At 42.8% G+C, this 144,179-nt stretch overlaps 1 protein-coding gene across 1 annotated transcript; it reads left to right on the top strand.

Moving 5' to 3' along the window:
- The first annotated feature begins 21,155 nt into the window (after positions 1-21,155).
- On the top strand, positions 21,156-115,399 carry LOC124788133 (Kazal peptide Pr13a-like). The gene is made up of 3 exons (XM_047255275.1): positions 21,156-21,252; positions 62,987-63,142; positions 113,642-115,399. The coding sequence occupies exons 1-3, from the start codon at positions 21,210-21,212 to the stop codon at positions 113,773-113,775; spliced, it is 333 nt and encodes a 110-aa protein (XP_047111231.1). The 5' UTR covers positions 21,156-21,209; the 3' UTR covers positions 113,776-115,399.
- The last annotated feature ends 28,780 nt before the right edge of the window (positions 115,400-144,179 follow it).

Here is a 144,179-nt window from a genome sequence, read left to right on the forward strand (position 1 = left end):
AAGAAGTCGCACGTGTTCAGACCCGGAGAATATGGCGGCCAATCGAAGTCCATGCCAGTGACCTCTGGGCACCACAGAGCCAGAATGCGGTTCCCAAAGTGCTCCTCCAGGACATCAAACATTCTCCTGCTTCGATGGGGTTGAGCTCCATGTTGCATGAACCACATCTTGTCGAAATTAGGGTCACTTTGGGTAATGGGGTTAAAATCAGTTCCCAAAATCTTGGCGTATATTACATAGCCACCATGGCAACAAGGAATATTGCAGCGATTATTCCGTGACTGGACATTGCAAACCACACAGTAGCTCACTGATGATGAAGAGGCTTCTCGACAGCGAAATACGGATTCTCAGTCCCCCAAATGCGCAAGTTTTACTTATTCACGAACCCGTCCAAATGAAAGTGGGCTTCGCCGCTGAAGCAAACCACGTATGCGCATACTAATTTCCATCATGCCCCGCCGCTTCAGCCGTGCAGTTGGAGCGTCCTAACTCAAACCGTTCAGAAGTTATGACGATTTAATTTCATATAGTTCAGTAACTGTCATCCTGTACCAACCTGACGTAAATATTTCGCTTGGACGTCATTTTCATGAATCACATGTCCATTTATCACTGCTTATTTATGCACGTAGCTTGACAATTTCCACACTTCCTAATTCTTTCCATCTTAAAACAACATGACACGTTTAGCAATAATCCAAAGCAGGAACTCTACGTCAGTAGCCAGCAAAGCTACCAGTTAAACCACACCTCTTTGAGGACTTGTAAGTTCATTTTCCACTATTTACTTCTGCGAGCAGCTTCTGATTTGTCGCACAAAGGAGTCTGGAACACTTTCCAAATCTTTCCGTCTCAGAATAATCTGACGCGGTTGGCGGAAATCGAACGAAAGATCTCTACTTCAGTAGTCAGCTTAGCTACCCACCAGACAACGAAGGCGATCTTGTGCCAAACAACAGAGAAGTAGCGCACACTGCTATTCTGGTATGAGCACGAATACGCTTAGTCTATTGCTTTCATTTCAAGGAAAGATTTGTCTACCAAAACGTTTTCATTGAATTAATTTTGATTAAAGTTAAAGTACTCATTGTAGCTGGCGATCTGTCGCAGTGGAAGTCCGGGAAAACAGCGACTGTGGGTTTTAACTATAAAGTTAAAACAATATTTAATCCAGTATAATGTTTCAGCTGAATATTTATTACAGTCTCAAAGTAAATAAAAGCATCTTGACAAATCTGAAATAAGTTGTGTCATACTCACAGTAATGAAATGAATTATGCTCAACAAGCTACATGCTTCCTGTCCAAATACACCCATGCCAATATCGCTGTAACTATTTATACTTTCTTAACAATCCTGAACAATCCTCGACATTGTTTAAAATGATTTTTTAATTAAGTAACAATTAAAATTAACATATAAAAACTGAAAATACATATATAAACTTATGTTTGCTCCAGAACAGCAAGTACAACTCTATATTAGTTTGTGACTGTTATTTTATTCGAGTATAATTTCTCGAATACGAAATTACAATAATGCGTTTTCATATTTTATTGATTACTAGAGGTTCCCTTCTTGGAAAATGTTCCTTTCATTTACAGATCTTCTATACTTTAAGGTAATTGGGGTGTAATAATTACTTTAGTAACAATATTTTTTTAGACAAATTAAATATTTTGTTTACATGTGCGACCCTGAATTAGACTGAAAAACGTTTGTTTAAGTGGGTCTTAATGGGCTGTTACATTTCAAGTGCACACTGCTACTCTGGTATGAGCACGAATACGCTTAGTCTGTTACTTTCATTTCACGGAAAGATTTGTCTACACAATAAAGAAGAGGAAAAGCAGTTGTGAAAGGTAATACAAGTCTATTCAACAGAGATTTAAAGGTCCGTACATATTTCGTTTTGTTACGTTTTACAACGCTATTATCATAGCTTGGATCGGACAACAGGTAACTAAAACAAGCGTTTCATTAAATATACTCCTCTGAAAGAAAAAACTAAGAGAGTGACACTGCATATTAAAATGGCTCTGAGCACTATGGGACTTAACATCTATGGTCATCAGTCCCCTAGAACGTAGAACTACTTAAACCTACCTAACCTAAAGGCATCACACAACACCCAGTCATCACGAGGCACACTGCATATTACCGTATAACAAAGCCGTATTGAGGATAACACTGAACTTTAAATAGCGTGCTGCGATTTGTACTGACTTTGCGTAACCTTACCATTTAGAACAGATGTGACAACAGACAGAAAACTGAGAGTTAAAAAAGAGAAAATCTTGATCACAGCGTTTCTGAAACATCAAAACCCAGTTAAGCACAAATTTTAAGATGGTTCTCTAATGGATATTGCTGCGCTGGAGAAGACATCACAGTACAAAAGAAACTATTTTGAGGGAGTCTTCCATAGGCGTACGTAGAAGACGATGAGAATGACTTACATCACAAGAGACTAAACATAGAGGTACGAAGTAGCAAAATACATCATAAATGTAGTTATTATTCCTGTTACATACATGGGACAGTCACCTAAGGCTCCAGTTTTTTTGTATTCTTGTACTTTTAACATGCAGAATGCATATGTAGACAAATGTTTCTAAATCGATAAATAAATTTAAAAAAACGACGGTTTATATAATTTTCAGTGATTGTAGAAATCTGAGTGGTCTTTAACATGAATAACTCTTTGAATACTGTACGGTTGTCTCATGCCAAGGTGCTCTTAAGGGGAGAGAATAGGAGGAGAAGTCGGCAAGATACAGAAAAAAATAACAGGTTTGAAATTAAAACTGTGTATTCCTCGGACAACATAAGCTACGATAGTTTCACAATTAAGTGTAAATGCTATTGGAAATCTGTAGATGCCGATGCGTTTCAAGTACTTAAGAAGTACTGGGATAAGCACATTCGTGGATTCCATGTAGATATGAAAGATATCGCATATGGGAGTCCCTTACAGGCTCTTACAGCTTTCAAGTGATTGTATCAAGGTGTGGGTCATATTCTTTAGGGGAGGAGCAAAATTGCTATTGATGTGTTTACGCAAAAGAATGACCAGTAACTGGAGACAGAACAGAAATTATTCTTTTGGAAGTTATTTGGAGTCTGTTCAGCACCAAAAATTCGTCTTTATCAGTATCTTTTTTCAGTAAAAAGCTAAATGTATCATTCTTTTGGGCAGTTTCAAGAAGCATAGGAGCAAGAAGACTGCTGTTTTAGAAACTCAGAACCAAACCTTAACTGAAATCAGCTATTATGCTACTTCTAAACATCAAAAAAACAAAACCAATCTACACTGTGCGTTTTCGTATTCACTGCATCGGCAGTTGTAAACACTTACGTAAGAAACTTGTCGCATTATACCGCGACGTTGCGTGTGCGACGAGGAAACTGATGTTTTCCCGGTGAAGATGAACCTTTCGACCTTCACTGGAGCCTGCAAATGTGTGTTGTTTATTGACTTTTTTGAAACTATTGGAAAGGGAAATTTCTTAGTATTTGCATCCATAAATCGCTAGGCAACAGAATACTCCTGGTACTGATTGCTGAAATTGAGAGGTTCAAGTGATAAAAGCATGCACGTTCACTATTTGGAGGGAGTCTTCCATAGGCATACGTAGTAGTAAAATGCAACATTGCATTCCCTTCATAGTACACTGAAGAAAATCAGAGAATAGAATCAGCTTGTCTGAGATGTCCTGATGGTCGCCCATGGCAACCTCTGGTAAACTGGCCTATTGGCCACTGAAACTGCAGGAAGGGGTATGCAACTCATTTGTGTCCGTGTGGACAGCACAACGACGTCTGGAGCAGCACAGACTGTCAGCAAGGAGACCACTGTTGCTGCTAGTCTTGACGCGCCAGCAGAGAAAGACATGTCGACCATGTTGCCTCCGATGACAAAACGAGGCAGAACAAACAACTCCACGGCGTTTTTTCAGGCGAGTCCGGTAGAACGCACGTCATCACAATGGATGAATCCCGTGAGGATACCCTGAGGAGATCGAACGTTGCCATATTGCATTCGTTATCGTCATTGGGGCCCACCCCAAGCGTGACAGAACGTGGTTGCCACGGTCACAAAACGGAAATACTCTGGTTCGCGAAGCTGGTTAATTTGGACAGCAGCCATTGCATTTAGGTGTCTGTCATCGATGTTTCCGTAACGTCATCTTTCAACAAGATAACGCAAGACCGCATGTTTCCTGTGTCACGCACAGCTGAAGCAACATGGCATGACGTACCCCTGACCGTCGTCAAAGTCCAGCTGAATTCGATGATCAATTGGATTAGGCCATTGTTACTGCCAGATGTGGCAACTCCGTGTACTGTTTTTCAGATTTTGTACACCACCAACTCGGCTATAAGTTAATTAATTAATGTATCCACACAATTCGTAAAATTTCGTTACTTTGTCCTTCCTGGTTTCCCAATTTTAATTACCAGTAGCTTACTATGCAAGAGCGCCCGTATGGTAGTTTGTAACGCGGGGAGTGCGCAAGATCTGTGTAATATCGACTTTTAAATCATTTTCTTGAAAGAAAAACAGCTGACCACACTGTATTTTTTCCTTCCTCTGAGAGCGCATGTGGGCGCCCTTTTTTCTATCGTATTTATTTGCAACGTGCTAATACGCTTATGCGCGAAGAGCAGAGAGAAAACAGAAGACAAAACAACGAATATAAACACACCCGAGCCTTCCAAAAAAGTGTAAATGTTGCAGAATCGTAATATTCCGATCGAATGTAGTGAAATGCAAAAATTTTTCGATTTTTTTTTTTGTGAGTGAAGAATGTATTCATACCAGGTCACATCGCTTCAGAAAAGCTAAATGAATGATTTGCAGTCTAAATTAACTACAAACACATTTTATGTAGAGGCCATATTTGCCTGTATGGCGGCTTTTGTCCTAGTCGACAGCTTTGTGATCTGATGACTAAAGATTTCTCACAGAATGGCTACAAGAATGGCCTGAAGATAGTAACAATCAGAGCAGGTTTCACCTGTGGTTTCTGTCGTCTATTGTGAAATCTACTTTTTGTAAAAATACAATAAACGTCCCTTTGGGATAAAACCAGTATTCTGGGCAATTAGTTCTTGCTTTGCTGACTTACTGGCGTCGTACGTTTTAAGTCCCACTCAGTATGAACAGATGCCCTGTCATGATGACGTTCACAATCCTCACATCTAACTCGCCTTCGACAGAATGCAATTAGACGAAAAAATTCCCCGTAACCTTTTCTTGCGTCATTGCCACGTGTAGTATCAAAACGAGCAAACCAACTCCACGAGGGACCTCCAAATTTCACTGCAGGCCCCATCCCATTTGATGAGTGTTTATCTTCCAGACACAAAGTCTTGTGAATATGATGTATCTCTTAAGAAAAAGTACTTGCCCGAAGAAACTTAGTTTATCCGTTTTACACTGCATTGTCGTGGAAGTCTTGATGTATAGTAGAATTTCTGTAAAAAGAAACTTTTAAACATATAATGTAAATTTTATTTTCACGATATCTCTTCTGAAAATTATTATATGGAATTCAGCGTTATATTGAAATGAAATGTGGACGATAAACAACATAAAAAAGAAGAGAAAAGAAGGTTATGAAGTATAGTATTGGAAAAGAGCGCTGAAGATCTGCTAGGTAGATCGCGTAACTAATGAAGAGATGCTGAATCCTATCGGTGAGAAATGAGGTGAGACACACTCGGAAGGGCGTTGGTTCAGATTCACGTCAGGACATCGCGATTATTCTTCTCCGTGGTTTCCCTAAATCTCGTATCAAGAGTGTTGGGATGATTTCTTTGAAAAATTTCGGTGCCGACTTCCTTCCCCAACGCAAGCTTATATTCCGTCTCTACTGACCTCAAGGTCGACCACACATTAGGTTCCAGTCTTTCTTCCTTCGTGCAAAAATTTGACTAAAAGGAGGTACAAACTGATAGGACACATTCGTAGGCATTAAGGAACAGTTAATATTTTAATGAAGGTATGTGTGGGGGGTAACAGTTGATGAAGAAATTTTCTCAGATTAGACTAACGTGGAGACCTTTATCAACTAGTTTTCAGATGGATGATTACAGCAGTAACAGAGTATTTCCTCAGTACAGGTTCCGAATGCCGACTGATGGTTTTTAAAGGCGACCATCTTCAACGCTTCACCATTTTTGGAGTAAAAGAAGTAATAAATTTTGTTGTTGTTCTTGTTTGGGATGACAAGCACGAGAACATGGCCATTAGCGAGCCGCATCAACATTTCGATTGTGAATATATTACGTAATAGGTTTCAGTTCATCTGTATATACACTACAGGCCATTAAAATTGTTATACCAAGAATTGGACAAATATATTATACTATAACTGACGAATGATTACATTTTCACGCAATTTGGGTGCATAGATCCTGAGAAATCAGTACCCAGAACAACCACCTCTGGCCGTAATAACGGCCTTGATACACTTGGGTATTGAATCAAACAGAGCCTGGATGGAGTGTACAGATACAGCTTCCCATGCAGCTTCAACACGATACCACAGATCATTAAAAGCAGTGACTGGCGTATTGTGACTAGCCGGTTGCTCGGCAACCATTGACTAGACGTTTTCAGTTGGTGAGAGATCTAGAGAATGTGCTGGCCAGGGCAGCAGTCGAACATTTTCTGTATCCAGCAAGGCCCGTACAAGACCTGCAACATGCGGTCGTGCATTATACTGATGAAAGTAGGGTTTCGCAGGGATAGAATGAAGGGTAGAGCTACGGGTCGTAACACATCTGAAATATAACATCCTCTATTCAAAGTGCCGTCAGTGCGAACAAGAGGTGACCGAGACGTGTAACCAATGGCAACCCATACCATCACGTCGGGTGATACGCCAGTACGGCGATGACGAATACACGCTTCCAATGTGCGTTCACCGCGATGTCGCCAAACACGGCTGCGACCATCATGATGCTGTAACCAGAACCTGGATTCATCCGAAAAAATGACGTTTTGCCATTCGTGCACCCAGGTTCGTCGTTGAGAACACCATCGCAGGCGCTCCTGTCTGTGATGCAGCGTCAAGGGTATCCGCAGCCATGGTCTCCGAGCTGATAGTCCATGCTGCTGCAAACGTCGTCGAACTGTTCGTGCAGATGGTTGTTGTCTTGCAAACGTCCCCATCTGTTGACTCAGGGATCGAGACGTGGCTGCACGATCCGTTACAGCCATGCGGATAAGATGCCTGTCATCTCGACTGCTAGTGATACGAGGCCTTTGTGATCCAGCACGGCGTTCCGTATTACCGTCCTGAACCCACCGATTCCATATTCTGCTAACAGTCATTGGGTCTCGACCAACGCGAGCAGCAATGTCGCGATACGATAAACCGCAATCGCGATAGGCTACAATCCGACCTTTATCAAAGTCGGGAACGTGATGGTACGCATTTCTCCTCCTTACATGAAGCATCACAACAACGTCTCACCAGGCAACGCCGGTCAACTGCTGTTTGTATATGAGAAATCGGTTGGAAACTTTCCTCATGTCAGCACGTTGTAGGTGTCGCCACCGGCGCCAACCTTGTGTGAATGCTCTGAAAAGCTAATCATTTGCATATCACAGCATCTTCTTCCTGTCGGTTAAATTTCGCGTCTGTAGCACGTCATCTTCGTGGTGTAGCAATTTTAATGGCCAGTAGTGTATTTGGAAGTACTTAAATATTACACATAGACCTACTATCCCGGTTGTTCTTAAAGTTTGCAAATTAGACAGAACAACCTACTCTGGAACCGTGCGGCCGCTACGGTCGCAGGTTCGAATCCTGCCTCGGGCATGGATGTGTGTGATGTCCTTAGGTTAGTTAGGTTTAAGTAGTTCTATGTTCTAGGGGACTGATGATCTCAGAAGTTAAGTCCCATAGTGCTCAGAGGCATTTGAACCATTTGGGACAACCTACAGTACTACTGCTGGTTTTCTGGCTGATGCTGTTCTCCTAGAGTCGTGTAGCGTCGTTGTCTGTCACACGTGTCCGTCAAGTGGTGGCCAGATGATTTCTAGCAAAGAAAGCACACTCAAAAGTAATTAAATCAGCACCTACCTACTAGTGCTATGTATACGGGCGGCGACGCTATGTTCTTCTCTAAGAATACTGATAGCATTGGGGAGTGATTATCAGATTTCGGTTGAGCATTTAGCATACCTCTGAGATGGAACGAGATCAGAGCCCGGAGATCTATATATTGAACCGATGGCTCCCATGACGTGGTATGAAAAAGCAAAGTCGCACAAAGGATAATGAACAGAATATCTGAATTGAGCGGGGGAGGTCCACTGAATATGAAATATGGGAACCACACCTCAAAAGAAAAAATTGATAAATTTTTTCATCAAGTTGTCAAATGAAACTAAAGGTGACTATAACAATCTGATTAATTGCTAGATGCCTTAATCTGATTCCAGTCACTGAATAAACAATACGAATAATTACAAGAGGCACAAGGGTGCAAAAACATGTAAGAAGGACCTGTAGCATTACACGGGTAATCGTCTGTATAGCCCTCGAAATCTTTAAGGAATAATCATGGGGGGATGTCCATTACAGTCGGATATACCTTGTGTCACGTGAGAGTAGGAGAGTCAAAACAGGTAGTAACCCATTACGTCATCTCAAGTCTAGATTTTTTTGTTGTCAAACCTTTGCTGAGTGATTGACACAGTATGCAAGTAAGTCATTTCTAAATTTTATTAGTTATTTATGAAGTAAAGAATTTAATTAAGTTCAATATGTTTTTGGAGCAATAGGTAATGAGTCTTTTTGAGATGTATATAAATGTGTTTTGACGTAGCATATCGCAACGCTGCGTTATGCGTGATATTTTTTCTCTTTGAGCAGGGTGATACCTTCTGAGTTGCTCGAGTGGGCGGACAAGTCGTAATCGAGTACGGGTCCTCTGTAATTTTTATGAATGGACATAGAACTGATAAATCACAACCCAGAGTTGGTTTAGAAAATTTTGTAGGGAACCCCGGCCGAACATTGTTACAAACAAATCGCGCGCGGACTTTGAAATATCGGCGTGAAGTTTGAGATATGCGGTAGGCTTTCGCGCGTTATAGTCGCGTGAAGGATTAAGTGACACTGACAGTGATTTATTGACATTAACTTAATAATAATTATCAAAGAATTATCGGAAGGGATAGTAAGTGGTCTTGATGCTTAAAGCAAGTGTGAGTTGATTTACTGTTCGATTACGACAGATATTAACCACGGAACAGTCAGCTAGTTGATACGTTGCTTAGCAACCCATGAACAGATTGTGATAGAATTACTGGAACGATCATTTCAGTCATTAGTGACTACTACACACACCCCAGAAAACTAACTACTCTGGTTGTGAATGACATTTGGAACGGATGAGTTTTGTTTCAGCTTCGTGGGATCAATAAACTTCATCCGAAGTCGAAACTTTACAAACTGTGTCTTGTTCCTTCAGTTTGGTAGCACGATAGACATTGTGGTCTACGCTACTATTTATCTTTTTTTCGAAAAGAGAGCACTTATCTTTTTCTTTTAGAGGAATTTTACTGCTTCAGTCATCAATCTTCCCAAAACGGAGATAAGGGTGACACTCACTCAAATCACGGCGTCATCGTGATCAACCACACACGTGTACCCCCTTTCTCCCTCCCTTTTTGTGTTGAAAACACTGAGATATAGCCACGGTACGACGAAGGAAGAAGGAAGAGAAGAAGAGAGAGAAGAAAAGTAAGAGAAGGCCAAAAAGGGGAGTCCACAGACCTTGGCACAGGTGGGTGGAACTGAGATAGAATATTATGAAAATTGTGTTGAAAGGCGTCTTTTCTTTCAGATGGTCTGCATTTCATTCCTCAGTCTTTATTTGAACTACTTTTCTTCTATGCAATTACTGATCAACTAATATGTCCTCACGCAAGGGTACTAACAATGCATTTTAATACGAGGTTGGCTGTGGTTTGTGTGCATTTAGCAGCATATCTGCATGATTTAATTTTCGGGCCGGGAGTATTTTCTGTCTACTCTAAATTGAGGCTGGCAGCAAGTTCGGTTACGGGTGGCGGCCCACCGCAAAGAGAGAGGGGACAGGCGGCCATGTCGGAGGTAAGACTGTACAGTAGCCACCCCTCACAGGCAGCGAACCTGTGAAAGTACGCATTGGCTACACCGCGGGTAGTGGACTTTATTTTCTGCGAGCCAGTGAAGGTTCAAATGGTTCAAATGGCTCTGAGCAATATGGGACTTAACAGCTGTGGTCATCAGTCCCCTAGAACTTAGAACTACTTAAACCTAACTAACCTAAGGACATCACACACATCCATGCCCGAGGCAGGATTCGAACCTGCGACCGTAGCAGTCGCGCCGTTCCGGACTGCGCGCCTAGAACCGCGAGACCACCGCGGCCGGCGCCAGTGAAGGACACTGACTGCGGAGAAAATGATGTGGGTGACGCCAGCGCAGGCAATGGCAATGTGGGCAGAACACTGGCTCGCCCGACAGAGCGGTGCCCGATTTGTCTTACTTCTCCCACACCAGCAAGAACCGTTTCCCGCTGTGAGGTTGGTGACGTCAAAATCAAAGAGTTGCCTCGTTTTCGTGGGCAAAGGTCCAGTTGACTCAGTTTCTGTTGTATAGACGATGGAGGCAGTGTATGTGTTCGTGGAAGATGATTCAGTTGGAGTTAAAAAAACAGGAAGCCACTACGATTTGCTGAAGGCCTTTTTGGCCGCATGGCAGACAGTCGGACTGGAACGGTGCACTGAGAAGGAAAGTTCTACAGTCAGAAGGGTGTGGTGCGCCAAGATGGGAAGCTTGTTAGAAGAAGGGGGCGAGGTGCCGAATGAGATTGACTCAGGTAGGCACAGGACCCCGAGCTGTTGGATAGTTTGCATCTGGGTGCTGCGAGCGGGTGTAGCCGCCGGCACTGTGAAGACAGATAAATAGCAGGAGTTTGTCATAGCACCATTTCTTGCAGCATCTGTGTCTTTTGTTAAGAATATTTGCAGTTTTGCAGTTAGGGAAAGTCGAGAGTTATTTCATTGTCTGTGGAGAACTTATTTCCACTAGTTTTGAGTTGAACAGAGAATTATTCGTAGGACATTTTGTTGGTTCACAGTCACAATCAATTTCTGAATTCTGTTTACTGTCAGACTGCGCTAAACGAAATTTCTATCCACGGGAGTAAGGGGTTGATTTCCATTCCTATCACACCTTTCCCTAAAGTAGTTTGTGGCGCTTTTTATGTGCAGAGTTTATTCTCATCCACTGCTTTTTTGATTAAGTGTTTGTTTTATGTGTTCTGATCTTTGAGAAACTAAAAACTTTTTTTACCCGGTAGCTAATGTTTGATTTCCATAGCGTAAACCCTTTGCCTCATTATTTTGGATGGGTTTAATATTTTGCTCACTGATTACCACTACTGGTGTGAGTACACAGTTACTTACTGGGAGGGACCATCTATAATTAGTGTTATCCTTGGCACAGATCTCAACAGAATTCTGAAGGGCGTTTTTCTGTGCTAAAGGTAAATTCTGGGGCAGGAAGTTGTAATAGGTACACGCAGGCTTCCATTACAACACCGCACTCTGCACAAGCAGTAGCCGTTGGCAAGCTTATGCATTGCGGAGTATATAGTAGGGTTGTGTACAACTTTGTACCCAACGGTAAGGGAGGTGGGGTAGAGAGTGGTGTGGCAAATGTCGTTGTAGGACAGCTGGACAGAAGCAGAAATGATTAGCAAACAAGATATCACAGTAAACATAAGATTAACTTAACTTACATTTCTCCAAGTGTACGAAGACTCATTACAAATAATGTAGCAAGAAACGAAGTCCAGCCCATATAACAGCAATCAGGATCATGTTTGCTGCGCAAACAATAGTGACTTCACCAATAGCCTCCAGGTGCAAGCGGGCTGAGCAGCTGCTGCCACCCATCCTGTATCGTGGTGGCAGTGGGTGCCCGTGGGACGGAGCTGCTGGGGACGTGGCTCAGTGGGTGCACCCCAATTGGTTCGCCAAATCCCGTGCGACTGATACTGGTGTCTGACGGAAACTTGCCACTCCGTTACCAACCTTGGTACGCCTTGGGGTCATATCGAGGTGTATACAGCATCTCTTTCTTCCCCCTAAACCTCCTCACCATTGTCAGGTAGTGTAGATGGGCAAACCAAGGTGTGGAGGGGGAGGGCTAAATGTAGGTGGCTATGAGGAGATGGGAGCCAAAACTGAGGATGATGCCAAGCTCCCACTTGTGTCCTGGCATACTCCCTGGACGTGCCCGGGGACACCAGCTGAAAAACTGGGCAGAGGGTGCACACATATCTCCAGGGATGGAGCCGAAAAAGTAGAGAGAGGCATTTCAGTGACTGTAGAGAGATCCGAGGCAGTACATGGGACAGACACTGGGAAGAGGGCCCATCCCAATACGTACAGTGGCTGTCACTATCCAAAAGATCGTGAAAGGGCACTGCTCACATCGGCTCCAGGACTGGCGCCAACTGTGTGGGGCCTGCAGGAGCCAGATGCAGCGAGGGCTCTTGCATCAAGGCAGGACTAGGCCATCTGAAAGCACAAATCATGAGGCGAGATAACAAACTTCACGTATACGTATTTGATTCTGGTGGCGTCTCTGGAATCCTCTCAGTCCCTGCAGGAGAAACATAGAGCTCAATGCATCGTATAATGGTACCTTGCTCCCAGCGCCTCCGTCTGCCACACAGCCTGTAAAAGACCAAATCGTTAGTTTGATACTTTGCCTATTTAGGCGGATTGGGCACCGCACGCCGTGGCTGCTGCAGCAACTGAAGCAGGGTGTGGTGCGCCGTGCATGTCACAGTTCTGCCGGCGATGGTCCGTCGCGTGGCTGTAAGCGGTAGGAAGACAGAAATAGCAACACAGTTTGATCCCGTATGTGAGAGACACGAAGTTTGTCCCTCTGTAGCTTAAATGTCGGTACAAACTGTTCAGATTCGCCGCTGGATTGGCCGTGGAACGATGTACTCATGAGGCCCTTGATGACAGAAGCGATGCAAAACTGTTCAAACTCAGCGGCAACAAACTAAAGTCCATTGTCAGTCACAATCACTTCAGGCAATTTCTCTAGGCCAAAGACCGACTACACGGCGTGGATTATGGAACGAGCCATAGGAACTACGAAGGGAAATTTTCTGAAAGAGTCAATGACGATGAGCCAACGCATATCCCAGTAAGGACCTGTGAAGTCGAGATATAAACGTTGCCAAGGTACTTCTACTTGAGGTTTGGGCCATTCAAAGAACTGCTGATGGTGGAGATGACTGATGTTCAGCACAGGCTTGACACTGAGAAGTCAACTGTTAAATTTGTGCATCCAGAACGTGCCAAGTGCAATGACGTCGTGCCAACTGCTTCGTGCGAATGATCCCCCAGTGACCTTGGTGTAGCAAACGAAGCACGTCAGGCTGGAGAGCCTAGGGAACCGCAACATGAGACTGGTCATTACTGGTGCGAATCAAAATCACACTTCGGTGAACGCCAAGTGCGTGCTGATGAGAAAAAATTTCAGCAAACCACAGGGCTACGAACCTGTAAGGATGTAAACGGCCAACCATTGCGGATGTGGTACAACAGAATCTGCAAATCAGGATCCGCTGCTGTAGCCTGGGCAATTTTCCTGTGATTAAGCGAAAAGCTGTGCAAAACATCTGCGTCCTGTGTGCCAACGTAGCAACAATAAAAAGAGGACTCGTCGAATGATGAATCTGGACCAACATGGAGGCGAGAAAGATCATCTGCATCTGTATTGCCTAGCATAGAAGTGGACCAGTACACAATCTCATATTGGTAATTTGACAAAAGGAGAGCCCACCGTTGCAGATTCGGCGCTGTGAGAGTTGAAACTAACTGAGAATGGCTGAACAAAGATTGTGGAGATTTATGGTCGGTCAGCAAGTTAAATTTTCTCCCGAAAAGATACCGGTGAAACTTAGTGACAACATAGACAATGGTGTGAGCCTCATTTTCAGTTACACTGAGGTCTGTTCAACAACTTCGAAGTAAAGGCAATCGGCCTGACAATAGAGCGAGTTCTAAGCGACAAGACTGCACCGAAGCCGTAAGAGGAAGAATCCACAGCTGGATCAAAATGAACAAGGCAGCGATCACTAAGCAAAGCATGCTTCAACATCTGGAAAGCAGACTGACACTCTTGCGACCAAATAAAAGGAACATTCTTCTCGCATAAGCGATGCAAGGGAGCCGCAACTTCAGCGGCGATGGGAGTGAAGTGGATGTAATATGTAAGCACATTGCGTGGAGGTGCAAGGTCGCAGATATCAAGCAAATGTGATTGAAATGGGTGAATACCATCGCTTTTAATGACATGTCCTAAGTACTCAAGTTCAGTCTGAAGGAACACACATTTGCCTCCATTATATTTGAGACCCGTAGCAGACAACACTTGAAACAGAACGCGAAGATTGCTGATGTGTTCTTCAGGGAGTGGGACCTGAGACGACCATGTCATCTAAATAATTTGAGCAAAAGGTAACTATTGCAGTCAGCTGTTTCAGGAAGTGCTGTAATACGGCGAGCGTGGAAGCACTGCCAAACAGTAATCTTAAAAATTCGAAAAGAACCAGATGAGCGTTAATATCAAAGACTTGTTGCGACTGGTCATCCATAGGGATTTGCAAGTAAGCGTCGCGCAAATCAGTTTTGGAAAAGTAAGCTCTCTTCAAATCGGTGGACAACCAGAGTCTTTAGACTAACAAGAGAGGACGCCCACTGACAGGCAGTAATGGTTGCTAGGACCCCTCTGTCTTGCAAAGCAGTAAGTTCCGAGCCATCAGTTCTCGAAGAGCCTGAGGGACAGGACGCGCTCTAACAAAACGTGTCTCTGCACATTCGTTCATTGTGACATTTTTAACAAACAAGTCTGTGGCCCCTTCATTATGATGAATACAAATGCAGACCATGCACACCACTCTACTGATACAGGTGCAGAGGATGGCTGCAATAGTGGCTGAGAATTCGAAGTTCAGCTCCAGCACCTGTGACCAGCTGTAAAGCGAATACATCTCCCTCTACATTACTGAGGTGTGCTCTATCATTCTCTGAGACGCCGCGCGGGATTAGCCGAGCGGTCTCAGGCGCTGCAGTCATGGACTGTGCGGCTGGTCCCGGCGGAGGTTCGAGTCCTCCCTCGGACATGGGTGTGTGTGTTTGACCTTAGGATAATTTAGGTTAAGTAGTGTGTAAGCTTAGGGACTGATGACCTTAGCAGTTATGTCCCATAAGATTTCACACACATTTGAACATTCTCTGAGACGAAGCGTCTTTCTCCTGTGTGTGTGTGAAATCTTATGGGACTTAACTGCTAAGGTCAGCAGTCCCTAAGCTTACACACTACTTAACCTAAATTATCCTAAGGACAAACACACACACCCATGCCCGAGGGAGAACTCGAACCTCCGCTGGTACCAGCCGCACAATCCATGACTGCTGTGCCTTAGACCGCTTGGCTAATCCCGCGCGGCGTCTTTCTCCTCTCCTACACAAAATGCAGCTGGTTTTGCCAACGTCAAAATTTGAGTACCCAATCGCAGTGTACATTCCGAGTCCAGATCAAGGAAAAGTTCGTAACAATCCCAACAATTTCCCTCCTTCTGTCGAAACTTTCGTGGTCGATCAATAATGGTCAGTTTTCTCCTAGAACAGTCCAGTAGACATAAATTCTCTTCCGCTATACAGCGTGGTCAAGAACAGTCTGGAAAGTTTGTTTACAGTTCGTTGTCTAGTGGCTAGCGTTCCTGCCTCTGGATCACGGGGTCCCGAATTCAATTGCCGGCTGGGTTGGGGATTTTCTCTGCCCAGGGACTGGGTGATTGTGTTGTCCTCACCATTTCATCATCATCATCATCATCATCATTCGTGATAGTGGCTAGATTGGACTGTGAAAAACTTGGACTGTGTAAAAATTGGGATTTTGCACGGGTGCTGATGACCGCGCTGTTATGCACCCCAAAAAAACAAACATCATCATCGTCTGAATAGCTTGTAAGGGTGTTTCAAGGATGGTCTTGCTGAGAAATAGTTTTTAAGAAAGAACTTAGATACAACAAAACTTAGATGCGTTTGCCGTTTCTGAGTTATTTGGCACTGACGTTATCTAATCAGGTCCTTGCGCACGCCAAGCACTTACATGCGCAAAAATACTGTAATGTACAGAAACTGTGAATCTGTGAATTACCACTTGTTGAAATGCTCCTTACCAGCTATGACCTGACATTTTCGGAAGTGACATTTTCAGAAATGATAAATTTAAGCTAGGTAATCCAAAGTTATGTTTGTTCGTTTTGAGGAAGCCAAATGAAGAACAGGTTTGGCGACACTGTTTCTACAGGCCGTTGGAATTTGCACACTTTCTCTTCTCCCTCAACTTCAATTCATATTATTCAAAATTTTTCATTGGTTGCCGTGACTACACGTTGAAGGTACATATTGAATATCATCGGGGATAGGCTACAACCCTGTCCCACTCTTTTTTTCAACCACTGCAGCCCTTTCACGCCCCTCGACTCTAATAACTGCCGTCTGGTTTCTATACGAGTTGTAAGTAGCCTTTCGCTCCCTGTATTTTACCAATGCTACCTTGATAATTTCAAAAGAGAGTTTTCCAGTCAACATTGTCAAAAGCTTTCTCTGGGTCTATAATTACTATAAACGTAGATTTAGCTTTCCTTAACCTATCTCCGAAGTTAAATCGTAGGGTCAGTATTGCCTGGCGTGTCCCCACACTTCTCCGGCAACCAAACTAGTCTTCCCCAAGATCGGCTTGTACCAGTTTTTCCATAATTCTGTAAAGAATTCGTGTTAGTATTTTGCAACCATGACTTATTAAACTGATAGTTCATTGATTTTCACACCTGTCAGAAACAGCTTTCTTTGGAATTGGAATTACTATATCATTCTTCAGGTCGGAGGGTATTTCGCCTGTCTTCTACATATTGCACAGCAGTTGGGAGAGTTCTGTCAACCTATCTCCGAAGTTAAATCGTAGGGTCAGTATTGCCTGGCGTGTCCCCACACTTCTCCGGCAACCAAACTAGTCTTCCCCAAGATCGGCTTGTACCAGTTTTTCCATAATTCTGTAAAGAATTCGTGTTAGTATTTTGCAACCATGACTTATTAAACTGATAGTTCATTGATTTTCACACCTGTCAGAAACAGCTTTCTTTGGAATTGGAATTACTATATCATTCTTCAGGTCGGAGGGTATTTCGCCTGTCTTCTACATATTGCACAGCAGTTGGGAGAGTTCTGTCAGGGCTGGCTCAAAATGGTTCAAATGCCTCTGACCACTGTCGGACTTAACATCTGAGGTCATCAGTCCCATAGAACTTAGAACTACTTAAAGCTGACTAACCTAAGGACATCACACACATCCATACCCGAGACAGGATTCGAACCTGCGACCGTAGCAGTCGTGCGGTTCCAGACTGAAGCGCCTAGAACCGTTCGGCTGGCTCTCCCAAGACTATCAGTAGTTCTGATGGAATATCGTCTACCCCCGGGGCCTTGTTTCGATTTAGATCTTTCAGAGTTTTGTCAGATTCTTCTCATAGTATCATATCTCCCATCTCATCTTCATCTACATGCACTTCCGTTTTTTAATGTCTTTTAGTTCGTCTCCCCTGTATAGACCTTCTTCACTGAAGCGCCAAAGAAACTTGTACAGGCATACGTATTCAAATACAGAGATATGTAAACAGGCAGAATACGGCGCTGCGGTCGCCATCGCCTATATAAGACACCAAAGTGTCTGGCGCAGTTGTTAGATCGGTTACTGCTCCTACAATGGCAGGTTATCAAGATTTAAGTAAGTTTGAACGTGGTGTTATAGTTGGTACACGGACGATGGGACACAGTATCTCTGAGGCAGCGATGACGTGGGAACTTCCCGTACGACCATATCTGGAATCCGGTAAAACATGAAATCTCCGACATCGCTGTGGCCTGAAAAGGATCCCGCAAGAAAGGGACCAAAGACGACTATAGAGAATCGTTCAACGTGACGGAAGTGGACCACTTCCGCAAATTGCTGGAGGTTTCAATGCTGGGCCATCAATAAGTGTCAGCGTGCGAACCATTCAACGAAGCTTCATCGATATGAGCTTTCGGAGCCGAAGGCCCACTCGTGTACCCTCGATGACTGCACGTCACAAAGCTTGCACCTCGCATCGACATTGGGCTATTGATGACTAGAAACAGGTTGTCAGCTCGGATGAGTCTCGTTTCAAATAGTATCGAGCGGATGGTCGTGTACGGGTATGGAGAGAACCTCATCGATTCATGGATCCTGCACGGCAGCAGTGGACTGTTCAAGCTGATGGAGGCTCTGTAATGATGTGGGGCGTGTGTAGTTGGAACGATATGGGACCCCTGTTACTTCTAGATACGACTCTGACAGGTGACACGTACTTAAGCATCCTGTCTGATCACCTGTATCCATTCATGTCCATTATGGATTCCGACGGACTATGGCAATTCCAGCAGGACACTGCGACACCCCACACATCTAGGATTGCTACAGAGTGGCTCCAGGAACATTCTTCTGAGTTTACACTGCCGCTGGCCACCAGACTCTCCAGAGATGAACATTATTGAGCATATTTGGGATGCCTTGCAACGTGCTGTTCAGAAGAGATCTCCACCCCGTCGTACTCGTAGGGATTTACGGACAGCCCTGCAAGATTCGTGGAGCCAATTCCCTTCAGCACTATTTCAGACATTAGTCGAGTCCATGCTACGTCATGTTGCGGTACTTTTGCGGGGTCGCGGGGGCGTACACGCTATTAGGCAGGTGTGTCAGTTTCTTTGGCTCTTCAGTGCATTTACAATAGTGACTGTTGACGATATACAGGGTGGTCCATTGATAGTGACCGGGCCAAATATCTCACGAAATAAGCATCAAACGAAAAAACTACAAAAAACGGAACTCGTCTAGCTTGAAGGGGGAAACCAGATGCCACTGTGGTTGGCCCGCTAGATGGCGCTGACATAGGTCAAACGGATATCAACTGCGATTTTTTAAAATAGGAACCCCCATCTTTTATTACATATTCGTGTAGTAAGTAAAGAAATATGAATATTTTAGTTGGACCACTTTTTTCCCTTTGTGATAGATGGCGCTGTAATAGTCACAATCGTATAAATACGTGGTATCACGTAACATTTCGCCAGTGCTTCGTGGTACATTACCCGTGTTAAAATGGACCGTTTACCAATTGCGGAAAAGGTCGATATCGTGTTGATGTATGGCTATTGTGATCAAAATGCGCAACGGGCGTGTGCTATGTTTGCTGCTCGGTATCCTGGACGACATCATCCAAGTGTATGGACCGTTCGCCGGATAGTTACGTTATTTAAGGAAACAGGAAGTGTTCAGCCACATGTGAAACGTCAACCACGACCTGCAACAAATGATGTTGCCCAAGTAGCTGTTTCAGCTGCTGTCGCGTCTAGGACGCACATCAGTAGCAGACAAATCGCACGAGAATCGGGAATCTCAAAAACGTCGGTGTTGAGAATGCTACATCAACATCGATTGCACCAGTAGCATATTTCTAGGCACCAGGAATTGCATGGCGACGACTTTGAATGTCGTGTACAGTTCTGCCACTGGGCACAAGAGAAATTAAAGGACGATGACAGATTTTTTGCACGCGTTCTAGTTAGCGACGAAGCGTCATTCACCAACAGCGGTAACGTAAACCGACATAATAGCACTATTGGGCAACGGAAAATCCACGATGGCTGCGACAAGTGGAACATCAGCGACCTTGGCGGGTTAATGAATGGTGCGGCATTATGGGAGGAGGGATAATTGGCCCCCATTTTATCGATGGCAATCTAAATGGTGCAATGTATGCCCATTTCTTACATTATGTTCTACCGATGTCACTACAAGATGTTTCACTGCATAACAGAATGGCGATGTATTTCCAACATGATGGATGTCCGGCACATAGCTCGCGCGCGGTTGAAGCGGTACTGAATAGCATATTTCATGACAGGTGGACTGGTCGTCGAAGCACCATACCATGGCCCGCACGTTCACCGGATCTGACGTCCCCGGATTTCTTTCTGTGGGGAAAGTTGAAGGATATTTGCCATCGTGATCCACCGACGACGCCTCACAACATGCATCAGCGCATTGTCAATGCATGTGCGAACGTTACGGAAGGCGAACTACTCGCTGTTGAGAGGAATGTCGTTACACGTATTACCAAATGCATTGGGGTTGATCGGACATTATTTTGAGCATTTATTGCATTAATGTGGTATTTACAGGTAATCACGCTGTAACAGCATGCGTTCTCAGAAATGATAAGTTGACAAAAGTACATGTATCACATTGGAACAACCGAAATGAAATGTTCAAACGTACCCAGGTTCTGTATTTTAATTTAAAAAACCTACCTGTTACCAACTGTTCGTCTAAAGTTGTGAGCTATATGTTTGTGACTATTACAGCGCCATCTATCACAAAGCGATAAAAGTGGTCCAACTAAAACATTCATATTTCTTTACGTACTACACGAATATGTAATAAAAAATGGGGGTTCCTATTTAAAAAAAAAAAAACGCAGTTGATATCGGTTTGAACTATGGAAGCGCCACCTAGCGGGCCAACCATAGCACCATCTGGTTTCCTCCTTCAATCTAGACAAGTTTCGTTCTTTGTAGTTTTCTCATTTGACGCTTATTTCGTGAGATATTTGGCCCGGTCACGATCAATGGACCACCCTGTATACGGGAGAAACTGGTAGCTGGTAGGATTAAGAAAATATTGCTATAATACGGGAGATCCCTGAAAATACGGGAGAGTTGTACTCAGTACACACTTGCAGCCTATCCTAGCCTGGCAAAGCAGCGCGCCTGTTGCCTTCTCCAGCCCAGCTGAGGCCGGTGCGGCAGCAACCCGTAGGGCCGGCCGGCTGTCGGCGGCCGCTTTAGCTGGCTGCGCTCCTTCCGCGCGGCGCGAAGTTTGGGTGGCGGGGAGCAAGGTCAAGGAAGCTCCGCCGCGTGACGTCACGGGCCGGCCGCGGCCGCTTATGTTGGGCGCGCCGAGCGGGCCGCGCCAGTCCGCGGTTTGCAGCCGGAAGGTGCCAGCGAGCTGAAAGCAGACATGGCCGCAGCCAAGGTGGCGCTCTGCGTGCTCGCGCTCCTAGGTGAGTGGGCGCGCCGCCGCCAAGTACAAGCCGGCATCGAGGCTCCGGGGCACACTGCCGCTCCTGTCACATAGTCATCAGTCCGAAGACGAGCTTCACCAGGCTCTCCGTGCCAGTCTCACCTTGTTCAAATCTTGTACATGTGCGTAACTGCTGTGACCTACATCCAATTGAACAGGCTCCGTGTTCAAGCCTTGGTCTCCTAGATTTCTTAGCCCCTCCCCCATACACACATTTTCCTCCATTACCACATTGACTATCCCCTGATGCAGCAAGGTGAGCCTTACCGAATTCTGCCTTAAAACTCTTTTCGTCCCTGTTCAATCGTGACATCCTACATACTTACTCAGGCTACCTACCTAATCTTCAGATTTATTTTGTGGAATCTTCTGCTTTTCCTACTTGAAATGTTAATCGTGCAGGTTTCACTGCAACATATGGCTACACTCCAAAGAAATACCTTCAGAAGACTTAACAAACACTTAAATTTGTTTACAAATAACGGCATTCTGATAACATTGGAGACGTCACCGGTTTTTCAAATGATTGTTTACGCTACATTCACACAGAATTCGAAAACAAATTCCCATGTTGTCCTACTTGTTTTTCGACCTATTTTTCCGCAGTTGCAATTATACAACTGATATAGGTTATATATCATCTTTTGGTACTTTAATAAAAGCCTGAAGACCAAAAGTGTTCCGCTTTATTTAAATCTTCTTCAGTGGTCGCTGTAATAATATGCTTTTTCTTTCAATTCTGTTTGCTAGGATCACGAACGGGTCTTAAGCTTTAACTCACCTACTATTACCATTACTTGCCTTTTTTTTACTACATTTTTTACGTTCTTCTTCACGTATTGGTTAGATTTTTATTCATCAGTACTTTCACTGACACGAAATTACGTTTCGGCCATCGCTGGCCATCTTGAAATCACAACACGGTTGCAGTAGTTCGATCTACCCGCTGAGGAAAATTTATTGCTGAAAATAAACCATTAAAAAAACCAGCACTTGAATTCGTATTAAATGTTACCATTTTCGTCTTTTTTGGGATGATTTTATTGTTATTGCAAGTTTGCATTTTAAATCAGTTTTTAACTTCTGCCATCGTTAGTTACTGTGTTGCCCAAATAGCAAAACTAGTCTGGTACTTTCAACATCTCAGTTCCTAACCTAGTTCCCTCTGTATCACCTTACCTTATCCGACTGTACTCTAGCACCCTTACTTTAATTTTGTTGATGTTTTTATGTAACTTCTCCTTGAGACTCTTATCTATTCCTCCCAATTGATCTTACATGTCATTTTCGATAACTGACAGAATTACAGTGTTATTGACAAATCTCGAAATTTTTATTTTTCTGCGTTAATACCTTTCCTTAGTTTCCTTTTCTGTTTGTTGAGTGTACAGATTGAATAGCATGTTTGAAAATCTCCAAACATGTTTCACTCCTCAATTACTATCTCCCTCTCTTGCACTTCGACTCTCATAATTGTGGTCCGATTTCTACACAGGTTCTATATAAACTTTCGCTACTAGTATTTTACTTCTGATAACTTCCGAATTTCAAAAACTTAATTCAAGCCAACGGTGTCAATAGCTTCTTTTTTTAAAGCTACAAGTCCTATAAATTTGGATTAGTCATTATTCACCCTATGGACGAATTCTCCTTGAGGTCCTTAACTGCTTTTCCCTTTTGTATATCCCTAATCCCTCTTGAAGCATCTTTCATGATTCAGTTTGTTCTCACCGAACTCTACAGCCACTTCCTGTTTCTACTGTCAGTTATCCTCCGTAACTGTCTTTTGACATTTATCCTTTTTAATATCTCCACATTCCTTAATGTGGCTTTCCGTTTCACACTTTCTATTTTCCTCGTTACTCACATCTCAAAGCTGCTCGTCGCTTCTTCATCGATTTTCAGCAATGTATAACAGTATATGCCAACTGAAACACTTCACCGTTTGCTTAATTTGTCCTGGCATAAAGGTCAAACACGTGATGAGTGCTGTCTGGTCTCATCTGCCACAACAGTTTCACACTTTCTATTTTCCTCGTTACTCACATCTCAAAGCTGCTCGTCGCTTCTTCATCGATTTTCAGCAATGTATAACAGTATATGCCAACTGAAACACTTCACCGTTTGCTTAATTTGTCCTGGCATAAAGGTCAAACACGTGATGAGTGCTGTCTGGTCTCATCTGCCACAACAGTAGTGTTGGTGTCATACTACTAATAAACGTTACAACAAGCACGCTCTTTAAGATCAAGCACAATGCGTGTGTGTGCGTGTGTCTAATTTATTATATACAATCTGATTGCACTGTCTTGTTTTGTCAAAATACCGCAGTCCGCCACACACTATTAGGTGGCTTGCGGAGTATGATGTACTCGTAGACGAAAAGAATGTAACATTAAATCAAATTGCCTTGTAGTTAAATAATATTTTCACTCTCACAGAGAAAGCAGTTGTTTTTCCAACGTGCTGCACCTTTCACGCGTATTCTTTGCTTAAGAGAAGGTAGATGATGTTTTTGAATATAGGAAACGAGTGATATCTCTGCTTCGTGGATGGTATTTGCATTGTAAACAAAAGCATCACATCTAAAGCACATGTCTGGAGCTGCAACTGACACGAGGAATTTTATGAAGTGTTTATGTGCCACGTTAGTATGCTTATAATAAATGTGCTGCTTGCACTGAAAGAGTTGTCCACTGCTCTGAAAACGCATAAGGACGAAAATAATGCTAAACGCCGTCTACCGGAACACATGTTAGTTTACATAGGTGTTACACTTCATATCTGATCAAATGCAGGCATGTTAGCATGTTTTAGTTATCCGCAGAACACCTGAAGTAGCACTAAATACTCAAATATTGTTGTCTAGTGCAGCAGCGGGCGACATGCTGTTGACAGAAGCATTACTATAATTAAAACTGTTAGCAACGTACTTAACGTCAAGCTTGCATCTCCATTCGTGTCCACACATTACGCCAACTCGCCACATCCGCTGCGCTTGTGAAAGAGAAAGGAAGGCTGAGGTTTGACGACCCGTCGACGGAAAGTTCATCTGAGATGGAGGGCAAGGTCTGACTGGGAGACCTCTTCATGTGAACCATCCCAGCATTTAACTTAAGATATTAATGAAAATTGAGAAAAGCCTTAACCTAGATTGGTTTCTGGAATTTGAACCTCTCACCTCCTGTATGAGAGTCTGTTGTCTTAACCACTTCTCAATTTGTCTAGTTACGCTGATTGCATTCCAATATGCATTTACTCATCACCGCCCGCTGATGTTTTCAGCTTCCTCGACGTCCTTTATATCTATTCGATACTCACTGCATGGCAAAACAGTGAATACAGGACGAACAGCCGGCCGGTGTGGCCGAGCGGTTCTAGCGCTACAGTCTGGAACTGCGCGACCGCTACGGTCGCAGGTTCGAATCCTGCCTCGGGCATGGATGTGTGTGATGTCATTAGGTTAGTTAGGTTTAAGTAGTTCTAAGTTCTAGGGGACTGATGACCTCAGAAGTAAAGTCCCATAGTGCTCAGAGCCATTTGAATCAGGGCGAACAAAATAAAACTATCCTGGAAAATACCCCGTGCACCTTAACACCGGCAACCAAACTTGGGGCAGATGGTGGTTGGTGGGTCACGTCATCCGTAAACAGCTCTTTTCAATCTGTCCCAGACATGTTCGATAGGGTTCATGTCTGGAGAACATGCTGGCCACTCTAGTCGAGCGATGTCGTTATCCTTAAGGAAGTCATTCACAAGATGTGCACGATGGGAGTGCGAACTGTCGTCCAAGAAGACGAACCTCGCCGATATGGTTGCACTATCGGTGGAAGGATGGCATTCACGTATCGTACAGCCGTTATGGTGCCTTCCATGATCATCAGCGGCGTACGTCGGCCCACGTAATGCCACATCAAAACATCAGGGAACGTCGACCTTGCTGCACTCGCTGGGCAGTGTGTCTACGGCGTTCAGCCTGACCGGGTTCCTTCCAAACACGTCTTCGACGATTGTCTGGTTGAAGGCAAATGCGACATTCATCGGTGAAGAGAACGTGATGTCAATCCTGAGCAGTCTATTCGGCATGTTGTTTGGCCCATTTATACCGCGCTACATAGTGTCATGGTTGCAAAGATGGACCTCGCCATGGACGTCGGGAGTGAAGTTGCGCATCATGCAGCCTATTGCGCACAGTTTGAGTCGTAACACGACGACCTGTGACTGCACGAAAAGCATTATTCAACGTGGTGGCGTTGCTGTCAGGGTTTTTCCGAGCCATAATCCGTAGGTAGCGGTAATCCACTACAGTAGTAGCCCTTGGGCGGCCTGAGCGAGGCATGTCATCGACAGTTCCTGTCTCTCTGTATCTCCTACATGTCCGAACAACATCGCTTTCGTTCACTCCGAGACATCTGGACACTTACTTTGTTGAGAGCCCTTCCTGACAATGCGGACGCGTTCAAACCGCGGTAATGACCTTTTTGGCATGGTTGAACTGCAGACAATGCAAGCTATGTACCTCCTTCCTGATGGAATGACTGGAACTGATCGGCTGTTGGACAACTTCCGTCTAATAGGTGTTGCTCATGCGTGGTTGTTTACATCTTTGGGCGGATTTAGTGACATCACTGAACAGTCAAAGGGACTGTGTCTGTGATACAATATCCACAATCACCGTCTATCTTCAGGAGCTCTGGGAACCGGGGTGACCCAAAACTTCTTTTGATATGTGTGGTTAACTATTTATCTCGACTTGTTGGTACACAACTGTTTTCGACGTTGAACCACGTCCTTACGCTGAAAAGTCTAATAAAAATAGATTAACTTAGTGGCAGTGAAAGAACAGATTACTTTAGACATGTTGTTGAGCCGGCCGGAGTGGCCGTGCGTTTCTAGGCGCTATAGTCTGGAACCGAACGACCACTACGGTCGCAGGTTCGAATCCTGCCTCGGGCAGGCGTAGCTTCAAGCGCCGGCATGTCAGCCTAGAACGTAAGTGCAGAGAAGTCTTCGAGACATCGTCGGTCAATAGTACGCTGACTAGTACGACACCACGACAGGAGCGGCACCTATACGAAGAGTATATAAGCGCCGCTCCAGCCAGCCTCAGGGGCACTAGGAGGGCCGCACTGGAAGACAAGCCGTGACTTGTGATCTATATCCTATATATATGCTTGCATGGAAATTGTATATATCGAGGGACATTGATTATTTGCGTGTCGCCATTTGCGAAAGTTAAGTATTGTCAATTCAATTTAGTGTAATAAACTCCATTAATAAGATTTGCTTGAATGTTGACTAGCTATCCTAAAAAACAGCTTCCTAATCACACTACATTAGACGAGTGGGCAGGATACCACATCTTTTACTAGAAATTATTAAGGCAATGATTTATTCAAGAATATGTGGGCGCTCTTGAAATAACCTAGATTGCAGCTCATGAAATTTACTGTCAGCTGCAGGAAATTTTTGTTCGGGAGACCAGGACAGCAGAGGAAATACACATCAAAACTCGAGCCACCAAAAGCAAAAACTACACTATAGTTTAAGTAAAATTAATAAAAAAAACGCTGATCGTCGAACATGTGGATCTTGGAAGAAACTAAAACATACAGGGTCAGTCGTAAAAGCCTTTTTCAGTCGCATGCCGGCCGCAAGTATGGTAAGGAATTCTTCTGGTTGCGTTACATCCGTCCACCAGAGCCGTTGGATGGTGGTCGGTGCATGTGGACGTGCAGAAGTATGAAATTTCCTGGCAGATTAAAACTGTGAGGACGGGTCGTGAGTCGTGCTTGGGTAGCTCAGTTGGGAGAGCACTTGCCCGCAAAAGGCAAAGGTCCTGAGTTCTGGTCTCGGTCCGTGACACAGTTTTAATCTGCCAGGAAGTTTCATATCAGCGGACATTCCGCAGCAGAGTGAAAATCTCATTCTGGTGCTGAAATATGTCTTTCCAATGCACTCCGCAAGTGGTCGGTGGGATTTAAATCAAGGGAACGGGCTGGCAAGTCTATTTGCCGAATATCCTCTCGTTCAGAGACCTGCTATCTCTGCTCTGTTTGGTGCGGTCGTGCATTGCAACCCATAAAAATGGAGTCAGGGCCGAACGCGTCCCTGAAAAGACGCACGTGGGAAGGAGTAGTGTCACAATGACGCTGACCAGTGAGTGTTCCGTGTTCAGAGATTTGGATGTCTCCCCACATGGACCACCAAAATGATGGATATCAATAAGCCCGTCGAACATTATGCCTCCTCACTTGGACCACCAATACCATCACTTTCGACAATGTTTCTGGGTGCATTACATGTTCCCAACTCTTGCCATATGAGGGTACGTCCAACATTGTCCAACATGATCGTGGTCCTGATGTCATGGTTTGGAGAGGTATAATGTTGCTCGATCGTAATGAGCTCTAAATCTTTGACAACGTTACACTCACCGGTGTGACGCTGTAGTCGTTCCGCGTGTGTTTCTTTTCAGGTGTGCATTCGGTTCTGACTTCATGTTTACATATGAGAATGCTCGGTGGCATCGAAAACTGCACATATTAAAGGTCTTGGAACGACAGAACATTCGGCATAGTGACCTGCCCGTTGTCCCAACCTTCTCACCGAGCATGTGTGGCATGCGTTGGGGAGACATATTGCGGACGTCCACATGCACCAACGACCACGCGAGTGGAGGACTGGACCTCTCTGTCAGAAGTCCTTACCGAACTTGTCGCCAACAAGAGAGCCCGTTGCACAGCATGCATTGCTGTCCGAGTTGATCTCACACCCTATTAAGAACCATGCCCCGCCATTTTAATGTCGAGGGAATCATCATGAACCGCCGTGGTTATATGGTTATCTTTTTCGAATAAAAGTGTCTTTATGTTCGTCTTATTGCGTATTTGTTTCACTTCAAAAAAATGGTTCAAATGGCTCTGAGCACTATGGGACTCAACTGCTGAGGTCATTAGTCCCCTAGAACTTAGAACTAGTTAAACCTAACTAACCTAAGGACATCACAAACATCCATGCCCGAGGCAGGATTCGAACCTGCGACCGTAACGGTCTTGCGGTTCCAGGCTGCAGCGCCTTAAACCGCACGGCCACTTCAGCCGGCGTTTCACTTCACTTCTGCACTATACTGTAGCAGTCTTTCTGAGTATGGCCCAAGTTTCATCGCGCTATGTTACTGACACATCGTGCTGAAGTCACTTTAGTCTTCGAGTTCTGTACACCAGTGTACGTAATTGTACACTTCGACCACAGGCTCTGGCGAAAGCACCGAGTAACTACTGACAAACCCCCCTGATGAGAGCGATTACAAATCAGTTTTGTATACTAATACACAGGAGGTCGCTCTTGAGCTGTGATTTCGTGCACTGCCACAGACTCTGATATTCGCCGTATACTGTCGTTAATCAGCCTGTGCATGATTGACATACTTGGCACTTCACGGAATTTCTAGCTCTCTCTGCCTAATACCCGCTATTGCTGCACCGTGTTATCTTTGCCTGCTCATTGTGCTCAGTGTATATTTCTGCATCGTGCTGGACAAACACTGAATATTCATGAAAGCATGAAAATGACTTACCTAACCCGGGTAGAGCGATATTATTTACCTACCGCCACAAGATTTAAATCAAGCCGGAATGTGAATCCAGATGTCCTGCGAAGTTCTCCTACTAGGTATAGGACTGGCTCCTCTGGGTATAACAGTATCGAAGGAAAAACATACACAAAGGCACACCCACCCAACCCCCCCCCCCCCACACACACACACACTCTCACACACACACTGGCTTCTGTGGTATTAGTTATTCCAGACCATGACTCGGAACTGGGTCTCTTGCCTATCAAGAACAGTTGGTTTAACCAATTAGGCCTTAATTTTTTGTATATCATTTAATGTAAATCTTGGTGGCCGGATGGGAATTTGAACCATCGTTCTCTATAACACGAGTCTAATATCTGCCATTTAGACTTTTTATGTATTTCATGGCCACCCTCCTTCATTTAGACCTCTTCTTTTTCCTCGTCATTTGGTATTTATGGCGATAGTAGTTCACTAGTAAATCAAACGAAATAAGTTCGAGGAAACTGTCCTCTTGTTAGCTGTGACGTCCATCCGCAGGTATGTCATACGAGCAGAGATGAATGGGGATGGGGTTACATCAGTGAAACTGAAACATGAATCAGACCTAGCGGACGCTCAGGTAGTGCAGTTTCGTAATACGAATGTATTCACTTATCGCCATAGTGACAAACACAAACTCAGGGATCGTATTGAATGTTAGCTATATACTGATGTACCAAAACGTTATGATCATCTCATAATAGCGTTGTTGGTTCACAAACAACGCATTACAGCAGGTATACAGCGTTGCATGGATGCGGTAAGTCCTTGGTAAACTTCGAGAGGTATGTGACGTCAGACATTTACGCATACGCCCAGCAATTCCCGTAAATTACAGGCCTATGTTTAATAGACGCGAAGCTGGCGCCCGATACCGTTCCCCTTGTTTTCCTTCTGGTTCATGAACGTGACAGTACTGCCGCGCTTCCCAAACACCAAACTTTAGCAGAATTATAGCTTTACGATACGGACAGTTATCCTGCTGGAAGGTGGCATTGCCGTCAAGGAAGACATCACCCATGAAGTGATGTAGATCATTGTTAATAACGTTCAAGTTGTCTATAGTTGTCATGGCGCTTTCGATTACCACGACTCGTACACAGAAGCCCAAGTGAACGCACCCACTTGCCCCTAATTGTATAAAAAGCTCCCACCCACTGCGGTGTACCGCGTTCGGCTGGTTGGCGGCGTTACCGACGAGACCTGGCGTAACAAGACACGTGGTTCCTCCAACCAGGAGGCACGCTTTCACCGATCCACGGTCTAATCTCGATCATCCCGTGCCCAGTGCAATCGCAACTGACATTGAGTTGTATCAACGTGGGAAACATAGCGGCCCCAGGTTCAGCAATGTGTGCTCAGCTGTGTGCTCCGAAACACTTGTGCCTGCACCAGCGTAGACCTCTGTCGTCAGATCTGCCACGTATCGCCGCCTATCCTGTTTCACAGAGAGGGCAAGCGTACGACCACCACATTCTGTGGTGTAGTCTGCACGACCAACACATTGTTGCGTACTGTTCCACCACTCTTCGACCACTTTCCGTACATGCTAATGACAGTAGCGCGCAAATAGCCGACCAGATTCACAGTTTCCCAGAAGCTCTCTCCCAGGCGCCAGGTCATAACAGTCTGCTCTTTGAGTTATACACGCAGATTGAAGCGAGATTTGAACGCAGTTCTATTGCTCACTACGGTGATGCGTTAACCACTACACCACGCTAGCAAAGTGGTTTTGCACGGACTACCCTAGCACGCCTCTCTCCTCAATCCAAATTCCCGTACATCGTCAGCCCACTTGGTACTCACCCTGAACTCGAACAACATTGCAGAGGTTCTCTAGCTGCATTGGTATAGCACCAGCGCATCGAATGAAAGGGGAATCCTGCCTGAAACCCAGGCATAGCTGTTTAATCAAATGACGAGACCTTTTCAAGTCTCAACCATCTGTGGTATATATGAGCTGAGTGAGGCGACGAATGAAGATTTGTACCAAGGCTAGGATCGAGCCTGTGCAATGCTGTTTCAGTTTATGGGGAATACCAATTGGGCTGAGACGTGAATGGAAATTTGGACGAGGAGAGATGTGTGAAAGGGTAGTCCGTGCAGTTGGGCACAGCCACTGTGCCGGTCCAGTGTACTAGTTAGCGAGCCTGCCTAGAGGGCAGAAGATCCGGGTTCGAACCCCAGCCCCGGTACAAATTTTCATTCGTCAATTCAGTCTGCGTATGTACATCATAAATGTTTGAGACTTAAAAAGGTCTTTGGAACCATATAGTTTCATTTAGTCTGCACTCTGTCAAAGTCGCTTATGTCAATGATTTTCTCTATTTGCGGACCATGTCGTCGCTAGAATATTTCGCCATTCGTCTTTGCTTCACTTATATACCTTCCTCACCGCAAGGCCACCAGGGTTCAAATGGCTCTGAGCACTATGGGACTTAACTTCTGAGGTCATCAATCCAGACCACCAGGAGGTATTCAGTCTTCAGTGGGGTATCTGTCCATGTCAAGAGGCCAGAAACGCGCTGTAGTGGTTTGGGGAGCATCATAATGAACTCGCATTGTTACCTTGGCCACAATTTCATCTGATCAGAATCCGATGGAACACATTTGGGACGCTATCGGACGCTAGCTCCGTGCCCAGAAACCACCGGTCCGTAATTTACGGGAATTGCATGACGTATGTAGACATCTGGTGTCACACACACATACCTCTACAGACCTACTAAGGACTTGTCGAATCCACACCAAGCAGAATCGCTGCTGTATTGCACTCCATAGGTGGACCAACGCGATATTAAGCCGGCCGTCATAATGTTTTGACTCATCAATGGATATCTGAATTATTTGCTCCTCAGTGTACTGTAAAACAGTGGTGTAGGCCTTAAAGCCACTAAACTCCGACGTTAAACACGTGGAGTGAGATACTAGGGTCGGCCGTGGGAGTGGACTTCCGTTATATAAAGCGTAAGATCATCATGTAGCAGAACTGTCGCTAGACGCATATTGCAGCTGTCGTAGTGTGAGACGTTGATAGAGTAGTTCATGTATGTTCATATGTGTGTGAATTCATATGGACCAAACTGCTGTGGTCATCGGTCCCTAGACTTACACACTACTTAAACTAACTTATGCTAAGAACAATACACACACCCGTGCCCGAGGGAGGACTCCAACTTCCGGCGGGAGGGGCCGCGCAATCCGTGACAAGGCGCCTCAAACAGCGCGGCCCCTGCTGTGGTAGACTGGAAATCCAGCTGCTTAGTTTAAAGATGTACATTTGCGACTTGTGTAGAAATATTGTTTCCGCGGCGAAAGATTTCATGAAGAGAAGAGTTTCTGACAAATTGCTGTGCGGGTTCGTCGATTAGATAGCGTCAGGCACACGGAAATGTTATAAACTGTTAAAATGGCACTGGAATCCGAGATTTGCAGTGGTTATATAAATTACTTTAATAGAAATTATTATTGCAATGATTTACTCAAGAATATGAGGGTGGTCTTGAAATAACCTAGATTGCAGGTCGTTTAATTTACTGTCGGCTGCAGGAATTTTTGTTTGAAAGACCAGGAGCACGGTCTCGGCAACACGAAAAGGATAGAAGGGAATACGCACATAAAACGTCCAGTCACCAAAAGCAAAAACTGCATTAAATTTTAAGTAAAATTAATAGAAAAGCACTCTTTTTCGGACATGCAGTTCTCGGAAAAGACGAAAACGTGCAAGGCAAGTCGCAAAAGCCTATTCGAGATGTATTTCTCTTCAATTTTAGAACATTTTTCGTTTATTTTTGCGAGAAGTTTCATCGCCAACATTAATGAGAGTTATGTCACTGGGCTCGTGTTTTTAATCGGCTTCTAATGCCGATAAAACAATTGCACCGTTCCATTGAAACGACGATGCTTGCTTCAAAATCTCAACTGATACCAGAGTAAAGAGGATTAAACACGCAACTAAACTGCGTGGCCCTCTGAGTACCATCATTTTCCGAAAATTTCATTTCAGTGTCTTGAACCGTAGACGAAATGAAGAGGGTGTTCTATCTCACGTGATTTACACTGTTCATCAACGAAGAAAGACACTGTGTAGGTAACTTCGAAGTAATCCACGCAGTATGTTTCTCCATCTATCATTACAAGCAGTAAAAGCTCCATGAGACGTCATGTCATAAATTATATTACCCTGTGTGTTTCACATCTTCATGTATTGTCACGTCATTTTTTAACTGTTTTTTTGTCTTTGATTCCAGGAACTCAGTTCTTTTCAGCCGAAAATCAAAGGAGTTAGTTGAGGGAGGCCGTTGAATTCTTAGCTGAAGTGCTTGTGTAGGGTTTTCCTGTTCTGAACTTTGTCTAATATCTGACGGAAACCAACCCTAAAGCATCATGCCAAGCGGAAGATTGGAAATATTTTAGATGTATTAGTTTTAAATGGCTCCAGTTATTTGGAATATGTAGGAGAACTAATTTATTTGTAGCGAGACCGTAAATTTGCTGAGAATAATTTTTATTTAAGTCACTACTGGCCACTCTTGGCTCCAAGAGCCAGTTTCAAGTGGAGTTGAGTGTCCAAGCTCATGATTATAAATCATACGTTAAGCACCAGTACGAGTGAGAAAATATCTACATCTACATCTACGTGATTACTCTGATATTCACAATAAAGTGCCTGGCAGAGGGTTCAATGAACCACCTTCAAGCTCTCTCTTCACCGTTCCACTCTCTAACGGCACGTGGGAAAAACGAGCACTTAAATTTTTCTTTGAGAGCCCTGATTTATCTTATTTTATCGCAATGATCACTCATGTGATCCCTATGTAGGTGGGTGCCAACAGAATGTTTTCGCAATCGGAGGAGCAAACTGGTGATTGAAATTTCGTGAGAAGATCCCGTTGCAACGAAAAACGCCTTTGTTTTAATGATTGACACTCCAATTCACGTATCATGTTTGTGACACTATCTCCCCTATTTCGTGATAATACAAAACGAGCTGCCCTTTTTTGTGCTTTTTCAATGTCATCCGTCAGTCCCACCTGATGCCGATCCCATACCGCACAGCAATACTCCAGAATAGGGCGGACAAGCGTGAAGCAATCTCTTTAGTAGACCTGTTGCACCTTCTAAGTGTTCTGCCAATGAATTGCAGCCTTTGGTTTGTTGTACCCACAACATTATCTATGTGATCGTTCCAATTTAGGTTATTTGTAATTGTAGTCCCTAAGATTTAATTGAATTTACAGCCTTCAGATTTGTGTGACTTATTGCGTAATGGAAATTTAGCGGATTTCTTTTAGTACTCATGTGAATAACGTCACACTTTTCTTTATTCTGGGTCAATTGCCACTTTTCGCACCACACAGCTATCTTACCTGAATCATTTTGCAATTCTTTTTGGTTATCTGATGGCTTCACAAGACGGTAAATGACAGCATCATCTGCAAACGATCTAAGACAGCTACTCAGATTGTCTCCTATGTCGTTAATATACACTCCTGGAAATGGAAAAAAGAACACATTGACACCGGTGTGTCAGACCCACCATACTTGCTCCGGACACTGCGAGAGGGCTGTACAAGCAATGATCACACGCACGGCACAGCGGACACACCAGGAACCGCGGTGTTGGCCGTCGAATGGCGCTAGCTGCGCAGCATTTGTGCACCGCCGCCGTCAGTGTCAGCCAGTTTGCCGTGGCATACGGAGCTCCATCGCAGTCTTTAACACTGGTAGCATGCCGCGACAGCGTGGACGTGAACCGTATGTGCAGTTGACGGACTTTGAGCGAGGGCGTATAGTGGGCATGCGGGAGGCCGGGTGGACGTACCGCCGAATTGCTCAACACGTGGGGCGTGAGGCCTCCACAGTACATCGATGTTGTCGCCAGTGGTCGGCGGAAGGTGCACGTGCCCGTCGACCTGGGACCGGACCGCAGCGACGCACGGATGCACGCCAAGACCGTAGGATCCTACGCAGTGCCGTAGGGGACCGCACCGCCACTTCCCAGCAAATTAGGGACACTGTTGCTCCTGGGGTATCGGCGAGGACCATTCGCAACCGTCTCCATGAAGCTGGGCTACGGTCCCGCACACCGTTAGGCCGTCTTCCGCTCACGCCCCAACATCGTGCAGCCCGCCTCCAGTGGTGTCGCGACAGGCGTGAATGGAGGGACGAATGGAGACGTGTCGTCTTCAGCGATGAGAGTCGCTTCTGCCTTGGTGCCAATGATGGTCGTATGCGTGTTTGGCGCCGTGCAGGTGAGCGCCACAATCAGGACTGCATACGACCGAGGCACACAGGGCCAACACCCGGCATCATGGTGTGAGGAGCGATCTCCTACACTGGCCGTACACCACTGGTGATCGTCGAGGGGACACTGAATAGTGCACGGTACATCCAAACCGTCATCGAACCCATCGTTCTACCATTCCTAGACCGGCAAGGGAACTTGCTGTTCCAACAGGACAATGCACGTCCGCATGTATCCCGTGCCACCCAACGTGCTCTAGAAGGTGTAAGTCAACTACCCTGGCCAGCAAGATCTCCGGATCTGTCCCCCATTGAGCATGTTTGGGACTGGATGAAGCGTCGTCTCACGCGGTCTGCACGTCCAGCACGAACGCTGGTCCAACTGAGGCGCCAGGTGGAAATGGCATGGCAAGCCGTTCCACAGGACTACATCCAGCATCTCTACGATCGTCTCCATGGGAGAATAGCAGCCTGCATTGCTGCGAAAGGTGGATATACACTGTACTAGTGCCGACATTGTGCATGCTCTGTTGCCTGTGTCTATGTGCCTGTGGTTCTGTCAGTGTGATCATGTGATGTATCTGACCCCAGGAATGTGTCAATAAAGTTTCCCCTTCCTTGGACAATGAATTCACGGTGTTCTTATTTCAATTTCCAGGAGTGTAGATCAGGAACAATAGAGAGCCTATAGCACTTCCTTGGGGAACGCCGGATATTACTTCTGTTTTACTCGATGACTTTCCGTCCATTACTACGGACTGTGACCTTTCTGACAGGAAATCACGAATCCAGTCGCATAACTGAGGCGATATTCCGTAGGCACGCAGTTTGGTCAGAAGACGCTTGTGAGGAACGGTGTCGAAAGCCTTCCGGAAATCTAAAAATATGGAATCAATTTGTCATCCCCTGTAGATAGCACTTATTACTTCATAAGTATAAAGAGCTAGTTGTCTTTCACAAGAACGATGTTTCTGAATCGGTGCTATGTGTCAATAAATCGTTTTCTTCGAGGTGCTTCATAATGTTCGAATACATTATATGTTCCAAAACCCTACTGCAAATCGACGTTAGTGATATAGGCGGATTACTCCTACTTCCCTTGTTGGGTATTGGTGTGACTTGAGCAATTTTCCAGTGTTTAGCTAAGGATCTTTCTGTGAGCGAGTGGCCCGCATCTCGTGGTCGTGCGGTAGCATTCTCGCTTCCCACGCCCGGGTTCCCGGGTTCGATTCCCGGCGGGGTCATGGATTTTCTCTGCCTCGTGATGGCTGGGTGTTGTGTGCTGTCCTTAGGTTAGTTAGGTTTAAGTAGTTCTAAGTTCTAGGGGACTGATGACCATCGATATTAAGTCCCATAGTGCTCAGAGCCATTTGAACCATTTGTGAGCGAGTGGTTGTATATAATTGCTAAATATGGAGCTATTTTATCAGCGTACTCTGAGAGGAACCTGACTGGTATACAATCTGGACCCGAGGCCTTGCCTTTATTAAGTGATTTAAGCTTGGTTTCGCGGGTTACATTGTAAGGAGGCAGAGAGATACTTTTGAGTTGTCCTGTAGTACATCACTGTCAGGATTATGACATCGTGAAGCGTTACGTAACTGGTGCGTCGTGCGTAACACGAGCGTAAACAGACAAAAGTAAAGAAGGAGCGCGTCTTCCAGAAGCGACAAATTCAGTGTACACTTGAGCGGCCAAGGTGCGTTTTCCTCGCGGCTTACACCCAACCGAAAGGTAAACTCATCGCGTCCGTGCTGCGTAGATGGAGGCGCCTGATGAACGCTAACCGACGTTATTTGGTCAACGCGCTACCGTGTATTGACTCGTCAGCGCCACTGCTATTCTGCACGTCGGCGCGGTAGTGAAAATTCCACTCGGCGCGCATAACTTCGTGCCGGGAAAGAAAACGGTCTCAATATCAGTTTCGGATCAGCATTAGTCGAATACAATGACTCGCCCACAGCTAGTAAAGAAAGGGATTGTGTGTAAATTTTTTTCGTTGCCACTAATGCTTAACCATATGGCTGAACACGACCACTGCAACATATTGCAGTAATCTGACAGTTATTTGTTAATTATATTGCCAGTAAGCACTGGGATGGTGCGTAAGTTCGTAACGGTTTTACGTAAGTGGAAACACAGTAGATTCACATAAATCGTTTTTAGCGGAAGACCTTGTTCGGAGCGCATTTTCATTCGGAAAGGGAGTTGCTTGAATGTTGTTTGATAGAGAGCGGAAAAGGTGAGAATCTGAGGGTGAGAATCTGAGGATGTGCGATTAGGTGAATAAGGCGCGTGCAGAATGACTTCCCAAACCAGTTCCTGTATAACGTTCTTTTCGTCATTGTAGCAAACTGCGGGCGGGCATTACCGTGGAGTAGCATCATTTTATGCATTCCTCCTGGTCGTTGTTCTTGGATTGCGTTTGCAAGACGCCTCAATTGTTGACAAGTTACACCTGGGGGAATCGATTCGTAATACACCACACCGTCGCTCTTCCACCAGATGCATAACACTATATTTTGTGGATGCATGCAGTTCTTTGGACGGGGAGCTGCTGCTTTGTTTGCGCTCAACCATTGCTTTCCTTTCCTTTCCTTATTTTAGCAAGAAGACACCATTTCTAGACACCAGTAACGAAACAGAACTGGAATGGTCGGTGTTGTTCACAAACCAGTTGGTGACGAGCAAGCAGAGATGTAATTATGGTTAATCGCTGCATTTTATGTTTTGGTTTAGAGCATGCAGTATCCGTGCGCCCAATTTTTTAACCTTTCGCTTTGCATGAAAATGTGACACGAGGGTGGAGTGATCAGAGCACTTCACATTTCTCACGTACAGTGACGTGGGTCGTTATGGATTAATGCGTTTAAACGATCTTCATCAAAGCTCGAAGGTCTTTCTGAACGTGAAGACTCACTAATATCAAAATGATCCTCCTCAAAACGAGAAAACCCTTTTATTGCCGCGCTTTGTCCAGTGGCATTATCCCTATACACGGAGCGGTTTCACCACTTGCCACTACACTGTCTAACGTCCACAGCTCCACTGTTTCTCAAAGTGACGATATGTCAACCCTTACAGCAACAGTGCACTACAAATAAAAAATGACAATCGATAAATAAACTCATATAAAACGGATTACCAACACGCAAAACAAACACGCTGCGAATTTATGCACCAACATATCATTACTCAGTTCAGCGTTGCGTAATGATAATTTGAAGATGTGGAGCGAACCGAACGTTTTACACGTATCACGTGTACATTATATGGAAATAGAACTTCATTTTAAAGTACAGCAGAACACATTTAATGCCTCTAAGGAGCAAATAATTACTTGATGAGTGAAGTTGGGGTACGAGGATGTTAGAAGTTCCAAAATTGCGATATCGCTATTAGGCAGTATTCTTCCTGCTTCCACGAAAATTCGAAACAGTTAACATCACAAATTGGTAAATTCTAATAATCTTAAGTGTCAAAAGAAAACACAGAACTGCAGAGAGATTCCTGTTCATAGAATGTCCACACAACATTTTTACATGTCTTACGAGAGGCAGTGGTGACTATGGTGCTATTTCAGGGACAATGGTCACCAAAGGTAAAAAGGCTATCAAAAAAGCTAAGAGAACATTTATGTTTGATCTTACTAATATAGAGTAACTACCAACCTACTTGAACGTCGAACTGAGAAGATTTAGTTTTTATGAGCGAAACGCAGGAGAATTGCATTTAAAACTGAAGGAAGGTATAACTCGTGGTCTAGAAAAGTAAATTCCAATTAAATTAATGCAAAATTGAAAAGACAAGCCCTAATTTAACAGTACTATTTGTAGAATGTTGCGAAAGCTGAGACTATTACACTCTCGATACAAAATAGACTGCAACGAAACCGGTAGAGAAAATTGGATAGGAACTCATGCAGACGTAAGATGGGCCAAGTATGAGGCCTATAATAGTTTTCACTGTCAGTTCTTGGAGAAAAAAATAATTGGAAAATCATAGAGAGATCTGATCATACGTTAAGTCAATGAACGGATCCAAATCTTCCATTCAATATTTTTTGGGACCGTCTGGTGCTGAAAGTGAAAGCAGCACATAGAAAGCAACACTCGTCAACACTCGTAAATTACGCATTAAAAATTTATTTACGCATGGGGATACTGCCATAGCAATGTTTGACCGATACACATACTCTCAAGTGACAGATACTAATGTTAGCAACCTCGATACTGACTTCTTTAAGTCAACACTAAATTCCAGGTAGATTTTACATTGAACAAGTTGCGTAATTAGATCATTTTCTGGGTCACGCTTATCGAGAATACGAATAGTCCTGCGTAACTAGAAAAAAATGCACAAGTCACTCATGTGTACAAAAAGATAAACGAACAGATGCACAGCACTACAGTACAATGTTCTAAGCCCAAACATTAACGCTCCTGTAGGAAAACAATCTTCTCAAAAAGAGAGACGCAGGATTCAGGAGAAACCAGTCGTCTGAAACACAGCTTGCTTTATTCATACGCGACATCTTACGAACAATAGATCCATGTGAGCAGGAGGATTCCGTCTTCCTAGACCTCTGGAAAGTGTTCGACACTGTGACATATTGTCAATTACAAACCAAGCTACGATCATACGGAATATCGTCGTGAACATACGATTGCCTTGATGAAAATTTGGCTAATAGGACCCAGTGCGTTACGCTGGACGGTGAATGTTCTAGAGAATCTAAAGTAACATCAGATAGAGGAAAGAATTGTCGATGCAAGACTGCCACTAAATGCGAAAAGATTTGAAGAAAATTTCTACTTCGTGTAATGAATTGCACCTCCCATTAAATGTGGATAAATGGCAGTATAATGCACACAGAAATGAGAAATATGTGGATAATATGCGATTAGAAGATTAGTGGCGAACATCTTTGAGCGCGTCACGTCATAGTAACATGTAGGGATAATGTGGTTCTGGGAAAGTTCAGTTCATCTCTAAAGGAAATCCGATGGACGATGCTAGTGGGATCAGTTGCAGTGCGTGCAGTCCTTATCAGGCAGACATGACATGGATGCACGTCCAAAGGAACAGGCACTGCGGCGACTAGCCGGCCGGGGTGGCCGAGCGGTTCTAGGCGCAACAGTCTGGAACCGCGCGACCGCTACGGTCGCAGGTTCGAATCCTGCCTCGTGCATGGATGTGTGTGATGTCCTTAGGTTAGTTGGGTTTAAGTAGTTCTAAGTTCTAGGGGACTGATGACCTCAGAAGTTAAGTCCCATAGTGCTCAGAGCCATTTGAACTGCGGCGACTACAGCCGATATGAAATGAGTTCACAATTGCGAATGAGGACAACCTTTAGCTGTATAATGCAATGAGGACAATGAAAATTTGCGCCACACCGGGACTCGAACACGGATTCCCCGGTTTTTTTTTTTTTTTGAGCGGTCGCCTTGACATTTGTATATCCGTCACGGCTCTGGCCCACACTCAGATTTCCATATGTCGTGTATGTTTAGGTCTGGCCGTGAGTCGTGCACGGGTAGCCAAATGGTAAGGCAACCACTCACAAAAAAAAAAAAAAAAAAAAAAACAAAACAAAAAAAAAAAAAAAAAAAAACGGGGAATCCGGGTTCGAGTCCCGGTCTGGCGCAAATTTTCATTGCCGTCATTCCATTATACAGCTGAAGGTTGTCCTTATTCGCAATTGCGAATCCATTTCATGTAAAGGAAATGTTCGGGGAAATTAATGGGGATCCTTGGAAGAAAGACGATATAGGTCTTCCGAAAGCCAGTTGCGTAATTTTAGGGAACGGTCGTAAGGAAAGACTTGGCAGAAGACTGTGATACAGCTGGGTGCCACCACCACATGTCTAGCGTGGGGATACTCAGAAAACGATAATGGCGATTTAGATGAGAACAGGGACATACAGAAAGTAGTTTTTCCCTCACCCAGAACCCAGGTAGACCAAGGTAACAAACAGATACTGGTAAGCTGTGCAATGTGTCCTCCGCCATTCACTGCACAGTGACTTGCGAAGTACACAGGTACATGTATATGAGCAATAGTGCAGCAACAGTGATTTGCTGTGATCTCTATTAGAAATTTAATGAGTGACTACGTAATTTAGCAGCGCAGATGCCATAATCATGTCTTACGCAGGGTACTCTTCCAACCACTTGGGTCTCGAAAAGTCACTGCAAACTAGTGGGTAAGCTTACGAACGACGTGAGCAACGCTGCGCGTACCTCTCGCCAAGAATATTTACGAGCCACTTGTCGTCGCCGTTAGGAAATGCGTGCAAAATACTTTCTTTTGCTGGTAAAGTTAAGTACTCTCAGCTATGCGCAGCCAGGGAATCCCCTATTACCTGCTTTTCTTTCACAGACATCTTAATGTTACTCATGTGACTGTGGGAACTTTTGTATTCCTTCTCGACGGTCTAATGTATGTGAATATGTAACTAAAAATAGAACGGACTCAAAATTAGGAGGGACTTGTATAGTTCAGCAGACAGAAATTACAAAAAAGGCATTACAGTCTATAATATTTCCTTTCGCACCGCCATTATCTCACCATGGTCCCCACCAGAAATTTAACATCCACTGGTCTATAACTATCTGATCTAGACATCCTCATACATCACTGTCTTCAGCGATATGCTGAGCTCCTCGAACACTTAGGTTTAGCTACTTTTGCTCGTCGTATGATTGATAGTTGGTAGTTGTCGACAGAAACGAATCAAACCCCTAACATATTCTGGCTATTTCTACTCAAAGAGAGCAGCGTACATATAACCAGTGCTTGATTCGTAAACAATCAGGTCCAGATACTATGACCTAACGGGCGTGTTCTTGTTTTTTTTTAATTTAGCTGCTTAAGACGTTATTTTAATTCCTTTTTTTCCATCAGAGGTAAGGTACAGAGTATTGTCACGTACCGTCACAAATCAAGAACTGCATACAACACTAGAATAAAGAAATGGCTTTATGCCGTATTTTTGAGGTTATCAGTGCTTTAGAAATGAGTGTGACATGGGACAGCAATTTGACGATTTGCCCAATACCCTAAAAAAAGGGGATGTTTTAAATCTAACATAAAATCATTTCTTCTGCATAACTGTTTCTTAGTTAGTGACTTAATTGCACATTCCATAGATCATTTTAATGATTATTTTTGTGTGGAAATGATGTGGAACGATTCAGTGTACATGAGTAGTGTTAACATGAATGAACTCATTTTCTTAATACTATTCATAATTACACTTATAAAAGATTTTTTTTCTTTACGGAATACCAGTTTTTAAGTAGAAATTCGTGCATGGAATAGAAAGAGTTGTCCAGGAGAAATAATTTTAAATTAGATTTAAATTTTGCTTTTCTACCTGTCAGACATTTTATGTTATTGGGTCAATGAAAATAAAGGTCATTTTTCCCTCTATTGTTGTAGGTATGGACCTCAGTGTTCTTCTGAAACTGTGAGGGATTGCTTATGAGAAATTTAATTAGTGAATGTGTGTATTGCGACGGCGCAGTTAAAATGCCTAGCTCCTCGGAGACGTACTTACATGACGTTCATGGGTGAACTCATATTATTCTTACTGCTCTCTTTTCTGCAATCAATACTTTCTCTGTAAGTCGTGAATTACCCCAAAAAAGTATTTCATAAGACATTACTAAGTGGAAATGTGCAAAATATGTCAGTAGGTTAATTTTTTATTTTCAACACTGGAAATTAAAAGAGCAGAAGTAGATGAACGTAATTGTTTGAGAAGCTCAGTAATATGTTTCTTCCAGTTCAAATTTTCATCAACATGTACATCCAAAAAGTTGCAGCATTCTACCCCACTGACTGACTCCTGGTCATGTGCTACATCACTTGTTGGTGTGACTATCTGTTAGACACAAGTGAATATAGAGTATTTTTTATAAAATTTAGGAAGAGTTCAAATTCAGAAAACAACTTAATAATTCTTTGAAAAACATTTACAATCTCTTCTGTGGCATTCTCTCTAATGGGGTTTGTGATAAGACTAGAATTATCTGTAAAAAGTACCAGGGGCGTTTCTAGAAGTCGGTCAAGGGAGGGAGGGGGCTAATGGGAGGGGGAGGGGTTTTTGGGGGAATGGAATACCGCTTAACAAAAGGAGAGTTGTGGTCCTCCACCGACAAATTGTTAAAATTTGGTGTTGCTTAAAGTAGTTTTTGGTAACTGTTTTGGAGTTCAGGGTAACAGTGTATATTAATAAATAATAAAACGCCCATTTTAAGTTAAATGATATTTGTTAGTTTAGATAGTAAGCTATTTGCCGCTCTTATTCTTTTGTTCAAATGTGTTTAAGTACATTGCAACCTATATCGCTACATAATTATAAAAAGAATTATGATTGAATCTGTTGGAGTAATATATTCACTGATTTTTGAAGTCATTTTATCCAGTGTAATATAATACTCAATTGGGAGGGGGGAGGGAGTTATAGGCCCCATAGCCCCTCCATTGCCGCCGCCCCTGAAAAGTACGAATTCTGCTTATTGAGAGTTAAGTGGAAGGTCATACACATATATAAGCCATAGAAGTGGACCCACAATTGATTATTGTGGGACTCCCTTTGTGATTCCCCCCCAGTCACTAAAGTTTCCTCCCGCATCAACATTGTTTGAATTATTCAGCACAACTTTCTTCATTCAGATGGTTAAGTATGATTGTACCAGCTACGTGTAAAGCCATTTGTTCCATAAAACTTGAGATTTTCTATGACAATAAAATGATCTGTACGGTGACACACCTGTGAAATATCACGAAGAATAACAAGTGGTGATATTTTATTAGGCTTGTAATATTTAGCGAGTGAATGTGCAAACAGTATTCTCAACTGAGTAATCCTTCTGGAATCCAAACTGTGACATGCTAAGCAAATTACTTCTACTTAACTGTGAGACTACGCTTGAGTGTATTACTTTTTTGAATATTTTAGAAAAAGATGTCAATAAGGAAGTCGCATCATATTTATTTAAGTCTTTCTTGTATTCTATGAAGGGGTTTAACAAGTGCATATTTTAACTTTCATGGAAAAATTCCCTGTACCGGTGATGCCTTATATCTATCACTAAAGACATTAAGTGAATTTTTATTTAAAATTGGTAGCATGTAAAAAAAAAACAAACAAAAAACTAATTTTAACCGTAGTTGCCTCTTTATTAACGATAAATGTGGGCCAGTGTTTAGGAACAGATAAATGGCCAGCATGTAGCCACTCAGTGAAACTGCTCGTGTATACATATTCTGTAAATTTACTTGTCCCATATAATGTCAATAAAAAACCGTTGAAATAATGTATGGAGCATGTAACTAACTGACTAGTAAATTAAGTAACATCCATGTTGCCCCCCATGTTTCTAGTGTCATCTGCCCACCTTCCATAAGGCCGTCGTCTCGGCCTTTCCTTATGTCTAACATTCAGCAAAGAAATTGCTTGGTTCCACCTACCATACGTTCGGCTGTCTACCTGTCTTGTCGACCACCATTTTCATTTTCATTACTATCGAAACTGTCTTTTCCACTCTAATTCGTTCCCTGAAGTATTGGTTTGTTTTGCTCTCTATCTACGATCTCCCAACATTCATTTCTCAATCGCTCACAGAAAAATTCTCAGTTTTAGAACTGTTTTTGTATTAAAAGTCCATGTCTCACCATCAAAGGCCAAAACTGATATTACACACTGATCGAAGAGCTTCACTTCCAGGCAAATTGAAATTTGGGAATGCTGTTTACTGTACAAAAAGCGCTTGGGGTCATGTTTACTATTCTGTTTGATATTTTTGCCATCCATCGAAGCGCTGCCTTCAACTATCCTTAAAATTCAGATTCGTCAAATAGGTATATGACTTCACTGCTAATTTGAATAATTTTTCGATGTGTATCGTAGTTTATCGATTTTTTATGTCTATCACAGTTGATATTCATACCTGCCTTAAAGTTTGCTCTGTTAATTTATTCCATTAGTTGTAGTTTATCTGCAGTAGATAAAAACAGTGTAGCATTATAAGCAAAGCGACGGTGGTTCGGTTATGATCCGTTAACATGCTATTTGACCGCCTCCGTAGCTGAATGATCAGAATGTCAGACTGCGATGCGGGGGACCCAGGCTCTATTCGCTGTTATCCCAGGTCTCTGGTGTGAGGACAGGAGGAGAGTACACTCGAGCGCTTGATGCCAGTTAAGGAGCTCCTTGATCGAGTAGTAGCGGCAACAGGCCTGCTAGCCCGACAGCGACCAGATGATTCTGCTGTCAGAGGAAGACACAGCTGTCGATCGGTCGCGATTGATCCGTATTTGGACAGAATGATGGTGCTTGTTTGCTTATTAACAAGTTATTTCTACGCGGTTTCCCCAGTTCAAGGTTCTGAAAATTTCTGCTACGACTATTGCGAATAGGTCTGCCGATAGGGAACACTGTTGTTTGACGCCAACAGTTCAGTTATAGATCTCTCACTGAGCTGTCTAAAGGCTGCTACTCTTGATTATGCGCTTAGGGAGGTTATCCGTCTCCTATTCAACTGGTCGGCCTGCTTAGTTGGGTGGTAACGTGCTCGCCTCCCATGCAAACAGGCCCGGGTTCGATTCCCGACGGGGTTGGAGATTTTCTTCGCTCTGGGACTGGGTGTTGTGTTGTCCTCATCATCATTTCATTCTCATCACCGATGCGCAAGTCGCCCAATGTGGCGTCGACTGAAATAAGACTTGCTCCTGGCGGCCGAACTTCCCCCGTTGGGGCCTCCCGGCCAACGATGCCATACGCTCATTTGCATTTCCTACTCAAACTCCAAGACGCAATCATTGCACTCCGTCTCTCTGCGTCTAGAGAAAGTTCTATGTTCAAATGGTTGAAAGTATTCTAAATATTTGCGAAGCACGTATCTGATGCGAGACATGGACACCAGTCCGCTATTCACCTAGGGGGATGTGGGAAATCACCTAAAAACCACATCTAGTTTCCCCAGTACACCGATCCACGTCGCTCACCAGCGGGCGGATTTGATTTGCGGCCGACTCACCTCCCCATCTCGGAAGCGGGCGCTTTAACATCTACAGCAGTCTTGGTGGATGTAGTCAAAAGGAAGCTGTTGTAGTGACGGATGTTTTGTTCGGCTGCTAACACATGGTGAATCATTTACATTTATTTCAAATGTTGTTACAGATTTTGTTCAAACTGAGTCAATATTCATTTCTCAATTCAATCATTTCGTTTCTGACTTATAAATCATCCGCTGTTTCGCATTCACTTCTAAAGCAAACTTGTTCATTGTTGTTGTTGTCGATGTTACTGTGGTCTCCAATCCGAAGTTGCAGCTCTCCACGCTAGCCTATGCTGTGCAACCCCCATCGTCTCTGATTAAGGCTACACCGATTTGAACCTGCTTACCGCACTCAGATTTTGGTCTCCGTCTACAATTTCTATACCCCCACACTTCCCTCCATTACCGATTTGACACTCTTTTGATACACTGAACTACAGAGTGACAATTATTGAACTATATGAAAAAAACGTGAATTAGTTACAAACTATTGCGTGCACACACTTTATTCAACATATAAACGTCACTACAGATATTCGGATTTAGTTTACGATGAGTTGGATACGCCTTGTGTCATTGGTGATGATGTGGTGGAGACGAATAGCGAAATCCTGCATGACCAGCTGAAGTGTCGGAAAATCGACAGCATCGATGACCTCTTGAATGGCTGTTTTCAGCTCAGCAATGGCTTTGGGGTTATTGCTGTACACCTTGTCTTTAGTATAGCTCCACAAACAAGGAGTTGCATGTGTTCAGATCCGGAGAATTTGGCAGCCAATCGAGGCCCATGCCAGTGGCCTCTGGTTACTCCAGAACCAGAATGCGGTCCCCAAAATGCTCCTCCAGGACATCAAACACTCTCCTGTTTCGATGAGGTCGAGCTCCGTCTTACACATCTTGTCGAAATAGGGTCACTTTGGATAATGCAGATAAAATCATCTTCCACAACCTTCTCGTATCGTTCGGTAGTCAATGTGCCATCAGGGAATATCGCACTGATTATTCCGTGACCGGGCATTGGATACCACACAGTCATCTACTGAGGGTGAACAGACTTCTCAATAGCAAAATGCGGATTCTCAGTCTCCCAAATGTGTGAATTTGGCTTATTGCCGAACCCATCCAACTGAAAGTGGGCTTCATCGCTAAGCCAACCCCATGCATGCGCATACTAATTCCCATCATATCCAGCGGCCACCCATGCAGTTTGAACGCCCTACGGAAACTGTTCAGAAGTTATGGTGATTTTATTCCATATAGTTCAATAATTCTCACCCTGTATGTTTGATCTAAGAACGCTTAGGTCCCTTAGTCGAGCTATAAATTTGTTTCCTCACTATCATCCGACCTATCCATTTAGAGCAGGAGTGCCCAAATGTTTAGCCTATCTGGGCCACGCTGGAAGAACATGAGTATTTCTGGCATGCACATAACATACGTAAAACTATTTTTTTTTGAAGCAACGAAAAAAAAGAGTTACAGTCGGAGGAGACATGTAATTAATACATTTAAGCCTAGTATAAGAGAATTTCGGTACTTTTAGGTGGTAAACATTGGCATTAATTGAATCTACCCGAAGATCAGTAGTTTCTATCTACTTACAGTGATCAGAAAGACGGCGAAAAAAGTTCTTGACCACAACTGTACAGAAATAACAAAGAATTTTCTTGTATTAATTGCATTATACGTGTCTAACTCTCGCTTCGCAGCTGCAACTGAAGTAGCCGTAAGATAACAGACCAGCGCGTCTGACGGATCGGTCGGTTATAAGAACGAGACTCTGCGGATTCAGATATAGCGCGGGTGACAATGTTAAGAGAAGGATGGAACAATGAGAGCATGGCATCATGTGTCGGGAGTTTCAAATTGAAAATATTCGATTTATCATAACGTTACATAAATTGAATTTTATGGGTTTTTATTTTTTGATTTTCCCGATCGTGCAATGGACGCTCACTTGTTGGACCACACTAATACTTGCTTTGGACCACGTGGTTGGACACCCCTGATCTAGAGCATTGTTCCGTAGCGCTGCGTTTGGAAGCTAGAGCATTGTTCCGTAGCGCTGCGTTTGGAAGGTTCTATTTTCTTGCATGAAATGCTTTTCGTTTACGTTTCGTTTTAGCATGAGACCATACTCCAGACAAGTAGCGGAGAGAAAACTTCCTATTTTTTAAACTTATATTCGATGTCAATAAGTTCCTCTTTTACAGAAATGCTTTATTTTGCTATTGGAAATTTGAAAATTCGTGGTAAGGTCTTATGGGACCAAACTGCTGAGGTCATCGGTCCCTAAGTTTACACACTACTTAATCTAACTTAAACTAACCTACGCTAAGGACTACACACACACACACACATGCCCCAGAGAGGACTCGAACCTCCGACGGGGAGAGCTGCGCGGTCCGTGACAAGACGCCTGAGACCACGCGGCTATCCCGCGCTGTTTTCTATTGCCAATTTGTATTTTACATGTTCTCTACATCTGCCATCTTCACCTTTCTTGCTGCCAAAATAGTAAACCTCATCTACTATTTTTAGTGTATCGTTTTATAAACTAATTTAATTCCAGTACATTCCGTTAGTCTTGTTTTGTTGGTATCCATCTTTCTCGGTTGATCTCCGTCGTCGGCAAACCTCAATTCTTTTATTTCTTCTCCATGAACATTATGTCTGTTCCGAAATTTCTCCCTGGTTTCCTTGGTTGCTTGTCCAGTGTACTGATTGAATAAGATCGGGAGTGGGATACATTACTGTCCCAGTCCCTTCTAAACTACTGCTCCACTTTCCTACCCTTCCACTCTTGTTGATTTGCGTGATCTAAATCTAATTAGTATTCTGTGCTGTCGATGGTAATCTTAGTAAGCATCTGGTATTTTACGGACAGAAGGCTCGTAGGTCTAAAGTTCCGTTCATTTCTTGTCTGTCTCCTTTCTTGTGAAGTATAACGATTACTTTATTGTTCCACTTTTGGAGAATTGTTATCCTCGGTAGATATTCTGTAAAGAATTTTGGAAGTTGTTTTTTGTATTACATGTATATCTGCTTGAATTATTTCTACTGAGCCACCACTATTTCCTTCATATGGCTAAACGGTTTCACACACGTAAACTACCATTACTTCTGGAAAGCTATTGTTTGCATTATTATCTATCAGTGGTTCTTATTCATCTCTTGAGTTATAAAAATCTTTATTTCGTAAAAATAGAGATGGGTTTACATCTAAAGTTCGTAGAAGAGGATTAAACCTGAGTCGCACGAAACCCGATTAACTCGATTATTGCCACCATACTTGCTGGATAATGAAACTATTGAAATTTGCATTGCTCAGGAGGGACCAACTTAGTCTTGAACTGTCAGAGATGTTCTCCCCTTCCCTCCACAGTAGATTTTTCAGAGAGACTTTTCGAACTCAATCATCAATTTCTATGGATCAGCTTAAATCGTAAATAAAGGAAAAGTAACTGAGTAATTAACGTCGCACGATGGTATAAGTTCGGAATAGAAAGGGTCGCCATTTAGTTTGAGAATCTGGAAAATGTCTGTTCGTACAGACTTACCTGTACCGATTATACAGGAATAATTCTCGAAGTGTACGTTAATTTCTCAATACCACGGATAAATGGGCTTGTGAACGTATGCAAGGAAGAATAAGACTTTTCAATAATGAAGTAACCCGGTAAGAATTTAAAGAAAGATCTCTACTATCTCGCTAGAAATTACTTGCAAAATTTCAACAGTATTCAACTGAGGAACCTTAATTTACTGTAATTTACTCGGTGCTGGTGATGTAGTTATTGCGAAGAGAAGCTTGACTGCAGTAGGTTGAAAGGAATGTACGGGAGTTTTCTTCACTGAATTATGGATACGCCATTCATAATTTGCAGTACAATACGAAGTCTATCTTAAAAATTAGGTAATGATGCAGTAAGTCTCGTGGCATTAATACAGTCATACGATTGCCGAAAGTACGGACAAGAAACGGGAAATCCATTGATCCTAGGCTCAGACCGACATGTCATGAAGCCACAATGAAATGTCACCTTCTGCCTGTAATTCAGCTGGAGAGTAAACAGACATGAGAACTCCGGGTATTCTGATAAACGAAATATTTAAATAGCGCCTCCTGTCAGGGTAAACAGTTACTTCGAGATGGACGCTGACCAACGCACTCGGCCAAGTTGGCTCTGTGGGCCGTTAGATATGTTGTTGCTCGTGTCATTCCTCGTGACGTGACTGAAGACGATAGACATCTTGATGGATGGCGTAACGCTGTCCTTCGTCACAGCGGCCTTGGATTGCGACAGTTTGTGGCCCTGGTGCATCCCCAGTGGGTTTTATAGCTTGGCAGGTGGTAGAAGGTAGTATATGATTTACACTACCAAACAATTGTAGTTTTACTGCTTCGTTATTGTAAATTGAACACTTAACGTCTGCACACAGCGCCCAACGACTCTTATGAAAAGGCTATATTAAGAATGCTGGTTGCAAACCAATGTAAAGTGAAGTAATGTCTACCACGTTTCAAGTATAGCGTAACTTGGTATATTTGGAAACGTGTTTCTTTTCCAGTGAAAGTCTATACACATTTTAAATACATCTTTGTCGTTCACTATATGCCCAATGGATTTCATCTGAATTATGGTTACATCGATAAGTGAATTACAGTAACAATTCACCTTGAAAACTATGAAAATTGACCTATCCTTCAGTTTCTAATGATCCACTGTAGACGGGAATTTAATATCTGACAAAGGAATCATGTTAAATTTCTAATTATAAATGTAATACCGTGAAGCAGAGTTCTGACACTGAATACTTCCTGTTTTCAAAAGAATGTACTATCCCTTTGACACAGAAGTCATTAGCGACGGTAAGCCGATAACCATAATACACACTACCCATTCACAGTAGTACGACGGCTTCACAACAGCGTGTTGACTCACCTGCGGTATGCAAAACAACAGTCGGTTGTAGTAACATGGATTCTGCGAATCCCCTCTATACGTTCAACTTACACGATCTCAACTGAGTGAGGTGGTGCAGTTGTAAGATGCTGGACACGTATTCAAGAGGTTGAGGATTCAAAACTTTGTCCAGCCATCCAAATTTAGGTTTCTTGCGATTTTCTCAAAACAATTACGTTTCTTCCTCAGCCAAAGCTTGTACTTCGTCTCTAATAACAACGTCGTAAACTGGATGCCACACCCTAATCTTCATTCCTTGTTTCACATGATCCCTGGTAATACGGAGGTAGTCCTACTTTTCTTCTGAGCTGGCGCCCTCTAACTTGCACGTTGTATATGTTATGATGGCACCTGGATATTTCTGCATCGATGGAATCGAACGTCACTCTTCATTATGCTCCTCTCCTATTCTAACGTTCTTGCTTTGCACAACGTGAAATTGTCTTACCAACAAATATCACAGTCACAATGGAAAATTAAGTCTTGACGTGATGCCATTTATGAGCAATAATACTGACTTATTCCGTAATTTTCAGGGTGTCATCTGTAACAACATAATTTTCTCCCACGACATTACACTGCTGCTACCAGCCCCTGTATGTTTTGGACAGCGAGTATGATACTGAAGTTCTCTTGGTAAATGGTGTACTGTCAGAGTATCAGGACTGTGACGTAACATTATCAGGGAACTACTATCGTGTGTGATGGCGCACAGAGGACTTCCATTTGGGGTGAGTAGGATTCGAAACCACTTCCGTCCATCCAGATTTAGGCTTCCCGCAGTTTCGTAAATCAGTTTAAATGCATGCCAGGGTAGTTTTTCCGAAATGGTCACGACCGATTTACTTCCCCTTCTTTGCCCAATACAAGCTATTACTTTGTCTCTAATTAGCTCATCATCTACGAGACGTTATACCCAATTTTCTTTTCTTCCTTCAGGTACTTGATCCGTTTGTTTCGCATTCCAGCCACGCAGTTTCCTTAACTCTGTGACTGTAGGCTGCTATCTTGTTGAAAAATCACTGAATCAGTTGCTTTTCCTGTCAGCCTCACATTTAACTGATCTAATGAAACATCTGAAATCTATCGAAGATTCGGCTGGTCCCGGTGGAGGTTCCAGTCCTCCCTCCCGCATGGGTGTGTGTGTTTGTCCTTAGGATACTTTAGGTTAATTAGTGTGTAAGCTTAGGGACTGATGACCTTAGCAGTTAAGTTCCGTAAGATTTCACACACGTTTGAACATTTGAATCTTTCGAAGAGATTTAGTACGTCACATGCCTTCTATATTATTTAGGCGTTCTCATTTCACGGCGGCCGTTAGCGTTTTTTCTACTGTGATTAGTATAGATGCAGTTTAAATAAAATCGTACTAGGGCTATTCAGAAATCAACCTTCGATCGGCTATTAAGAATAAAGAAATGGTTCTAGCTTCATGGAGCTTGCGTAACTGTAAAAGGAGAACGTGAAGGTCTCATTGTGTCAGTTAGCTTTCTGTTTCGTTCGTCAGTGTGTGAGCAGTAAACGAGTGAATTGGACGATGTTATTGCGTCTCCCGCCAGTTGCGAGATACGTTCTGTTCTTAGCTTCCTGCAAGCAGAAGGACTCAATGCCGCTGAGATTCATCGTCGATTGCGTCTTGTGTATGAGAATGGGGTTATGAGTGATTGTATTCTGAGGGTGTGATGCAGAAAATTCAAGACTGGGGTTGCGTTGATGTGCATAATGAAAGTGGTCGAGGAAGACGTTCAGATGTGATTTATGAAATTGTTTAAAACGGTGACTAAACTGTACGTCCGAGACATTGACTCATAATTTCCGAACTTTCTGATGGTGTATCTGAAATTTCAGAGAGACTGGGTTATCATAAGTTTTGTTGACGGTCTGCACCAAAATATAGACCGATGTTCGCAAAACTGAAAAGATGATGAGAGCACTGTTGAGTTATTTGTAGGATACAAATCGGTTGAATGCTACCAATTATTACTGTTGAAAGAATGGGTTCAGCCTGGAGATTCCTTCTGCGCTACCGTGAACAGGATGAGGAATTGCTGAATAGGTTGGTGACTTGGGAAGAAACATAGGGGCAGTACGTTAAGTCTGAAGCTGTGGAACAATCCAAATAGTCCAGACACTCGTTCTACGAATAAGATCAAACAATTCGTGTAGACATTTCCAGACCGCAAAATGATGGTTACAGGCTTTTGGGATCACAAAGAAATTCTGACAATAGAGTTCACGATAGCAACGCGCGGGAGTACTGTACATCACAGATTTGTTGCAGGATGCTTACGAAAGTTCGAAGGGCAATCCAAAGCAAACAGCGCAGGACGATTACTAAAGGGATAATTCTCCTTCACGACATGGGGCTACCCCATACAGCGAGTAAAATGAAGGAAAATCTTAGTTTTTTTGTGAGAGGAATTTTTCAACATCTTCTTTGGCACCATCTGTCCCCAAGTTGAAGGCCTCGCTGGCTACTCGGCACTTCATGACCGACGATGAGCTCAAGTATTTTGTCAACAACTGGCTGCAGCAGCGGTAGCACCATACTTTGAGGAACGGATAATGAAGCTCGTATCACGGTACGACATTTGTTTGATATTAGATGTCGACTATGTGGAGAACTGTTTTAAAATTTGTATCTATTTTTTTCTTTTTTTGAAAGCCAGTCGGAGATGAAGTTACGAAACAGTCCTCGTATTTACTGGATAGGAAAAATTTGATGTGTCAGTGTGTGAGCAGTAAACGAGTGAATTGGACGATGTTATTGCGTCTCCCACCAGTTGCAAGATACGTTCTGTTCTTAGCTTCCTGCAAGCAGAAGGACTCAATGCCGCTGAGATTCATCGTCGATTGCGTCTTGTGTATGAGGATGGGGTTATGAGTGATTGTATTCTGAGGGTGTGGTGCAGAAAATTCAAGCCTGGGGTTGCGTTGATGTGCATAATGAAAGTGGTCGAGGAAGACGTTCAGATGTGATTTATGAAATTGTTTAAAACGGTGACTAAACTGTACGTCCGAGACATTGACTCCTTTTGATTCCTTTTGATTCCTTTTGACATGGGTCCATTTGTACACTGCCAGAAAAAATGAAACACTCACAAGAACAAGGTCATTTTATTAACAAGTGATGCTTTGGAAATGCGGCGATGTAGAAGATTACTTCGAATATGATGGACAACACAGTGAACTAGTGAATCGATCCTGAGGCAGCTTGGCATTAGAACAAAACTGTCGACTCTTGTCAACTAAAACCAGCTGAAATATTTTGGTCACATTTCTAGAAGGCAAAAGACGGTGGAAAGATCAATCATAGGGGGGAAAAGTCGGCGACCGAAGACCTAGAGGACGCGCACGATTGAGGTGGATAGGTCAGATTAGGAGCTTGACGGGGATGGACTTGCAGCAGGCAAGTCACCAAGTCCAACAAAGTTTTGTGCAGACGGGTTGTCACAGGGCCTACCGCGTGACGCCACTGCGCTCTTGAATAGGGTTAGACCAGAGAGAAAGTCATCGTTGTAGGAGTCTTTGGTAAAAATTCAGGCGAAATGAAACACACATATCACAGTAAAGGGTGCACACACAGTCGCGTCGGCACAGACTACAGAGTGTAGCCCGTCTGACAGCAACGATGGTGTGTATTCTCGCGTGCAAACTTACAGAGACATGCCGGATGACATCTGCAATAGATTGTCTCAAGCATCTTGCACCATTTGTTGCAATGGTTCGTGCAGGCTCTGGAGCACGCGTAAGTTTCCGCTCCACCATGTCGCATCCGTGTTCAGTTGGTGAGAGAACTGGTGCTCTTGTTGGCCATAGCAGTTGTTGTAACCAGGAAGCACGCGTTGCGTAGCAGCAGCTTATGTGGACGTGCGTTGTCCTGCTGAAAAACCCATCACCTTCCTGTCGAAGAAATTACATCAGCACGGGGACAATAACCTGTTCAGTGTAACTAGCACTGATTACTTTACATTGCAGAAACACCAGATGTGACCACGACTTGTAACTGATGGCTCGTGAGGCCTTGGATGGGACCTGTGTGTCGTGAGTGCATGCAGTCCGAAATAGAGGCCGCTCGCTGTGTCTGTGCCGTACACTTCTATGTCTTTCACCCGTACACCCACAGAAGCTATTCTCATTAGTGAGGACGACAGAGCGCCATTCCAGCGTCCAGTCGGCTCTTTCATGACACCAGAGTAGCCATGCTTGGCGGTGTCGTTGCGTCATTGGCTGCCTGCTCGGAGGCACACGTGTTATTAGTCCTGCAGCAAGCAGACGGCTCCCAATAGTCCTCACTGAAGCAGCAGGTGCAATATGCGTCCGAATTTTTTTTTTTTTCTGGATTATGTTCGGTCGGCTACTAGTGCTCGAACAATACGTCCATTTGTCCACCGTCTGTAGTATGCCGGCATCCAGAACCTGGTCTACAGGTGTGGAAATGTTCCAGAGACCACTGCTGAAGGCAGCGACACACGTGCAGCAATCCGTCGAGGCGTCCATCCACTTCGGGTAGACTCATAATGCGACCCCGTTCAAATGACTAAAGCTGTCGAACAGGAGTACCAGCTCACCGAGACGGCGCACAGCCAGTTCCCTGAGTGCCATGTGATCACCGTTGACCGTACCCTGGTGCCACCGAACACATTCCTTGAGGGTGTTGTATTTCTTTCCGGCAGTATAGTTCCAGCTTGCTGCTACTCGCACCTTCTTGCCTCGAGCCGGAGTCAGATTGTAACTTCAGTAATTGCCTACTGCAGTCACTGTTGCAACAGCTTCCATTTGCACTGAGAACTTTGTCAAGCAGTTGCGTTCTTCTGTCTGCCAGCCAAATCCACTGAAGAAAGCAACTGCAGAATCGATACATGTATGGACGAGTTATTAGTGGGGCGCTGCACCGGGGAATGAAAATTTCCACACACCATATAGAGTTTAACTTGTTTACTGCAAAGACACCGACAAATTTTCCAGAACGCCGAGAACGAAAATGCTATTCCGGAAACACGTAACTATACAAAGACTTCCATCATCCTTGATTGCAGAGGTGCGTGGCTGAGCTACTAACTGAGCTACAACAGAGTATCTCAAAAAAATGTGTTCCTTCTAATTGTTACTAGTGCTAGACGGAGCTGTAGAAGAGAAAAAACTGAAGGGGATGACAAGTTAGAATATAACGAACAAATAATTGATGGCGTAGGAGCAAGTGCTGCTATCAGATGAAGAGGCTGTCACAAGAGAGAATTCGTGGTGAGCCGCATCAAAGCCAAATGGAGAGATAAGGCTTCCAGAATATTCTACTGCTGCGTAGACACCGTCAAGCAGGTCTCTCTCATGCGATACCTTGCCGTTATATGCAGACAAAAATGGTTCAAATGGCTCTGAGCACTATGGGACTTAACTGCTGAGATCATCAGTCCCCTAGAACTTAAAACTACTTAAACCTAACTAACCTAAGGACATCACACACATCGATGCCCGAGGCAGGATTCGAAACTGCGACCGTAGCGGTCGCGTGGTTCCAGACTGTAGCGCCTAGAACCGCGCGGCCATATATGCAGACAGAATGTAGGCCGAGGTTAAAATAGTACAGGGTGTATAAAAAAGAATCATCCGATTTGGCACGTCTATATTTCTGAAATCAATAAACATATTCAGTGAATTTTATTTTTTTATGAACGGGAAACTCATAAAGGTTTTTTTCATACCTTTTCATAGGTGTTCAATATGGCCCCCTTGATGCACGGCATATGTCAGTGCGGTATTCAAATTGTTCCCACACTGCACCGAGCATGTCTTGAGTTACAGCTCCCACAGCTGCTGTTATGCAGTGTCTCAGTTCACTCATTGTTGTTGGTAACGGAGGCACAGAAACAGAGTCTTTTATAAGACTCCACAAGAAATAATCACATACAGTCAGGTCCGGTACCTTGGAGGCCAGTAGTGTAAGGCTGAATCATTTGGTCCATTGTTCAGTAATCCTCTGATTTAAAAATTTCCGCACTGCTGCTACCTAGCGGGAACCATAAAAAACTCGTGAGTTTGCCCTTTCCAACAGTACGTTGTTCACACATGTAGCTCAAATAACATAACACTTATGATTTTTTAAAATCGGGTGATTGTTTTTGATACACCTTGTATATTGCCTCTTGGTGCTACTTTATACAAGAGAAATACAGAGTCAAATACGGTGTTTGTCAATGGACTGTGCGCGAGCTTCTGAAGTATTAGTAAGGGGTCAAAAACAATTTTAAAATATGCGTATGTCCTCATTATTATTTTTATGAAAAAATTGCATTTTCATCACGATTTTTTTTATTTAGTCATAAGTCTTCTCCTTCGGCTGTTTACTTGTTACCACTAATAGAGAAACGTCGCTCGTCCTTCCTCTCAGTTTTATCAAGTTTCTTAGTTACTTTTAAGAAAAGTTTCAATCGCTACATTTACACGCTTTGTATCACTGCACTCGTCTGTTGATTAGCCTTCGAATGCCGTTAAAAATTTTACTAGTTCATTTAAAAACGACACTTGCCTTCAGTATCTCGATTCATACAAGAATTAAGAGAATTAACCGCTCAACAAAATTACGTCCTCTCAGAGTATAGTCATTTACAAAAAACCTCATTTTGATATCTGGAACCGTTCTCAAAATAAAAGTGGTTTTATGTCATCTGTGGCTCACCCTATGTACAATGCACTGTACGGCATTAACCTGCTCATTTCGATTTGACAACAGAGCTCAAGAGTGTTGCAACGCCGTTGCATTAACACTCCGTTAGGAAAGTCGTTTGCATCAGTTTTCTTTGGTCATTGATCACTGAGTGCGAACCTGTTTGCGACGTAACTGTTTGCCGGGTTGACGCAGGCGGACGTCAAGTAGAAGAAAAGGTTATTTTTTAGTTTCTTGTAAGCGTCCTTCCAGACGTACACGCATTAATTTATTTATGCTGAGGGCACTTGTACCACGGCGGCTGCTTGTCACTTCCAGGATGTTACCAATAAAGCATTTCTGTCAAAATTGGAATGTTTAATTAACAAAGCCGCCTTTGCAGTTCCTCACTAAAGTGTATCTATTAATAAAATGTTATAACATAATAAATTCATGAATTATATGACCAGTTGCGTCCTTATTTTGCGTCGTATAAAGGAATAACGACACAAATTAATCACCTCGCACTGTTGCGTTTGATCTTTGCCCAAAACGCGCAATACCGTCCGTAGACATAGCTGTATGCAGATACAGTGAAAGTAAATTCTTTCAAAATGCCCTCACTGTGCATAACTAAATTAAGCAGCCAATTGACGGTGTAATTAATAAAGTGAATGAGTTAAGATTGTCTGTTAACAGGTACTTCTGAAGATGGAATTAAAAAATCACGAAACATGTTGCATTAATAAAAGATATTTCAACTGTGGCAGAGGTAGTTCGTTGATAGGATATTCCAAGTTTAGCTAGCGTTCGAGATAGCTGAAATTTCTCGTTCAGCACTTATGACTTACATTTTACAAGAATTCTTCAGATCACTGCAGGAGTATAGTGTGATAATGTGTCCCAACTTCAACCAGAGGATATTGTGATTTTTCCAGAGTAACCTTGATGTTGCTGATACATTACACGAAAAAGTAATATAATATAAAACAAAGGATTAACAGAAATAAACCAACCATAGTCAACGGATGGACGGGATGAGACGTTAGCAGTAAAGATCTACGTGATTCAGTAGCTGATGAACATACTAATCTGTTTCACCTGGCTGTTTTATAGCTTGGCAAAACGAACTTAGCAAGCATTTAATGACGTTTCATATAGGGATTCTACCGACACATTCAAGAGGTTGGCCAGGAACCATTCTGTACAGTTACGCAACAGGTAATGGAGAGGATATAAATGTGTGTGTGTGTGTGTGTGTGTGTGTGTGTGTGCGCGCGCGCGTTTTGCCCGAGAAACGAAGTTTTTAGTATGTTTTTACAATCTTGGACGTCGCGGTCTTTAGAGACGGTTTTGCTTTATTCAAGTAATTTGTTTCGTTGGTTTTCATTGTCACTTCCGGTACACATGATAGTACAGACTTGAGAACGGAGGGATTCACTGAAGGATTTATTAGAATTCATTAATCACGGTTCTAGACATCTATATATTACGTTACTACTCTACTACATACTAATAATCAGCAACTTAAATGTAAGTAGAAATAACTTCAAACACCAATTGCAAGTTAAATACAATTTGAAATAGCAATTACTGAAAACTAACTCCAATTTTCATTTTCAAGACATTAAAGAAATGTTGCATGGCAGAAGATCTTCCGTTTCAGAATACCGATGAAGTATTGCTTAATCGTGCACCCATAGTAGGACTAATATTAAAAATACGTAGAATGTTAATTAGTATACAATTAGATAACTGAAGAATTGACAATATCTTACAAATAGCTTACATACTGTATATCACAGAGCCGTTAATGAGTAGAACTAAAAATATTTACAAGGGTGCACAAAGCACTACATAATGTCTCAAGGCAACAAAAAAAAAAGTTGATATGCCAAAAAGTACTTATGTCGGTCCCAAGTGTGAATTCCTTCACTTGATTCTAAAATCGGTCGCAGGATTGAAACACCGACCAGGAAGCACAGTGTGTTCCTAGCTACACTATTCTACGGTTACAACACCCTCACTTGTTGAGCGGAGATACGAGGTCTGTCCAAAAAATTCCGGAACTTTGTCCACAAAATGTTTCTACGCTTGCCTTTTACTTATTGTGCATGGTCTCTTTCGAAATACTCTCCCGCACAACTGATACACCGCTCCCAACGCCATTTCCAGTTCTGGCAGCAGTCTTGGTACGCCTCTTGCTGGATCGCATGAAGAACCGTCTGCGAATTTTCTTTTGTCTCGTCTATCATTGCAAATCTTCGGCCTTTCAACGGGGTTTTCAACTCCGGTAATCAAAAAAAGGTCCGCAGGGGTCAGGTCTGGAGTATACAGAGGATGAGGCAGCACAGTGGTTTCGTTTTTTATGTAACAGTTACGCACCACATTTCTGGCCGTTTCTTTCTCACATTTCTCGCAGGCGTCTCAACACGTGCCGATAGTACCATCGATTAACAGTTCGTAGCTCTGACACTGATTCATGACGAACTAATCCTTCAAAGTCAAAGAAAACTGTCAGTAAGGCTTTGACATTTGATCTGACCTGACGAGATTTTTTTGCTCTTGCAGAACCTATCCCGACCCACTGTGAAGACTGAACCTTGGTCTCAACATCATAACCGTAGACCCACATCTTATCACCAATTATGATTCTCTTAAGGAACATCTCGTTCTCATTTGCGCCATGTGAAAGCTCTTCAGATGGCGAGACGAAGGTCTTTCTGGTCTTGACTCACGAGCTGTGGGACGAATTTTGCGGCAATACGATGCATTCCAAGATGCTGTGTCACTATTTTATGACATGATCCAACTGAAATGATACGTTCTTCTGCAATCTTCGATTGGCACCCACGATATCGTTGACGTCCCTGACATGAGTGTCATCGGTAAACGTCGAATGGTGTCCTGAACGAGGTTCATCTTTAACTTCCATCCGTCCATTTTTAAACCTTGTGAACCATTCGTAACACCGAGTACGGCTTAAGCACACATCATCGTCGGCTTCCTGCATAATTTGGTGTGTCTCTGTAAAGATTTTCTTGAGTTTCAAGCAAAATTTAATTCAGACGCGTTGCTCCTCTAATTCTGCCGTCTCGAAATTCGCAAACTTAGCGATACATCGTTCTACTCAATACAGCACTGAGCAATAACTAACTGACACACAACAATGAAACTACCGGGAGCTATTCATCAAACATAGGCGTGTGCAGGGATGCCAACCTCATTTCCGGAATTTTTTGAACTGCCCTCGTAGTTTTCGTCCACGTTATTGTACTGTTGTGCAGTCGTCTTTCTTCTACTTGAGTTTCCTACCGAAAATACGCACCACGGGAGGAAATTTCATTAGACAAATTTTTATACTGTCCATATGCAAGGGGTCGTGGTGTGACGTCTGAGAGCGCAAATTTTGGTTCACCCTGTATGCGGTAGAGCTATATGATTGTCACTGTCGGTAGTACGCGACACTGCACGTTGCACTGCTTACGATAGCAGACTACGTGAAAAAAATGACATAACAGAGTATTGAGCGTCCTCCAACAATGGAGCCAAAGCCAAAAAGTCGGTACAAGTATGTTGGACGGTATCCGGTAATGGAGCGAAAAGCGTTAATACACTCATGCTCATAAATTAAGAATAATTGCAGAATGTGGTGCCATACAACGTGGCACTACACAAAACTGGCGCTAATAGCATAGGCACATAGGGAACATACACGGCGCAGATCTTCAAGTCCACAGTATTGGTGATAAGTTGAGAAAACCGTCCCCAAACACATGTGCTACAAAACGCCACTGTTTCCTGCGCATGTACCCCGACATCAATATGGGATATGATCACCATGCACACATACACAGGCCGCACAACGGGTTGGCGTACTCTGGATCTGGATCAGGTGGTCGAGCAGCTGCTAGGGTGTAGCCTCCCATTCTTGCACCAGTGTCTGTCGGAGCTCCTGAAGTTTCATGGGGGTTTGAAGACGTGCAGCGATACGTCGACCGAGAGCATCCCAGACGTGCTCGATGGGGTTTAGGTCTGGAGAACAGACAGGCCACTGCATTCGCCTGATATCTTCTGTTTCAAGGTGCTCCTCCACGATGGCAGCTCGGTGGGGCCGTGCGTTATCATCCATCAGGAGGAAGGTGGGACTCGCTGCACCCCTGAAAAGGCGGACATACTGGTCCAAAATGACGTCCCGATACACCTGACCTGTTACAGTTCCTCTGTCAAAGACATGCAGGGGTGTACGTGCAGCAATCATAATCCCGCCCCACATCATCAAACCACGACCTCCATACAGGTCTCTTTCGAGGACATTAAGGGGTCGGTATCTGGTTGCTGGTTCACGCCAGATGAATACCCGGCGAGAATCACAGTTCAGACTATACCTGGACTCGTCCATGAACATAAGCTGGGACCACTGTTCCAATGACCATGTACTGTGTTCTTGACACGAGGCTTCACGGGCTCTCCTGTAACCAGGGATCAGTGGAATGCACCTTGCAGGTCTCCCGGCGAATAAACCATGTCTGTTCAGTCGTCTGTAGACTGTTCCAGTGGCTGCGGTTTGGTCCCGAGCAAGGCTAGCTGCAGTACTCCGTGGTCGCCCGCGGGCACTGATAGTGAGATATCGGTCTTCTTGTGTTGTTGTACACTGTGGACGTCCCATGCTGTAGCGCCTGGACACGTCTCGTGTCTGCTGGAATAGTTGCATTAATCTTGAGATCACACTTTGTGGCACACGGAGAGCCCTACCATGACCTGCTGTGTTTGACCAGCCTCCAGTCGCCCTAGTATTCTACCACTCATAACGTCATCAATATGTGTTCTTTGAGCCATTTTCAACACACAGTCACCATTAGCACGTCTGAAAACTTCTGCACACTTACTCGCTGTACCGTACTCTGACATGCACCAACACACGCCTGCGTATGTGGACTGCTGCCAGCGCCACCGTGCGACGACCGCAGGTCATATTCACCGCATGGTCATAACCCAAGGTGATTTAAACCCGCAAACTGGCCACCAGAGCGTTGTTTCACCATGTATCAGCATTATCCTTAATTTATGAGCATGAGTGTAGTTACTGGGATGCCACTCACTCTTCGTGTAGAGTACAAACTGTACCAGTTTGTCACTGTAGTGTTTACGATGTCACGTGTTGCAGCGGTGGGTGAGGCGGCCCGCTCGACGTCGACGACGAAGTGCAACTGCAGGTGTGATCTGTCGGCCAGCCCCGTCTGCGCCAGGGACTCGACGGGCGACGTCGACACCTTCCAGAACATCTGCATGCTCTCCTGCTACAACTGCACCATGGACAAGGGTGAGTCACGCTGCGCCCCTGGGACAACGGGGATGCCTCATACTCTGCAGCCCTAGTGGCGATCTGAAGCTTCCTGGCAGGCTTAAATTACGTACTGGAACGGGACACGAACCAAGCTTTCGCAGACAGTACCCGCCAAGAGTCAGAATTCGCGTTCGAGTCCCGGTTCGGCAACAGTTTCGTCTGCCAGGGAGTCTATGGATGCCTCAGGACATAAAGGCATTACCCAAAAAAGTAAAAGGATCTTTAACTCTTCTTCACTTTCTGCTGTTAGTATGTCATCTTTTGCACATCTAAGATGATTTATGTTTATCGCAGGTATTCTTCATCTAACCCGACGTTCCCCATAATGTGCTCTGCATAAAAACTGAATAAATTAGATAACAATATGCGGCCTTGTGTACTCCTATTTGGATTTGGACCCATTTAGTCGCTCCATATATGGTCCTCCGTGGCTTCTTGATCAGAGTATAAATTCTGCGTGAGGTAAATGAGGTGATCTGGTACTTCCATGTTTTTGTGTATGTTCCATAATATAAGGTTAACGCAATCAAAGGCTCTGGCGTAATCAATAAAGCAGAGATATATACCTTTCTGGAAATCCTTTCCCATAACCCATCGGCTGTTGTCTTCCTTCACGAAATCGAGGCTTGTTCTTCGGGTGCTTCTCGATCCATATACTGCCGTAGTCTATTTCATAAGATTTTACGCACGTCTTTGCTAGCAAGAGATAGGTGCGGTTGTTCAATGATTTGAACAGTGTTCAGAAATTCCCTTCTGTGGAAGCAGGTTGAATACTGAGCTTTTAACTTTTGGCCACCGTTGAATCTCCATATTTTCTGAAATATTGAATGCAACACTTTAAGAGCATTCTTTCCACTGATTTTGTACAATTGTGCTGTAATTCTATCGTAGCTAACACCCTTGCTTTTAGCAATATTTTCTACGGCCTGTTTGGCTTCGCTCTCCAAACTGTCTGTCTCTGGTTTTAAAATCACATTAACTTCATCGTCATCAGTATGTAATTCTTTCTAATGTACATCTTCTACATAGTCCGCCCTTCTCTCTTTAATGTCGTCTGCTTCTATTAGATCTTTACCTTTTCTGTCTTTTATCCTACCAATTTTCGCCTGGAATTTTCCTTTAATATCTTCAATTTTCTTGTAACGATCCATCGTCTTCCCCACTCGGCAACTCTCTTCAACCTTTTCTTTTTTGCACTGTTCATTTAAGAAGATACTCTTATCTCTTCTAGCTAATTTCCGATACTCTACATTTAATTTAAACATTGCTGATCCATCCCCCTTTAATTTTTGCTTTCCTTCGTTCTTCTCCTTTTACAATGTCTCACTCGATAAACGTTTGGAGTTCTTGCTGTTCTTTTTGAGAATGTGCTTTTCTGCTGTCTCCTTGACAGGATAGGCTGCTTCTGTCCACAGGAGATATGATGCTATAAGCATTAATATGCACAGAAAGCCAGCTTTTGCTTAAAACGAAGCGAAAATTATCCAGACTATTTTCATCCAAGGTTTGGTAGTGAGAGCACTTTGCGACTTTCAACAAACTTTATACATAATTTCATACCTTTTCTAATTTGTTTCTCGCTTACATGTAAATCACATTCACTCATTTCTAAAGTAATCAGGCGTGAAGCTCTTTTGTACATGGCATTTCGAGTCTTTAAAGAATCGGGGATGTACTGATGGGTTACTATGTTTTAACCATGAGGAATGCTATTAATCGAATTCCTGGTTGTGGCTGACCGCAGAGGAACGTCGCGTTTCATTAATACTTGCGGCAGCTCCCAAGGACAAGGAAATACAAGCACACGCTCCAAGGTCTTACGGCAGATGAGTACTGAGCAAAGAATCGAGAGATCACAGAGCGCAGTTTGATATTGAGATGCCTGACTTCCGGAAGGCATTCAGTAAAGTTCTGCACTGTCACTTCGTAAACAAAATACGAGCTTTCCATGACGTTTCGAGGCTGCAGCTGGATGACGACGACTTCTTGCCACGATATTTCAGCTGGCAGCCCTTTAGCCATCTTCAGGTGAGTGTTCTGCAGTGGAGATTGCTTGTTTTTTTTATTTATTGCATTTCGATTTCCCCCCCCCCCCCCGGGGGGAGGGGGGGGGTGTTGGCAGTAGCGTAGGCCTCTCTATAGCCTACAGAAACAATAAAAACAGGTGATAAAACGGTGACATTGTAAAAAACTGTAAAATGGCGGAAAGCTGTGGAATTTAAAATATAAAAACATGGCGCTGACGATGCGGATGAAGACACACAGTAAGTAGACAGGCACAATTAAAGACACACGGCGACAGTCTGGTTTCTGTTCGCACGGGATAAAAAACACAACTAGTGACAATATGGTGGCTGTTTGCAACACTGACAGGGGACGCACAACACTGAACATTCACTTAAAACAGCACTATAGAGGCGACACTGTGGCAGATGGGGGTGTGGGGAGGACCTAGACCGATGAGGGGAAAAAAGAGGGGAGGCAAGGAAAAAGGTGGGAGCTGATGGAGGGAGAGGACATAGAAAAGGGGGGTCAGGGCGGACGCAGAAAGGATTGGGGAAGGCAGTGGAGGGGAAAGCAAAAGGACTTGGGGGAGAGAAGGGAGTCAGAGAGAGGGTAGGCGGGAAAAAACAGGGTGGAAGAAGGGGGGGGAGAGGGAGCCCGGGAAAAGGACAGAGGGAGTAAGGGGGAGGTGAGGATCAGAGTTGATAGGAGGGATAAATGGAGGGAGAGAGGGCACCACCTGCGAGGTGGAGTTGATGGAAGCCACCTTGGGAAAGGAGATGAAGGGTGTAGAGGTGGAGGGTACGGTGGACACAACGGTGAAGTTGCGGCAGAGGGTAGGGATTGGAGAGGACAAATGGCTCAAATGGCTCTGAGCACTATGGGACTCAACTGCTGAGGTCATAAGTCCCCTAGAACTTAGAACTACTTAAACATAACTAACCTAAGGACATCACACACATCCATGCCCAAAGCAGGATTCGAACCTGCGACCGTAGTGGTCATGCGGCTCCAGACTGGGACAGGAGCAATCAGGGGATGAGGGGGATCAAGTCGATGGTAGGTGTAGAGGACGTGGATATGTTGGAGGAAAAGGAGCAAATGGGGGAAAGGAATCAGGTCATAGAGGATCCACATGGGGGACGGGAGGCGTATACGGAAGGCGAGGCGAAGTGCATGGCGCTTGAGGATCTGGAGGGACTTACAGAATTTGGGGTGGCGGGTAGGAGATTGCTAGTTCACATCACTAAGCTTATCCCAAAACTTGTTGCGGAGATGCATGCGCAAAGGCAGCTGCTACATGAGCGTCCTCCATCGAGCTTAAGCTCCATCTGTGCAGCCCATGCACATGGGTAATGGTGATACTATATGCGCGCTCAGTGTTGGAATGCGGGCTTGCAGAGTTAAAATTCAGTGTGAAATTACCAGAATTAACTGTCGCTGGACGTGTCATTAGTCATAAAACGTCTCCATTCTGAAGATAGTAAAGAAATCATCAGGTCGCATGCCTTATCCAGTCGAAAGCTGCAATCACGATTTATTAAGATCTTCCACCAAACGTATTGCCCTCGATCCCCTAATAATTGAATACCAGAAGGATCTTACCACCCTGGAAAGGTATTCTGTAGATTCCAGCTTTTCGCAATCCCAGATCGTCCTTTGCCGCACAGAGAAGAGCCCAATCCTTTGTAGACGCTTTGTAGAGTCTTAATTTCGACGAAATATTGCCGACATATAGGAGGAACACCTCAAACTTGAACCACTCTTTCTCCTCTTGCGCTTGTGGGTGATCACGTTTGTTCCTCCTCAAAGCTGTGCTGATCTGATGTGGAGACTATCCATTATCTTTGAACACAGATTCAGTTTTCTTTAATATCTTCAGAAACAAATCATTTTATAACTAATAACGCATCTAACGACAGTTAATTTTATTATCTTGACATCTGAATTTTAACTCCGCGAGCCCGCTTTCCGACAAAGAGCGCACACGGAGCAGTATTCAAGAGGGCGCGAAACTCGACGGACTTCACTCATGTAGCGGTTGCCTTTCCGCATGTGTCTCCGTGCAAATTTTTGGGATAACGTTGCGACGTGAACTAGCAATCTCTATTGCAAAACACTCACCTGAAGATGGCTGAATAGTTATCAGCCGAAATATCATGGCAAGAAGTTGACATCGTCCGGCTGCAATCCCAAAACTTTATAGAATACTCTTTACGCAGGGAAAATTTCAAGAATCACAGAATAAAAGATCACCGAATATCAGACTGACTGGATTCATGACTCAGTCGCTCGCACAACTCAGCACGTCATTCTTAACAGGAAGAAGTAGTCAAAAAAATGGTTCAAATGGCTCTGAGCACTATGGGACTTAACTTCTGAGGTCATCAGTCCCCTATAACTTAGAACTACTTAAACCTAACTAACCTAAGGACATCACACACATCCATGCCCGGGGCAGTATTCGAACCTGCGACCGTAGCGGTCGCGCGGTTCCAGACTGTAGCGCCTACAACCGTTCGGTCACTCCGGCCGGCAGAAGTAGTCAGATTTGAAGGTAAAGTTAGGAGTACCCGGAGGGAATGTTACAGAGCCGTTACTCTTCACTGTATGCGTGAATGTGGTGACTAACATCGGAAACTCCACGTGGCTCTTCACAGATTATGCTGTCGTGCACAGGAAAGATATAATGAAAGAAAACTGTAGTACAGTGCTTGGAGCAGGGTTGGCAGGTGACCAGTAAGAGAGTTGAATAAATGCAAGATACTGCGTTTAAATAGGCAGAAAAACGGTTATTGTTCCATTACACTATTGACGAAAAATCACTGGAAACAGTAACAAGCAGGAAAAATTTGCCAACATCTGTCCGGAGAAACTTGAAGAGGTTTCTTATACTTACTTGTCCAGCGGTCATAGGCCCCGTGGAGTGTAGACGAGGCGATGTGTCAAGAATCCGTTTCTACTGCCTTCTGTCCGCTTCTGTTCCCTCGCAGTCGACTATATTCAAAGCTACCGCATCTTTCATTACGTCGTCTTCCCGTCTCTTTCATAGTCTACCCAGGGATCTTTTTGTTCTAATATGGGCAATGAAAGTGATCTGCCCACTGGACTCGTCTGATCTTTTATGTTGTAAAACATTAGACTCGTACATGAACTCGTAAATTTCATTATTATTTGCTATTCTCCAAGCACCTCCGCCCCTCACCTGGCTAAAGATTCTTTTCATCACTTATATTTCAAACGTTAGAAGTTTTTGCAACTCCTTCATAGTTACTGTCCAGCTTTCAGAACCATAGAGGACGATAGGGCGTATAACGGTATTGTAGATCTTCATTTCCGCAGAATTTGGTATGGCTATGCACTTGGACGTATCTCTGAGCGCATATAGACATCGGGAGTCAACAGTAATTCTTTCATTTACATCTATGGGTATTTGATTATAACAACTGTACCAACTTCCCAGATACTTGCACTGATTACAGGCTTGAACCTGTCTTCGTCAACTGTGAAGTGCTCGTGTGGATGTTTAGTTCTGCCTACTTGAATATGGACTGTGTTTTTGTTTGTTGATGAGCAGTCCTGTTTTACTTGCTGCTATGGCGACACTTTTGTACATTTCCACAAGATCTTGTTCGCTCTTGCTCACCAACGCTTACAGCAAGATGAAGGACAAGTAATTCCAGGCTGACATTCATGGGATGATTTCTATTGAAATGTAAGTCACCTTCGAAAGAAGTGCCTTCAAAACATCTGTTAGGCCATTTCTTGAGTATTGATCTTCAACTTGGGACCCGTTCTAGGCAGGATTAATGGAAGTTATATAAAAGAGCCAAATAAGAGTAGTGTATTTCGTGATGCATTTGGTTAGGAAGTGCGAGAGCGCTACGGAGATGCTAATCAAACTCTCGTGGCAGATTCTGTAAGAAGTGCGACATGGTTTACTGTTTAAATTAAATTGAACAAAAACATTGGTTTTAGGGTTCCGCACACGATAACTTTGTTGTCCGTCTGTCTCTCTGTCTGTCTGTCCGACTGTTAAAAACCCTTTTCTGAGGATCAGGTAGACATAACACGTTAAATTTGCGTCACATACGAAGGTCTACGGTCGTTTGTTAGGGTTCCGTACCTAAATCGGTAAGACTTATGACCACAGCAGTTGAGTCCCATAGTGCTCAGAGCCATTTGAACCATTTGAACCTAAATCGGTAAATATGGAAACCTTATACGATCACTTTGTTGCCCGCCTGCCTGCCTGTCTCTCTGTCCGTCTGGTAACGACCTTTTTCTCAGGATGGGGCAGCGCATCAAGTTTGAATTTAAGTCAAATATTGAGGTGTACGGTGCTTTAGCGGTGTAAAAAATTGAAGCTTCTAAATCAACGCAATCAAAAGATACGGCCATTTATGTCACATACTTTGATACTCGCAAAGTGACTCATCAAACCCTATTGGGTACTTCTCGTTGACCTATAATCATGAAATTTGGCAAGAAGCAAAGTCGCGCACTACAACTAAAAAAATAATTCGAAAGTTGTTAATTTCTAATTATGTCACACGAAAAAACATTGTTGTCACTTGTTTCCCGATTGTGTCTCTGCCCTTCTGTTACTGGGTAGACGTATCAATTTGAAATTTATGTCACATACTTAAGTCTATGGTCCGATCCGCCAGGGTAGCCGAGAGCGCTAACGCGCTGCTTCCTGGACTTGGGTAGGCGCGCCGGCCCCGGATCGAATCCGCCCTCCGGATTAACGACGAGGGCTGGCGTGCCGGCCAGCCTGGATGCGGTTTTTAGGTGGTTTTCCACATCCCGCTAGGTGAATACCGTGCTGGTCCCCACGTTACGCCTCAGTTACACGCGTCGCAGACATTTGAAACACGTCCGCACTATTTCACGATTTACACTGGATGCAGACAGTTGGGTTACACTGATTCCGTCCTGGGGGGTAGGGAGTGGCCATACCTAACACTAACATTGCCAAATGCGTTGTAACCACGCCGACCCTGCGAGACTATGGCGTAAACGAAAGAAAGAAAGAAAGAAAGACTAAAGTCTATGGTCCCTTGGCAGTGCAATAAATGTAAGCTTGTTAATCAGTGCAGTCAAAAGATACAGTCATTTGCGTCACATATTTTGATACTCGCAAACTCATTCATCAAAATCTGTAAGGAACTCTGCCCTTGGAGTATTATGTCATTGGGCAAGAAGATAGGCTTCACAGTACAATAAAAGGGAAAAATCCGAACTTGGTAAATGGTAATCATATCATGCAAATAAAAAATGTTTTGTCATTTGTTTCCGAATAAAATTAAAGCATTCTTGAAAGTCTGGGAATTCTCGGGACTGATATCCCGCTAAGTCCAACATCGATAACAGGCAAAAATCATCGAGATTCTCTGTTCTAGACTGGATGAACTGTCTACACAAATACTTAAGTTACTACAGAACCAGCAGAATACGCGCCCAGCCTGCACCTTGAAAACTTTTTCAGAATATATTCTTCCATTTTATAAGAGTTTTCCTGCTAATATATTTCTCTGTATACAGCAATATCTTTCGCTGCCAGGTTGGTAGAACTGCCGATAACATTTACTTAGTCATCTGTGTCTAATAAAACTACAGATACTGCAAGGATACTGCCGGTATCATAAGGCATGACATTTTTCTTCTGGGAAAGACTCGCTTCATGCAATGTGTGAGTAACTACTGGATAAAATCGTATCTTTTTTCCGATATAATGTAAGGATATTTATTGTATTAAACGACAACGTGCATTTCCACAGAAGATTTTACTTACGTCAAGAAGTAGGGGATCACATGAACCCCAGTGCCAAATGGATTTGCTACCGAATGTGACGAACAAAAGAAGCGAGTTTATTTTCTCGCATGCGCAGGACCCAGGAACTGCCTGAGAGTGCAGAGCTGCCGAAATGTCAGTGGGCAAACTTTCTCCCCGATCCGGGACAAGGCTGCCAGGCGTCGTTGTCCTCCGCCTGCTGCAGCTGCTGCTCCTAATAGCTGTTTTGCACCAAGAGCATCACCATCGCCCTTGCAAACTAGCACTAAATAAATACTATTGACTCAAAGGAGGAGTACTATGTTGCAACAGTAAAAGATGCGATGAAAGATATAAAATGCATGCCACAAATAGTTTTCAGTCTTTATGTTTCTAGCATTATCTTCCAACGAAAACAAAAGAATTTATGGAGGATATCAACAGCAAGAAATAGTAATCAATATTTTGTTGCATGCAGATGATACCAGGACAGAAACAGTAAGTAACATTATTGAATGACGGAAAAATTGTTAAATTAAGATGTCAGCAAACTAAACCACCGCTGTGTCACATTGCGAAAGAGAAATAGTCTGCTCAAGCAATGAAATACAAGAAAAAGAAAATATTAATTTTTGGGGACTACAGATGGATCTCAACTTTAACTGGAAAAGATACAGTATAGAATTAATAAAGCGCCTTTTTCAACTATATTCGTGCTAGTTATAGCTGACTTAAAAGTGAAGAAATTAGTTTGTAGCACATACTTCCATTCACTAATGAGTAACGGTATAATTTTTCTGGTAAACTGATTTTGCAGATACAGAATTTTCAGAATACAGAAGCTTGTTATAACAATTACATCTAGTGCTAGTTCGAGAATTTCGTGCAATGGCTCTGAGCACTATGGGACTTAACTTCTAAGGTCATCAGTCCCCTAGAACTTAGAACTACTTAAACCTAACTAACCTAAGGACGTCACACACATCCATGCCCGAGGCAGGATTCGAACCTGCGACCGTAGCGGTCACGTGGTTCCAGACTGTAGCGCCTAGAACCGCACGGCCATCCCGGCCGGCTTCGTGCAATGACCTCTTCAAAAAAGGTTGTATTTAGACAACTGTTTCACACTGTTTTCTTTAATATCCTTTGTCGTTATCAGTAGTTGTCTTTTCTTCAAATGGTTCAAATGGCTCTGAGCACTATGGGACTTAACATCTATGGTCATCAGTCCCCTAGAACTTAGAACTACTTAAACCTAACTAACCTAAGGACATCACACAACACCCAGCCATCACGAGGCTGAGAAAATCCCTGACCCCGCCGGGAATCGAACCCGGGAACCCGGGCGTGGGAAGCGAGAACGCTACCGCACGACCACGAGATGCGGGCAGTTGTCTTTTCTCAAACAGTACAAACACGAATACAATACTGGAGCCAAAAACCTCTACAAAGACTTCAGGGACATCGGATTGTAATTAATAATAGCGCGGTAACACAATAATATTTCAAAGTACTAATTCATTTCATTGTATTGTATTAAAATAAAATGTAGCCTACATCCTTGACTTCTTTTTACATCCTGGAGACCCCTCTCCGCGGCATCCAAGATATACAATGAATGTAATATAAAAGCAAATGAAATTTAGAGCTATATGTAGAATACAAGTTCATGAAGCGCAAGAAGGGACGTTTATTGAAGGATCATAATCAAATTATTTTCCTCATGAAGAAAAAGGATCTCTTAAAGAATTAACGCAGATTCCGGTAAAAAATCACTTGTATTAAGCATGCATCGTTTTTCTTTCACTAACGATATCTCCATATGATAAATACAGCTGAAAAATAGATACCATCTTCCTAGCTTTCTGAAAAGCACCCGACGTTGTACTACATTGCCAGACTAAACGTTCACGGCATTGTCACGAGTAAGTGATTGACTCGGAGAATGTTTGTTTGACAGAATCCAGACTACTACACTGGACGGCGAATGTTTTAATAAACCAGAAAGTACCACCACAGGTTCCACAGGGTGGCGTTACAAGATCACTGAAATCCTTAGTATGCGGAGTGTCCCAGGAGGAATGGTCAATATTCAGGGATATGACAGAAACAATCATCCGAAGCAAACAAGTATAGTGATATTTCTGCAGGCTTTCGTGGCCATTGTCACTGAAGTTAAAGTCCTCTAGGTTATTAGCCCGCGTCACATTTCTACTAAAATGATCGACATTTCGACCCCTCTGCTGGGATCTTCCTCAGGATCTTCTGGGGTCCACTACTGTTAAAACACTGTGTTGTAGCAGCAGTGGACACCAGAAGATCCTGAGGAAGATCTCAGCCGGCCAGAGTGACCGAGCGGTTCTAGGCGCGCGACCGCGCGACCGCGCGACCGCTACGGTCGCAGGTTCGAATCCTGCCTCGGGCATCGATGTGTGTGATGTCCTTAGGTTAGTTAGGTTTAAGTAGCTTTATGTTCTATGGGACTGATGACCTCAGCAGTTAAGTTCCATAGTGCTCAGAGCCATTTGAACCATTTTTGAAGATCTCAGCAGAAGGGTCAGGATGTCGATCATTTTAGAAGAAATATAACGCGGCCTAATAACCCAGAAGATTTTAACTTCAAATCTAGTGATCTTGGACTGTCAAATGCATACCTAGAGAGCTATGAGTCCATCTTCGCTACTGTGAAAACGATCTCTTCTAATGCAAGGTATTTGATTTCACGTTAGAATGTACTACGGACCAAAACAAGAAAAACACGTCAAGTAAATATGGGTTCTAAAATATCTTAAGAGCTATGATCTTTTATGCAGTAGAAGGGATATGTTTCATAGTAGAGAAGATGAACAAGTGCTCACAGCCCTTAAGGCATGTATTTTAGAATCCAGATTTACTGGACATTTTGTCCTTGTCTTGGTACATCTACCTACTCTAAAAATATGAACACTAAAGAGCGTGGACTAGAAGAGACTTGTTTCACAGTCTCGAAGATGAAGAAATACACATAGCTCTTAACGTATGCATTTTAGTGCACATGTTTAGAAGACTTTTGTTTTGAACGACGATTCTTGTCATGTCCCTGAAAACTGTTTATTTGCCCTAGGACACTGGCCGGCCGCAGTGGCCGAGCGGTTCTAGGCGCTTCAGTCTGGAACCGCACGGTAGCTACTGTCGCAGGTTCGAATCCTGCCTCGGTCATGGATGTGTGTGATGTCCTTAGATTAGTTAGGTTTAGGTAGTTCTAATTTCTAGGGGACTGATGGCGTCAGATCTTAATTCCCATAGTGCCCAGAGCCATTTGAACCAGCCTAGGACACCCTATACAGGGTGGTCCCGAATTCATGGTACAAACTTTAATGGTAGGTGCAGGACATTGTAACAAGGATATATTGTATAGGAATGTATAGTCCCAGGTGACGCGGTGAGGCGTAAACAGGGGAAATAACGGCCGAAAGGAAAACGAAAGATTTTATTGAAATCGTTGTTGACAAGTGTCATGTTTACAGTAAGTGTTCAAAATTGCGTCCACCATGAGCGATACATGCTTGACAGCGTCGGTGCAGCGATTGGCGTACACGTTCAAAGATGCCTGGTATTTCACGCACACCTGCAGCAGCTACAGATATGCGAGCAACGAGATCCTCATCTGAGTCAACTGGAGTCTCATAAACAAGACTCTTAAGATGTCCCCATAAAAAGTAATCGAGGCAAGAGAAATCAGGAGATCGGGGTGGCCAAGGGACTGGTCCACCACGCCCAATCCATCTAGCACCAAACGTGGCATTCAGGTAATTCCGTACAGCAGTGCTGAAGTGTGCTGGCGCTCCATCGTGCTGAAACCACATGCGGTTACGAATGGCGAGCGGAACATCTTGCAGCAGTTCTGGTAACACTTCTTGCAGAAAAATAAGATAGCTTTCGCCACAGAGTCGCGTGGGTAGTAAGTATGGCCCAATCAAAAAGTCGTTCACAATACCAGCCCACACATTAATACCGAAACGTTGTTGATACGCATGTGGACGCGTTGCATGTGGATTATCTGTTGCCCACACATGGGAATTGTGCGCATTAAAGACACCCTCGCGTGAAAATGTCGCTTCATCTGTAAATAGCACATGACCTACGAAATCCGGCTGCAACGCACATTGCTGCAACAACCACTGGCAGAAGTTCACGCGAAGAGGATAATCTGCCGGATTCAATGCTTGTACTTTTTGAAAATGGAAGGGGTGTAAGCGATTTTCATTTAACACTCTGCATACAGTCTGATGACTCACATGTACGTCACGCGCAACAGTTCTTGTGCTTGACTCGGGTCTATCAGCCACTATGTTCAAGATGCGTTCTTCCAGTCTTGGAGTGCGTACAGCTCTTAATCGACCAGCGTCATGTCTGTTGACGTCGAACGTACCTGTTTCACAAAGTTGACGATGTAACCGTTGAAAAATTCTATGATCCGGCATTCGTCGATTAGGATACTCCGCGCGATACATTCGTAACGCAGCTCTGGCGTTACCATTTGCACGGCCGTACATGTAATGCATGTCTGCTTTTTCTGCATACGTAAAGTCACCCATCGTCTACGGCAGCACAATTGTGAATGGCGCTTGTCCCTACTGCGATACATCATGTTCATCTACTGCCCTCTACCGGCAGTGACACCAACCGATCACTCCATTTCTCTTTCCCCTGTTTACGCCTGACCGCGTCACCTGCGACTATACATTCCTATACAATAAATCCTTGTTACAATGTCCTGTACCTACCATTAAAGTTTGTACCATGAATTCGGGACCACCCTGTATGTTACGGATCCTTTGGAAACGACCTGCAACATTTGTCTACATTTAAGAATTGATACTGCATGATCAGAAGGAAACACTGAATGATTTAGAGTATCAAGTTCATTTACTGAATAGAATCACCTTTTAACTGTAAACAAATGCAAAGTAATTCCTACAATAAACAGAAAGGACCTGACAATACCCGATTAGAACAGAAGTGGTAAAGGTCTCGAGTATGTCACTCATCTGTATGTGTTCTTAATGAGAAAGTGTTTGTGTCTGTTGTGAGATGAAAGCAAAGTCTCCAGCCGTTTGCAAAAATGGTCTTTAGAATGCTTATCATCTCTATAACTATTCCGTTGGGTTTAGAAATCTCTGTTTCTCCTACCCGTACAAGAACTTCGTCTTCCTCTTACTGGATCGTGTTCACGTAAAAGTGGCGCAAAGCTGCAACTAGTGCTTGGGTAGAAAACGCACACCAGAGAGAGAGAAAGGTCTGGATGACCCTCAAAAACACCGGACCATTGCTCAACGTTCTCTGAATCAGCTGCTGTCCTCTATTTCGGGTATCTAGAAAGAGCTTCTGTTCATATATTGCTTTGCTGTTGTGGAGATATTTGTAAATTAATGGACTAGCGCCAAAGGGCAAATGCTGAGATAACGTTTTAGCAAAAAAAGTCTTGTATCAGCATAGCGTTTTAGCAATAACTCTTATCGTTCATTATAGCTGGTATTCGGGTAAATGGTGCCATAGAGTCAGCGATTAGAGACGTCGACTTGACTTTCCTGTTTCAGAGATGCCAAGGACAAAAGACTGCAAATGCCTGTTGTGACGTCAGCTGAGAACGAAGGCATGAGATCCTTTCTACAATATCACTAAGTTCGAGGATTAAGCTAAACAATTAATTTATCCACTGCAATGTGTATACATTGTTATCTGCAGGTCAGTTTTTTCACGTAGGGTGGCATAGCAATTAATTAATTGTACAAACAGCGGAGATGAAAATGGTGATTTTAGATACGTCTTCGCTCCTTATTTTATCTCTCCTGGAAGGTACTTAAAGAGCTGAAGCAGCTTCATTTTAGTGGACTGCTCTCGCGGAACTTTTTCCAATTTCCCGTATTCATAGCAACGTTGTAACGACAATTTATCTTCTTTCTTACGGTTCTGAGAGACTTTTGTATTCATCCACATATTGCACCGACATCATTGGCGTTTGTTATAGGATTGGTACCTCTATTTACAGTTTTATCCTAATGCAGATATCTGAAGTGGATACTTGATCAGGGTACGACCAAAGATGTCTACATTGGAGTGTACCGACTTTTTACTCTGGAAGACCATTACTTTGGCTTTGACTTTTAAGTATCACTAGCCTGCTGTCTTGGCAGGTTAGGCGTAATTGCCTCGTCGCTCTTTTAATCGTTCTCAGTTGTCTTTTGTAGTAATTCCTCGTTGCTCTTTGTGATCATTCTCAGTTATCTTTTGTAATAACTTTCTGCAAACAATGTACCGTCTATGTTGACACAGTGGGCAGACACTCGACTAGCTTTTTGGAGGGCGCTCTTCCAGATAGTAGGCATTACGCTATTTCGCTGAATGGCATATGTTAAATCTGGCAGTGGTCTGTTTGAGAGGGCACAGCAGACTTGCCACTACCTGGTATTTGCTGCACAGTCGTAACTGTTCCACTAAATGGACTACGCCTGTCAGTATAGACTAACCATTCTGTGTCTACCTGCCCACACTTATACACCTGACCTGCTGTCCAGCGGAAGATAAGTATAATGGCTTGCTCTTGCCTCAAGTACTTGTATGTACTAACTAACCTAAAAACATGTTACCTCTAATAGCTATAATTATTAGTCTGCACATGAAGTAAATACTGATGTGATGTTGTTCAATATACTGTCCTCAGTCGCCAATCAAAACGACCTCTAAAATGGCCGTGATCTAGCCTCCATCTTTCATGAAGACGTCTCTGTTTACATATGTTGTAAGGAAGTCTGAAGGAAAGATAAGGAACTGATATTACCTGTCGTTCGGTCAGCCATTGTTCCCAGCTAACTACCAACGGGCCCAGGCGAGGCGTAAAGCTTTGTGCCGTGCAGTCATCAAGAGTACACGAGTCGGCCACCGGTTCCGAAAGCCCATATCGATGATGTTTCGTTGAATGGTTCACACCCTGACACTTGTTGATAGCCCAGCATTGAAATCTGCAGCAATTTGCGGAAGGGTTGCACATCTGTCAAGTTGAACTATTCTGTTCAGTCGTCGTTGGTCCCGTTCTTGCAGGGTCTTTTTCCGGTTGCAGCGATGTCGGAGATTTGATGTTTTACCGGATTCCTGATATTCATGGTACACTCGTGAAATGATCGTACGAGAAAATCCCCACTTCATTGCTACCTCGGAGGTTCTGTGTCACATCTCTCGTGCGCCGACTTTAACAACACGTTCAAACTCACTTAATCTTTATAACCTGACATTGTAGCAGTAGTAACCGATCTAACAACTGCTCCAGACATTTGTTGTCTTATATAGGCATTGCCGACCGCAGCGCCGTATTCTGCCTGTTCACGTATCCCTGTATTTGAATGTACATGCCTATACCAGTTTCTTTGGCGCTTTAGTACATTTGGAAAGGGGATTAATGTTCATGGAGAAGAAATTAAATTTTGAGGTCTGATGATGACGTAATTCTGTCTGAGGCAGCAAAGGACTTGAAAGATCACTTGAATGGAGTGGATAGTGTCTTGAAAAGAGGTTATAAAGTGAACATCAATAAAAGTAAAACAAAGATAATGGAATGTATTCTAATTAAAGTACGCAGTGTTGAGGGAACTAGATAAGGAAATGAGATGCTAAAAGTACAGGACGAGTTTTAATATTTGGGCAGCAAAGTAACTGGCCACAGTCGAAGTAGAGAGGATATACGACTAGCAATAGAAAGAAGAGGATTTCTAGTAAAGAGAAATTTGTTAATATCGAATATAAATTTAAATGTTAGCAAATTTTTTCTGATGGTATTTGTGTTGAGTGGACAGAGTGTGTTGTACAGAAATGAAACAGTTTTGGGAAAATTACAATAGAAGCTTTCGAAATGTGGTGCAACAGAAGAATGCTGGTAACAAGGTGGGTAGATCGAGTAACTAATGAAGAGATGATGAAACGAACTGCAGAAATAATAAATTTGTGGTGCAGTCTGACCAAAAGGAGTCAGTTGACAGGACACATTTGCAGCATCAAGGAATCGCCGATTTGGCATTGGAGGAAGGCAGAACAGGGCTCAAACACAATAAACAAGTTCAAATAGATGTAGGTTGCAGTAGTTACAGAGTTGATGAGACTTGCAAAGGGTAGTAGCGTACAGAGCTTCATGAAACCAGCCTTCAGAGGGAAGACCACCACAACAACCAACATGATCACTCCTATGAGCCATGTAGCAGGTCTACAAGGAGCAGTGTTGACTGAAAAGAATCTGCGGTAAGGAGACGAACTACTAATGAACTGCACTAAAGAACTGAGCTAGGTGACGCATGGGGTAGGAGCAGCATTCAGACGACAGGTGGTTCAAACCTTTGTTCGGTTATCCAGATTTACGTTGCCCGTACTTCTTTTGAAACGGTAGGGCAGATTTCCATCCCTACGTTACATCAGCCCGAGTTTGTGGTCCGTTTCTAATGCCCTCCTCGTAGACTGGACATTAAGCGCTAATCTCCCGGTTTTTTTTTCTATTGTAGTAAATACTCGAACAGCTGGTGTGTTGAGCTGCCCAATGGCGCCACATTGTTCAGGGTGAGCGGGGATGATGGACAGGTATTCCATCATCAGTTTCACTACGTCGAGCACAATGAAGAAAAGAAAAAAAAAAAAACTGAACTACCACGCTAAGCATTTCTGTCGAAAGACGGTTCGGTTTTAAAACATTCCCAACTGAAGTACGTTATCGTCCTAATGTGAGCATAACCTGATTTACAAGACTGATAATCAGGAGCTGTCGCGATCGAAGCACTTCCATTCTTTTAGGTTTCCGTGGCATTCTACAGCATTTAAGGCGAATGTCGTACTGGTTCTGTGAACAAGCCCTCTTCTTTCCTCCAGCCTTGTCAGAATGAAATAAATGCTTTGTCCTACAGACCTCGCTCTCAATTGTCATTCAGTCGCTGAAGAACAACACGTGTTCTTGTTTTGTTCACGAGACCTCTCCTAATTTTCCTGGTAGGCAGACCTTCGCTTACTGCAGTTCCGGGATGTAAGCAGGAAATAGTTGTGATGGAGGCCAGGCAAGGTTGGCGCTTAAGAAGAACGGGTGCTGTTACCCTCGCAAGGACGCCAAGTGCTCGCCAGAACTGCTTCTGAATCGCTCACGGCTGCACTCGCTGAATATTTTGTAGTTATCTAATCGGCAACAAAGGTTCATAGTTTAGCTTCGTAGAACAACTGGAACTACTTTTGCAGGAAAGCCGAGCCGCATATTATGGTTTTTCTCTTAGGTTGAATTTTCCAGGTGACAAGGAGCTACTGAATGTAATACAGATGTTTGAAACATGTTGTGGTAGAAAATTAAAAGAAATTACACTACCTGACAAGAAAAGTGAAGCACCCAAAGAACGTGAACGGGTCTCAGCGGAACTTCGTATGCACACACACACACACACACACACACACACACACACACACACACTCAACGGGTATGTGAATATTAATTGCAGTTAGCCGGCCTCGGTGGCCGTGCGGTTCTAGGCGCTGCAGTCCGGAACCGCGGGACTGCGACGGTCGCAGGTTCGAATCCTGCCTCGGGCATGGATGTGTGTGATGTCCTTAGGTTAGTTAGGTTTAAGTAGTTCTAAGTTCTAGGGGACTGATGACCTAAGATGTTAAGTCCCATAGTGCTCAGAGCCATTTGAACCATTAATTGCAGTTCTCTATAACGGATAGAACGGCTGCCAGAGTGCACTGATGTCGTTTGTGTTTAGTGTTGTTACCAGGCTGTGTCAGAGGTTGAGTGAGCACTGTGAAGGACCAGAGATATCATTTACTCGTGTGAGACAGCGTTGGCAGGAACTGGTAGAGTTTAAAAGGGACCTGATTGTGGGCATCCACTTGGCCAGCTGGTGGATTTGTGGGGCATTCGGATGCGACAGTGGCCCGATGTTGGACTGTAGTGGAACATGACAGCAGAAATACTCGTCGCCAAGTTCCGCTCGACCACGTCAAACCACCAAAAGGCAGGACTGTGCACCAGACTGTGCACCAAGCACATCGCAACCGCTTCACATCCGCGCCTGCCATCCTAGAACAAGTAATGGACTACCTGGAACGTTCTGTGTCATCCCGCACCTTTAGTCTGAGACTAGAAGCAGCTAGAAAGGGAATTACTGTCTCATGCGCAGGCTGCCGTTAACATGACAGCACAAACGGCTGCATTTCGAGTGGTGCAATCATAGACTGTTGATGAATGGCGCCAGATTGTGTTCACCAATGAAACGTTCTTCCACCCCGGATGATCATCGACGGCAAGTATGGCGGCGACCTGGAGAGAGGCCCTATTCCTCCAATGTTTTTGGGGAGGCGCAGCGATTTTACTCCTGGCGTCATGGTGTGGGTGGCCATCGGGTGTGACTTCAGCTCAGTGATTTGGAGCAGTTTGACTACATGGACATCCTGTGTACTCATGAGCTATGTTTCACACTACAGTATCGTAGTACCATTTCTCATCAGGGCTGTGCTCTTGCACACGTGGCGCCTCTCCATAGGCGGCCACTGTGGCCGAGCGGTTCTAGGCGCTTCAGTCCGGAACCGCGCTGCTGCTACGGTCGCAGATTCGAATCCTGCCTCGGGTATGGATGTGTGTGATGTCCTTAGGTTAGTTAGGTTGAAGTAGTTCTAAGTCTAGGGGACTGATGACCTCGGATGTTAAGTCCCATAGTGCTTTGAGCCATTTGAACCATTTGAACCTCTCCGTATGAAATGTCAGAGTGATGTTGAGGTTCACCCGTGGCCAGCAAGGTCCCCAGCTCCGTCCCCTATAGAACATGGTTCAGATTAGACAGAATGCGAAATCTGTTCCGGTGCAAGTAACTGGGATGTTAAGGATCAGTTACGACACCTGTGCGCCAACTTGTCTCAGGAAAGGAAACAACGGATTTATGACACTGTTCTCACCAGAATCAGTGCATACATCCGAGTAACAAAAGTGGGAGCAACGTCATACTAGCAAGTGGGCTCATACTGCCATGTTCTTTCTAAATTTAACTCGATTTTGTAATCACTGAGACTGCCTGAGTGACCGAGCGGTTCGAGGCGCTTCAGTCTGGAACCGCGTGACCGCTACGATCGCAGGTTCGAATCCTGCCTCGTGCATGCATGTGTGTGATGTCCTTTAGTTAGTTAGGTTTAAGTAGTTCTAAGTTCTAGGGGACTGATGACCTCAGATGTTAAGTCCCGTAGTGCTCAGAGCCATTTGAACAATTTTGTAATCACTCAAATAACATCACATATCCTTCCAGCCTATGAAATTTCATTTCACTTTCTCCTCCCTTTCTGAGGGCTTCACTTTTCTCTCAGGTAGTGTATTTCTCTTTCATAAGTCAGCAGTTTTTCAGTAATATTTTCAGTGCTTCATGTTGGTCGTGAACGTAGATGATACTAAAAGTAATTCCATTACTTACTGTCTTCCACCGACAACTTTATCCTTTCACGGTTAAAATTTATTTAGCATATATATCTGAAACATAAAAGCTCAAAATCGTGATAAAAAATACACTGTCGGCACCAAACGATTTTAAACTGGCCGATTTTGAGGAACGGAGTAGTGGGACACATGTCTCTCATCAATCTGGCTAGAACAATGTCTTAATGTGAACCTTTGATATTCAGAGTTAAATATTTAATTTTAGAATGATTTTATTAGGATACAGTCATGGAAAAAAGTACAACAAATCAGCGCCAAAACACGTTTATTCTCCTGACAGTGAAAAACGCTTAAGACCACACACAAGTTTTCAGCATAACATTTGAAGATGGCTTTGACATACCACACACTAATGTTTTATACATTCTGTGAAGTTGTCTGGGGCATATATATCCCACTAAAAACAAATTACATACAAACCAGCAGAATTACTGAGGTGCGCGGTAACGGTTAGAAATAATGTCTATGATTTATGTCAAAACATAATTAGTTACTTCAGACATATAAGGACTGGAGAAGATGGTGATTTGATCCGATTTTCGTGAAACAGACATACCATAAACATACGCCGTTCCATCTGATCGCTCACAGCCTTCTATATATCCACCCCAAGGTCCAGAGTATTTTTCTCCAAGTTCCGAAAGCATCTCGCTACATGCTAGTACTAGAGATACGAGATATAGAAGTCCCAATGCTCAAAACTGCATATTGCGTTAGTGGGACACATGCATTCCACAATCACGAAAGAGCTAACGATGAGCGAGGTGGCGCAGTGGTGAATAAAGTGGACTCAGCTTCGAGAGAACGTAGCTACGGTAAAATTTGTCATGATATTTATAGGAAACGTGGCACAAACTCAATAAGAAGTAAGTACTATGTGGACTGATGGTATCGGTTGTAGCTCACAAAGGAGAAAGTAGAAACAAAGTAAAAATAGTGGTTCAAATGGCTCTAAGCACTATGGGACTTAACATCTGAGGTCATCAGTCCCGTAGACTTAGAACTACTTAAACCTAACTAACCTAAGGACATCACACACATCCATGCCCGAGGCAGGATTCGAACCTGCGACCTTAGTAGCAGCGTGGTTCCGGACTGAAGCACCTAGAACCACTCGGCCACAGCGGCCGGCGAGAAAGTAGAAACGATCTACTTTAAATCATGACTAAGGTTCTTAATTACCCATGTTCCTAGTAGAGACGATATGCTCCCGTCTACCTCCAACTCTTAGCACCAACCTAACCAGCCAGTTATAAGGGAACAATAGTTAATAATGAGATAACAATTGCAGTTCGACTTAGCAGTGCATGTTACTTTCACTGGCAAAAGACACGCTAGGATCTGACATTAAACCAATTGTAGTATGGACACAGTATGTAAGAATGATGATCTATCCTGTTGGAAGAACATCCGCAACTGAGCATTATTGCAAAGGTTGAAAATATCGCTTCAGTTGTAAATTTCTTTAATTATCACGACTAGTTTCGGGTTCTCGTAAGTCCATCTTCAGGTGTCGCAACTGTACTGTGGGCCGCGGTGGACGTGTAGTAGACCCCCTGTTCTGCGCTCATAGCTAGCACACAGCGCCTACTACACGTCCACCGGGAGCTCGGGGCCACAGTACAGTTGCGACACCTGAAGATGGGCTTCTGAGAGCGCGAAACCTGTCGTGATAATAAAAGAAATTTACAACTGAAGCGGTGTTTTAAACATTTGGTAACAATGATGTGGTTGTAATACCATTTGATACCGTTATATGTTACCGATTAGAAAAAAAAAAACTTAGGGAGATTAAAAATCATCAAAATCATCAATAGTGATGGGAAATTTGGCGGCGACGAAAATCCTCTATGATCTGTGTGAAGAAACTATTCAACCAAGAAGGTTTAGGAAAATCCCAAAAAACTTAAATAAGGATGACCACATGACGATTTGAAGCTACATTCTCCTTAGAACAAATAGAGCTTCTGCACCATTATGCCACCTAGTTCAGTACGTAGAATTATAAAAATGCAAGAAATGGAGACTGACAATGAAACGGCGTGGAGTCCTATTTAGCTATGGAATCAACACATTACGGCGAAGAATTGTTAAGTAGACGTGTCTCATAGGATACCTCCGAAGTTAAACAAAGACTAAATGTAGGTGGGCCAGTATCGACTATTACACTGCACCTATACTTAAAGCGGGACACTATCAGCATTATTGTTATTAAATAAACAAATTATTTTATATAACAGCCACGGTCTCCAACCATGTCTGTATATGACAAAACTGCATTATTATTATTATTGTCCGAAGACTGATTATATCCCGCTCTGCACACTAATGTATCTTGTGCAGTTTTTTTCATGTCTCCATAACTATTGAACCTCACCAAATCTGAATCTGCTGACTAAATCCCTACATTACCAAATTAACTATTCCTTGATGCCTCAGGAAGCGTCTTATCAAACTATCTTCTTATTCAATTTGTGCTGTAGCGCTCTTTTCCCCGTTGCACAACATCGGAGGCGGACCACAACCGTGTCTTGATTTCTTTCTCAACTGCTGCTTCCCTTTCATGTCCTTCACCTCTTATAACTGAGATCAGATTTCTGTACAACTTGTAGTTAACCTTGAAAAACGTTAAGCGAGATGGACATGCCTTCTAGCAGCCACAGTGATCTGCACCAGTTGGATCCTCCGAGAAGGAGATCGCTACCTGTGGACTCAGATGTGATAGTGAAAACTATCGTGCAACATAATAATGTGATGAAAATGTGGCCCTGACAAACGGGTCCTGAGTGTTGGTGCTTTGAAAAAGCTTAAATAATCTCAATAAATAGGGGGACCATCTATCTACTGAAATAAAAGATCGGTCCAATCTGACCCCGATTTATTACAAAACATCTGTGTCAAATACATAACACGAATTTTATGACAAAATGATATCGCGAGAAATAATACGCAGAGCAAATAAAACAACTAATTTTCATGGATAATGATCGGTCTAAACTAATGACTGATTCACTTGACGAAGACCTCAAGGGATAAGGAAGAAGAGAATAGTCTTCAAATTACAAATCATCGACAAAAAGAAACGAGATCAGTGTCTGCACGGTGATCGCTTCGACCTTTCCATAGGACACAGGATGTCACATGCAGCTACCATAACTAACTGGGTCCTTAATAAGCCTTGGAACACCTAATCAAAAGTGCTGTGACCCCAGAAACTAAGCCGGCCGGTGTGGCCGAGCGGTTTTAGACGCTTCAGTCTGGAACCGCGCGACCGCTACGGTCGCAGGTTCGAATCCTGCCTCGGGCATGGATGTGTATGATGTCCGTAGGTTAGTTAGGTTTAAGTAGTTCTAAGTTCTAGGGGACTGATGACCTTAGATGTTAAGTCCCATAGTGCTCAGAGCCATTTGAACCAGAATCTAACTTAGTCAAAAACACGAGCATTCCCAACGCCTATGCCGCTTTGAGAAGTTCGTCGTTACGACAGTTGATGGCCATACTTAGTTGTTTGATTTGCAGGATGCACCCTGTCTCCAGCCAATCATAGAAGGAGCTGGAGAACAGCTAGCTCTCACAGAGGCGTGGAATACGTGTGTATTTGTAGGGCCGTCCAAGCAGAGTGCCCTCGGCAGAACTGTAGCCTCTCTCTCTCTCCCCCCAAAGGTCACATAAACAATCTTTCACCAGCGACGAGGCTCCGTTAAATTCTGGCCAGCGAAAATGTTCATACCAAAACTTCTAACCTCCCTTCATAGAAAAAATTTTATCAACCAGCCAATGGCTTGAGCTACCGCGAGCACATTTCCCAAACGATAAGCGCAAAATTCCTCACTCTCCAGAGATGTTTTTATTTCAGCCAGTACGCAGTTCCCCGCGTCTGTAATTCTCAGAAAGTGGCCTGCTGTCTCCCACTCTCTGATAACTTTTTAGGGGCAGCAAATGGAGTTTTTTACTGCGTTCTCTACGACACGAGAGGGTCGAGGTTTCTGAGTGACGGCCGCTCGCCTCCACACAGGGACAAAACAAATTCTAAAACGAATTCTGCTATTTGTTTTCCCATGAAAAAGACAAATCTTTTTATCTGTTACTGGCGTCCCGTTATCCTACTTGCTAGGAAGGCCGCCGGCCATGGCAAATCAAATTCTATAGAGCCGTGCTTTGACCAAATAGTTCCGGCATGTTAGAATGGGCAGTATTCAGCACCGGGCCAAGGTTTCGTCGCGGCTCATTATACCAGTGTTTTAAGGTGGAATCGATGGCCTCTGGTGCTGCGCTGATCAGCGTATCGATGGAGAACGTGTGAGGCCACTGTCGGTCGGCGTTTGGGCTAAACAAATCGTGCAGCAGCGTATCTGTCTTGTACGATGCCGCCACGCGGGATTAGCCGGGCGGTCTCAGGCGCTGCAGTCATGGACTGTGCAGCTGGTCCCGGCGGAGGTTCGAGTCCTCCCTCGGGCATGGGTGTGTGTGTTTGTCCTTAGGATAATTTAGGTTAAGTAGTGTGTAAGCTTAGGGACTGATGACCTTAGCAGTTAAGTACCATAAGATTTCACACACATTTGAACATTTGAACATTTGTACGATGCCCCACGACCTTCGGCGGCAGTTCTATAATCAGAAGCGAGCCCTCCGGGACTACATTGTAGTCACTGAAACTTGCCTGTCTTTTTCTTAAATCATTCCGCGACCTAGACATACTGCTCAAATGCTTCCAATGGCTCTGAGCACTATGGGACTTAACATCTGAGGTCATCAGTCCCCTAGAACTTAGAACTACTTAAACCTAAATAACCTAAGGACATCAAACACATACATACCCGAGGTAGGATTCGAACCTGCGACCGTAGCGGTCGCGCAGTTCCAGACTGAAGCGCCTAGAACCGCTCGGCCACACTGGCCGTCCAGACATACTGCAACAGAAAAATTTCACATCCAATAGTTACTCAGTGTGAAGAGATTATAAAAACGGTAATTGACACTTTAATCGTTGCAGCCACCGAGGCCGTTCATAATCATCATTCATACAGGATGGTCAGAAGCAGCCTGAAAAGCTTGTTAGGATGATGAAGGACAGGTTGTGCTGAGAAATAATTGTTCAGAAAAAATGGTTATCTTGCTCCATTTCCGAGTTATTTAGCACTGAAGTTAGCCAAAGACGTCATTGCCAACGCAAATCCAAGTAGCCTGCCATAGAAACTGTCGCCAAACGCGTTCTTCGTTTGGTTTCCTCAGAGCAAACAAATCCAACTTTTGTCCACCTAGATGAAATTTCTCCTTTGCGGAAAGGGCAAATTTTAACTGGCAAAGATCATTTGAACAAGTGGTAGCTCAAGAAGCCATAGTTGTCTGTGCATTAACATATTTTAGTGCGCGAGACGACGTGATTGGTTAACTTTGATGCTAAATAACTTGCAAACGGCGCAGTGTGTCGAATTTTGGCTCAACATTTATTTCTCAGCTTAGACACCCCTGCAACACCTTTACAAGCTTTTCCGGAGCTTTCTGACTACCCTTTATATTTAAACGGTTCAAGAAATCCTCAGACCTGAAAATGAATTAAAGAAATGAAATAAAAATGAGACCTGTTACTCCACAAAAGACTGACACACTCCAGCCTTTCTCTCCCTGTATATTACCCCATCGAAATGAAAGTCATCATATCGTTTCATAAGCATGTCATGAAAATAAGACTACAGTGTGTAGTCTTTTAGCAACATTAATCTTCACATATTTCGTAGTACTTTCAATTTATCCACTTTAAAATGTATGAGGGCGAGCTGAAAAATAATTTCAAACGTTATTAACATTCTACACCTTTATTCTTCATCTCTACACATTTGCAGTTCTCTGCCGCTAGATGACTCTGAATTGTAACGTGTAACGTGACCCTGCGTAACATAACTGTGTAGGTGCATGAAAAACAGCGTACTCGAATCGAGTTTCGAATGCGAAGAGTTAGTTCACATATGGAATATCCTCTCCTCCATCATGACAATGCCAGATCCAATACGAGCGCTACGAAATCTGCAACAACCCGACGCCTTGGGTTCATTGTCATCGATCACCCTCGATACAGTCCCGACTTGGGCCCTTCTGATTTTCATCTGTTTCCGGAACTTAAAGACTACCTTCGAGGAATTCACCTGCCACAACGCCAGAATTGATTTATAAACCTGAAAATAGTAGTAAATGAGTGTAGAGCACGGCTGGGTAACTGGTGGCCCACGCGTCGCCTTCGGCACACAAAACATCGTACAGTGATGTTATCAACAAACAGGTCTCTCGTTAGGAGAAATGCATTCGTCACCAGGGTGACTGTATTGAGAAATAAATATGTATAATGTTAGTAAACCCTGTGTTATTGAAAGAGCTTTAAGAGTTTTCACATACAAATTCGGAAGCATTACTTTTCAGCACGCCCTCGTAAGTTAACATTTCACTATTAGCTCAGTAAAGGTCGCAATAAATTGAAAGTACGTTACACACTGTTACCGTAGTTTCGGGCGACCCTTGGTACATTGAAGGCCGTAATGGCCACTCACAAACGATTTTTTTTTTGTGTAAGCGGCAACGTGGTTGAAGGTATGGAAGCGTTAGTTGGTGCACAAACAGCGAAGAAACCTTCAGTTTCTTTATTTGAGAGAAAACTGTGAAAATTTTAACTAGAGAGAAATTCGATAAAGAAAAGTAAATGTAGATGTAGTAACTGCTGCTTGTAACATACCATTTACCGAATATTCCTACAAGAAAACGAAAACGAGCAATGCAGCTGGGAAGTACAGAAAAGAGCACGAAAACATGTAACGAAGATCACTAGCCAACCGCATCTATAGTTGCCACTTCTGTGACTAATTCTGACGCAATTATTATGCAGTAATATACCTGTTTTATTAATTTTTTGAACTCACTCTGCCTACTGTGCAAAAAGACCAGGTCGTAGCATATTGAACAGTTGTCACATGTCGTAGTCTATATGCTAGTCTTAAAAAGGCACTTGTTAGAACTATATATGACAAGTGTCGGTTGTACATTAGCCTTGGAGTCATAACTTATGTCATGTTCTATCTTGCAACGCTACAGATTCTTTTTTGGATTGATTTGGTTTTGACCCATTAGGCATACAGTATTGGTTATGTTTCCTAGTACTGAAGGTGATTTAGGCGATACCACGAGTATCAGACCTCCCACTCACGGTCAACACAAGGTCCGAGGAAGCAGCTCTAAAGCAGAATTACTACAGCTGAAGATGGACGAGCGCTGTTCTTCCGTGACGTGAGACGCTAATGGAGCGTAAGTGCCGGGCCTGACAAGCTAAACAGCTACTTTCCTCGTCGCTTGTACCACTCGCTGGCTTAAATACATCTCGGAAGATCTACAGCGATAACATCTGCTTAGGGACGCAGCTATAATGTACTGTCTGCGCTGTTTAAAAGGTTCCCACAACATATGAAAAGAAGGAAATGGACATCAGTATAGTCAATAAAAACCGACTTCATCTGGTGCTTTAACTTTATTAGTTACTGAATGAGCACAATGGATACACAGTGGTTTTACAGTCTGTCAAGAATAGCAGAAAAAGACCCTACTGGGAATCAACAAAAGCATGACGTAGAATGCCAGCCTATGATTAAATGATGACGCTCAATTTCCAATTTCTACTTCGTTAAATTAAATTTTCGTCGTAAATACTAGATTAAAACTGTAAACTCATCTTATTTCTTATCAGTTGTAAAATAATCGCCAGATAAAACCTTTTTTTACCCCTTTTTTTAGTTAATGTACTTATTTCTTTGTCACAAAAACTGAATGTTTCCCTGTTTGAAAGCTCTTTTATTATTGTATCTTCCGTACAAATAATATCTGTGTAGGTCGCATATTATGTTTATCTGTGTCTGCAACATTCAGTTGTCACCTGAAGTGGCCTGAGGAGCCGAAAACGAGTTCGTGACGCAATAAAAGTAATTTTGCGGAACTTTAGGGAGCGTTTTTCCTTCTTTTCTGTATTATGATGTTCTGTCAAACACCGACAGAAAATTCTATTAATATCAGCTAAGATTTAAAGTGGACAAAGATGAGAGGTTGGAGACTATCGTCTGATCTATGAGAGTTTCAATTATCACATTGAAAAGCATCCAACTGCGATCATTAAACTTACAATGGGAGCATCAGACCCGTTAATCATGAATTTTGATGAGTCTTAGGTATGCTGTAGAGGATCCTTTCCTGAGTACCTGGTTAGGGCTTTTCATGCACCGGAAAAATCGCTGCAAAATCAAAGTTAAAGTTATGCTCACCTCCCGTACTGTGAAGTTAGAGACATTTTGACCAAACGAGAGTAGCACAGAGACTAAGGATCAGCGCTACCACGATGGCGAAACGGGTTCATATCCTTCCCGTGCACTCCATTTTTCCAGTTTCATCTTACATAATATCATCAAATGGTATATGTGTTGCAAAGTTATTAAAATAGTAATTTTCGCCGCAGAATTTTTATTATCACATCAAAAACTACAACAGACATTTTTCAAATGTGTATTTCTTTTGTTACAAAATAGTTTGTAGCATCATCCTACTCGCTATTGCTTGCTTCGCTTGCTGCGTTAGAACAGAATTATAGATGATATTTCTCGTAGAAGCAACCGAAACACAAATTCGTAGAACACAACACATATTGATGAAAGCCCCTGCGTTGAGACACACGAATTTTTCAGAAGCGACGCCGAAAAAACAGTGTTCGTTCAGATTCAAAAAGATTGTTGTTTCTTCGGCCAACTCCGATGCTAACCACGCATATTTGATCATTTCTGTGAAAAGTGATGCACAAAACTGATGCAGAATTAAAGAATTTCTTTTATGGAATCTTCTCTCGAAGCGATTTTTCAATTATTCTGGTAAGTAGGGAGCATTTTGAATTTTTAACGAAAATTTTAACCTGCCCTTAAAAATACAAATGGAGTACAATTGGGCGGGATGATTTCTGAATAATTTAGAGTGATATATATTATTTAATGATATTCTGTATGACGAAAAAAGAAACAAGTACAAGGACAGGATTTGAACCCGTCTGCCAGCGTGGTAGTCCTGCTGCGCTACACACGTTTCGTTGAAAGTTGACTACATTTACAGGTACAGGAGGGACGTATAAAGCTACAACATCGATTCCCTCAGAAAGTAGGGACCCTCGCGTGAAAGCCGCTAGCCAGGTACTCAAGACACGTCCTGAAGAACACACTGAAAATTCATCAAAATCCATGGTCAAGAGGCCTGATGGCGCCATTATTAGTGTAGGACTTCCTCCTTCTATTCATATTCGCCCTTTAATGAGACTCATTTTTCCCAATATGAATTCTTTGGCGGAGATCTGCGTTTTATCTGTTGCACCTTAAAAAACAGCTCTTAATCATTCTGGCAATGACCGCGACGTTATGATTTCTTCACCTGAGGAGAGGGGAGAGATTACTGGTTTCCATGCTATACGAAGATGGTGTTGCTGGGTTGAGGGAGGGGGGGGAGGAGAGGGGGGGGGGAGACAAACGTTCTTGGCCTAAAGAAGCAGCACGTATGACAGTGTCACTGTGCAGAATGAGCTGGGCGTTTCCTGGATAAAAACACCCCTTTCGACAGCTTTACCCGAAGCTTCGCCCTGAGCGCTTCACGTAACCGCATCAGGAGATGTCCGTGGTATGCTCTTGTGACGGTTTGCCCCTTATCTGCATACTCCGTTAGAGCCATACCATGGCAGTCCCAAAGAAACACTCAGCGTCACCTTGAGCGATAATGGTTGGATCTTCGCCTTTTTCGGTGCTGCTGAATCCACATGTTCGCACTGCTTGCTTTGCTCCTTTCTCTCGGGGCCATAGTGATAAACCAGCACGCGTCCATGGCGATTAATGGGCTAAGGAAGACAACTCGACTGGCCTGACACAGCTGATACTTCCCACTGCTCTCTGCGATCGGCGGACTTTTAAAATGCACGCTAGCAATCATGGAATCAAGTGGTTTCATGTCCAAAATGTAGTGTAAGATGGGGCCCGTGACTGATTTTCACTTTTTCCGCTGTTGTCTTATCTCGACTGTGATATGCTGGTTTTGGAGTACCCGCACCTCCACTCTTCTTGTGTTTCCCGGCTCTTCAAAGAGAGGTGGCCAATCACGTCTTTCTTCCTCATTCAGATTTGTTTGACCACGCTTGAAACGCCTGTGCCACCTAACCACTGTGTCCTATGTTGGTGGACTTTCGTTGCACACTTCCACCAGCTCAGCATGGGTTCTTGCAGAGTTGTTCACATTCAAATGCAGGAAGCGATACCCCACATCATCAATGCACTGTGCACTTTGGGTGCTATAACACCGCGACATGGTACTGCAGCGTAAGGATTACAATATTGAGCAATCCTTCATTCTATGCACAGCAGCGGTAAGTGCGTGCCAATGTTAGTAACAGCCATATTCCATTCCCATATGGTGTGATGGAACAAGGACTGCCCATAAGCATTAGTATGATGGTATTCGTATCTCTCTTCCTCTCTTACCGTATTCTCATTAGCCCTACCAGCAAGATACAGATGAATTCTTTGCTGTCTTCCTTTAGAAGTACCCAACAGCGTCATTCTTTGAAAGGATCCCATTTAAGCTGAGAGTGAGAGAGAACACTTGAAAGCTGTGTAGACAGATGAGACACGGAACGTTAGCTGAGACTGGTTAAGGAGGCATGAGAGACTCATGAGTTTGTTAAGTACCAATCTCGGTATTCTGTTCAACTGATGTAAGGAACCTAAGATAATATGAGTCTCAGTGACCAGCAGAGTACTTGAACTACAATGACAAACACTTTTATCGAGCGAGGTAGCGCAGTGGTTAGCACACTGGACTCGCATTCGGGAGGACGACGGTTCAAACCCGGGTCCAGCCACTCTGAAGTAGGTTTTCCCTAAACCGCTTAAGGTAAATGCCGGGGTGGTTCCTCTGAAAGGACATGGACAGTTTGCTTCTCCATCCATTTCTAACCCGAGCTTGAGCTCCGTCTCTAATGACCTCGTTGTCGACGGGACGTTAAACACTAATCTCCTTCTCTTCCAATAAATACATTAGAAAAGCACAGTGCAGTACGCTTATTGCTGTTTTTGTCTAGAATATAGAGCCTTATCTCATCTCCATTTGGAAAGATGAAGAATCGCGCAAAAAACACTACAAATATATCTTTTCCATACATATGAGAGAAAAGCAAGTTAATGGTGTGCTTCGAGGTGTTCACACCATTAATCAATCACGCCGATAAAACTTGAGAGAAGTTCATTACTAGAAGTTCTTAAAATTAAAGAGCACTGTAGGGACTACGTCGAAATTAGAAGCATAATTAGATACATTCAGGTACTGACTACTCACGGGCGGAGCTACGGTGGTACGAAAATGATTAAGCTATCTTCAGCGTTACTCTATTTTAGCGTAAACGTTTTCCTCGCTGGGCAGTGACTTATAGTATCAGGTAAACTGTATATAGCTACTCTGAAGCCCCAAAGAAACTGTTATAGGCATTCGTATTCAAATACAGAGATATGTCAACAGGCAGAATACGGCGCTGCGGTCGGCAACGCCCATATAAGACAAGGAGTGTCTGGCGCAGTTGTTAGATCGGTTACCGCTGCTACAATGGCAGGTTATCAAGGTTTAAGTGAGTTTGAACGTGGTGTTATAGTCGACGCAAGAGCGATGGGACACAGTATTTCCGAGGTAGCGTGAAGTGGGGATTTTCCCATACGACCATTTGACGAGTGTACCGTGAATGTCAGGAATCCGATTAAACATCAAATCTCCGACATCACCATGGCCGGAAAAAGATACTGCACGGGACTAACGACGACTGAAGAGAATCGTTTGACGTGACAGAAGTGCAACCCTTCCGCAAATTGCTGGGCCGTCGACAAGTGTCAAGGTGCGAACCATTCAATGAAACATCATCGATATCGGCTTGATGACTGCACGACGCAAAGCTTTACGCCTCACCTGAGCCCGTCAGGACCGACATTGAACTGTTGATGACTGGAAATATGTTGCCTGGTCGGACGAATCTCGTTTCAAATTGTATCGAGCGGGTGGGCATTTACGGGTATGGAGACAATCTCATTAATCGATGGACCCTGCATGTCAGCAGGGGACTGTTCAAGCTGGTGGAGGCTCTGCAGTGACGTGTAGCGTGTGCAGTTGGAGTGATATGGGACCCCCGATACGACTAGATACGACTCTGACAGGTGACACGTACGTAAGCATCCTGTCTGATCACCTGCATCCATTCATGTCAATTGTGCATTCCGACGGGCTTGGGCAATTCCAGCAGGACAATGCGACACCCCACACGTCCAGAATTGCAGCAGAGTGGCTCCAGGAGTTAAACATTTTCGCTGGCCACAAACTCCCCTGCCATGAACATTATTGAGTATATCTGGGGCAGGCAGAATACGGCACTGCGGTCGGCAACGCCCATATAAGACAAGGAGTGTCTGGCGCAGTTGTTAGATCGGTTACCGCTGCTACAATGGCAGGTTATCAAGCCCTGCAGGATTCATGGTGTCAATTCCCTCCAGCACTACCTCAGACATTAGTCGAGTTGATGCCACGTCGTATTGCGGCACTTCTGCGTGCTCACGGGGGCCCTGCACGATATTAGGCAGGTGTACCAGATTCTTTGGCTCTTCATTGGACAATGAATTTCCCTCTAAGAACGAGTTGACCTAAATTTCACAAGGAACGCATTCTTGCACCGCCATGGTATCGACTCTGCAAATAACGTCGCACGAGACAGAAAGTAGACGGCATGGAAAGCTGAAACAGGCGTAGGTCATTCATACTTGCCTTTGAGCTGTTCTGTATAATATCCCGGCTGGGTTAGGTATATGACAATTTTGGGAGAGTGACGTCATTTAGCCGGCCGAAGTGGCCGTGCGGTTAAAGGCGCTGCAGTCTGGAACCGCAAGACCGCTACGGTCGCAGGTTCGAATCCTGCCTCGGGCATGGATGTTTGTGATGTCCTTGGGTTAGTTAGGTTTAACTAGTTCTAAGTTCTAGGGGACTAATGACCTCAGCAGTTGAGTCCCATAGTGCTCAGAGCCATTTGAACCATTTGACGTCATTTAGTGTTCATCATATGCTTTCAAAGTGGTGAACCACTATTTGTCTTGGTGGAAAGCGAGAGCACTCGTATCACCAGAGTGGAAAGAACACTTCGACGTGTAACGTGACTAATATGCGAACAGCCCTTCAGCTGATCGTTGTAGTTAGTCGACGTCGGAAGGGCAGGAGGCATGAAATAAGCGTGATTTTTGAGGCCCGTGCCATAGGTGCTCAGAATTATTGAGCCCTTTCAGAAAACATTCAATGAAAACAGAACTGTGTAGGCTTCTGCGGCGGGAGACAGTTACCATGGAAGTTTTCTGCGTATGGTATTACGTCATATTGTAAAAGACTATCACTCATGAAACCAACGTTTCGGCCGCAGTTACAGTGACATTCTTCTGGGTCTACTACTATGGGAAAGGCAAACAAGCCATGATTGCAAAATACTGACATGAATTGCTTGCAAAAGAATGCAAAAACTAGTGGAAGTGGACATCAGGGAAAATCTGTTTGGGTTCTAGAGAAATGAAGGAAATCGCGAGGCAGCACTAATCCTACGATTTACCATAGAAGATGAGTTGATGAAAGGTAAATATACGTTAGAAAACGAGGAACACAACTCTTCAGTGTATATGGAGACAGTTTCTAACATAATGTTTATAGTGCATCATTTTCATGCCAATGAGCAATGGCAAATCTATTATCTCTGGTCACATGTACACGATGCCACCTTTCACTACTAAAAGTATTACGTATTGAAAGTTGCCCGCGAAAGGCAAAGGTCCCGAGTTCGAGTCTCGGTCGGGCACACAGTTTTAATCTGCCAGGAAGTTTCATATCAGCGCACACTCCGCTGCAGAGTGAAAATCTCATTCTATTACGTATTGAATAAGATTATCTCTCTTTGTGACATAAAACAGTGGTATATGACAACCCGAAAGACAGGTCATGTGAAAGTTAAAGTTTTTGTAATCTAAAACTTCCTGGCCGATTAAAATTGTGTGCCGGGCGGAGACTCGAACTCTGGACCTTTACCTGGAGCAGGCGAGCACTATATTGGCTCAGTTACGCAAGCACGACTTACAATTCCTTCTCACAGTTTTACTTCCGTCGGTACCTCATCTTCTACCTTCCAAACATCACGGAAGCTCTTCTATGAAACTTGCGGTACTATCACTTCTGGTACAAAGGATATTACGGACACATGGCTCAGTCACAGCCTGGGGGACGTTTCCAGAATCAGTTGTTCACTCCGCAGCGGAGAGTACATCGATATGGTACTTCCTGGCAGATTAACACTGTTTAATATGTTTCATTGTCATCAACTTTATATAATGTTTCTCTGACTTGTGAAAACAAATCGCTTGTGGTTTTATTGAAAGAGATGGTCCAAAATTTAAGTTAAATTACATAGGAAAACTTCGGAAAACGTGAACCAGTCCGACCAGATAGCGATTCGATAAACGACCAGTGACCATATAATTGTAATACGTTTACGTAACAAAGATGACAGTCTCGAATTTTAGTGCCTCTACCTGATCTATGTACAAAGAAACTTGTTATAGAGTGTGGAAATGTTGAGCAAGATCCTTTCATGGGTGTTACTAAATATCGAAATAGAATTTATATAACCTTTCGCAACATAAGCTGTGAGCCCCCAGCTAATCAGACCTTTGACCGTAGGTCAATGAAAAAACGGTAGTAATCTCAAAGTCTCGAAAGTTCGAAGTCTAAGTGTCACGTTTTGTAGTCTATGTTTATCCGAGTAGAAAAGGAATTTGTTCCTTAACATCACACGGGCACATTGAAACTGGACTCTAAAACTAGTGAAAACATAAAGAATAACACCATCACTTCTGCGCTTCTATAGGACCCAAGCTTAGCAAGGATCAAATATTTATTGAATAACACAATTTTTTGTACCTTGGCTGCAACTTTTCCATTTAACTATATCATACAGGACTTACTTTACGCTTTCCATCCGTTTCGAACTGTCTCATACATCGAAAGCGAAAGACAAGCGATAGAGCATCACAGTGCGCTTGTGGAAGTAATCATAAAGTATCATCTGGATAAAAGTTACGTAATAAATATACTGGTGAGCAACCGTTAACGATGAAAGGAATTTTCGCATGATGTGCCACTGTCAAATAACATATGTCGATGAAAGTTGGACAAACACAGAGAGAACCGCTGCGATATAGTACACAAGATAACCGAAGTCCGCAACTCATAATATAGTGGTTAGCGTTGCTGCCTCTGGGCCAGTTTGAAACGTCCCCTTTGAACAATTCTTACATGACTTTGCTTAAACTGACACACAATATTTTTAGCGCAACGCAATCTGACTTTCAAAATTCCCTACAAAAGAATGGCCCTGACTAACATTAAACTATACCTTTCACAAATCACTTACCTCACAAAAAACAGTCATGTAAGAATTGTTCAAAGGGGACGTTTCAAGTTGATTAAACAAGTCTGAACCACAAAGAAAGAAGAGGCAGACCATCTACCTCTGAAACAGCAGTAATCGCCAGAGGTGGAGGCGTTGGTGCTCAAAGACCAGAGTATCATAGCCGAGGCAAGGCAGTAGTGAGAAAAGTGATCAGTCATGGACCAGTTTTCAACAGCTTGCACTGCACTTTGAACATGAACCGATTTGGTTCCACGATTGCTCAATATCCATTCAAAAGGCCTGGGGAACGGAGGCAGTAGCAGAAACGTATCAGTTGCGTCAGGCCAATCCCCCTGACTCTTTAACCCGATTAATCGCCATGGACGAGTAATTTTTTATTCTAGTATCCCGAGAGAAAGGAGCAAGGCAAGCAGTGCTAACAGGTGGATTCAGCAAAGTCGAGAAAGGCGAAGACCCAACCACTAACGCTCGAGGTGACGCTGAATATTTCTCTGGGACTGCCATGGTGCGGCGCTAAGGGAAGAATCGCCACAAGAGGATACTACCGATGTTTCCCGACGAGGTTAAGGTAGAGCTGTCGGGACGAAGCGTCGTATACAGCTGTCGAAAGGGATGTTTGTTCCCAAGAAACGCCCAACTCATTCCGCACAGTGACATAATCACACGTGATTCTTCTTTGGGCTAAGAAATTTTGTATTCCCTCTCCCGTCCAGTTTTCTCTCGACATGGCATCCAGTTACTTTTCTTCATCTTTTCTCAGATAAAAAAAGCTTTGTGTTGCAAGCATTTCCAGAAAGAGGACTGCAACAGTTCCTGATTAGGCAAAATGCAGACATTTACGAGGGGGTGCTGTGCTAATAAGTCATCAGCTTTTTGTATTTAATATGGATGTGGATTAATTTTGATGTTTTGGCATTAAACGTTGTTCTTTATATTTTATGTGATAGTATATACGCAGACTGAAGCGGCGAATGAAAATTTGTACCAAAGCCAGGATTCGAGCTCGGGCCGCCTGCTCACTGGGCATATGTGCTGTGCTAACCGCTACGCCACCCTGGCACAGTGGCTTTACACAACTGCAAGGACTACTCTAGCACGCCTCCTCAATTCAAATTCCCATTAACGCCTCAGCTCACTTAGTATTTCCCCTAAACTCGAACAAAATTGCAGGGGCTCTCCAACTCTATTGGAATACCACCTCACCATCAAACGAAATGGGGGATCATGCCTGAAAACCAGGCATAGGTGCTTACGGCATGCTGTTGGAATTTAGGGAGAATACCAAATGAGCTGAGGCATGAATGGGAATTTGGTTTGGGGGGTTAGGGGTGCTAGGGTAGTCCACGAAGATGTGCAAAGCCCTCGAACCAGGATGCCGTAACGATTAGGACGTCTGAGTAGGAGATTCAGGTTCTAATCCCGGCAGGGTACGAATTTACATTTGTCGCTTCAGTTTGTGTATATACACCATAGATGTTCAAAAATGGTTCAAATGGCTCTGAGCACTATGGGACTTAACTGCTAAGGTCATCCATCAGTCCCCTAGAACTTAGAACTACTTAAACCTAACTAACCTAAGGACATCACACACATCCATGCCCGAGGCAGGATTCGAACCTGCGACCGTAGCGGCCGCGTGGTTCCAGACTGTAGAGCCTAGAACCGCTCGGCCACACCGGCCGGCCACCATAGATGTCTGAGACTTGAAAAGATTTCCGGAACCATATAGTTTCATTTGATATATGATAGTAACTGCGTGCGAGTAACATTCATTTTTATTTTTATGTGTAGGCTTGAAGTGAAAATGGCTCAAGAAAATAGAAAATTCGCAGTGAAAGAGTCGTGTTGTGGGTAACTGTATATATTTTTAAACGGTACATAGCCAAACAAATTTATGATAATGTGTCGGTACATTGGGTGGTAACTGCCCTTCTTATTTCACTACCAAGAATTCGGTTGCTACATTTAAAAGAGAGCATTTCAGCATAAGATAAAGAGCGTTCTAAAAGGCCAGCTCAAGTCAAAGTTCTGGAAAGTGTGGATGCTGTTCATTCCATGATCCTGAATTGTCGAAGGATATAGCAGAGCCTCTGGGCAAATTGATTATTCATAATACTTTGGATATAAGAAAGCTCTCAGCCAAACAGGTTCCCAAATGTTTCAATACAGACCAAAAGCGTGGGCGAATAGTTACTCCACAGACCATTTTAGTCCACTTTTGTCGTAATCCACTCGGGTTTTTGCATGATATTGTCACCACGGATAAAATATGGAAGTAAAATTTCGATCCAGAGACTAAAGAATACCATGTCCAAAAAAGTTCAGAACACAAAGACCAACAGAGTACTTAATCACTACTTACAACGCGGTAAAACCATGACGGCAGAGTACTATGTGGAACTTCTCAACGACCATAAACGACAATTCGTCTCAAACATCGAAGATAGCTGAGAAAAGGAATCTTGTATCTGCAGTACGATGCCCCTCCTCATAAGGCGGTCACCACGTGACAAAAATTGGCAGGCCTTCACTTTGAAATCCTCAGGAATCTACCCTATTCACCAGTATTGTCCCAGTTCAACTATTATCTGTTTCCAAATCTCAACAAACATATCAACGGAAGACGACTTCTGAACATTGACGAAGGCTGTAGATGAGGGTTTTGCACCATGACCGAAATCTTTTATAGTTACAGAAGCTGGAACAAAGATGACATAAAGGTGTTGAGGTCAAGCGGGATGATGTTTCTTAAATTTTTTTTTCAAACCATAACAACATTCTTAGAGGTTATCACCACAATCTCGTGCTGTTAGGATCAAGTTTCATGATCACATCCTCATGTTTTCAAGATGAAAATTAAAACCTTATGACTACCCCTCGTGTAGCATCAATCCTGTCTAAAGTCATGGGACATGGGTTCATATCCTCTATGTATTCCGGACTTACACTATCTGAGCAGAGGGGTGTGGACAGCCCTATGTAATGCAGAATTCACAGCTAGATGCCACGAAAGGCGCAACGGCCAGTATAAAAGCAGAGTTCAGTGACATCGGACGTAAACGAGTCATTGGATGTCACCTGAGTAACGAATCCAGCAGGTACATTTCAAAGCTTCTACAGCTGCCCAAGTGGACTATTGACGACGTTATTGTGAAGTGGAAATCCGAAGGAACAACGGATGCTACAGCAAGACGAGGCAGACCTCATGTACTGAGCGACGGGAAGAGTCGAGCGCTGCAGTCAGTGAGTGTGAAAAACCGCGTAAAGTCGCCGGAAGGAAACATTCGTTAGTTCGAAAGTGCGACCAACGGTTCAGCTAGCACAGTGACTGTACGTAGGGAGTTAAAAAGAATATGGTACAATGGTCGAGATGCTCCTCATAAGCCAAACTTTTCTGTAGTCAATGCTAATTGCTACTTGGTGTGATGTACGAGTAAAAGGAGGCACATATCTGCAGTCAAGTTAAACGACGCTTGAGGCGATGTACCCAGCGACTCTACTGGGCAGTGGATGACTGGAAATGAGTGATTTCGAGTGATGAACCACGCTATTCCCTGTGGCAATCTGGGGAAGGGTGTGGATTTGCTGAAGGCCTGCAGAACGTTACCTGGTATCATGTGTATTGCCAAATGTGAAGTATGGAGGAGGCAGTGTTACGGTACAGAGACGCATTTCGTCGTTAAGGTGTGGTTGTAGCCTATCCTCGATGTTATTCAATCTGTATATTGAGCAAGCAGTAAAGGAAACAAAAGAAAAATTCGGAGTGGGAATTAAATGGATCAAATGGTTCAAATGGCTCTGAGCACTATGCGACTTAACTTCTGAGGTCATCAGTCGCCTACAACTTAGAACTAATTAAACCTAACTAACCTAAGGACATCACACACATTCATGCCCGAGGCGGGATACGGCCTGCGACCGTAGCGGTCGCTCGGCTCCAGACTCTAGGGTCTAGAACCACACGGCCACTCCGGCCGGCAGTAGGAATTAAAATCCATGGAGAAGAAATAAAAACTTTGAGGTTCGCCGTTGACATTGTAATTCTGTCAGAGACAGCAAAGGACCTGGAAGAGCAGTTAAACGGAATGGACAGTGTGTTGAAAGGAGGATCTAAGATGAACATCAACAAAATTAAAACGAGGATAATGGAATGTAGTCGAATTAAGTCAGGTGATGCTGAGGGAACTAGATTAGGGAATGAGGCACTTAAAGTAGTGAGTTTTGCTATTTGGGGAGCAAAATAACTGATGATGGTCGAAGTAGAGAGGATACAAAATGTAGACTGGCAATGGCAAGGAAAGCGTTTCTGAAGAAGAGAGATTTGTTAACATCGAGTATAGATTTAAACGTCAGGAAGTCGTTTCTGAAAGTATTTGTGTGGAGTGTAGCCATGTATTTTCGCGTTTCTTTAATATCGCATATACGAAAAGAGCCGCGAAATATCTGTTAATAATGCCGTGCTTTGAATTTCTTTATCATCATTACCTTTTAACAAAGCAAAATATATATATTGAGATCTTATTGTTCTGTATCTGGCCTACAATTAAAGGAACGTTTTTTCGTGACTGTAACTCATTCTAAAAATCAACATATCTTCCCTACTTTATAGTTATTGAAAATTGAAATTACTTGGTTATGAACACTGATGTTACAGTTCGTATGATCGTTCAACAACAAAATTTTGCAGTGGATTTTGTTTCTCGGTAAAACACCATTCAATACCACGACTAGCACAAGAACATGAGACTATTAAAAAAATACGTTTTCACTATAAAGTTTGCCAGACCAGAACGGAGCACAGCAAGATTCCTATTAGATTTTGACGGTACATTAACTTATTTGTACTGTGAGTTATATACGATCAGCAGCCCGCGTCAACCTGCAACACATCATAAAATCTGCTGATCTGCACTGAAAGTCTGGGAGCTAAAAGAAATAATATTATTTTACTGTTACTTTACCGCTTCCTTGCGGTATGATAGACTATATTGGAAGTCGTTTGAATACGCCGCGGCAGCGGCTCTTTCGTTCGCCACGCAGCTCAGCACCACAGATAATATTTATATAACTGAAAAATGTCTCAACAGGATGGGATAATATGCAAGCAAGCTTTAACAATTAATAATGCAAGTTTTCATTTACATAACTCTATTAAAACATTTAAATATTTCAATTGTTACACACCTTTATGAATTCACACGTAATGGCGTACATCTCTTAGTCTCGACAAAAGAATGCTACACTAGCGTTCGCTACTACGACACAGGATATCTTACTCGCTCGACTCCCAGATGAAGAGGGCAAAGAAATTGATATTCGTCACGTATTATATACTAGTTACTTATTTTAATCTTTGTTCGACATTTATCGTCTGTGGCGGTTTCATTACTCGCCGACGCAGATATTCTCAAAAATAAATAATAAAAAAAATACATAATTTTATACAATAACACAATATGATACATATAATTTTCTCGTTACTACATAATATGTTGCTTTTGTTTCTTACTAGACGTTACAATGCCCCCTGGCAGCAATTGACTAACGTTAAGAATGTTCGGCAATATGCTGCCACTAACGTCTGTTTGGTTATTGTCTGTTACCTTGGTTGGAACATTCACTTTAAACTTCTTAGTTTTTTTTACACTGTAGGTTTAATTACACTTTTTATACTGTTCTTACACTTTGCGAGGTGACCATAAACCTAGTCCCAAGGTCATTACATTTATCTGGCTCCCCCATTTGGGCTACGTGCGATCAGAAAACCTGGGAAAACTGCGCCGGAGCCATAGTCATCTCGCCTGGTTTGTTTTAATACCCAGTTTGATCACAAAAAGTTCAGACTCTATCCAATGTTCACAGATAACAAAGGCTATTTATGACAACGTGTTAAACTTTTAGTCTCTTTGTTACCAATATACCTTCTACCCTTTTTCACATTTGTGTTCTGTATTGCAATGAAAGTCACTCATTAAACAGTTTTACAGTGGTATAATGAATCGTCTCTGCACTTACTCACGACAATTGTTTTAAAATGTTCTAGCATTCGTGCAAGTTTACTTCATTAACAAGACGAAAACATATTATGTCTATACATCACTGAACCGATGAATACTTTGAGTCTGCATCGAGTAACTAAAGAAAAACACACAATGTTTGTCACGTCATTTCGTGTCCAATATACCGTTTTCATATTAGTGCATTAACCACATAGTTGATAGTTCATTTGAATGACAACAATGTTGTACGGAGCGGGCGGCGCGAAGCAATTGTTGAGTCGCGTCGTTTGGAACGCCGCGTGCCGACGGCCGCTGGGTTCGACGACCGGCTCTCAGTAACAGCGACGTCGTGCTGACGTGGCGCAAGCAGTCGCGAACCGCGCCGAACCATTCGCCGATGTCGGCGAGTTGCCGTGGTTTACCGCGACCGGCCGGCTGGCGGCTAGGCACTCGTCTCTGCTTCTCCGCATGGCTCCCCGTCGTAGTGCATGAAACAAACATTCCACAACGGTGTACTGTCTCTAAGGACACAGATTACTAGCTGTGGAAGAAAATGCAACTTGTTTAAAAGTGTTTATTGTTCATTACGCCGTCGCTTCGCTGGTATGCACAGGATGTTTTGGCATGATAACAGGTTTCTTGTGGCATTGTGACACTGGTATTCAGGGTTCGTCACACGCACATTGTACTACACACTTTCACTTGTTCTCACGGTTGATACACTGCCAGAGCGTCTTTCAACACGTGAAAATACTTCGGTACACACATACTAAATGTCTCCGTCGAGCGATGTTTGTTTGAATCGACTCCGAACGGATCACTAACTACCGTTTTTACTCACAGTGTACTACTGTTCGTTGAGCACTGCACTATGACAGTTGGTCACTCAACACTTAACTTATACCGACGTATATATTGGTGCAGATACAACAGTCATTTTCTGTCCCTACTACACACAATATTCCGTCCTTTCCTAGGTTGTTTGTGCACACAGTTTATTTTTAATGCATAACAACTGTTCTTAGCATAATCACTCTCATCTACATTGAGTCCATTGTTTTACCTTCTCATTACACACTTTTAATACTATTACTAGGCATATATTGCTTTTTTGTAATTATTTAAAGGTGTGTGATTTTTTTTTTGTACATAGCTTTCTTTTCCTCTTTTAGTGTAGCTTGCCAGGTTATCACCCATCTAGCAAACAGATTTTACCATGTGCATGACAGCTTGACTTGGGCATATTGTTCAATAAATACTTCATTTAGTACTAGTATTATTTTTAACGGTCCGTCCTACAGGACTACAGTGTAGTTTCCGCGTAACTTGATTCGCGTACCGCGTAATTAATATTCAAGAACGTGTGCCAAGTACACAGGCTTCAATTGAAGCATTAATACATACAAAGCATAGGTTACACGGAACGGTTTTGTTTTTGGTTCAAATGGCTCTGAGCACTATGGGACTCAACTGCTGTGGTCATCAGTCCCCTAGAACTTAGAACTACTTAAACCTAACTAACCTAAGGACATCACACACATCCATGCCCGAGGCAGGATTCGAACCTGCGACCGTAGCAGTCGCACGGTTCCGGACAGCGCGCCTAGAACCGCGAGACCACCGCGGCCGGCAGGTTTTGTTTTTTATTGGATTCTGCTCCAGTGTCGTTCTCAGATCACTATTGGCAGTAAACATTACATCACATAATTATTTCGTTCTACAAAGTCAATTTTTGGCTAGTATAGACTCTCTCTCAGGGTTCCTTGATTCTAACACAATGACATCTGCTACATATTTATATGAGATTTCATCATTAATTGTACTTACTTACTACAAAATGATTCAAGAAATTAATCATTATTTTATCAACAAAAGATTATTCATTGCTTGAAGAGCATGTAGTATTTTAATGACACTAACTGTCTGTAAACCAAGTCTTCCATTTGCATATTATTGCTCAGTTTACTGATTCTACTTCCTCAAAATTGTAACTATACATAAATTCTTTCTTAAAACTGACATACTTATACTCTAAAACACAATTGAAATCTTCTTACCACTACTATTTACATCAGACATGTCACTGAATAAATAACTTTACATCTTTACGTGGATACAGTCCTTTTATTTTCCCCGTCTGGGGATGTGCTAACAAATAGCTACATTCGTGTGCCAACATCTTCCGAATCTCTTTAGCCACTACTTCCCTCCTCGACCAAGGGATGGAGTAAGTTGCGCGACAGTATGATTGTGGGGCATCACCTCTATGTGATAGTGGTACCCTTTGACTATTCCTGGTCGGGCGGCAAATACCATAGTATATTCCGATAGCAGCTGCGTCAACTGTTGCTTTTGGATATCGCTTAAACCTTCAGATTCCTGCACTTTGGTTTGAAATGTCTCAACATTTGTTTCAAAATTTCGATCCGCTAAATTCGGGTAATAGAGGTCTGCTACATGTGAAAAATCATCGAGGTGTAGTACCCAGGGGTTCCTACATTTGATATTAATTCGATTACAACATGGCACAAGTACCTCCTTCGATTTCATCATAGACAACTCAATCCTCCTACCTTTATTAACTATGCTTAGTTTCCCCAAGGAGAGGTCGATCACTGCGTCCCTCTCACGGAGAAAATCTACTCCCAGAATGCAGGCCACCTTTAGTCCTTTAACAATGAGGAACGAGCTCACTATGGCTTCGCCCTCCTTACAAATCTCTACCTGCACCTGGTATTTAACTAATTGGCTCTGTGCACTTATGGCTCCAGACACCTTACAATTATTAACCGGGAAAGTCGGTATGCTACGTCCTTTTCCCAGTGCTTTAAATAACTCTATACTCATTACACTTACTGAGGCACCTGTGTCGATGATTATATTCACTGCAACATCATTGATTTTCGCTTCTATTATGGCTTGCACATTTTCGTTATTATCTTCGTGCGGTTCGTTCAGTAGATCTTTATCCATACTGATACCGTCGTTGTATCGCAGCATACATATTCCAGGTATATTATTATCATTCGTGTTGCTCTCACTCCACCCCTCGGCCAGCGATGGAGAGCATATCGAGGCCGATCCTAGTTTGTTGGATTGCTTACTTGTGAGGTACTTGGACGGCTATTGTCCGTGACCTCCACTATGTGTACATTCTGATTTGTAGGCCGCCACGGCTGCGCAATAGGCGCGTTTTGCGGTGGTGGTCTATTGTTGTCATACCGGTCATTACCCTGTTGCTCTGGGCTTGTTCTCTGATTCTGATGCCAATTTCGATTACTATCACTATAATTGCTATGCCACTGACCTCGCGCATTTTTCCAGTGGTTGGTCCCTGACATTCCGGATTCGTACCGGTCGTCAAATCGACGCTTTTTGTTATAAGTTGGTTGCCCATACCCGTTCTGGCTTCTACCATTACTACCATTTTGCGAATGCTCTTGCCGCTTGTTACCACCCCCACCATTTCCATGGTTGTGGTTTTGTGCACTATTATTTCTGTCATGTTTACACCCTGATCCATTATTCCGCGAGTGATCGCACGCTGATTTTGCGTCTTCCTGGATCAAGTCTATTGAATCTAGAACAGACAGGAAGTTTTCCATGTCGCTTTCTGGTACGTGTATTAATTTCTCTTTGATATGAATGGGTAAATGTGATTTTAGTAGTCTTATTATGTCTCTTGGTGATATAGGCTCGTCCCAGTAGCGCGTTTTGTTTATATACTTTTCAAAATAGCGTCTCAAATTCCCAAGACGGGGTGAGTACGGTTCGGGATTATATACTTCTTTTCTTAGACGCTCTTGTATACAAGGCGACCAATATTTCGACAGAAACGCCCTTTCGAACTGTTCATATGTCATGCAGCTGTCTGCTACTTCCGTAGCCCACAACGCCGCATCACCCTGAATGTATGACATTACGTATTGAATTTTCTGTTCTTCATTCCACACACTAGGCAAGATATTTTTAAAGCTTTTTACGAATACTACTGGGTGTACTGACTTCCGTTCAGTGGTAAACGTTTGAAACTGCCTATTTTTGATTAAACTTTCTTCAACTAATATTTTTGAACTATATGGATTTGCTCCTGGGACATATGCTGTCTGCTCCGAACCGAAGCTACAGCTCTTCGCATTATCGACTACAGATTCACCATTGTTGTGTCGCGTATAAGTTTGTGCGTTGCCCAAAAACATTGGCTGTTGGCGACATAGTTTCATGTTCAAGATGTTTGCTACTTTGTGTTAAACCCTTTTCCAAGTCGGATATCCGTTTGTTAATATTCACTTGCCATTGCGGGATATCCTCACTGAGTATTTGTTTAATGGTTTGCACATCGTTCTGTACCTGACTATTTACTGCGGTACTGAACGATTCGGAATCTCTATCTGCTATTGCTGCTTGTACCTTAGAATTAATATTTTTTTCGATCTCACTCTCCTTCACTTCTAGCCATGAGTTGAATTCGGTTTCAATTTTAGTCGCTTGTTCGTTCCACTTCTGCTCTACAAGCTGCGTGGAATCTACCTCTAGCTTTTCTAAACGGTTGGCTAAGACACCTATCTCATCTACCATGTTAGTGTTAGCTACTTGCAGGTTGTTGACCTGTACAGTCAACTCCTGCACGGCCTTAGGTATCGACTCATAATTCTGTTTCATACAGGCAATCTCCTTTTTCATATGTTCTAACGATTGCACAAGTTGCTGGTCCCGCTCAGCTTGCTGGCGATCTCGCTCAGCTTGCTGGCGATCTCGCTCGGCTTGCTGTTGCGCAAATTTTGCCTGGTAATCCAGCACGCGCTCTAATATCGCCTGAAGTGAATACCCGCCAGGAAGATTACCACTGTCTGGTTCCTGCTTTTCTGGAGGTGGTGTAATTTCTTTATCTACATCTCCTTGAGCACTAGTGGGCGGTGACACCACTTCCTGTGCCCCCGCCCCCACATTTTCGCATGTTATATCCTCAAAAAGAGTACTTGTACTGCTTAAGGTACCCCGTTCCACATTTCCTGCACTAACTAATTGCTGTTCCTCAGTATCCCTATTGCTCGGACGTTGACTACGCAACTTAACCATATTCCTAAATTGCTTACTCAAACACAAAATCTGACAGTTTTGCCACGTGCACACAAAATACGTTAATTTATCTACACTACACTGCCCACTAAAAATTACTATCTACCATCAACTTTGTCCTGTCGTAACACTAACATCAAACTACACACAGTATGCACACCACTAGCGATATGAGATCACTTCACTGGAGCTCAGCTTCTACAAACAGGACAACTACACTGTAGTCTTACCTTTAGTTTATCTGATCTCGGGGTTCGGCTGCCCCCGGAGTACGTAGTCGTTACAGTTTCTCAGTACTATCAGGATCGTCTTCTCTGACTCGCTTGCAGTAGTACGTTTTTTCATGAAAGAGTGGTTGCACATTCATTAATACATTGCATTAATCATGATACACATACATACATTTATCACTAAATACATATATATATATACACATATATAACAATAGACACTGAAAGGAAAATACATAAAAATTTTGTGGCCACTGCAAATTCGGGCCCCGCGTTTTTTGGGCGACAGTTTCGCGTTTTTTAATAACGCATATACGAAAAGAGCCGCGGAATATCTGTTAACAATGCCGTGCTTTGAATTTCTTTATCATCATTACCTTTTAACAAAGCAAAATATATATATATTGAGATCTCATTGTTCTGTATCTGGCCTACAATTAAAGGAACGTTTTTTCGTGACTGTAACTCATTCTAAAAATCAACATATCTTCCCTACTTTATAGTTATTGAAAATTGAAATTACTTGGTTATGAACACTGATGTTACAGTTCGTATGATCGTTCAACAACAAAATTTTGCAGTGGATTTTGTTTCTCGGTAAAACACCATTCAATACCACGACTAGCACAAGAACATGAGACTATTAAAAAAATACGTTTTCACTATAAAGTTTGCCAGACCAGAACGGAGCACAGCAAGATTCCTATTAGATTTTGACGGTACATTAACTTATTTGTACTGTGAGTTATATACTATCAGCAGCCCGCGTCAACCTGCAACACATCATAAAATCTGCTGATCTGCACTGCAAGTCTGGGAGCTAAAAGAAATAATATTATTTTACTGTTACTTTACCGCTTCCTTGCGGTATGATAGACTATATTGGAAGTTGTTTGAATACGCCGCGGCAGCGGCTCTTTCGTTCGCCACGCAGCTCAGCACCACAGATAATATTTATATAACTGAAAAATGTCTCAACAGGATGGGATAATATGCAAGCAAGCTTTAACAATTAATAATGCAAGTTTTCATTTACATAACTCTATTAAAACATTTAAATATTTCAATTGTTACACACCTTTATGAATTCACACGTAATGGCGTACATCTCTTAGTCTCGACAAAAGAATGCTACACTAGCGTTCGCTACTACGACACAGGATATCTTACTCGCTCGACTCCCAGATGAAGAGGGCAAAGAAATTGATATTCGTCACGTATTATATACTAGTTACTTATTTTAATCTTTGTTCGACATTTACCGTCTGTGGCGGTTTCATTACTCGCCGACGCAGATATTCTCAAAAATAAATAATAAAAAAAATACATAATTTTATACAATAACACAATATGATGCATATAATTTTCTCGTTACTACATAATATGTTGCTTTTGTTTCTTACTAGACGTTACAGTATGGAAGTGAAACATGGATGATAAATAGTTTAGATAAGAAGAGAATAGAAGCTTTCGAAATGTGGTGCTACAGAAGAAGGCTGAAGATTAGATGGGTCTATCACATAACTAATGAGGAGGTATTGAATAGAATTGGGGAAAAGAGAAATTTGTGGCACAACTTGACAAGAAGAAGGGATCGGTTGGCAGGACATGTTCTGAGGCATCGGTGGATCACCAATTTAGTATTGGAGGGCAGCGTGGAGGGTAAAAATGGTAGAGGGAGACCAAGAGATGAGTACACTAAGCAGATTCAGAAGGATGTAGGTTGCAGTAGGGACTGGGAGATGAAGAAGGTTGCACAGGATAGAGTAGCATGGAGAGCTGCATCAAACCAGTCTCTGGACTGAAGACCCCCCCCCCCCCCCCCCCAACAACAACAAGGTGTGGTCCTCTTTCTACGATTAAGGAAACGCTAAATGCACAAGGATATGAATACATTTTACAACACTGTGTACTGCGTACAGTAGCGGAACATTTCGGAGACAATCATAGTTTTTATCACCATCTCAGTGCACCCTGTCGTAAAACAGCATGTATGAGGCGATGGGCTGCGCGGAATTAGCCGAGCGGTCTAGGGCGCTGCAGTCATGGACTGTGCGGCTGGTCCCGGCGGAGGTTCGAGTCCTCCCTCGGGCATGAGTGTGTGTGTTTGTCCTTAGAATAATTTAGGTTAAGTAGTGTGTAAGCTTAGGGACTGATGGCCTTAGCAGTTAAGTCTCATAAGGTTTCATAAACCTTTTTTTTTGATGCGATGGTCTGTGGACAACAACATTCCCGAAGTGAAATGGTCTGTAAAGAGTCCTGACCTGAACACAGTGGAACAACTCTGGGATGAGTTAGAATCTCTACTTTGCTCCAGACTCCAGCGTCCCAGAAACTTTCTCTGGTTTCCACTCTTGAGCAAGAATGGGCAGCCATCCCTCCGCAGACATTCTAGTACCTCATTGAAAGTGTTCCCAGCAGTGTTCAAGTTGTCAAAAAAGTGCCAATGGTGAACGTACTCGATATTAAAGTCTCCGGATACCTTCGATGAGATGGAGGATATTTCTGTGTGTGTGACAAAGTGAGAGACAGAGAGAGGGAGAGAGAGTCCTGTCTTGTGGAAAGGGAAGCCCAGGATGGTTTGCCATGAACGGCAACACGGCAACAAAGCTGGGCGTAGAATATCGTCGACGTTCCGTTGTGCTGTAAGGGTGCCACAGATGAGAACCAAAGGGGTCCTGGTATGGAATGAAATATCACCCTAGACCATCAATCCAAGTTGCCGGGCCATAGAGTGGGCGACGATCAGGTTGGTACCCCACTCCCGTCTGGGGAGTCTCCAGACACGTCTTCGGCCAGGAATCTCACTGACTGGAGTAGAATTGTCCTCGATGACGAATCCCACTTCGAACTGAGCCCTGATGAACAGCAAAGCCGTGTCTGAAAACTTCTGGACAGTAGTGGGATACCAACCTCACAACCAGCAGTGGTGGTTTAATAGCATGACCCCTTTTATTGTCATCCAGGCAAGTTTGCAGCACAGCGGTACGTCGACGATATCGTACGCCCCGTTTTGTTGACTTTCATAGCAAGCTATCCTGGGCTTACATTTCAGTAAGACAGTGCTCGACCGCAAGCTGTGAAAGTTTCTACTGCTTATCTGCGTGCTTGCTGAACCCTATCTCGGCCAACAATGCCTCTAGAACTCTCCCCAAATGCAAGTGTTTGGAGCATTAAGGGCAGGGTCGTCCAAACAGTTCTGGATTCTGAAGACCTAACGCGCCAATTGGACAGAACCTGGAACGATATCCCTCAGGAGGATATCCAGCAACGCTGTCAACGAGCGCCAAACCGAATAACTGCTAGCATAAGTGCCGCAGGTGGGCCAATGCGTTATTGACTTGCTCAGTTTGTGACGCTCTTTGTTTTGAATAAAAATCATCCAATTTTTCTGAAGTTGTTAGCAATTGTATGTTCGAACAATACCACCACTTGAAAAGTAGGTTAGAAACCAGATTAGTAATGTTGCTCACGCACCATATATTCGCTTTATCGGGCAACAACAAAGTTATTGACTGTGGATGGTATCGCCAGAATGGAAATAATGAAGTCACTGTAAAAAAGTCATTGATTTTGGCACTTACCTTGAATGGATTTCCGCGTAGATTTCGTCGAAGTTGTTATGGCTCATCTTGTTCATTCTAGGGTGATTGCACTTTGACTGCTTGAAGATCCAGATCTGTATTTTAGCAATATTTGAAGACCTAACAAATTCGTTTTTCAGGAAATTCTTAATGATCAAACAATCCCAGATCAGAACAATGGTATACTAGAAATAATTTTTGACTTGGTGTTCACGATCCACATTTTTATTAAACTTCTTGTAAATTCACATATACTTCTTCTTAATTGTCACATCATCAAGAGAACAGTTTTGTATCAGTCTTCATATATTTAATTTCCACTTTAACCAAACACAAGACGAGACTGTTCTTTTACAAAGCGAAATAACAACAACTTAACTTCTGCAAAGTGAAACGAAGACTGCTCTGTGCGCATTCGCGCCAAAACCGTTACAAGTAGGTCAAAGATTATGACAGTCTCACTGAGATGAATACACACAAGAACCATATCACTGTAATATATCGATACATCGGAGTACCTATAGATTAATAAAACCAAATGTGAATACTGTCACAAAAATATGTCTGTTACTTTGCAGAAAAGTAGTACGATATTACTGGTATCGAGAACTACGGTTGGAGTGCCGTAATGGTCACGTAAATAAAGAACCATGTCTATACATGAACATCACATCTACCGATTTCCATCCTATTCGGATATTTCCTTGGCGGGGCGTCGATTTTTCTTTTTTTTTTTTTTGTCTTAGAGTGTAGATAGTAAGCATTGTCTGACCGTGTGCTTTGTTTTTACTGTTCCAGACTACGTGGTGATCAGGCGGGGGGAGTGCACCAAAGCAGACCAGGCGGTCACTCACAGCAGCAGGAAGCCGCAGCGCAACAACAAGCTGAGAGGTCGCCGCAGCCTGCGGTGGCTGTTGGGCCGACGGGCCTAGGCCTAGGGTGGGCCCGTTCAGCTGAGCGCCGTGGCCTCGGGCTGACGGCCGCAGCCAGGCTGTTCCCGCCCGCACACAACACACCACACCGCTATCATTCACGCGCTGTCTACTCAGCGAGTAGCGTATCTCACATCCCATATTACACTCGACGGTAGTTGTCTGACATGAATTCTTCGCCGTGCAGTCACAGACTCAGAACTCTCCTCCTCTCGCGTTGCCAGTTTTGGCGCACTTCGGCACTTGAACAGCTATCGAATCTAATCTGAAATTGCGCCTAGGCTTTCGATGTTTGCCGATGCTCGGCTGCGTGATTGTTCTAGGATCTACAAAAGCGATTATTTCACAAGTCTTTTCAACGAAAGAAAAACGTACGGCAGGATAAAAAATCACCCGAGCATTAAATCACTTTCTGTACTTGAAATCAATCGTCGTTTTATTCGCAAATGACAAAACAGTACAAAATTTCGCACTTTTTCTTAGGGGCAACACAGTGATGTTTATCAACTGAAACTGCAAGTTGCTTTAACCAGTCACAATTTATTTTTGTTTCCACTAAGGATTCCGAATGGTTACACCTCCACAATCTGATGGATGTATGTCAGTCGGTGATGGATGTACGTATTGTATGTATGACTATTGGGAAACTTGACACTGTCTTTCAGTGCTCGCAGTTTCCTTTCCCTGTTGCGTTCGCTGCGTATACAATGTCCCGTACACTGAACTGAGTGAAGACACGCGGAAGTTTGTATTAACTGTTGCATGTTTGTCGATACAAATTTCGCTGTAGTTTACTTGCTTCGTTAACTACAATTTGAGGGTTCAGTTTGTAGAACCCATGCTTTAACGTTCAAAATATCCAGAGAATTAGACATAAGGGAAACCGCTGGGTTGTGCTACACCTACACCATCATTCGTGCCTCATTGTAAGTTTCCCCGCCGAAAACAATGAGATAAAAATTATTTTGTGAACGAGACTGAACCCAAAACAAAGCGAACTGTGTATAAAAATAATTTGCGCTTTGAAAATTAAGTAGTTTACGCGATTTCAGCCACCGCTGTGTCCACGTGAAGATGCAGGAAAGCTTAGGCGCAATGTTACAAAACGGACGTGTGTCAACAGTGTAGTGGAATAGCACAATTTTAGCAGTTACTATCAGTTATTATCAGTGAATTCATTGTAATAAATTGACTGTTTGCAATCATCAAGTATAACCTCACCAAGAACGAAATATTATTTATCTGTGAAAGCAAGATTTGACAGAAACTGTAGTTGGTTCTTATCACATATGTTAAAACATATTATTGATGAAAGTCTTCTTTGCAACTACAAATTTTGCGTCTTAGAATAGATTCATCATTGTTCTGAACGCTTTTGAATGGTACACGATCACAATACCATTCCAACATTCGTATAGAAACAATTTTTGTAAGTCATACCATTTCTTTAGATCTAAGTACGAATGTTTATACTTCATATTGAAATTTTAGTAATGTAACCAGTTTTCTGCAACGACAACGGCGATTATGACAGTTTACTCGCAATACATATTTGTGCAAGTTGTTGATATTTTCTCCTACAGTCTAAACACACATATTTTTGTAGTTCTACTATTATACTCATATCTCTGGTATCTTTCTGTGAAATGCTGAAAACATTTTACGGCTTGTAAAGAATACAATAAAATATTTCACTGAAAACAAATTTTATTACTAATAAAGTGAAGATGTTCCATGGGGGCTTAATTAAAAAGGAAATATATGCAATAATGCAATTACTTTAGTAACCGGTTGGCCCTGAGTAATATTAGCACACAATCTGACTGCATAAAATAAAAATAAAGGATGACAAGAAATTTCCATTAACACAATTGATTAATTAAGTCCCCTGCAACTATAAAAGCTACGAAACAACAAAGCACAAGTGTAACTGTTCTGTGTGTGGTAGTGTGACTCAACGTACACGTATCTGGCACGGTTCTTCCTCAATACGACTAGATATTTTAAACACCATTTACAATGAACTAATTGAAAAACCAGAAATACTATAATTGCTCATTGAATGAAATTAAGTCCCATGCTTCTTTACAGAGCGTAGGGGAACGATGCGGGAGACCCGCACCGCTTTACTAGGCAAGGTCCTAGTGGAGGTGGTTTGCCATTGCCTTCCTCCGACCGTGATGGGGATGAATGATGATGATGATGATGATGAAGACGACACAACAACACCCAGACATCTCGAGGCAGGAAAAATTCCTGACCCCGCCGGGAATCGAACCCAGAATTACAAATCTAATACATGAACACGAGCCAGATGCTTTGTTGACTGAACCTGTGACCAAAAGGCATTGTCATTAAAGAAATGTGAAATATTTTTTTTTTTTACCTCAGTATATATTCACGAAAAATACACTGTGATCATTGCAACATCTTCCATCAATACATTACACCAACCGAACAGCATCTACTCTCTCGCCCAGCAGAACAACAACTGCACTCGACATCCTCTGAACTAGTACTGCTTTCAACATCCTCTCAACAAGTACTGCCCACGGCAACCTCGGTACTACTACTCCACCGGTGGAGGCGGCGGAATAATAATCTTTGGCGCAATCTCTGGCGCTGTAACTCAGTGTAGCCATCTTTCAATGTTCGCACCGATACCTACAGGACTCTTAGGTTTGTCTTACTGTACACTAATGTCTTTTGATACGCGAAGAATGAGTATTGTAGAAGGTTACAGGTGTTTTACGCTTCTGATGGTCTCCTTTTTCACCCAAAAAGCAAGTCACTTACATCTTGGTGCTACATATATCATTGACAACGATTTTATAAAAATATGTTAAAATTCTAGGGACGTTATTAGGGAACAAAATCATCCTTCCAGAATGAAATTTTCACTCTGCAGCGGAGTGTGCTCTGATATGTAACTTCCCGGCAAATTAAAACTGTGGAGGACCGAGGCCCGAATTCGGGTCCCGAGTTAGGAATCTCGGTCCGGCACACAGTTTTAGTCTACCAGGAAGTTTCAAAATCATCCTTTTTTTCCAAAAACATTTATGAATAGGAGAAAACTGTCAATTTCTATTTAGGAAAGAGAATATTTAATAAAGTAAATAAAATGATTTCTGTCAATCTACGAAGTTGTCGAACTGAATACTCACGACATGCATAATGGAAAAGGGAACTTCAACTGGACGAAGATGCTGGCAAAACTTAATGCTGTATGAAAATAAAAGAATTTGTGTCACGTATGTTTTGAGTGTTGTGAAAACGTAAAAGGAAATTAAAGTTCGTGATTAGCACAGCGGAATATGTGCACAAAAAATTACACTTCTTGGTCAATATGTACCTCCAAATGCTACACAATTTTTAGTTGAAGCCACATTGTTTGCGAAAGAATTTTCGTACGAGATTGCTCCATACTTTATCTCTGACATAGCTTCAAATTAAACAAATTTCTTTTCATCTGCTGGCAGCTTTCCGATAGAATGAATGCAATTGGAGGATTGAGGTGAGGGTGGGGGGGGGGGGGCGGTGAGGGAGGGGAGTACAAGAGTAAGAAAACCACTAGCAGTAACAAACTGGGCTTTGCTGAACACGCAACATGATTATTCTTCCTCTTCCTGTTCTACACTGTTAATACAAGTACTTTAGCACGAAACGTGCTTTTATGTATTCTCGTCACACAGATCTGACAGTTATTTGTTGTGACAATTATTTGGTGAGAGTCTCTTTCACTTAATCGTCATCAGCAAAAGCGCTTTCAGGTGAGGGGTGCCTAAGCCTACAAGGAGGTTGTGGAAACTGCTCCCACTTAAATTCAAGATTAACGTTACTTAGATACCGGGAATTATCTGAAATTCAAGAGCACTTGATAATAACTCCACATCGTTTATTGTGGATTGTCGGGAAGAACATTCGTTTTGCATATTACACTACACACTCGTATTGCTGATGGTTCCTCATTGAGAAAAGTTCACTACCAGCGCTGCATCATGTTTCAGAATGTGTGCGAATGAATTACGCGCATAAAAGACTGGCTTCATTACTTCTTTCTTTATCACGACGAGTGTACCTATCCAATGACTAGTGTTTGCTTACGTTGACTGAATGTCACAGTCCTTCTTCGTTTCCAGAAACAATGACTCCACAAACTTTAGCTTTTTTTCTGGGACAGAAAAACCTATTCAGCCTCCTGAGGTTACTCTATTCTGTACCTATCAAGTCGAGTACAGACTAAACTGTACCCTAGTTGCGTCGGTATATGGTCGTTCATTTTCAGGAATTTACTCACTTACATCAGTGAGCTTAAACCGAATTATAATGTGGCTCAACTTGAAACAGCTGTGTAAAAGACAGACTGCGCTATGTGTGTCAAAAGGGAGTTCATTCTATGTGGTCCGACTGAAGCTACTAAATGAAACAGGTTCTTGACTCAAATTTCTTTGCTCTATTCTCTCATTACCAATACACATGCTGCTACTAGGTCCGCGCAACTACACAGACCCTAACGTATGAACATGTACTTGCAGCCGGCCGCTATGGTCGAGCGGTTCTAGGCGCTTCAGTCCGGAACCACGCTGCTGCTACGGTCGCAGGTTCAAATCCTGCCTCGGGCATGGATGTGTGTGATGTCCTTAGGCTAGTTAGGTTTACGTAGTTCTAAGTATAGGGGACTGATGACCTCAGTTGTTAAGTCCTATGGTGCTTAGACCCATTTGAACCATTTGTACTTGCACGTTCTTTGCACTGTTCTGTTCACGTACATAGGGTGTTCTCTCGCTAGTAGCCAGTATAAGTATAGAACTTGCGATTAGCCGTCCAAAGAACTGGAAATTTAACTGATCAATAAATAGCCGAATATGTCACACGAAGTTTGTCAATTTCGAACCCTCGCACGACACTACACACTCCATCAACATTCATCAATGTGACTTTCTGAAACGTGACTGCATACTGTACCATGCGCAAATATTTAGCCCATCAGAAGAGTCACAAGTTTCACTAAACATCCCAAAACGTCTGGAAACGTCTTTTACACGGGATCTCTGTTTTTGAACTACTCAGCTTCTCAGCAAAAAAATTTCGCAAAACTACTACGACGCTAGTAAAACCAAACCAACGAAGCAAATCTTTCAGGCTCGCACGCGAGTATCTCTCCTGATTCCGGAATGCCCTATTATTTTCTTCTCTAAATCACTAGAACATTCTGTCGGTAATCAGCGTCATAGCTTTTTGCCCATCAGTGTTTTGAGTGGTAAGGTAACGAAGCAATCCAAAGGTTCATAAAAAGAGAGAGAAAAGAAAGAAAATATCATGTGAGGTGGCGCAGTGATTAGCACACTAGACTCGCATTCGGAATGAACGATCGTTCCAACCCACGTCCGTCATCCCGATTTAGTTTTTTCGTAATTTCCTTAAATCGCTCCAGGTAAATGCGGGAATGGTTTTTTCGATAGGACAGGGTCGATTTCTCCACATCCTTGAAACAGTCCGAACTTGTGGTCACTCTCTAATAACCTCGATGTCGACGGGATGTTCACCCCAATCTTTGATCCTGCCCTAAAAATAAAACTTAGTCATGCCACAGATGTCTAGATAAAAGCAAAAACATAGCTAATGCAAAACCCTACTCCTAACTGGTGAATACAACATTTATTCGAACGCTACCGCTTGATCCTCGCTGCACTCGCAAGCTTGGCAAGGTCACCTGCATACTTTGTGTCTCAGATCGTGGTATAAACTGCTTACCATACAATACGCACCTAAAAATAATGACCTGAAAACTGATCTGGGAATGCTTGGGAAGGTGCGGCAACTGTTCCAGCTGCCTTTCTTTTTTGTCTAGCATTCGCTGATGATCTTGCAATATTCACAGATAACAATGAAACTGCATTAAAGCAAATCGAGGTCCTGAAAGTGAAGACTGAAAAGGTAAGAATGTAGATCTCTTTCTAGCAAACAGAAAATATGTCAAACCATGAGGATGCATCAAAAAAAATATTACGACAAAAAATGATGAGGTCAAGACAGATCACAAACTCATATATCTTGGGAACAGGACACAGACAAATGGCGTAGAGAAAGAAGCTCATGAACAGAGAAATCGAAAGATGACTACAGCGTTTCGGGAGACTGGAAATGTCTACAATAAATTGTACCTATTACGTAACGTAAAAGTTAGACATTACAACACTGTCATCAAACCGGAAGCCTTATACGCTTCAGAATAATTGTTCATGTATCGGAATGGTGCACTAGAAAATATCAAGACACTAGATTCATGAATCAACATATAGATCCTAGGATCCAATAAGGCAGAAGAAAGCTAAGATTGTGGATTAGCCAAGAGGTCTAATACCTTTCCAACATAGTACATCACATGAAGGAAGGCCGACTGAAATTTTACGGCCATAACAAAAGAATGTCGGATACTTCACAAACTAAACAGATCCTGGAGTACATAGAAAGCATTAAGAACTTTAAGCGGATCTCCGAAGTCAGAAAGCACCTCAATGACGCTTGCATAACACACTCAGATATACTAGACAGACAAAGGTTTAACTGCAAAGTCCTGAAGTGGAAAGTGAGCCAAGAGGTCGAGAAATTCAAAACAAGAACATCTTGGTCGTAAGAAACGAAAAGGTTGCATAGGGAGAAGATGGAAGAATTATGGCGCCTGAGAAAATCTCACATGAGGTAGACACTTCGCTTGGTCGTCTAGCAGCCTAGAGGTATATTATAATAATAATATTAATAATAATAATAATCCGTCTAGGACTGCTTTTACCCCAACACGCGCCTTCCAACATGTGAGATAGTGGAATTCCTAGATGATACTGAGGATAGGAAATACCTAGGTCAGATCAAAACTGTTTAACGATAGGAACCTTTCAACAGGAAACTTTACCCACTTGGTGACCAGAAGTATCAGTGGCATAGGAAGATCGCAGATCTGAACGTCGGAGAAGGTGGACACATTACAGTCAACGCCACAGAGCGTCTGTTTCCCTTGTTTGGGGCGACTTGAGACTATAACTGATCTCTATTGTTGAGTCGTTCTTTATTACAGCTGTTAGAGATGCAAAACACACATCCATTTAAATTGCGAAGTTAGCGAAAGAGTTTACGGAAAGCAGACATTGCCTGGAGAGCGTTACGACAGCTTTGGAGCTGCCGCTACTGGTAACAGCTTACTAGCAGGTAGCTACCCTGCAAACTGCGCCCAGTGAAATTTGTAGCCAGAATAGACCGAGAAAACGTCCACTAATCCTCCAGTCCGAATGCCACAACTCATCTGGAAGGTAGGCTACAGTATACAGATGAAGAGGACTAGAGATGTTCGAACAAGAACACTAATGCCAATGTTTTACTAGTGGACGTGACCATAATTTGTTTTACTTTCCGTCGGACGCGGTCACGTCACCTCACTCCGGGCTTACGGAGAGTTCCCGGTAGACCAAGACTCCATGGATGGCAGGTAGGCCGTGACTTAGTGAGCAGATAGTTTGCAGGTATACAATTTCACAGATTTTTGTATGGACTCAAACTCCACTGGGCGCAGTTATAACATTCGCAGGCCGGCAGTGATGGGCAGGCTTCCAGACGGCGTCACACTGGGTCACCCTAACCAGCATCCGCCATACAGCAGTAGCATGCAACGTCTTCAGCTCACACTGCAAGTTATTTGGTTAGCCCAAAGTCAACGAAAGCTCCGGCGCCACCTACCAAAACTTCCAACTCGTGAGAGGACATGGTATGATCCTATGATATTAATGCTCTCATTATGCGCCGAAACCGCACTCACTAAACTCGAGCTCAATCTAATCAAGCGCAGAACAGAGCTACATGTGCAGTTTAGCAACAGTACTTCCACTTACACCTAAACCTCCATGTATCAGACACTCAGATTGGTACCAAACGTCGTGTGTCGATAGAGTATCAACCAAAACTCCGATTTTGTTCGTACCATGTGCTGTTGTCCAGCAGAACGGGCGTAAACGGTAATCAAAAGTAACACCGAAGCACAAGAAAAGCGCGTCTGTCAGTAATTGTCTTACAGCTCCCACGGGAGTTGGTTGTGGCAGTGTATGGGAGAAGATTTTCCTGTCATGTAAAAGGAATTTTCAGATTTTGTAGCAATGTTCTTTTGGCAGCCTGCTTTCGCTTCATTAGCTGAAAGTAGCAAATCTATAGAGAGCATTTCTATAGACAGGTGTGGTGTTCTGTCGGACATGTGCGACAGATCACCACACCTATCTATACAAATGTACTCTGTAGCTTTGCTACTTTCAGCTAACGAAGCGAAAGCAGGCTGCTAAAAGAAAATAGCCTCAAAATCCGAAAAGTCGTTTCACAATGCAGTAAAATCTTCTCCCATCTAAAACACAACAATTAAAAATAATTCTCGTCAGTGCGTCAAAACGCGGGGATTTAGTATAACGATCGCACCCTCAACCAGCTTATTCACACGTGATCTACAATACAGTAACTCACAGATACGCTTTTCTTGTGCTCTGAAGTTCTGGTGTTACTTTTGATTACCGTTTACACCAGTTCTGCTGGACGACAGCAGAGTCTGGTACCATTCTGAGTGTCTGACATCTGGAGGTTTGGGTGTTAGAAGTCACACACCTGATAGTTGAAAAACAGCAATATGCAGTTATTGTAAGGAGCCTGATATCAAAACGAACAATGAGTAAGTCAGAGAAATCGTTGCTCAAATTACACGCAATTATTAAATCATTTTTCTGGCCTAGTTTTACCGGACTTTCTGGACAAATTTTTTGGAAAGTTGCTTTCAAATACTGATCATAAAATGCATTAAATTTAAAATTAGTATCTCTCTCCATTTTTACCCCACTCCGTTCCACCTCTTTAACGTAATTCTTAAAACATTGCACCTTAGGAACTGTTACTAAGCCTCACCGACTCCTATGAACATGTCTTAGCGGTGTATGGTGCTACACTGTGAAACGTGGTTAGATAGTGCACTAACAACAGGATAAACCTTTTGTTTCCACCTTGATCACTTTCAAATTTTCCAAATCGTCTAAGTTTATAAGCCCCCTAATGTTCTGATGAAGCAATAAAATTCACTTTTCGGGAAACTGCTAAATATATTCTGACCCTGCTCTGTTCTATTTCAAGACTAGCAAGCACTAAGAACAAATTGTGGCTTCCTGCCTCCAGTAATCACAACGTTTTTTGCTAGTGTGTTTGAGCACCTTCACCATCCATCCCCTTTCTCTTTTAGCAACAGACTCAGTTAATCTATGTTTCTCTGTCTATTCAAGTGCCGGCCATTATTGGTTTGTATCTCCCCATATTCCAATTACAACAACAGGCACAGTATAAAAAGGAGACTCTAGCTTCAATAAAAAGCAATCTACACAGCTATATGTTTACATGGCTGAAGTAACAGAGAGCTGCTCAAGGCACTGTTAAATATGAAACCTATGAAAGGTTACGCGCGTGCGCGCGCGTGTGTGTGTGTGAGAGAGAGAGAGAGAGAGAGAGAGTTGGTGCTGCAGCTACTGTTATTATACCAAAGTCATATTTAATGGCTTAGTATAATTCGTTAACAGCGATGTTTCCTGCTAAAACAAAAACCGACCAACTATCGTCGCCTCCATCGAAATAGGGGTCTTAGGATGGGGACGCTCTTATTACTAATGCGTTGAAACGTGTTGGAAACTGGAAAATATCGCACCACAATTGAAAAACAAAGGTTTCAATTAGGTACGTGATTGTGACTACCGAGTAAGCAATGCATGAAAAGGAATGATTGTCATGACTCACAACCCAGTTGTCACCTAACCCCCGTGCTACACAGCATATCAGTCAGACACTATTGTCTATCCATTTTCATCAATCTCAGTTTAACCAGGTACGGACTTACCATCAAAAGCAGCAATGACTAAAGCTCTATGTTAAATAATCTCTTATGTGGATAACATTTAACTATAAGACTCAACAGAAACACAGATGGACAGCCACCTACAGTCAGTACAATCATAGCCACGCCATTCAGCCAGGAAGATGCGTTAGGAACACAAGGAAAGCCAAGAAGCTAAGTTGGGTTACAGATGGAAACGTAACTGATCGTCTGAATGACTATAGCACCTGCGAATGTTTGTGTCCTCTTTAAGGGAGACGGCTGGTGCAGAAACCATGAAACGAAGCGTTAGAAGTACATGTTTCAGCAAAATTCGGTTTGGAAATTGTTAGCCGCGTGTGAACTCTTTTGATTGTCGAAGAGGTTGCCTATTCCATAGGCGCTTAGGTATCGGTGAATGGCCTCTCTTCATACATGGACATTTTTAAGCTACCGAAGGAAGATGCGCAAGTGGGACGGAGGATATTGCCAAGTAAGAGGATCTTAGAAGGATCCAATGCCGTTTATTCACGCACATTTAAATGTCCCCCTATCCGCCTCCCACAACACGCTACAGGAGTTCGAAAACAGGAAGGCTGAAAAAGCATAAACACGATTTGCTGGTTCGGGTCATGTTTAAACTTCTTCGAATGGTGTTGAACCGTCCGTAACAGTTCTACAACGCATACCAGTGCAAAAATTGTGGCCGTGTTATACATCAACGGGCGACATCACATTCAATGGGGTTGCAGCCCCACGATATCTATGAGAAGGGCTGAATCGCCCGTGGGATGTCAGCAGTATCAAAGGTTGTCAAGAACATCGTCCTCTTGCTCATTACAATGCGGACCGTCATTGTCGACGGCGAAATGTGCATAAATGAACACCCCAAAGGAAGAGATAGGTTCATTGACGCCCTTTATACCACCTTCTGACACCTTTCCGCGTCCATCCTGAGCACCGGTGGGTCTTTAAATGTTTTTCTCAGCCACTCACAAGAAACCTGCGTGTTTCAACTCTGGGCGTCGCTGTTCTGATATCCATCACAGAGGCGTCAAGAGAAGTAGGGAGACGGACGACCGTCACTTCGTGTGACAGTCCGTGACTGCGTTGGGCAGAATTCTGGTGAAATTTGATGATCATTAACCCATCTTACACTTCATGTGAACTACCGAGCTCTCGCATTTTTTTCGCATGTCTCGATCGATGCTTTGGTGTCGAAGCGTCGACGAGTCCAAGGGTGTCATCGCATGGCCATCCTTTGTGCCATTAGAGAGAAAGGTTTTGGGCACCTTCGAGCCAAATTTTAAACTTGTGCGAAGCAATGGGAGACAATTACGGGGTTCCAAAAGATCATTTAATTTTTTTCTACAGTGTCAGAAAAAAGGATTTAGTGTTACAGAAAAGTTCTGTTTAAAGTATTGACGAGGAATTGAGTGTTGCACAACATTCGAGCTCCTTGGCCGATGTATAATCGTCAACACTTTAGAACAGTTCTGTAATGACGAGTAAACGACTTCTTGGCTTACCAACTTGCGCATGTCTGTCTCACTTGGTTGCTGTGTCTGATTATGATGTTAACCTATGTTAAATTACAAATGATAGAAGATATTCGATGAGATTGGAGGACTACCCCTACGTGTCTGGATCCTCGCAAGATCAGGCCTCTGCGACGAAGAATCTGAAAGAGCTAGGGATAAATGATTGTTGCAGAAGGAAACTATGTTACACATTGCTTCTCTCTGAGCGGGCCCCACTACACACAATAACAGAAAAACACGCTAAGCAAACAAACGAATATCAAACTATATACAGCACTAAAACACAAATAAAAGACAACGAACGAAAAACAGACAACGATAGGTGCGAGCATCACGTACAATAAATGCACGCAACCGACATACAGTGAAAGTGGAGTGTTCAATTGAAACGTGTTCGAAAACGACGAAAATCGGACATCCTGCTGTACCCAGGCCAACGAAACTTGTACTACAACAACTAGCTTCTCATCTAACAATACAAGAATGACAAGAAACTGTAATATATAACATGCCTAACAATATGGAATCATTATATGATGCAATTATTACGTACATAAAACAAATATGGATTACAGGCCACTGAAGATATTTGATAAATAAAAAGAAACGAAACGTACACACCACGAAACAAACAGCCGTTCATTTACTTGCGTAAACACATCTCCAAGCTTATAAACGCAACTTGGTAACATTGGGAAACATAAAAGAATGACGAACTCACAAGAAATTTGGGCAGCAGTGTCAGATAATCGAAATCTCTCCTCCATCTTACAGATACGATTCTATCGCTTTTCTCACTAGAAACAGCAGCATAGTAACTGGTAAAACATAATTTACAAACCAGATGCAGGGATCTATGAGAAGAAGTAAAAGCCAAATCAGAGTTTTCGAACGCAAAAAAGTCTAATACGAATTATTTGTGATGTAAACTCATGAACATTCTGCAGAGGTGTGCCGAAAGAACTGGGGATCAATGTTCTGCTTGCGAATATATTTACTGCTTAGCTAAATTTATTATAAATTGTGTTTCCCTTTTTCAAACCAATATCTCGGTTCATGGACTCGATACTGGACATAAGAATAATCAACACGACGGCTTAAACTCACTTTCTTCGGAAAGAACGGCATTTCAATCTATTGCTTTTTGTCCTGCTTTTTTATTTAATTTTTTTGTCTGGAACAATCACAAACAATGTCAAAACGAGGTAGTCGGTTTCGGCCGTCAATCGCCATCTTCGGATCATAAGACAGACGCCGTGATTTCGTCCAATCACTGAGGAAACCAGGTGTGGTTCTTTTCTGAATAAAACCATCAACATCACTCAATAATTTTTTTATTTTTTTGCAGTGTTTCGACTACTGCTATCATCAGATACCAAAAAGGTTCAGTATTGGAATCCTATGTCTAACTGAAGCGTTAAATAACCAACTCCCCGATAGAGCATAGGTTTTTAATTCTGACACTGAAACTGGCTTTGTATGTTCGATTCTTTTTGATATCTAATGACGGCAATTGCCGAAACAATGCCATAAATAAAGAAATTTATTAAGTGAACTGGGCGGTATTATTGACAAAATATTCATGATTGTAGACTCATACAGGAAATTTATTTGCTTTATTAATATATGTGGCTGTGCTGGGAAATAAACTGTGCTGGGTATCAATTCTTTTCAAAAACTGATCACATACTTTGATACAGAAATATATTCTGTGTTCATGAACACAAGTTTTCTATAACTTGCCAGCAATAAAACCATTTTAGTTATCAATAAACTTTATTGTATAGGAACCAAAGGATTTGTTGGTGGATGGCTCCTTCTCCTCTACTGACGAATTTCCTAGAAAAATCAGTTGATACACATTTTAATAACAGTATCAAATAACCTGAGTTTACTTAAAATTTTACTTCTAGACATCTTCAGAGTAGTAATGTGATAAGTAAAAGTAAGTGTTGTACGCCGCTTTTTGAGTGATGGTGTGTGGCTACGACCGCCTAAGAACTATCTTATTTTGTATACATATTTATACGGTTATGACAAGTTTTGATAGTATCTCGTAAATGAAAATATGTTTCAGATTTTTTTTGAGTTTTTTCACAACGATGACGACCATTTCTCTTAGACTCCGTGGAAGAAACGTCAGCATATGTCTCTTTGAAATTATGTGTAATGTATTCCTATTTTCTTGACATATTCAACATGCTGGAAGATCTCCTCGCTATGTATTTATGGACTGTGAAACAAAAATATATGTAATCCGATCTTAGCAACACAAGCTTGTACACATCGTAATACCGGACACAACAAGACTGCAAAGCGAAATTTGAAGAATCTGAGCGAACACAGGACGCAGAATATGGTTGAGCAGTAACTATATGGAAGTACGGTGACCTTCTTCTGGACTCTATCCCAGTAAGACCGCCAATGGCGAACCACCTGGACAAAGGACGCAACGCAGAAAGCGTTCTTGTCACCGATGTCAACGCATCACTGAGCATAAAGCGAGAGTGTATAACGCATAGGCAGATTAAGAAATAATCCGGATTCTTCAGTATAACTAAAATAAACCCTAAACATAATATGCTTCAGAAAAAATGGACAGCTAGATAGAGCTTAGGAATACCTGCAATAAAAGTTTTTCAAGAGAAAGTATTTACATTAGGACAAAGCAAACCATTTTCCCTCTTATACTCTTGCGGAAGTGTTATAAAAATGTGAGTTTCATTCTTCTTTCTCTCTTCAAGGCATCCATTGTCAGAATTAAACACTGTATTTTTAACAATAAAGAATGACGTCTTCCAAACGTACTGATCTTTCCTGCATCTTGTACTCCTTGATGGCTTCAAATGATCATTTTGAACAAGCGATACTGTCAGCAACAAGCTTCAGGTGGCAGACATAAAACACACAAGGTCCACGAAGCAGAAACTGATCAACAGAACTCTCCCTTATTTGCGGTGGTAAACGTGTCGTACATTCTAAAGTACAAGATTTCTTAAATTGGGTGCTGAAATACATTGCAGGTGAAACCTGTGAAAAAATGAAGTTCTTATAAGAGAACAGAAGGCCAAGAAGTTCACTTATCGGCAAAAACAAGAAAGTAAAAATAACTGCTGAGTAACGTGTAAGAGTTACAAACAATGTGTCGCTTAAAAAAGAGAGGAGCGAACTACAACTTAAATATAAAATAAAATAAAAAAATTGCTTGCGGACCACCATCAGATGGGATGGGAATGGGGTTGCCACCTTTTTCTTCAGCAAGTACAGTATACTGCCTGTTACAAGCAGAAAAAAGTACATTGTATCGAAATAAAGTGTTGTTTTTATTTTGCCTAATTATTTTGTTTAAAAATATATTTTTATTGCTTTTAGAAACATTTATCAAAAACTTGTAACTTTGAACAGTTTACAGCACATTGCATTCTATATTTAAATTAAGATATTTAAACATAATGAAATGATGGTATCAAATTCAGAGACACTTGGTTTTGTTCACACAGCACTTAGTATTCATCACAGAATATCTGCCTATATGAATGATGAAATGGTGGAAACTGACAACAGAAACGAAATTAATTTGTTCAGTTAGTAAAATCATTATTTTTCGTTTTAATTATTTGGTGCAATTTTCGTGCAAAAACTTCAGAAGTATATATTTATCAAATAATATGTGTAATAATGCAATTTCCGCATAGAGATCACCTATATTTAAATTTAGTTTTTGAAGCTTTAAGTTTTCGAATATATCAACAAAATGCTCAAACTCAACACTACTTTTTAAATTTATATTGTTTAGTATAAATAACCAGTTTGTGTCCCTAAACTCAGACCATTTATTTTGGTCCTCTATAGCTCGTAGTCATTTCAGCTGAAAACAACCTTTTATTTTTTTGCCTGTTTTATATCCAAAGAAGAGATTTCGTTTTCTGTTTGTTAGTCCTTTTTTAACGTTATCGATGATATACACATCAAAAATTGCTATGCAGTTGCCTTCAAGGTGTTTTACAGCCCATGAAATAAATGTAAAATATAGCTACGAAAATGAAAATAAATTTCAGTCAAAATCATTGGGTAATTTGCTCGTAATCTTACAAAATAGCTTCTGAAAGTTTTCGTGTTTAGTAAAAATGTATCTATCCAAAGCAAAAGAGGAAGCAATCTCGTTCCCACACGGCATTTCAGTTCATGAAAGGCTACACCTACTCATTCTGCAAATTTTTTAAACTTTTCTATTTGACAGCAGACAGGGAAAAATGAGCATAAATTTTCAAGATTGCAGCCTTTATGTGATATGACAAAAGACTCCTGACAGTACTTGTGCAGATAAGCACCATGTTTGCATGATAATTTCCCTTGATCAAATCTGGTACCAAATCTCTCATATTTGTTAATAAAGAATGGTTAACCGCAGAATTAGTATTTGTGTTTTAGTACTTAGCCCAGATACATAATGACAAGATAACGTGCATTTTTCATTGACTTTTGAATTTCCTTAAACATGCCATCAGCAGACTCATCAGTACTTTCATAAACAGCGGTTAACTTATTTTAAATGTTACTTTTGGCTGCAAAATGTTGTGCTAGTAACGGAAACAGTTTTATGTATTCTTTTTTTAAGCACCAGGCTGTAATCAGTAAAACAAAAATATTCTGTATTTAGGATATCTATCGCATTTTGAAGAGCATATAGCTCCAACACTTCTGTAACTAGAGCTTTGATTTTGATTCTAATCAAACCAATAGTAGAAGCTGAGCTTGAATTAGTATAAACAGTTTTATTCAGTTTTACAGCACAGTCCATACTGTTGTAGGACAAACTATGTTTTAGAGTGTGATATGTTAAGGCTAGTTCAGATGCAGTAACAGCAAGATGAACTTTTTGATGTGGAAGCAGAATTAGAGTCCAGAAATTTATCAAACAGTCCAGAAGCTTTTTTTTAAATTTCTGATTAAGACTTTTGATGTTTTGTTTCCAGATGTTGCTTAACCTGAAAATAACATGAATAAACCGATCACCTCACCCACCACCAACCGTCAGTCCAACCTTGACCATAACAAAACATATACACATATATGCACAACACATGCAGAAATGATTTTTCCATTTACCTGTCCCATTCCATGCAAGCAATAAGGGAAACAAAAGATAAGTTCGGAGTAGGTATTAAAATCCATGGAGAAGAAATAAAAACTTTGAGGTTCGCCGATGACATTGTAATTCTGTCAGAGACATCAAAGGACTTGGAAGAGCAGTTGAACGGAATGGACAGTGTCTTGAAAAGAGGATATAAGATGAACATCAACAAAAGCAAAACGAGGATAATGGAATGTAGTGGAATTAAGTCGGGTGATGCTGAGGGAATTAGATTAGGAAATGAGACACTTAAAGTAGTAAAGGAATTTTGGTATTTGGGTAGCAAAATAAGTGATTACGGTCGAAGTAGAGAGGATATAAAATGTAGACTGGCAATGGCAAGGAAAGCGTTTCTGAAGAAGAAAAATTTGTTAACATCGAGTATAGATTTAAATGTCAGGAAGTCGTTTCTGAAAGTATTTGTATGGAGTGTAGCCATGTATGGAAGTGAAACGTGGGCGATAAATAGTTTAGACAAGAAGAGAATAGAAGCTTTCGAAATGTGGTGCTACAGAAGAATGCTGAAGATTAGATGTGTAGATCACATAACTAATGAGGAGGTATTGAATAGAATTGGGGAGAAGAGGAGCTTGTGGCACAACTTGACCAGAAGAAGGGATCGGTTGGTGGGACATGTTCTGAGACATCGAGGGATCACCAATTTAGTACTGGAGGGCAGCGTGGAGGGTAAAAATCGCAGAGGGAGACGAGGAGATGAATACACTAAGCAGATTCAGAAGGATGTAGGCTGCAGTAGGTACTGGGAGATGAAGAAGCTTGCACAGGATAGAGCAGCATGGAGAGCTGCATCAAACCAGTCTCAGGACTGAAGACCACAACAACAACAACATTCCATCTGAAGCAATTGTTGATGTAGCCCCACATTATTTGCATTTTCGATGATATTCGTTCCATGGATCATTAGTTAACCAAGCATCATGTTCGATTCCCCGCTGACTTTTATACTTCTGCAATAGTTCTATCTTGTGTAATGTCGTGTCATTCCTTTTGGGGCATTTTTTTGCTGTAATAAATTCTCTATCTATTTCATCCCTTTCACGATTCAGATAATGTTTTGTAAGTGTATAGGGAGTACTCAGGTTACTAAAGTTGCCTTTATCCATGATTAACTATTACTTAAATCTATATCTGCTTCACACAATACAAACTGTCACACATGAAACACACAAAACTTAGCCATGTTGCAATAGGCCCACAATTGTTAGATTGGTGAGGCTGGCGACAGTATGGACACGATGTGTTGCGACTAGTGTCGATACTTAATGAGTAGCAGTGTGGAGGCGACGAATTCTCACTGAAAAATTTGACAAGAAACTTTGACATGAACTACACTGACATTTAAGTATATAATGAGTTGAAGAACTAATACATAGTTGATGGTTCGATTACTCAACCTATTCATTATATGCGAAGTTACGATCAACTTTTGTGGTCTTTAAACGATTTACGTAAAATAAATCCTAGAGGAAATCAAATTATGTGAAATAAAGTATTTTCAAGTACTTTATTGTTATCATAAAGTACAGATAACAACTGCCCGAACTAACGTACAACACCTTATTATAAGGAATGGGTGGCATGGTATCAGACTTAGTTTATTAATTGCAGCCATGAGTACTTTTCAGTTAAGTAGCGTTGGATGGGTAAGGACAATGAGGGAGGTGGCGCATAGATAAAGACACTGGATTCCTATCAGAAAAGAGGGCAGTTCAAATCTCGATTCGCCCATCGGGACTTAGGTTTTACCTAAAGGAGAATGCCGTGATGGTTCCTGTGAAAGGCTATGACCGATTTCCTACCCCATTCTTCCCCAGTCCAAGGTTTCCAAGACAGAACACATTTAACGTACACTGTTACGTATTTTATGTATTATTCAATACATTGCCAAGATTACACATGTGCAGTTGGCAAACATTAAAACATGAATTATACGAAGTATCAAATGAAAAATACGTATTATTGGCACATTGACCTCTAAGCTAACAGAGAAGTTGCTGTCCCTGCGTCAGCACGGCTTTAGAAAGCATCGCTCCTGCGAAACGCATCTCGCCCTTTTTTCACATGATATCTTGCGAACCATGGATGAAGGGTATCAGGCGGATGCCATATTCCTTGACTTCCGGAAAGCGTTTGACTCGGTGCCCCACTGCAGACTCCTAACTAAGGTACGAGCATATGGGATCGGTTCCCAAATATGTGAGTGGCTCGAAGACTTCTTAAGTAATAGAACCCAGTACGTTGTCCTCGATGGTGAGTGTTCATCAGAGGTGAGGGTATTAACTGGAGTGCCCCAGTGAAGTGTGGTAGTCTGCTGTTGTTTTCTATCTACGTAAATGATCTTTTGGATAGGGTGGATAGCAATGTGCAGCTGTTTGCTGATGATGCTGTGGAGTACGGGAAGTTGTCGTCGTTGAGTGACTGTAGGAGGATACAAGATGACTTGGACAATATTTGTGATTGGTGTAAAGAATGGCAGCTAACTCTAAATATAGATAAATGTAAATTAATGCAGATGAATAGGAAAAAGAATCCCGTAATGTTTGAATACGCCATTAGTAGTGTAGCGCTTGACACAGTCACGTCAATTAAATATTTGGGCGTAGCATTGTAGAGAGATATGAAGTGGGACAAGCATGTAATGGCCGTTGTGGAGAAGGCGGATAGTCGTCTTCGGTTCATTGGTAGAATTTTGGGAAGATGTGGTTCATATGTAAAGGAGACCGCTTATAAAACACTAATACGACCTATTCTTGAGTACTGCTCGAGCGCTTGGAATCCCTATCAGGTCGGATTGAGGGAGGACGTAGAAACAATTCAGAGGCGGGCTGCTAGGTTTGTTACTGGTAGTTTTGATCATCACGCGAGTGTTACGGAAATGCTTCAGGAACTCGGGTGGGAGTCTCTAGAGGAAAGGAGGCGTTCTTTTCGTGAATCGCTACTGAGGAAATATAGAGAACCAGCATTTGTGGCTGACTGCAGTACAATTTTACTGCCGCCAACTTACATTTCGAGGAAAGACCACAAAGATAGGATAAGAGAGATTAGGGCTCGTACAGAGGCATATAGGCAGTCATTTTTACCTCGTTCTGTTTGGGAGTGGAACGGGAAGAGAAGATGCTAGTTGTGGTACGAGGTACCCTCCTCCACGCACCGTATGGTGGATTGCGGAGTATGTATGTAGACGTAGATGTAGAAACTGTACCATTTTAATGAAGATTTACTGTTCAACTACACGTTCAGAAGAAAAATGGGAACCTGGAAGAATACCTGTTTCACGTAATGAGCTGAATACTCTGGTAAAAACACTGTCATCCGGAATTCAGCATGTCAAAAAATGCTGACGGTATTCATCGACAGCAGCAGGAGCACTACCACCGCAGAAGTCGTAAACATACACCATATCTCCATCTTATTCATTAGTGTGGCATTTTAACCACAGCCTGGACACAGTTAGCCAATGTTTCTCTCTAATGCACTCTCAATCCGTTGCACTACTCCACTCAGAACACAACATGGGCTACTGCGCGTTCAACGGTGTAGTTTAATGGCAGAAAGACATTTCTAGCACGTCAAAGAGCTTAGTTCGGTAAGACACAAACGTCTCCGCCACCACCTCAGAAACAAATGTACATAAAATATGTTCTATCTACGAAATCCTTCGAAATGGGGCATATGTCCATATGAAAGTTTTCCTTAAAATGAGCGTTCCTGTCATATCCCTAAACATTGACCACACTTCCTGTGATAGGCTTTATAAAGAATTATTACTTTTATTATTTTACGCTTGATGCTTTACTCGTGCTGGATGGTATTCATCGTAACAATAGTGGAAGCAGTAATTTTCTCGGCATCTTTCATATGTTATAGACGCCGCATTTTTATAATCACCTGGTTAAAGGGAACTACGGGTTTCAAAGACCTTTTCAAGTATTCAACATTTATTGTGCATGTATGCTGATTTAAGCGACGAATTAATATTTGTACCATTGCGTGGAATCGAACCCCGGATTTGTTGCTTCGAATTTTCATTGATCGCTTCAGTCTGCATAATTACATGGCTGTTTTAAAGTCTGTATACAAAAAAAACAAACTTGGTTTACATTCATAAAGGTTTCTGTCTCATCGCACAGCTTGAGAGCGATAGCTAGTGACGTAAAATGGAATATATTTTGATGCAATCTATTCGGGATGCACTTTCTTTTTCTCCCTCTGTGAGATAAGATCAGTTCTGAAGCTTCTAGATCAAATTTTTTACCTGGCGGTAATACCAGGTATCACAGTGTTGCACCAGCAGAGTTCATTTTGGGGAAATCACTTTAATACTAGACGATGGCAATCCTTCTTCATCTTGAAAAATGTCCTCCTATAATTATGGATCTGTTTGACCTCGCCACGGGTCAGTTAACACAATAAATATGGTCTCCTGCACGCAGGGCTTCACCACGTCAGTCAGAATTTTTTTGTAGAAGACTTTTGTAAGTTTCCCAGATTTTGATTAGGAAATGACGATATTTCAATATTTTTCTGCGCACTCATCTACTGCTTTTTGAATTCGAGGCACAAAATTCTTCTTTACCTTTCCTTTTCATGCCTTTTATGAAAATATTAATAAATGCAGTATATTGAGAATTATCTTGATTTATTTTCAGTGTACGTAACGCGAAAATTGAAAATAAAGAAGGGTTTCCGCATACGGACACGACCACACGACCATCGGATTACCGCTCTGTACACTTCCCGCTGCACCAACCGGCGCCTGGATGCTGATATGACATTTATGGCCCATCCTCGCTCGATCCGCGCTAAAATTGCTATATTTTTCTAAACACCTGGAGCTCCCACTACTGTAACATTCATTTCCTACCCTGTCCTGCAGAAACCGTGTAAATCCAAAGGAAATCGGTGATGACGAGTAAGCACGGTCCCCTTGTAAGAGAGATTACGGTGCGTTGCGAAGCATACTGCCAACCATATCTTGCTAGGACCGTACGTTAATAGGATAGGAAAGAAAATCTGTAATAAAAGTAGAAGGTAGCCACCACCATTTAACGTAATGCAGATGGGGGAGTATACGTGTACATCATTTGGTACCGTAAAGTAGCTGAAATCGCTCCTCTGTCTTCAGAGCGTACACCAAATATACATCAATCCATCACAGCAGAGCCTTGTAGTCGGCCACCAGCAGAAATAACTAACTGATTGTATCGCATCCTACAGTATTTACTAGCAACGGTACTCGTTAGTTCCCGCTGCGTTCTATGAGCGCGCTATTAGAACGGTGCTACCTGTTACAAGGACGGAAGTGGGATGTGTTGTAGAAATGGAAGCCGTGTGAGTGACGTCACCTCTGACTGCTGAGAGCCGGCACGTGCTAGTTATGTCCATTGTGGCATTGTGTCATCACACAGCTTGGTGCCTACGGTCTGCAGCCGCGAAAGAGGTCACTGGTTGTATTACAAGCGGCCATATTTCTTTTTCCTGTAGAGTATTACTATAGCTTGGGGAAGCCCAGTCGATATTTTTTAATGGGATTTGACCACGATAGTCCCTTACACTATATAATATCATTATTAATTGTCATTTAGAAAAAAGGTTAAATGGAAACGAATGATTCCCACCTCACGCACCAAAAAAGAAGGCAACATAAAGAATCGTTTGTGTAACTCAGAGACAAATTTTGAAGAATGATATGTCGCAAACATCTCAATAGTCTATGTTAAGGAACACACAGGCAATCATAAGGATCTGAGAACGGATGATAACAGCTGCGCCAAATCATATTTTACTAAAGGTATGCTCCATTAAATTTATATGACCAAACAGTAAATTCGGAGATTCATTACATACTTGAAATCTTCATAATCCAGAAATCGCCCAACTCTATGGGTTGTGGTAGGATTAAGTTTCGTGCCGTGAAACGCACTAGTGACTCGTACAGTCATTTGAGCTCCCGTGGAAAATAGGGTAATATACACTACACTCCTGACATAAATAATTAATGAAACAAGTGGCAAAGGTAATGATTCACCAAGTACCCGCAGTGAATTCAACGTAAATTAGGTAGTCGTGGTTAAACATGTTTGCCACGCTCGCCTTTAAAAGTACTGCAGTGTGTATCCCTCCCGAACAACACTGACAGAAAAAAAATCGCAACACCGTTTTGGGAATATCTTTGTCTACCTAACACATTTAAGAGATTAACATTGCAACATCACAGGTTAACATAAGCGTGAGGTAAACTGTTTCAAACGTAAAATGCTGGTACATCAATAATCGGTGTAACCGTCAAAATGTTGAATTTTAGCGTGCAAACGTGCATGCATTGTGTCGCGCAGGCGCCAGATGTCAGTTTGCGATAAGGAGTTCCATATCTGTTGCACGTGGTCGGTCAGTGCAGTGATGGTTAATGCTGTCTGTGGATGATGCTAGAGTTGTTGTTCGATAAAACATTCCATATGGGCTCGACTGGAGACCGATCTGGTGATCGAGCTGGCCGAGGCAATACGGCGACACTTTGTAAAGCCTTTTCGGTGGACAACAACGGCATGTGGACGAGCGTTATCTTGTTTGAAAACACCCCTGGAATGCTGCCTATAAGTAACACCACAGCCTATTCAATTACGAGACTGACGTACAGTTTTGCACAAGCATGAAAGTGCTCCTGCTGTCAAGCTAAATCCCACCAAAGACCGTAACTCTGGATGTAGGTCCAGTGCGTGTATCGTGCAGACTGGTTGGTTTCAGGTCCTCAACTGGCCTTCTTCTAGACGAAACAGGACCATCACCGACACCGAGGTAGAACCAGCTTTCATCAAAAAACACAACACACTTCCACCCTGCCCTCCAATGAGCTCTCGCTTGACGCCACTGAAGTCGCAAATGGCGGTGATTTGGGGTCAGTGGAATGCACGCTGCAGGCCGTCTGGTGTGGAGCTGTCCTTGACATCACCAATTTGTAACAGTTGGTTGTGTCACTGTGGTGCCAACTGCTGCTCAAATTGCTACTGCAGATGCAGTACAATGCGCCAGATCCATACGACGAACATTATGGTCTTCTTTCCTGGTAGTGCCACGTGACCGTCTGAGGCATGATCTTCTTGCGACCGTATATTCTCGTGATCACGCCGCCAACATTCATGTACAATAGACTTACATGGGTATGGCGTCTGTTCTTTCGGACATGTCCGAAAGAACAGACACCATACCCATATAAGTCTGCAGTTCTGGCAATACCGGCCATGACCTTCTTCTTCTGTGCCGATGCACACATATTCCCCAAACTCTTACGGGACTTGGTAAGAATGTCTTCCACGAGTAATGAGTGTGTCGGGGTGGGACACTACGAATATAGTGCGTGGACATACATGGTGAGAATGTGTGTCTCGCGGGATAGTCCTTGCAGTCGCATTATCTTCTGTGCCCTTGGTGGCTCAGATGAATAGAGCGTCTGCCATGTAAGCAGATCCCGGGTTTGTAACATTATGTGATTGCCTTATCATTTTAAATCATTCACTAATCGAGCAGTCGCTCGGCAACAGCTACAGTTAGCAAATAATGTTGCGAGAATGTAAAAGGTGAACGACCTGTGACGTAACTTGTTTATTGTAGAAGCGCCGTCAGAGATGCAATGAGTTATTGACTTTGAAAACCGCGGCGCGAAAAAGGGACAGAGGAAGAACACTTTTACACATTTTTTTTATGTACGAGATATTCTCGATGAACAGTTACTCATTCTTCTCTTGTCTCTTGTAACTTGTGTCGGACGCGCATGTCTTGCCGCCGTATTATTATCGTTAAAATAATATTATTTTAGTGTAAAATAAAAGTGGAATACTAAAAGTGCAATACTGCATAGCAGTAGGTTTATTGTGCGACGTGTATGTGAAAACGTCAAAGGAATTATTTTTATTACGAGAAGAGAAGTGCCAGTCAAAACGGCATCCATGTTAAATCTTTCATTGCAGTGTAAGTTCATCTATTAATTGCCATAAATTCAGATTTAAATGGAATTGGTGTATGGACTATTTATTTAATATAGAATCTATGTCTCACTCCTTCATGAAGTTATTTAATTTTCTTTATGTTTCTGCCAAATAGAGAGTTCACAGCCACGAATTCTTTCGTCGAAATCGGACGGAAGTTGTATGCGGCGAAATATTTTCTCCGCGCCATATTAGAAAATTCACGTTGAGCTATCCAAAAATAATTATATTTTGAATAGGCATTTACTCTCCTCTGCAATGCAACTTCCGACTGATCAGACGATCCAACAAGAAACAGCCGCACACGGTCGGCGTTCGCAAATATATTTCCACCGCTGATTATAGCTAGATGTTACAGCACAAAAGTAAACATATTGTTATAATTAGCGACTACGAACGGGGACATTTATAACTGTATGTTTATGTATACACATTACGTAAACATATCGTTATAGGTTCCAGTCCCGGTCGGGGCACACATTTTCACCTGTCCCCGTTGATATATATCAAGGCCCGTCATCAGATGAAGGTATTAATATAATTCTAATCGTGTCCAATGGCTACATTCCTGTCTAGTCTTTCTGCATTACCGTAGAACGAACATCCAACTTCTCGTACTTCTTGTATCCCTATTGCACGACCCCATTTAAATTCATTGAGGTGTTGATATTGGCGTCTTTGTTGTCTCAAGGTAACTAACGCTAACGGCCGTTGCAGCGAGTGTTTAAGGCAAATCTAATTTGCATCCTCATAGAGGTGCTATTAGCACCGCTCTAATGCGACTGGCGCGAAATTTGAATAGACATCACCATTTTAGGTTTAGAAACACATCTACCAACTTTCGTTTATGGTGCACAACACTTTTTTGTGATTTTTTTCCGTCACTGTGTTTAGTTACAAACACAAAAGATGACATAGCACAAACGTAGCCGATCAGTTATATTAAGTCGTAGGAACTTACGAGCATCTAATTTCAGATAAATAGCTTCTCGGCAGCTGCTTACCCCGTCGTGCACCCACATGAGCGAGAAATTGCAGAGATGTTGCGGTAGGATCCAGCGCTTGGGCTGCTCTTTGCAGCTGCAGACAGCAGGAAGGCGGCGGGTAGCGTGTTGCGGCGACCCCATCGAAGCGTCAGTCTTTTGTTTCTCTTCAATCGAAGGATATTTATAGCCTCTGGCTGCCTTTGTTTCTCCTCCCTCACCTTCGGCAGATCGTTCCTCTGAAACGTCGGAAGCTGGATCTTCAAGCATGTGATGTAGGCAGGTTGATATTCTCAGATATTTCTTTTTTCATGTATAGTGAGTCCAAAAAGTATTCGTCTAGCTGCATATTTTTTAAAACGGTGGACAGGTGTAAGCAGGACTCTTTGACTGAGGGCTCCGTACAAACTTAATGACATATGTAGACAGATCATCCATTCTGGGAATCCAGGCTATCGACGATTTTTCTCTGCTATCGACATTGATACTGGAAAGATGTCGGTCCTAGGGATTCCAAGACTTTCGAGAATGTTTTAATGTCATATTTGAAGTCGGATAACAAATGACAAAAGAAATATTTTTTCGCGTGAAGTAATTACAAATTAATATTTTCGGATTTTGCCCTTTACTTGTATTGCGAAACCTTTATTCTTGCCAAATTTCATGATTCTAGACCAACAGGAAGGACCCTACAGGTTTTGATGAGTGAGTTTGCGAGTGTCAAATTATGTGACATAATTGGGTATATCTTTTGATTGTATCGACTTAGAAGCTTACATTCACTACAGCACCAAGTGGCCGTAGATCTTAGTATGTAACATAAATTTCAACTTGATACCGTCAACCGTTCCTGAGAAAAAGGGGTCTTGACAGACGAACGGACAAACAGTGAGGTAATATACGAAAAAATTGTTTTTCGTGCGATAGAATACCAAATTAACAATTTTCATATTTTTCCCTTTGGTTTTACGGTGACACCTTCCTTGTTGCCAAATTTCATGCTTCTAGGTCAACGGGAAGTAGATTTCGATGAGTGAATTTGCGAATATCAAACCATGTAGCATAAATGGCCGCATCTTTTAATTGCTTTTACTTAGAAGCTTCACTTTTTTTTACATCACCAAGGGACCTTAGACCTTAATATGAGACGTAGATTTCAACTTAATACGTGTAACCGCTCCTGAGAGAAAGGGTTTTGAGCAGTCGGACACACAGAAAGACAGGTGGATGGGCAACAAAGTCATCCTTTAAGGGTTCCATTTTACCGACTAAGGTACGGAACCGTAAAATGTAAGTCTATGGCATGCGAAAAGAAGCTAACACGAAATCTGAAGGCCCAGTCCTATGGAGAGCACCTCAGTAAATAATTTTTACTGAATAACGAGTCCAACAAGATAAAAATTTCATATAAAAACTACTTCATAAACTATTAGTCCACGCATGTTTTTTGACATGTAGAGCTTGAAAACATTATTTAAATCACAAAAATTAATGTTTAGTGGAGTTTCCTTTCGCGATTATTATCGCTTGCAGTCGTCTCGGCTTAGAGCTAAGTTTGCTCTCACAGATGATGGAATTTTGTTGCATTCTTCTTGAAGAGCTTCTTTTATGTCTTTCTTGCTAGAAATTTGTCTTTTGCTGATGTTCTCTTCCAGCACTTTCCAAAGGTGTTCTCTCAGCGAAGTGTTGAATTGTTTCGGCGTATTGTACAGGAATCACATCCTCGTATTTCCAGCCGGATACTTCGGGCTATTGTCGTGTTGAAAGGTAAATTTCCTTGGCGTTAGGATTTTACACATTTTGTGTTCCAGCGTACCCTCCATAAAATGTTGTTTTCCAACACCTGCATCACTCGCTCACCACCACAGCATCAGGGAATCAGGGAATCCCAACTACGAGGTTCTGCGGCAGCATCTCCGTGTTTTTCTTGCGCCATGCTATTCGCTTGTCATCCGATTCGAATATGTTACACTTACTCTAATCTGAAAATATAACCGGAGATTCGAGTCCTCCCTCGGGCGTGGGCGTTTTTGTTGTCCTTAGCGTAAGTTAGTTTAAGTTAGATTAAGTAGTGTGTAAGCTTAGGGACCGATGACCTCCGCAGTTTGGTCCCATCAGATCTTACCACAAATTTCCAAATTTTTTCTTGGTGGGGGAGGAGCAGTGACGCGGAAAGAGCTGACTTAACCCGGGCTCAATCGTTGGTAAAGTAGACGGCATACTTCGCGCCATTGACTGAAAGCTGGTAAAATGTAGTTAGTCTAAAACAGATTGCTCACAAAAGACTCGTGCGTTCTATCACATAATTCGTCGGACCCAAACCAGATACGATTTTTTTTCTTTTTTTCCTTTATTGTCATTTGCATTCCCCATCAGGCGCGGGCTGGCAGCAGCATAAGCGCTGCTCTTCAGCCAAGAGATATAAATAGAGAGGAAGACATTTAGAAATAATCTAAAGGAGATAACATGGAGGAATATAGAAACAAAAAAGGCGGAACAGGAGCAAAGAAGACGTACAAAGTGGTGACTGTAAATCGGAGATAAAAATCTAAAAAAGTATGTTAGACAAAAAAAACCACGCACTACATTAAAAGGCACCAGGCAAAGTACTTCCGGAGCATAAAAGTCCGTAGAAGAAGTAAAAAAGCCACATGACGGTGTAGCAAGGAACTGTCATGGACGATAAACAGGACGAGCACACAATTAAAACCCACATCACTAGATGGCACCGAAACACAACACTGACGTAGCACACTGATACCGAATAAAAACCTGGGCGGATCTGCATGGGATGGGGGGTCAGATGCGACTGTCAGGGAATATTGAACGTAATCAAATCAGTACAGCACGAGCGGCCACAAGTTTGTTTGATTCACGGCAGTGCATCACTGATATGCTGAAAAACCAGAACTGGTGGACGCTTGTAGATGCAAGCGTCAATTATCGTGCGAAAGCCTACTTACAAAATTCCAAGATCCAGTGTTATGTTGGAATCTAGGAATAGCTTCCGTAGGGAACATGAAGGCAATATTTGAGTAATTACAGCTCACAGAGACCGCTCCATACGTGAATCGAATGGGAAGAAACCCCACAACGGGGAGGTATTCTCTGCCGTGCATTTCACAGAGACGGATGTACATTGTGATGTAATGAAGACTGATACACATTCTGAAATCTCCGACAAATAGTTCTCTACGCGCACGATATCTGAGTCCCACTACGCACTGCTCGGAGCAAAGTTCAGACTGGTGCGGAACACGCTGACAAACGGCACAAGACGGGAGAAAGCGATGCATCAGTTCAGCTAGCAAGGTGCAAGCCGATGAATTCCACAACTGATGCATTGCTATAAACGGAGAGTATCAGTTGTATCCCAATCGAAATCCAAATCCACAACGAGGCAATTAACAAAATACTGTAATGGCGCTATATGGAGTGCTTTTTGAACAGTATACAAGCTGCCTGTCGGTGTGGGGAGCGGATATTTAAAACTGTTGGTAACTAAAGGGTTTAACTCGACTGCCACCTTTCTTGGACCCCCCCCCCCATCTCCAGAGAGCCCAAGCCAAGACACACACCCTACTCCTCCTCCTTAAACCCCTGCCTGCCCATACATGGGGTGTGGACCCCTCCACCATCCTCCACACCTATAAATCCCTTATCTGCCCCATCCTTTGCTATGCCCACCCCACCTGGATTTCTGCCCCTCCCACCTACTACAAGTCCATCCAAATCCTGGAAGGCCATGCACTCCACCTTGCCTATCGCATGTCTCCCATCCCCCACATGGATCGTATATGACTTGATTCCCTTCCCGCACCTCCTCCTTTTCCTTAAATGGATATGGATCCTTTAGACCTCCTGCAAGCTTGATGCTCCCCACCCGCTTGTCTCTTCCATCCTCTCCCACCCCACCCCACTGCCGCGCCTGTACTATTGCATCCCACCTGCTCTCCATCTTTTCACTCTCCATACCCTTGCCCAAGGTGGCTTCCGCCAATTCCCCCTCCCTGATGATGTCCTCATTCCTTCCATATACCTCTCCTACCAGATCTAATCCTCCCCTCCCTCTCCCCTCCCCCTTTCCACCAGGGCTCCCTCTCTCTTCTTTCACACCATCCTTTCTTCCTCCCCCTCCCCTCTCCCATTTTTCCCACTTGCTCCCCCCCCCTCCATGGGCTTCCACATCTCACCCTACCCTCTCCCTTCTTTTCTCCCACTGACTTCTTTTCCCCCTCCTTCCCTACTCCCTGCCTGTCTTCTACACCCAGTGGCAGCCCCCCCCCCCTCATCTCATCAAGTGTGTTCACTGTTTTCTGTGCCAAAGATCGTCAGCACTGTTTAGTGCGTCAATATTATCTTCGGTGTGCTCCTTCATTCGAGTGTGGACCTTGTTTCTGAAACCAGTGTCTTCCGAGGAACGCCTGCACCACTATTCTTGTGCGTGTCTTCTCTTTTTAACATTCATGTATTTCTGTTTCTATGTCTCCATGTTTGCTATATGTCTTTTTCTGTTGGCCGAAGAGCGGCACTTGTACGCCACTGCCGGTCCACCTTTCTATAAAGGGAAAATATAATAAAGAAAAAAAGCGTTCAGCTGCCTCCTCTGGCGGCCGCTGCTGCTCCGCTCCCTGTCGACGCGGCTAATCGACTCCACCTCCATGGCGATGTCCGATGGTGCAATACCCACGTCGCTATTTCACAGGGAAATAATAATTGGATACTTTTAAATCTACAACAAAATTTGTAAAATTTAACACTACGACATACAGCTACAACTACACGATTGAAGAACAATCACTGGAAGCAATTACTTCCATAAAATATTTAGCAGTATTTGTACTGAGCGATTCAAAGTGGAAC

Source organism: Schistocerca piceifrons, chromosome 1 (assembly GCF_021461385.2).
Source record: "Schistocerca piceifrons isolate TAMUIC-IGC-003096 chromosome 1, iqSchPice1.1, whole genome shotgun sequence".
NCBI lineage: Eukaryota > Metazoa > Arthropoda > Insecta > Orthoptera > Acrididae > Schistocerca > Schistocerca piceifrons.

What these genes read in the sequence shown, in the direction of transcription:
- LOC124788133 (XM_047255275.1), top strand. Translation starts at nt 21,210, where the DNA reads ATGGCCGCAGCCAAGGTGGCGCTCTGCGTGCTCGCGCTCCTAG. An exon ending in CTGCGTGCTCGCGCTCCTAG is followed by an intron (nt 21,253 to 62,986) that starts GTGAGTGGGCGC and finishes CACGTGTTGCAG; the next exon opens with CGGTGGGTGAGGCGGCCCGC. An exon ending in CAACTGCACCATGGACAAGG is followed by an intron (nt 63,143 to 113,641) that starts GTGAGTCACGCT and finishes TTACTGTTCCAG; the next exon opens with ACTACGTGGTGATCAGGCGG.